Here is a 144,179-nt window from a genome sequence, read left to right as displayed (position 1 = left end):
TTTGAGTGGTCTGGAGAGAAGATCCAACCAGCCACAACATTCCCTTAAGCCAAAGCGTAATCCAGAGCAAGGCCCTAGCTTTCCTCAATTCCGTGAAGGCTGGGAGAAGTGAGGAAGCTGCAGAAGGGAAGCTGGAAGCCAGCAGAGGTTGGTTCACGAAGTTTAAGGAAAGAGGCCGTCTGCATAACATAGACGTGCAAGGTGAAGCCGCAAGTTACCCAGAAGATCTAGCTGAGATAATTAATCAAAATAGCTACACTCAACAACAGATTTTCAATGTAGAGGAAGTAGCCTTACAGTGGAAGAAGATGTTTCTAGGACTTTCAGAGCTAGAGAGAAGACAATGCCTGGCTTCAAAGGACAGGCTGACTGTCTTCACAGCTTCCTAATGATACAGCTGCTGACTTGGAGTTGAAGCCAATGCTCATTAGCCATCCTGAAAATCCTAGGGCTTTTCAGGATTCCGTTAGATGCACTCTGCTTGTGCTTTATAAATGGAAGAACAAAATCTAGTAATAGCACATCTGTTTACAACAGGATTTACTGAATATTTTAAGCCCACTGTTGAGACCTACTGCTCAGAAAAAATTCCTTTCAAAGATATGGTCACCCAAGAGCCCCGATGATGGATGGTGAGATGAATATTGTTTTCATGTCACTAACACAACACCCATTCTGCAGTCTGAGGACAACGGAGTCATTTCAACTTTCAGGTCTTGTTATTTAAGAAATACATTTCCATAAGGTTCTAGCTGCCATAGATAGTTATTCCTCCAATGGCTTTGGGGAAAGTACATTGAAAACCTTCTGCAAAGGAATCACCACTCTAGAAGCCACTAAAAATATTTGTGATTAGGGGCACCTGGGTGGCTCAGTGGGTTAAGCATCTGCCTTCAGCTCAGGTCATGATCTCAGGGTTCTGGGATTGAGCTCCATGTCAGGCTGCCTGTTCAGTGGAAAGCCTGCTTCTCCCTGCTCTCTTTCACTCTCTCTCTCTCTCTCTCTCTCTCTCAGATAAATAAATAATATTTAAAAAAAAATTCATGACTCATGGGAAGCAGTCTAAATATTAGCATTCACAGGACTTTGAAAAAAGTGGATTCCAACCCTCATGGATGACTTTGAGGAATCAAGACTTCAGAGCAGGAAGTACTTGCAGATGGAGTGACAACAGCAAGAGAAACTAGAATCAGAAGTGGAGGGGCACCTGGGTGGCTCAGTGCATTAATCCTCTGCCTTTGGCTCAGGTCATGATCCCAGGGTCCTGGGATCCAGCCCCGCATGGGGCTCTCTGCTCAGCAGGGAGCCTGCTCCCTCCTCTCTCTCTGCCTGCCTCTCTGCCTACTTGTGATCTCTGTCTGTCAAATAAATAAATAAATAAATCTTTAAACAAAAAAAAAAAAAAAAAGTGGAGCCTGAAGATGAGCTTAGATTGCGGAAACTTCCTGATCAGAACCTCCTGATCAGACTTGAACAGATGAGGAGCTGCTTCTCGTGAATGAGCCAAGCACATGGTTTCTTGAGACAGAAAATTAGTTGATAAAGCAGCAGCAGGGTTTAAGAGAATTGACTCCAACTTTGAAAGGAGTCCTGCAGTGAGTAACATGCTATCAAACAGCACTGCACGCCACAGAGAAACTGTGAAAGGAGGTGTCCATCACTGCAGCAAACTTCATTGTTGTCTTATTTTAAGAAATTGCCCCAGCCGCCCCAGCCTTCAGCAGCCACCACCCCGGTTAGTCAGCAGCCATCAGTGTTGAGGTAGACCCTCAACAAGCAGAAAGATTATGATTTGCTGAGAGCAAGTATGAAGTATCTCTTAATTAATGCACGTACATTTTTTAGACACAATGCTATTACACCTAGTGGTCTACAGTATAGTAGGAACATATCTTTAAATGCACTGGGAACCCAAAAAATTCATTTGACTCACTTTATTGTGGCAGTCTTGAACTGAACCCGCATCTTCGAAGTATGTGGGTGTCCAACAACATTAAAAAGCTATAATCATAAAATATTAAGAAATACAACTACATTAAAATTAAGAACGTCTGTGTGTTGGAAGACACTGTAAAGAAAGTAAAAATTCTACCCCCAGACTGGGAGAAGATATTCACCACATACATAACCAACAAAGGAACAGTACTGAAGACAAATGACTATAATGCCAGTAAGGAAAAGACAGCCCAGCAGAAATATGGACATGAGACTGGTGGTCCACAAATACACTCCAGGTCACTAGTCATGAGGAAAATGGAGGTTAAGATGACAAGACAGCAGGGTTCCTTGTTGGCTCAGTTGGTAGACTATGTGACTCTTGATCTCAGCATCATGAGTTCAAGCCCCATGTTAGGCTTAGACCTTACTTAAGATTTTTAAAAATAAAAAATAAGGGGCGCCTGGGTGGCTCATTCAGTTAAGCGGCTGACTCTTGATCTCAGCTCAGGTCTTGATCTCGGGGTTTGGGTTCAAACTCTGCATTGGGCTCCATGCTGGACATGGAGCCTACTTAAAAAACAAAACCAGAGAACATTTCTTTAAAAGATAATGAGATGGCATTTTATACCCACAAAATTAGGAAAAATTTAATATCTGATAGTTCAAAATGTTGAGGGAAACATGGGGCAGTGGGAGCAACTTTAACTGCAAGGGGAAGTATAAATTGGTACAGCCATCGGGAAAACAGAGACATTTGGAAACCCACTCTAGAAAATTCAGTGTTTTTGTAACACCAGAATGTACACATCCTATGTGCAGGATTTTCCATTCCTAGGGATATACTTCAGAGAAACTCTTGCTTGGGTGAATGAGATATTTACAAGATGGATAACAACTTTTTTTGAAATTAAAAAAGAATCCTGAGAACAACCCGTATTTGCATGGATGTGCTAATGCACAGATGTGAAAAATCCATGTAGTAGACTATCATCTAGCTGTGGGAATGGACCTACACCTATCTGCAGCAATAAATAATCCTAGAAGCAAAAAGGGAGTGGAAGATGAGAAAGCCTCAGAGGCAAACAAACAAACAAAACCCCCACACATACACACTATAGATACTAATTTTATAAATCTCAAAAACAAGCAAAACTGAGCAACATGTTGTTTAGAGACAGATTCGTACTAGGTAACACTTTTTTTAAAGCATGGAAAGGGTAGCAGTAGTTTTCTCGGAAGAAGCAGTTCCCATAAGGAAGGGCAGGCTGTGCCAAAGCAGGGCTCAGGTTCTACTTTGGGGCTGGTTTATAAATACTCATTTTATTGTCGTTCTAATGGACATAGACATGATATAGTTTTTAAAGTCCTGGATCATTAAAATTAGATGCTTGTGTTAAGCAAAAGCCCTCCCTAAGAGGCAAGCCAGCGACTGGGAGAATGGATTCACATGCATTTATCTCACAGAAGAGACCTACAGATCAAGAAAAGGGCAAACAACTCAGTTGGAAAATGGGCAAAGGACTTGAGGCAAATATCCAGGTGGCCAGTAAGCACACGAAGAAAACATGTTCAACCTCACCACCCATGGGGGAATTGCAAATTAAAACCTCAGTGAGATACTGCTCTGGACCAGACCGGACTAAGTTCTGACAAGGATACGCAGCTCCCAGAAACCGTCTTTCATCACCAGAGGGAGAGTAATTTGGTTTACCCACATCACAGAACTGTTGGGCATTATCTACTAAAGTGAAACTAATGCCTGCCCTTATGACCCAGCAATTTCACTGCTAGATATTTACCCAAGGGAACTGAACGCGTGTGCCCACAAAAGACATGCACGAGAGTGTTCATGACCGCTTTATTCATCATAGCCCCACATTGGAAACAACCGCCATGTTCATTAACAAGGTAAAGAAATCGTGGCCTATTCATGCAATAAAAAAGATGACTTTTACATCTTTTTTGTAATGACCGATACAACACCACAGATGAATCTCTGACATTATGGTGAGCAAAGAAGTCCAATGCATACATACGTGTAATTCCATAGGTATATGAAGTTCAAGGCCAGGTCAGTTTGTGAAGACCGAAGTCAGAATAGTGGTTATCTCGTGGTGCCTCGGAAGTTCATGAGGGAACCTCTTGGGATGATGGAAATATTCTGGATTTGATCAGAGTGGTAGTCTCATGGTGTTTACATAGGCAAACAATTACAATTTGTATATTCTGTGTAAAGGTTGTACTTTTTTAAAAAAAGGCCTCTAGTGCCTCCTTCCAACCAGGTTCCTCTTCTCCACGTGCTCTGCATGGGAATTCTGGAACTCTTGACACTTTGAGGAAAACCACTGCAACGACAGTGACCAAACACAGCAAGGACACGGAGCATTATTAGGGGCACGAACAGGTTCACAAGATAAATAAGAAATCAGCTGACACCCTGAGAGGAGCGTATTTTGCTAATGGAATGGAGATAAGCAGAATGGGAGAGCGGACTGCCTCATGAATTCATTTGTTTATTCAACAAAGACTTTTTGAACTTCTGCCATTGGCACACACTGTACAAAGTTCTTGAAGAATCAGGCCTCCTTCTTCAGCCCTCAGCCACAGAGCTGGCTTGACCTTCCCCTTCATGGAGACGCTGCTCCGTCTCGCCTCCATTCTCTCACCTTTTCACCCTCTTCTCTGGGCCTTGTACACCTCATGAGTTTAACTCACTGGGATTCAGCCTTGGTCAATGAATCTATGCATCTTTCAGTTTAGGCTCTTCCTGATAAGTGTCTGAGCTACAGCTGTGTAACAAAGTACCCCAGAACTTAGTGACTCCCAACAATAGTCACTGGATCTGCCCTGATTCCGTGGGCACGGCTCCTTCTTCACAGGTGTCCCTCTGGGCAGCTCCTATAGGACTTCCCTCCTCTTAACAAAGCCCACTCATTAGGAATCACTTTAACACCTCAGCTCCTTGCCCACTGAGCTCTTAAAAGGTGTGGATAATGACTGCCAGAATCCCCAACACAAACATAAACAAACGCTAGCCAGCACCTTGGGCTTTGCACAGGCATCAGACGTCTTCTGTGTTTCTAAGCAACCAGGCTTCAGGAAACAGAGAAACTCTCCATTCTACAATTAGGAGACAAAGACTGGTCTAAAAATATTTTCTTTCTTTTAAGGAAGAGAAGCAACTTTATCTTGGGTAAACCCCAGATTGAATAATTAAGCCAAGTCCTTTCCCTTGATACCATTCCCCACCCTGTACCCAGCTTCTTCCTCAATTTCTCTTCAGGTTAGATCTTCATAAAAATCAAAGCATCAGTACAAATGTAGGTGGAGCAAAACAGAACTAAATGTCAAAGCTGCAAAGATAAAATACCTCCATCGGCCTTCTGATCCTGCAGATTATTTCAGGAAACACCCACAGAGCTCAGAGAGGAAGTGCCTGCGCCCAGCAGAGCTCAGAGCCAGGCCGCGCCCGCCATTACAGGACAGGTTTGGAGAACTGGGTCACCGCCCTGAGTGAGTCCTTCTTGAGGCCAGAGTTTCCACATTGGCCCTGTGGCCATTAACGAGATGGTGCACATGAAGTCCCCACACCCTGCAGAGCCCCTCACAGGTGTCCAGTAGACATTGGCTGCTACTGGGACGGCTGGCAGCTGGCTCTGTCTGCCCACTTTATCAGCCATCATGGACCCAGGCCCTGGGCCATCTCCACTCGGCACTGACTTTTGCAAAGGAGTGGTTCATTTCCTACTACACAAGACAGTACATACCTGTGGCTCCCACCCCCTCCACACGGCAGCCAACAGTACATCACTGGCAAGTCATTTTACCGGGTAAAAGATTGGATTAAAAAATATTGCATTAATAACTCTTTAACTTGCAGGCAAGGCCCAAAGTAATCTCCTTTTTTTCTTCTTTTTTTTTTCCCCCTTTTCTTCTTCTTCTTTTTAAATGAAGCTCTATACTCCATGTGGGGCTTGAACTCACAACCCTGAGATCAAGAGTTGCATGCTCTACCGACTGAGCCAGCCAGATGCCACCTCCCTCCTCCTTTTTTCTTTTAACTTCACATTGCCTTAAAAATTAGTTTAAAGATAGCTTGTTTACGCTTCATGACCTCCTCAAGCATAGACCCAGAACTGTAGAACTGACACATCAGCTCTTCTGGAAGCATCTAAAACTTGAAAGCTGTGCCAGGCACATCCTAGATGCTCAGTAAACATTATCAGTTTGTATTAAAAATTATTCTCCAGGGGCATCTGGCTGGCTCAGTTGGTTAAGGGTCTGACTCATAGCTTTAGCTTGGGTCATGATCTCAGGGTCACGAGATCAAGTCCCACATCGGGCTCTGTGCTCACACAGAGTCTACTTGAGACTTTTTCTCCCTCTGCCCGCCCCACCGTGAAAATAAATACATACATACATACAGAATTAACTCTTTAAAAAAAAAATTATCCTCCAAAATAGCATTCTAGGTTGGAAGGGAAGATGAGGTAGTACTTGGAAAAATAGCAAATGCCTTAAATAGATGGTTTACTTTACTCTATTTTAGTTTCTCTTGTATGTGATTTTGCTATGTCACTCCTAAAACCCTAAAAATAAATGTTGTATCTAATATTAGTCCACTGAGACTATTTCTGGCTGAACATGGTAGATTGTGCAGCAACTCGCGCTCATGAATTCAGAAACTGTTGAGTGATCCAAAGGTTAAAGGCAGGATGTGGTTTACAAAGGGTCTGGTGTATACATAGTGAGAGTTCAATACAGGTGGGCTGTTTTTATGAAGATACGCTTACATTTTCCCCTTGATGACAGCAACAAAAAACAAGAAAACTTGGAGTAGCGACACATGCCTAAGTATCGTTGGCTTTGTAGGATTTTATTTTCTGTGATATGCTCTATAGCCAGAGTCCTGACTGTAGTACTGAAACCCTGACCCCCTTTTTCTTTTTTTTTTTTTTTCAGTTTAGTCACTAAAAATTATTTGATGTTCCCCGTGGCCAATCATGCAAAAATTCATGCTTGAGTACTTTAGAAACTGTTCCATGGTCTGAAGGTTCAACTCAGGATGTGGTTTCTACCCTGAAGCCAGCCTCAGCTGCCACTCACTTTACTTTCATAATTTAGGCTTCCTCCCTCCTGAAGTAATACGTGTATGTGCCTTAAAAAGTCAAGAATGCACAATGAGGGGAGCCTGGCTGTCTCGGTGGAGCGAGTGACTCTTCATTTCCGGGTCCTGAGTTCAAGCCCCACCGTGGGTGTAGAGATTGCTTAAAAATAAAATCTTTTTTTTTTTTAAAGTTTTATAGTGAAAATCTTACAATGAAAAATAATAGTTCCCTTGGTTCTCCTCCAATGCACCCTGAGTCTGGCCCCCAGAAGCACCTACTTCCAGCTCTTCTAGCTATTTCTTGGGCCCGTCCCCTCCATATTTCTGGGTGATGGGCTTATACTGTTATTTCTTGATTTTCCTGTTGACTGGCTACCCTGGAAGTCTAGGATTTCTCTCTCCTGTGCCTCCCCCTCCACAAACTTACCCTCCCAACAAAGCTAGATCACAGGTTTGAGGGAAATCAGTATTCAGTATTCACATCTACAACCATGTAAATATTACTCCCAGATGAGCCATATATCATATATACTATACCACGGTTGCACTTCTTCTCCTATGCAACTTTTTCTTATCTCTCTATTAGTAAGTAACTTGTATGCTAAACATCGTGGGTTCATCCCACATTGCCAACGGACATGTACATCACTTCTCAAAACATTCAAACCAATGAGGTGTCCTATCAGCCAAATTTTTCTTTAACTGTGTCCTTCCTGGAATCCTCCTGCTTCTAATTACTCTCGTCCTTTGAATGTTAAGGGGTTCCTTCCCTGCTGTAAGAAATCAGAATTTGTTTTAGAAATTGGTCAAGATAAAAATAAAACCATTATTTTAAGCTAGTTTCATCAGGACCCCGAGCATTCAAACATGAATAAGTCTTGCTTCCTGCTCTCAACATGTTCAGTTTGGACCAGGAAAGCCATGAAATGGAAAGATGCAGGCACACTTACAACACAGGGACTAGAGTGAGAGGGCACCCCACAGAGGACAGCAAGGTGTTCTGAGACCCCTGCCTTTGGAATCAGGCAGAGCTGGGTCTATATCCTGATTTGGCCTCCTCTGGGACCTCCATTAACCACCTACCCTCCCGGAGCCTCGATGTCTTTCTCTGTGTACTAGATGCCACCTCCTCCACCCCCACCAGGATGTTGCAGAGATGATGTCAGAGAAGAGACACATGAAAACACTGGACCCTTGAAAAGGCCCTTCAACCTCAGCAGTCACAAAAAAACCCACCAAATAGAATCCAGGGGTTACTTACATACCTTTGGATTTACGATCATATATTTTTTAATTAAGAGGTCTTTTTAAAAATATTTTATTTATTTATTTGACAGAGAGAGAGAGATCACAAATAGGCAGGTGGAGGGGGAAGCAGGCTCCCTGATGAACAGAGAGCCCAATGTGGGTCTCGATCCCACGACCCTGAGATCATGACCTGAGCCAAAGGCAGAGGCTTAGCCCACTGAGCCAGCCACCCAGGCGCCCCTCGGATTTATGTTCATATTAATAGCATACAGTATTCGTCCTCCCAGAAATCACCATAACATTTTTTGCCCTTTTACAGTTTTATAACTATGGGAAAGAAAAGATGAATTTTGCTGGAAGGTAATGACTTCATTTCCATGTATGCCCATTTCAGACTTCAACTCAAGTTTTGTAGGTCAGAAATTCCTTGCAGTTGTGAGAAAAATCCCCCTAGTTAAAAAAAAAAATAAAAAAAAAAGTCTGACGTTTCATATTCTAAGAGAAGTATACACTTCTTTTTATTTTTTTAAAAGATTTTATTTATTTATTTGACAGATCACAAGCAGGCAGAGAGGCAGGCAGAGAGAGAGGAGGAAGCAGGCTCCCTGCTGAGCAGAGAGCCCGATGTGGGCCTCGATCCCAGGACCCTGGGACCGTGACCTGAGCCAAAGGCAGAGGATTTAACCCACTGAGCCACCCAGGCACCCCGAGAAGTATACACTTCTTTTTAAAGATTTTTTTTTTTTTAAGTAATCTCTACACCCAGCGTGGGGCTTGAACCCACAACCCTGAGATCAAGAAGTGTCCACTCTACTGACCCAGCCAGCCAGGTCCTCTGAGAAGTATATACTTTCCATCAACTGTCAGTTAGTATCACGTAAAACTAAAGGGCCAGTTTTAAAAGCGTGACGATCCTACAGCAACTCCCTCAGTGTGGTTCTCCATCAGAGGGCCGGGCTCCGGCTGCTCACGCTCCTGCTTTTCCTCCCAAAATCTTGGTTGTTTGTCAGCAAACAGTGGTCATGTTCTCATCATATCTTCGCACAGAGTTACTTTGAGTTACGTCTCTGCTCCTCATGCTTTCAAACACTTAAATGCCATCAAGTGTACTCTGTTTTCAATAGTGTTTGCTGTTTTCCAGGAGAGTTTTAAAGGATCAAGACATTCATAAAAAGAACAAGAACTATTCCCAATAGATAAATAAACCCCATTTATCTATTAATATCATGCTTGTTGAAATATGCCTTACATGTCAGCCCCTCAGGAACGCTTAGTTGCAGAAAACATATTACTATTTACTGCCTGCCCGGGCATTAAATGATGACCTGCTCCCATAAAGGTCAAGTTTCCACTGTGAGCTATTAGGACAGTTTTAACTAAGTTACATGTGGCTTGCTGGGATACTCTTGATCATTCAGGCAGGGCTGACTATGTAGCACTCTCTGCAGATCGCTACAAAGTAGCAAGGCCAATAATACCAACTTTTTGTCTGTTCATTGGATTTTCTGTCCTTCTAAAATTTAATTTTCAATGCATATGAAATGAATATATTCTCATTAAAAAGAAATCAAATCAATACAGATGACACAAAGTTCACCTTGACATCTCCCTCATATCATCTTCCCCCAGAAATAATCACTGCTCTCCATTGGCTCTGTAGCCCCTGAGAACTTTTCGATCTATGCACTCATAAGCGTAGAGAAATATTATGTAAACGTATACTCGAACTGATTGTTATACACAGTGCATAGTACTATGAACTTAGCTTTCCTCCCCAACAGTATGTCGTTAAGTCCTTGTCAGCCCAAGAACAATGTATGATATTTCAACCATTCCCCTACTAGGGGACATTTAGGCAATTTTTGTTTTTGTTTTTTTAACATATAATGTATGATTTGTTTCAGGGTACAGGTCTGTGATTCACCAGTCTTACACAATACACATTGCTCACCACAACACATACCCTCCCCAATGGCCATCACCCACCTACCCCAGCCCTCCCACCCCTCTCGCCTCCAGCAACCCTCAGTTTGTCTCCTGAGATTAAGAAAGAGTCTCTTATGGTTTGTCTAGCTCTCTGGTTTCATCTTGTTTCAATATTTCCCTCCCTTCCCCTATGATCCTCTGTCTTGTTTCTCAAATTCCCCATATCAGAGAGATCATATGATAATTGTCTTTCTCTGATTGACTTATTTCGCTCAGCATAATACCCTCTAGTTCCATCCACGCCATTGCAAATGGCAAGATTTCGGGGGTTTGATGGCTACATAGTATTCCATTGTGTGTATGTATATATATATATATATATATATATATATATATACACCTCTTCTTTATCCATTCATCTGTTGATGGACATCTAGGTTTTTTCCATAGTTTGGCTATTGTGGACATTGCTGCTATAAACATTGGGGTACACATGCCCCTTCGGATCACTCTATTTGTATCATTAGGGTAAATACTTAGTAGCGCAATTGCTGGGTCACAGGGTAGCTCTATTTTCAACTTGTTGAGGAACCTCCATACTGTTTTCCAGAGTGGCTGCACTGGCTTGCATTCCCACCAACAGTGTAGGAGGGTTCCCCTTTCTCCGCATCCTCACCAACACCTGTAGTTTCCTAACTTGTTAATTTTAGCCATTCTGACTGGTGATTCAGGCAGTTTTGAACTTTGACTATTCTGGTGTTGTAGAAAACCACTCAGTCGGTGTGTGGAAAACCACACAAAGAGTGAAAACCATTCAGTCTTTGTGTACGGTGCAAGTGTTTTTTTCTAGTGGATTTCTAGAAATAAAATTTTTGGATCAAAGATCTATATCTTTAAAATTTCAATAGACCCCATTAAAAATTTTACCCTCACACCCACAGTATTATGAATGTGGACCTGTGGACCTACATCCTTACAGACTTGGTGATGTCAATCGTTAAAGTGTTTGTGATGTGTGAGAAATTACTGCAGGCCATTAATTGAAAAAAATACTGATTGGGTACCTACTGTGTGTTTGTCTGCCACTGTTCTGGGCACTGGGATTTAGTAGAAATGAAAGAAACAAGGCCCCACTTTTCATGAAGCTTGCATGCTAGTAGGGGGGAGAGAGATGATAATAAAAATATATTTGGTGGTGAGAAATAGTTGGATTCCAGATACATTTGAAGATGAAGATGAGAGGATAATGGATAAATTCAATGTAAAGCTGGTGGAAGTGTCCAAATTGTTCCAAGTTCGGAGCATAAGAGTTCAGTGAAAGGAAACGAGATATGAAAGTTGGATGGGGTAAGTACAGCTTGGGGGCGAGGAAGGACCCAGAGTTCACTGTAGACATTATTCATGAGATGCCTACTAGATGTCCAGTGGGAGGGGTGAATAGGTATCTGGATTTATATGTTTAGGGAAAAGTTAGGATCGAAGAAGAGTCATCAACACACATATGATACTCAAAGCCATGAATTTGGATAAGACCCCCAAAAGTGAGGGTGAATAGAGAGTCAAGGACTCAGGAAGCTTCTGTACAGGCATCCCAATTGGTGTTTGTCCTAATATAAATTCAACTTGTGAGGTATTACCATTTTTGTATTTTGCTAGAATCATCTCACTAATATTTTATTTACCATTTCACATCCAATAAACCTGAGATAATTTTTCTTATAATGTCCTTGTCAGGTTTTGATATTATGGACAAACTAATCCCATAAAAGTGGTTGGTTGGGAAGTGTTTCCTTTTCCCTTTTTTTCCCCCTTATTCCCTTAAAGCATTTGTGTAAGACTATTGTTATTTTTTCCTTAAAATGCTAAAAAGTCACCAGTAAAGGGAAACGGGCCTAGTGTTTTCTTTATAGGAAGTTTTATTATTTTTAATAGATTGAGGTATAGTTGATGTACTATAATCTATAATTCTATTATAAAATACATTTATTTAAGGTATAAGATCTGATAGGTTTGGACATAGGTAAAACCCATGAAATCACCACCACAATAAAAAAGAATGTGTATACATATCACCCCAGTAGTTGTCTCGTGCTCCCTGGGAATCCCTCCCTCATGCTGTCCTCCCTTACAAACCCAGACAGCCATTGATAACGTGCATTCTCTTTCCTTAAAGCTCTGTTGAAATCTCTTGACCATTTGTTCTTGAGTTGTCTGTTTTCCTCCTGAGTCTTGAGAGTTCTTTATACATTCTGGATACTAATCTTTTATCTGATGAGATTTGCAAATGTTTTCTCCCAGTCCGCAGTTCATGTGTTGGTTCTCTGAGCTATGTGCTTCTAAGAACTGAAGTTCTTGGGACAGCTGGCTGACTTAGTTGGAAGAGTGTGAGACTCTTGATCTCGGGGTTGTGAGTTTGAACCCCACTATGGGTGTAGAGATTACTAAAAAAGAATAAGAGGTGCCTGGGTGGCTCAGTGGGTTAAAACCTCTGCCTTCGGCTCAGGCCATGATCTCAGGGTCCTGGGATTGAACCCCATATCGGGCTCTCTGCTCAGCGGTGAGCCTGATTCTCCCTCTTTCTCTGCCTGCTTCTCTGCCTACTTGTGCTCTCTCTCTGTCAAATAAATAAAATCTTAAAAAAAAAGAATAAATAAACTTTAAGAACAGAAGTTCTTAATTTTTATAAAGGCTAGCTTATCAATTTATCATTATAATATGGAAATTAATGCTCATATATTTTGAAATCATATTATTAGATAAAACCAGTTTTATAATTTTTGTATCTTCCTTGTAAATTGACCATTTTTTCATTAGGAAACAACAATCTAATGCTTATGACGTAGTATTGTTTGCCTTAAAGTTTCACTGATACTTATTCTGGATGAGCAAACCCCTCAGGGCAATAGTGATTGTGAGTGCTGGCTTCTTCCTCCTCACCTTTGCTCAGGCCAAATAATGTCTTATGCTGTCACCTCTTCAATTCTTTGGTAAAAAGATTTTTTTTTAAAGATTTTATTTCTTTACTTGACAGAGAGATAGAGAGCACAAGTAGGCAGAGAGGCAGGCAGAGAGAGAGAGGGAGAAGCAGGCTCCCCACTGAGTAGGGAGCCTGATGCTGGGCTCGATCCCAGGACCCTGAGATCATGACTTGAGACAAAGGTAGCCGCTTAACTGATTGAGCCACCCAGGTGCCCAAAAAGATTCTTTTTTTTGAGAGAGAAAGAGAGAGTGAGCATGTACATGAGCGGTGGAAAGGGTGTGGGCAATGGGAGAGGGAGAGAATCTTAAGCAGGCTTCATGCCCAGCAAGGAGCAGAGAGGGGGCTTGATGTCATGACCCTAAGAACATGACATGAGCTGAAACCAAGAGTCTGACTCAACTGACTGAGCTACCCACATGCCCCTCTTTTTATTTCTAAAAAATCATCTGTAGGCCCCTGGGTGGCTCAGTGGGTTAAGCCACTGCCTTCGGCTCAGGTCATGATCTCAGGGTCCTGGGATTGAGTCCTGCGTCGGGCTCTCTGCTCAGCAGGGAGCCTGATTCCCTTCCTCTCTCTCTGCCTGCCTCTCTGCCTGCCTCTCTCTGTCAAATAAATAAATAAATAAAATCTTTAAAAAAAATCATCTGTGGATATTTGGATTTTCTTTTTTTTTTTAAGATTTTATTTATTTATTCAAGAAAGAGTATAGGCAGGGAGGGGATGGGCAGAGGGAGAGGGAGAAGCAGGCTCCCCACTGGTGACTTCAATGGTGACTGTTTCATTCATCCCCCACCCACCCACCTTCCCTCTGATAACCAACAGTTCTTTGTATTTAAGAGTCTGGTTTTGTTTTGTTTATTAGATTCTACATGTAAGTGAGATCATATGGCATTTGACTTTCTCTGATTTATTTCACTTGGCATAACACCCTCTAAGTCCATCCATGTTGCTACAAATGTCAAGAGCCCATTCTTCTTTATGGCCATGTAATATTCCATTATATGTATTTACTACAATTTATTTAGACATTCATTTACATTGGACATTTGGATTGCTTCCATGTGTTGGCTATTGTACATAATGCTGCAGTCAACATAGAAGTACGCTATCTTTCTGAATGTGTTTTCATTTTCTTTGGGTAAATACACAGTAGTAGAATTCCTGGATCCTGTGGTACTTCTGTTTTTATTATTTTTTTTTTAAGATTTTATTTATTGGGGTGCCTGGGTGGCTCAGTCATTTAAGTGTCTGCCTTTGGCTCAGGTCATGATCTCAGAGTTCTGGAATCGAGACCTGCATTGGACTCCCTGCTCTGCAGGAAGCCCACTTCTCCCTCTCACATGCCCCCTGCTTGTGTTCCCTTTCTTGCTGTCTCTCTCTCTCACTCTCTCTCTCCCTGTCAAATAAATAAATAAATAAAAGCTTTTAATATTTTTATTTATTTGACAGACAGAGATCACAAGCAGGCAGAGAGGCAGGCAGAGAGAGAGGGGGAAGCAGGATCCTGGCTGAGCAGAGAGCCCAACGTGGGGCTTGATCCCAGAACCCTGAGATGATGACCTGAGCCAAAGGCAGAGGCTTTAACCCACTGAGCCACCCAGGCGCCCCAAATAAAAGCTTTTAAAAAAAGATTTTATTTATTTATTTGAGAGCCAGAGAAAGAGAGAGAGCACAAACAGGAGGAGGGGCAGAGGGAAAGGGAGAAGCAGGCTTCCTACTGAACAGGGAACCCAATGCAGGGCTTGATTCCAGAACCCTGAGATCAGGGCCTGAGCCAAAGAGAGACGCTTAACCGACTGAGCTACCCCCCCAGGTGCCCCTATTTTTAATTTTTTTGAGGAAACTCCACACTGTTTTCTGCAATGGCTACACCAGTTTATATTTCCACCAGTAGTGCAAAGGGTTTTTTCCTCCATATCTTCACCAACACTTGTTATTTTTTGTCCTCTGATTCTAGCTAGTCCAACAGGGGATATCTTCTTGTGATTTTGATTTGCATTTCTCTGACGATCAGTGATGTTGAGAATACTGTCATATGTCTGTTGGCCATCTGTATGTCTTCACTGGAAAAATGACTATTCAGGTCCTTTGTTCATTTTTAAATCAGCTTTTTTGTTTCTTTGGTGTTGATTTGTGTAAGTTCTTTATATATTTTGGATATCAGCCCCTTATCAGATATATCATTTGCAAATATCTTTTCCCATTCAGTAGGTTGGCTGTTCCTTATGGTAATGGTTTCCTTCCCAGTGAAAAGGCTTTTTAACTGTAGTCTCAATAGTTTATTTTTGTTTTTCTTTCCCTTGCCCAAGGAGACATATCTAGAAAAATGTTGCTAAAGCCAATGTCAGAGAAATTAATGCCTGTGTTTTCTTCTAGGAGTTTTACGGTTTCAGGTCTTAAGTTTATGTGTTTAATCCATTTTGAGTTTATTTTTGTGTATAGTGTAAGGAAGTGGTCCAGGTTCATTTTTTTGCACGTATCTGTACAGTTTTTCCAGCACCAGTTATTGAAGAGACTGTGTCTTTTTCCCATTGGATGTTCTTGCCTCCTTTGTTATAGATTAATTGACTATGTAAATGTGGGTCTATTTCTGGGCTGTCTATTCTGTTCCATTGATCTATGTGTCTGTTTGTATGCCAGTACCCCACTGTTTTGATTACTGAATCTTTATAGTAATCTCAAATATACTTGTACACTTGATCTTTGCCAAAAGATCAAGGAGTGATCAAAATCTGGGATTATGATACCTCCAGCTTTGTTGTTTTTTCTCAAGATTGCTTAGGCTATTTGAAGTCTTTGTGGTTCCATACAAATTTTTAGTATTTCTGTTCTAGTTAAATGAAAAAAGCTGTTCATATTTTGATAGCAATTTCATTGTATCTGTAGATTGCTTTGAGGACTATGGACTTTTTAACACTGTTAATTCTTCCAATGCATGATCATGGAACATCTCCCCATGAGCTTGTGTCAATTTCCTTCATCAGTATCTTTTAGCTTGCAGAATATAGGTCTTTCACCACCTTGGTATCTTTATTCCTAGGTGTTTTATTATTCATGGTACAATTGTAAATGGGATTGCTTTCTTAATTTCTCTTTCTGCTACTTTGTTATTAGTGTATAGAAATGCAACAGCTTTCTGTATATTAATTTTGCATCCCACAAATTTACGGAATTCATTCATCAGTTCTGGATGTTTTTTTGGTGGAGTCTTCAGGGTTCTATTATAAAGTATAATGTCATCTGCAAAAAGTAACAGTTTCAAAACTCTTTCTGAAAAAATGAGTGCTTTTTATTTCTTTTCCTTGTCTGATTGCTGCAGCTGGGACTTCCAGTATCATGTTAAATAAAAGTGGTTACAGTGTCCATCCCTATCGTGTTCCTAATTCCCATTAAGTATGATGTTAGCCAGTGATTATAGATGATTTTATTTTTCTTGTCTTCATCTTTTGACTTCTTCAAAATCAGAATTTATTTTTTGTGTTATTAAAAATATTAAAAATTAAATATTAAAACTTTAAAAAACATGATGTTAGCTCTGGGTTTTTCATATATGTCCTTGATTGTGTTGAGATATGCTCCCTCTAAGCCTATTTGCTGAGAGTTTTTATCATGAATGGATGTTGTGTTTTGTCAAATGCTGTCTTATGGATCTATTGGGATAATTGTCTGGTTTTTATCCTTTCTCCTGTTAATGCAGTGTATCATGTTGATTGTAAATATTGAACTACCCTTGCATTCCTGAAATAAATTCTACTTGATCATGGTGAATAATTTTTTAAATGTATTATTGGATTCTGTTTGCTAACATGTTGTTGAGAATTTTTCATCTATGTTCATCAAAGATATTGGCCTGCAGTTTTCTTTTTTTGTAGCATCTTTGACTAGTTTTGCTATCAAGGTAATGCTGGCCTTAAAGAATGAATTTGGAAATTCTCCTTCCTCTTGCATTTTTTAAAAAAAGATTTTATTTATTTGACAGAGAGAGAGAGATCACAAGTAGGCAGAGCAGCAGGCAGGGGTGGGGGTGAAGCAAGCTGAGCAGGGAGCCTGACTCGTGGCTCGATCCCAGGACCCTGAGACCACGACCCAAGCTGAAGGCAGAGGCCCAACCCACTGAGCCACCCACGCACCCCTCCTCTTACAATTTTTTGGAATAGTTTGAGTAGGCATTAACTCAGGGCACCTGGATGGCTCAGTCAGTGGAGCCTCCCAATCTTGATAGCAGCTCAGGTCATGATCTCATGGGTCATGAGCCCCTAGGTGGGCTCCATGCTTAGAGGGGAGCATGTTTGAGATTCTATCCTTCCCCCTCTGCCCCTCCCAAAACTTGCCCACATGCTCATGCTCTCTCTTCCTCTCTCTCAAATAAATAATAAATAAATGTTTGGTAGGATTTGCCTGTGAAGACATCTGGTCCTGGTTTTGATTACAGACTCAATTACATTGCTGGCATTCAGTCTGTTCAAATTTTCTATTTCTTCCTGACTGTTTTGGTAGTCTGTAGGTTCCTATGGATTTATCCATTTCTTCTATATTGTTCAATTTGTTGGCATATAATTTTTCATAATATCCTCTTATAATCCTTTATATTCCTGTGGCATTGGTTGTTATTTCTCCTCTGTATTTGATTTTATTTATTCAAGTCCTCTTTTTTCTTGATGAATCAAGCAAAAGGTTACTCAGTTTTATCTTTTTTGTTGTTGTTCTTTTTAATATTTTATTAATGTAATGTATTATTAGCCCCAGGGATACAGGTCTGTGAATCACCAGGTTTACACATTTAACAGCACTCACCATAGCACATAACCTCCCCAATGTCCATAACCCAACCGCCCTCTCCCTCCCCCCTCCCCCCAGAACTCCTCAATTTGTTTTCTGAGATTAAGTGTCTCTTAAGGTTTGTCTCCCTCCCAATCTTGTTTCATTTTTTCCTTCCCTACCTCCCAAACCCCCCACATTGCCTCTCAAATTCTTCATATCAGGGAGATCATATGATAATTGTCTTTCTCTGATTGACTTATTTCACTCAGCATAATACCCTCTAGTTCCATCCACGTCATTGCAAATGGCAAGATTTCATTAATTTTGCTGGCTGCATAGTATTCCATTGTATATATATACCACATTTTTATCCATTCTTCTGTTGGTGGATATCTAGGTCCTTTCCATAGTTTGCTATTGTGGACATTGCTGCTATAAACACCGGCATGTAGGTATCCCTTCGGATCACTACATTTGTATCTTTAGGCTAAATACTCAGTAGTGCGATTGCTGGGTCGTAGGGTAGCTCTATTTTCAACTTTTGAGGAACCTCCATGCTCTTTTCCAGAGTGGTTGCACCAGCTTGCATTCCCACAAACAGTGTAGGAGGGTTCCCCTTTCTCCACATCCTCGCCAGCATCTGTCATTTCCTGACTTGTTAATTTTAGCCATTCTGACTGGTGTGAGGTGGTATCTCATTGTGGTTTTGATTTGTATTTCCCTGATGCCGAGTGATGTGGAGCACTTTTTCATGTGTCTGTTGGCCATCTGTATGTCTTCGTTGCAGAAATGTCTGTTCATGTCCTCTGCCCATTTCTTGATTGGATTATTTGTTCTTTGGGTGTTGAGTTTGATATGTTCTTTTAGATTTTAGATACTAGCCCTTTATCTGATATGTCGTTTGCAAATATCTTCTCCCATTCTGTCAGTTGTCTTTTGGTTTTGTTGACTATTTCCTTTGTGTGCAAAAGCTTTTGATCTTGATGAAGTCCCAATAGTTCATTTTTGCCCTTGCTTCCTTTGCCTTTGGCAATGTTTCTAGGAAGATGTTGCTGTGGCTGAGGTTGAAGAAGTTGCTGCCTGTGTTCTCCTCAAGGATTTTGATAGATTCCTTTCTCACATTGAGGTCTTTCATCCATTTGGAGTCTATTTTTGTGTGTGGTATAAGGAAATGATCCAGTTTCATTTTTCTGCATGTGGCTGTCCAATTTTCCCAACACCATTTTTTCCACTGGACATTCTTTCCTGCTTTGTTGAAGTTAGTTGACCATAGAGTTTTCTGGGCTCCCTATTCTGGTCCATTGATCTATGTGTCTGTTTTTGTGCCAGTACCATACTGTTTTGATGATGACAATTTTGTAATAGAGCTTGAAGTCTGGAGTTATGATACCACCAACTTTAGCTTTCTTTTTTAGCATTTCTCTGGCTATTTGAGGTCTTTTCTGGTTCCATATAAATTTTAGGATTATTTGTTCCATTTCTTTGAAAAAAATTGATGGTATTTTGATAGGGATTGCATTAAATGTGTAGATTGTTTTAGGTAGCATAGACATTTTCACAATATTTGTTCTTCCAATCCATGAGCATGGAACATTTTTCCATTTCTTTGTGTCTTCCTCAATTTCTTTCATGAGTACTTTATAGTTTTCTGAGTACAGATTCTTTGCCTCTTTGGTTAGGTTTATTCCTAGGTATCTTATGGTTTTGGGTGCAATTGTAAAGGTGATTGACTCCTTAATTTCTCTTTCTTCTGTCTTGCTGTTGGTGTATAGAAATGCTACTGATTTCTGTGCATTGATTTTATATCCTGACACTTTACTGAATTCCTGTACAAGTTCTAGCAGATTTGGAATGGAGTCTTTGGGGTTTTCCACATGAAGTGATAGTTTGACTTCTTCTTTGCTGATTTGGATGCCTTTAATTTCTTTTTGTTGTCTAATTGCTGAGGCTAGGACTTCTAGTACTATGTTGAATAGCAGTGGTGATAATGAACATCCCTGCCTTGTTCCTGACCTTAGTGGAAAAGCTCTCAGTTTTTCTCCATTGATGATATTTGCTGTGGGTTTTTTATAGATGGCTTTGATATTGAGGTATGCGCTCTCTATCCCTACACTTTGAAGAGTTTTAATCCAGAAAGGATGCTGTACTTTGTCAAATGCTTTTTCAGCATCTATTGAGAGTATCATATGGTTCTTGTTCTTTCTTTTGTTAACGTATTATATCACCTTGATTGATTTGCGAATGTTGAACCAACCTTGCAGCCTTGGAATAAATCCCACTTGGTCATGGTGAATAATCCTTTTAATGTAATGTTGGATCCTATTGGCTAGTATTTTGGTGAGAATTTTTGCATCTGTGTTCATCGAGGATATTGGTCTGTAATTCTCTTTTTTGATGAGGTCTTTGTCTTGGTTTTGGGATCAAGGTAATGCTGGCCTCATAAAATAAGTTTGATAGTTTTCCTTCCATTTCTATTTTTTGGAACAGTTTCAGGAGAATAGCAATTCTTCTTTAAATGTTTGGTAGAATTCCCCTGGGAAGCCGTCTGGCCCTGGGCTCTTGTTTTTTTGGGAGATTTTTGATGACTGCTTCAATATCCTTACTGGCTATGGGTTTGTTCAGGTTTTCTATTTCTTCCTGGTTCAGTTTTGGTAGTTTTCCATTTTATCTTTTCAGAGAACGAACTCAGAGATTCATTGACCTTTTCTGTTTCTTTAAAAGTCTCTATTTCAGGGGCACCTGGGTGTCTCAGTCAGAGCCAGGTGGCCACCCACCTCTGTTTGGGCTCCAGCCATGACCTTGGGGATGTGGGACTGAGCCCTATGGCAAGCACCATTTTAGGCTCTGTGCTTAGCACAGAGTCTGCTTGAAATTCTCTCCCTTTCCCTCTACCCCTCCTACACCCCCATTCTCTCTCTCTCTAAAATAAATAAATCTTTTTAATTAATTAAAATAAAAGTGTCTATTTAAGGGACACCTTTCTGGCTCAGTTGGTAGAGCATACAACTCTTAATCTCAGAGTCCTGAGCTCAGGTTCCATGTTGGGCATGGAGCCTACTTAAAATTAAAAAATAAAATTAAATCATAATTAAAGTCTGTTTCATTTATTTCTCCTCTAATCTTTCAGTAAATGTCTTTTTTTTTTTTTTTTTAAGATTTGAGAGAGAGAAAGAAAGAGGACAAGTGGGAGGGGCAGAGGGAAAGGGATAGAGAAGCCAAGGCAGAATCCATGCTGAGTCTAGTTCCTGATGCAGGGTTCCATCTCATGACCCTAAGATCACAATCTGAGCTGAAACCATGAATCAGTTGCTTCATTAACTACACCACCCAGGTGTCCCTTTTTTTTTTTTTAATTTTAATTTTTAAGTAGGCTCTATACCCAATGTGGAGCTTGAACTGAGGACGTTGAGATTAAGAGTCCTACACTCCACTGACTGAGCCAGTCAGGTGCCACCCAGTTAATGTCTTCTTAATCTGTCTCTATACTTTTGTATTTTTATATTTAATTTTAAAGTTATATTTGATTTTTTCTTTCTTGCTCAGTGTCCCCAAAGTTAAGTTATCCTTTTCAAATAATCAATTTTGGGCTAAATTTTAAAACATTCCTATTACCTTCTTTCTACTCATCAAATGTTTATTCTATTGCTCTTGTTCTATCTTTAAAATGGAATTTTTTTTAGAATTTTCAGCTGTTTTTCTTATATAGATGTTTGAGGTTAAACATCTCTTGTTAGGTCCTGTTTTGCTGCATCCTGTAACTTTTGATACTTTTTATTGAGTTCCAAGTTTTTAAAAATTTCATTATAATTTCTTTTGCCTATGAATTAAGAGGTGTTTTAAAATTCCTTAACATGTATCATTTTCCATCTAACCTTTTATCTGCTAGATAAACTGCTTTTTTTTAAGTATTTTTTTTCAAAGATTTTATTTATTTGACAGAGAGAGAGAGATCACAAGCAGGCAGAGAGGCAGGCAGAGAGAGAGGGGGAAGCAGGCTCCCTGCCAAGCAGAGAGCCCAATGCGGGGCTCTATCCCAGGACCCTTAGATCATGACCTGAGCTGAAGGCAGAGGCTTAAACCACTGAGCCACCCAGGTGCCCCAACTGTTGTGTTTTCATATTAAACTAGTTTTGCCTGCTCTACAAATTTGTGTCAGTTGGTTCAAGTTGTATGTACACTTTCTTATTCATCTCCCCTTCAGCATTATGAATACAGTATTTATCCATGCTGTTGATTGAAAGAGGAGTTCATTCATTTTTATTGCTAAGTAGCATTCTATTGCATAAATACAATACAATTTGTTTATATATTGACTGTTGATGGGTATTTGTGAGGGTTTTTTTGTTTTTTGTTTTTTGTGGTTTTTTTTGGCCAATCGTTAGACTTTTTTCTTTCTTTTTAAGCAATTTCTATGCCCAACATGGGATTCTGAACTCATGACCCCTGAGATCAAGAGTCAAACACTCTACTGACTGAGCCAGCTGGGTGCCCTCTAGTGTAAGCTATTGTTAATAGCTATCAACATTTCTTTTTACAAGTTTTTCCATGGAATGTTTTAATTTCTCCTGGAGAACATGGAAATGCTGGGTTGGGGGACAGCTCTATCTTTTACAATGAATTGCAAAAGTTTTTCCAAAATGGTGTTATTTTACATTCCCACAACATTAACAGTTTCAATTGTTTTTTTCTTCAAGATTTTAATTATTCATTTGAGAGAGACAGAGTAACAGTGAGCACAGGGCAGGAGAAGCTGGCTCCCCACTGTGCAGGGAGCCTGACATGGGGCTCCATCCCAGGACCCTGGTATCATGACCCAAGCCAAAGGCAGATGCTTAATGTACGGAGTCACCCAGGTGCCCCTCAATTGCTTGTGTCAACATTTAGTATTAACATATTTCAAATTATCTGTTCTACTGAACATAAATATATCTTCTAATTTAGAGTTACACTTCCATGATGACTAATGTGTTTATTGATTATTCATGTTATCCTTTGTGAGGTACCTATTCAGGATTTTAGCCCATTTTAAAATTGGATTGTTTGCTTATTGAGCTGTAATTCTTTATATATTCTGGACACAAGTCCTTCGTCAAGCACACAATTTGTGATTATTTTCTCCTAGTCTGAGGTTTGCTTTTTAATTTTCTTAATGGTGTCTTTTGAAAAACAAGTTCTTTATTTGGATGAAATCTAATCCATTGTTTCCTTTACTGGTTATCTGATGCCAATCCCCAAATGAGAATATCCTTCATACTTTCTTCTAACAACTTTAGGGTTTTCGCTTTCACACTTATATATGATCTGTTATTTTGTGTTTGGCATGAGGTGTAGGGGGTCAGAGTTTTTTGTTGTTTTTGTTTTAATAGATATCCTGTTGTCTCAGAACCATGTGTTAAAAATACTTTCTAGGGGCACCTGGGTGGCTCAGTGGGTTAAAGTCTCTGCCTTCAGCTCAGGTCATGATCCCAGGGTCCTGGGATCGAGCCCCGCATTGGGCTCTCTGCTTAGCGGGAAGCCGGCTTCCTCCTCTCTCTCTGCCTGCCTCTCTGCTTACTTGTGATCTCTGTCAAATAAATAAATAAAATCTTAAAAAAAAAAAAAACTTTCTACATTAAATTACTTTGGTACCTCTGCCAAAAATCAATTGACCATGTTTGTGTAGGTGTACATCTTTTTTTTTTTTTACTGATTTTTTTCTCCTTATGCTAATATCAGCTTTCAACTACTATAGTTTTATAATGAGACTGAGCTCAATAGTGTGTATCATCCAGCTTTGTTAAAGATTATTTTGACTTCTTTAGGTCCTTTGCATTTCCATGTGAATTTTAAATTTATTTTCTCTTGCTATTTGTTTCCTATTTATCTCAGGATTTTGTTGTTGTTGTTGTTGTTACTCTTCTCACCCTTTTTTAGTTAACCAAAGTATTTCAGTGTTCCATTTTTATTCTTGTAAGCAGCTCTACCATATGTCTCTGCATTGTTTTGTACTGGATGCTGTAGGGATTATAACATCCATCTCTAATTTATTACAATCTACTAAGTATTAAACTACTTTAAGATTTATGAACCTCCCAACAGTATAGTTCCATTGAGCCACACCCTCTGTAATACAACTCTAGGTAACAGGTTTTTTTTTTTAATATTTTATTTATTTATTTGACAGAGAGCTAGAGAGAGATCACAAGTAAGCAGACCGGCAGGAAGAGGGAGAGAGAAGCAGGCGCTCTGCCGAGCAGGGAGCCCGATGCGGGGCTCGATCCCAGGACCCTAGAATCATGACCTGAGCCGAAGGCAGCCGCTTAACCAGCTGAGCCACCCGGGCGCCCCTAGGTAACAGGTTCTTTTAGGTAACTGAAAACTAGGTAGTACACTGATACAGTTTTCTGTTTTTGCTCCTTAATCCAATACATAAGCCTTTGGAGTATTTAAATTGCACAGAGGCGAAGGAAATAGAGGTTTGACCAAAACACTTACTATTAAAATTCTTTGTTCAGTTTAAAGATTTTCTAGGGGTGCCTAGCTGGTTTAGTTGGAAGAGCATGCAACCCTCAAGGTCATGAGTTTGAGCCCCATGTTGGGTGTAGAGATTACTTAAAAAAAAAAAAAAAAAAAAAAAAAAAACAAAAAAAAAAACTTTAAAAATAAAGATTTTCTAGGTCAAGTTATTAATCTATGCATCCAATATGAGAAGACCATTAACTGACAGTGAATTGTGCAAACCTCTTCTGGCCCTTCCTTCCAATGTAAGAAAACTGGAAGGACATGTTTGGAAACATTTTAATAATCACTCAAGTTTGTTTGATTTTCTCCCTGCTTTAGTCACTACCAAGATATTAACAATTCTGAAAATAATTTTAGAGACTTGCAGTTTAAGGGACCCAAACCCAATGGCCTCAGCAATATCAAAGCCATTATCCCAGATGTCTGAAATAGTCACGGTAGTCTACTCCATTTTTGAGAATATTTTAATTTCCTGACAGTGTGTGAACAGAACCATTTGGTGAAGGCTCCCATTTACTTGGATCTACGTTTGGAACACAGTGCGCCACTGCTTCACATGCAGTTTCCCTGAGTCTTCACAACCCTGAAGCAAGCAGGAGCCCCATCTTCTAGCTGAGTAAGTAGAATAAAAGTTGGGAAATTGCTCGAACATACATCAGCACTTGGTTTCCAAATAGATGTATATGGTTTAGGTCTTTCTAGAGCCACAGTCTGCACTCTTAAACAGGGTTATTATACACTGTTTATGGCTGGAAGGGGTAAAGTGGATGGGAACTCACAGAAGATATCCTTTAATCTAGTTTTGTGATTAAAAGCAGTAAGGAGAGGTGGAGGAATCCACTTGTATTCCATGCAGGAAACTTGAAAGTCTGACAAGAAAACTGAACAACTAAAAAGCAACTGTAAAAAAGTAAAAAAGAAGTTTTGGGTCATACTCAGGCAAAAAGACTAAGGCAACTAACTTAATAAATGTATCAAGGGCATAACTATACAAGCAGAAAGTCATCCTCCTCAATGAACCTGTGTTTCTGAGAACTGACATTACATTTAGAGAAGCATTAAGAACATGGAGAAGTACATAATGTTTAACAAAAATTGGTTTTTATGTGTATGTTGAAGGGAAAGTCACATAACACATCATGTTTCCTCTTGGTCAGCTGTATCAAATTCATGAGACTTCCTCCTCCAAAACAGTTCAATAGATTTATGTTAAAGACAACATGTGTATTGAAAGTAGCAATTTTATTTGAGTTAAAATTATTTACAAAAACCCAAAGACATACTTCATGAAACTGGTACAAACTATTTTTTTCCTGCCGTTGGCTTTTGCTCCAAAGATCACAGCTGAGAAATACTGTATAAAATAAAAATAGGATTGGATTCAGAAAAGTACTCTACTGTTCTAATTTCCAATTGGTAGTATTTACAGAAATATTTACAATGGAAAAAAAGGTTACTTTAAAACTTTAATTTGCAAGTCAGCCTCAAGTACCCTAAAATGCAGAGTTCTCTGAGGGTTAAAAACACACAAATGCACTGCAGCTGGTGAGGTGATTTCTCCCCCACCACCCCCCACCAAAGTCTGCATCTCTATCAGTGCTTGACAATTAGTTATTATTTAAAAAACAAAACAAAACAAAAAACTGTTAAACACTGAGGTAAATCAATTCTCAAATGATTACCAGTGTAACAGAAAAATGTAGTTCGCCCTGATTGTTCTCATCCAAACATTTTGTAATATTCTTTACCATCTGCCACAAGTCAGTTTTTACCAAAAATCTGTTCCTCTTCCTAAATCCAATGATTAATAAATATCAATGCACTTTAAAATTATTAAACAAAATATATCTAACTAATTCAATTTTATGAATATCACTTATTGATATACTTTTAAAAGTTTGCTAAGCTAGCTTTTATACTCAGGGCAAATAAAACCTCAATCTTTCCCAAGTTACACTGGCATAACTATGCTGTTAAAAGGTGATGGGTGGGGGTTGGGTGGGTAGGAGGAAGAAAACAATTTGCCTGGAATCAGTTACTTCCTTATAGATTTCCCAACAATCTGCATTATCAAAAATAGGAAGACAATAGAAGGCAGCCACTGCATTTAAAAAACATTACAGCTGGCACTGATACAAGAGCCCCGATTTGTCACTTTATACAAGGAAATAACAAAGTCTAAATGAGTAACAGTTAGACTTTAAGCTATTTTCCTCAATACACACCAAACTAATATTTTTTATGGCTTCAAGTTTTATAAATCCAATGAAGAAACATGATATAACTACCTGAAAGGTATTTAAAAGTATTAATGAAAGAAATCTCTGGAAAGCCTGTATTCAGGCCCAATCAACAACAAAAAAAAAGTTTAACCAGTGGACTGAATAATAATTAACACAAAGATTTGCAATGTTGTGAAATTAAATATATGTGTTTTGTGTGTTCCATGACTATTTTCCAAACACACTGTTCTATGAACTAAGACTCTGAATGAAAAAAAGGATCTTCTCTGAACCAGCAATTTAAGGCTTTGCGTTTATGCATTTGATCCTGTCACTCTATAGAAGAATATACACATTATCTGGAAACATGAATTCCACATTGGTGTTTTAGCTTCCTTATATGACTGTACTGAACATTAGAAAATATATCTAGAGAGTCCTCCCTCAAAACTTAATGTTTCAAGAGCCTCCTCTAGTATTAAGCTGAAACTACCCTGGGTTTGTCTATCTTGCTTCATCCTTTAACAGGGCACATCATCTTACATAATATTCCATCAAACTGTTGTCGGTTTTCTTGTGTCTACAGTTACGATTCATCATGGTATGATAATATGGTTATGGTCTCAAAAGTGAAAAATAGTTCAACAACCCAAACCAAATCAAAAATAAAAAAATATACTATTAATCCCTTGTGTCTTTGGATTCCATCTAATTTTAAATATAGACAGTAGTTCAGGGAACAACAACAAAAAAAAATTCACAAAATTATTAAAAGCTTTATTTACGATTGGAATCATTCAACAAAAAAGCAAAAGCAAATGAGCCTGAAAAAGGAACTAAGCTGTTGTCTAGAATGTCCTCAAAACATTCGATACCTCAGTAGCTAAGCTGCCTTTGCACCTGGCTGGCATGACAACAGTGGCTCAACATACACAGCAGTTGCACTAACAGCAGCACAAATTTTCCCCTTAGAACTTGCCCAGAATAAAGCAAGAGAACAAGGGGAGAGTATAAACTCTGCCAAAGTTAAGTGTATTTAAATACTGCATGGAATTGTTAACAGCCTGAACCTTTTCCCTCATTTTTGATAGTTGCAGATTGATGTAGTAACTGTCATTTAGCAAATGCAGAATGCATGACGAAGAAATCAGGTGGCCTTAAAAATCCAAACATGAATGATACTGATGAATGTTCTTGGTATATCTTCAAGGACTTCTTTCATGACTTTTCTTTGTCTAAGAATAGCTCCAGCATTACCGAGCACCTGAAGCAAAGGTAAAGCAGCTAGCAATGTTCCAAGTATTCGATCACTCTAGAGATAGATTTCTGGCCTGTGGTTCCAACAGCACACTGAAGGGAGCGTGAGAGGGGAAAGAGGAAGTAACAGTTAATATTTAACAAGCATCAAATCAAAGCTTAAATTCTTTTTAGCTTCACTAAACTGAACACTACAAATCAAAACACTAAGATTAAACGGTGGCTTTGATAACTGTTAATTATTATGGCCAAATAGATTGCTATTCTGTTATCTTAAAACAACACATCACAAGAAAATCCCTTTTTGCTTCTAGTCATGAGGGCCATACAGGATTTTCATTTCTACGGTCATTAATGCATCATATTTATGACCACCGAAACTGCAACAGAAGCTACTTACAGTAAGATTCATGAAGCTCAGGAATTTTTTGAGCATCTCTGTCATTATTGAAAAATCCCCTTCTGGCAGATACTCTCGCACAGTGGTCACATTGATCTGAGAAAAGAGATCAAAGATATACTGGTCAGGTGGCAGAAAACAGGAGTTTGCACCCTGCACTGTGTTACTGGTTTTGGCACATACCTTCTTCCAAACTTGTACAAGGTCCTTGATCTCCTTGTTTAATATGCCGTTGCCTTTTCCACCCTCCTAAACTCTGCTTTTGTGTGTATGTGTGCATTCCCTACTCCATCCCATGCTCAGAAAGGTAAAACTGGCAAACGCTACACCTGTATCCATATTTACTTTTGTTAAGTATACAGAAAAATGCCTGAAAGAATAAAATGCACTGCTGAGTATATGTGTGTTGGGGTGGGAAGCAATGTCAAGAAAATAAGGGGGAAATTGAGAATGTACTCTGGTGCTTATGGAATAATAAAAATCCTCCTAATAAAAATGTTCCTATGTAGGCTGGGAATTAACCAGATCTTTCCAAAGATAATCTTGTTTCATGAGAGAATGTCAGCTGGCATTGCATGCTGGCATGTCAGCAATGCCAGCAGAGGACATTGCTATATACACACACATATATAAAACCAATCTAAGCCACCCAAGCATCCCTCCCTCTCTCTTTTTAAAAAAAATTTTGTCAGTGTACTTTTGAAATGATAAAATAGTATGAATACTGTTTCAGAAAAGATCTAATGAATGTTACTAAGTAACCATATGCTAAATTATGCAACATCAATCACTGGAGTGGTGAATGTTATAGGGCAATCCCAATGGAAACTACACAGCTAAAGGAAAGCTGGGTTTAAGAATGTCTTCAAACAATTCCAGGAAGACAGCATGACGGTAGGAAGAGCAGTAGCTTCAGCGGCTACAAAGGCCACTCAGTAGAGAAGTGCGTTGCTATGATACAAAATAAATGAACAGACCCGAGGTTTTGAGTGAAACCCTCAATAATCAAACCCTTTTCTATCAATATTCTTTACAGAATCCAACATACTGTGGCTGGGGCATGGGAAGGGGAGCCATAGCATGTGTTTTTAAACAGAGAACAGCAGGTACAAAAAGAAAAAATGAGAGGGGCTCTTTCAGAAAAGCATAAAACTCAATCTCGGATTTGTGAGTTTGAGCCCCACATTGGATGCAGAGATTAAATAAACTTAAAAAAAAAATGAGAAATGGCATGGCCTATCTGGGAAATTTAGAAAATACCCAATGGGTATGACAGATTTAGAAAAAGAAGTTTTAACAAGTTTTACTTGTAGCAGTAAACAAAGTCATGATTCCCTAACTGATGGTAAACCAAGAAAGATTGGTAAAGAGTAATGATCAGATGTGCTCTTTGGGAAGTCAGCTGTGGTAGCAGTATCCAAGATTTCAGGAATGGAGTCAAGAGAGCAGAAAAGACAAAGACCAGTGAGGAGACTGACCACTGCAATGCACCAGATGAATGTCATAAGGGCAATCCCGATGGAAACTATACAGCTTCCATGGTGCAATGGAAGACGACCCAATCCCCTGGGCTTCCATTAAGCAGCCTTTACTATACTATAGTACTATAGTACTGCTTTCTCGTTTCTCTTCCACTTATACATTCAGCAAACCAACTTCCTTTACATTTTGTATATCACCCAGTTTTTTTGGGGGCGGGGAGCAGGTAATCATAATGACCCCCCACAAGGCAATAATGACGTCTAGAGTTCTATGAATTCACAACATTGCCCAGAACTTAAGGACCTTATGATCTCTTTAGAATAGAGTTACCGATGAATAGGTACATGACATTCACATGACAAAAATGGCCAAAGATAAATCACATGTGCCAGGATCATAAGTTAATGTCTACACCCATTATTTAAAAAAGAACACATCTGAAACTAGGGTGTGTGCAAAATAGAATACCTAAAAAATCATTAAATAGTATGCCCACTGTTTTTTGGAGACGTGCCTCTCCCTCTTTCCCTTTTCTTGATGTATGTTTCTCATTTGCCCTTAAAATCTGACTTGAAGGAAATAAGGAAAAGGACTGAGCTGAAAAGATTTCAGGAAAGGGGATAAAGATCCTGCAGGGCCTCCATAGCAATGATGAGAACTTTGGTCTTGTTCTTAAAAGCCATGGTGCCAGCAAGGGCCACAGTGCAGCAGGCTACTACGCATTTAGAACAGAGCTTGACTGTAATATAAATATGGAAGAGATAGGGTGTCAGGAAAAAACAAAAAACACAAAAGAGAAGCTAACCCTTTCACTACAGAACAGACTTCCATTCTTGCCTCCTGAATTCCCTTGCTCCTAAGGAAAAGAACCTCCTTTTCATTTTAAAATTTGGCTCTTCCACTAGACCTTTCCCTTAAGAAGTCTCCCAATGACTGTCCCAACAGCCAGAACCCTCTGCTTCCATACTCACTCAGCCCCACCAACTGGACACTAATACTACCAGTTAAATCATCATAATCTAAATCTTTAATCTATTTTCCTTGCCAGTAAGTGGTTCAAACAAAAGTCACGTGAGCCAATGCTGGCCAAGATAAGGGGAGCTCTACTTGGTACAGTGGGTGTGGAGCGATCCCAGAGGGAAAAACACTGCTCTTAAAAAGAAACAGACATGAAGAGGCCACCTTCTTCTGTTGGACATTATTTAACTAGAAGAGACACGCAGCCGGAGCCAGCATGGGACCAGGAGGAGACCTACCACAAGACAACATGCAGAGAACAGTAGGGTTTAAAGACAGATAGCACATAATATCACTGAGACTGTACTTTCCCATCTTAAGCCAGCTGAGCATAGATTTTATATTATGCTTTTACTTGAATGAAAGCCATGTAAATCAATTCATTCATCACTCAAAACTTTCTCATTAAACTTCTGTTTTGGAATGTACCTTTAAAATCATGAAATTAAAAAGATAAACAATTATAAAAAAGTTTACCAAATATTTGAAAGTTTTAACATGAGGGGGGAAAATACAGTAATACATAAGTTAATTAGGTGATGGTACAAAGTTGTCACAAGGGAATCTTTTTAAGACACATAAAACAATACTGAACTATTACTTACTGGACTCTCCTGGCAGAGACACCCAAGAAGTAGTGCTGTGTATGAGGCCACAATGCAATCCTCCATGTGTTTGCCAGCATGCTGAAGGGCTGAAAATATTTAAACACAAAATTGTAACAGTGTATCACCAAAACCAAACAACAACAACAACAAAAAACAACCCTACCCAGAACACCAACAATTCTGTTAAGTTATCTTTTCTTCAGAACTCCTTAAACATTGATAGAGCTAAGAAAATGGGATATCCACACAAATTAACAAAAAATTATGCAAATGGAAGAGGGACCTTAATATAAGCACAAATACCATAAAACTCTTCGACGGAAATAAAGGACTAAATCTTTATGACCTCAGGTTAGGAAACCGCTTCTTAGGTAACACTCCAAAACCAAATGTGACAAACTCCGATAAATTGAACATCAAACTTAAAAATTTTGTGTTTCAAAAGACACCATCAAGAAAGTGAAAAGACAACGGAGATATGTACATGAGCAAAAAGCATGTGAAACCATGCTTGACACTATTTATTCAACAGGGAACTGCAAATCAAGTGACATATACCTTCATACCCACTAGGATGGCTAACATAAAAAATACAAATAACTATTTGTAAGGATTTGGAAAAACCAGAACGCTTACACATGGGCAGTAGGAATGTAAAATGAAGCCGTTATTTTGGAAAAGAGCATGGTAGTTCCTTAAAATATTAAACACTGAGTTAAATAATCCAGCACTTTCACCCAAGAGAAGTAAAAATATATGTTCATACAAAAACTTGTACATGAACGCTATGTCACAGCAGCATCATTCTTAAGAGCCACAGGTGGACACAACCGAACATGCATCAACTGATAACTAGATAAACAAAGTGTGGTACACACCTACAATGGAGTATTTGGCTATGAAAAGGAATTAAGTACTAATAACATGTTACAACATGACTGAACCTTGAAAACATTAGGCTAAGTGAAAGAAGCCACTCACAAAAGGCTACATATTATTCCATTTACATGAAATGTCCAGAAAAGACAAATCTAGAGACAGAATTAGTGGTTGCCACTGGCTGGGGAGGGGAGAACAGAGGGTAATGGCTGCTAAGTGGGTATAGGGATTCTTTTGGGGGTGATGAAAATGTTCTGAAATTACAGAGTGGTGATGGGTTGCACAACCTTGTAAATGTACTGAAAACTACTCAATTAGTCACTTTAAAAAGGTGAATTTTACCTTGTTACGTGCTGAACTATGGCCCCACTCCTTGCATATATTTAGCTCCTAACCCCCAGTACCCCAGCGTACAAACTACACTTGGATAGAGTGTTTAATTAAAGAGGTAGTTTAAATGAGGTCACTGGGGTGGAGGCCTACTCTGTTTGCCATCCTCATAACAGGAAATTAGAAAAAAGACATACAAAGAAGGAAGACTATCTAAAAAGATAGGCAAAAGACAGTCATCTACAATCCAAGCTTGGAGAGTCAAGCCTGAGACCAACCCTGACATGCGGATCCTTCAGAACTGTGAGGAAACCCACGTCTGTTGTTTAAGCCACTCAGTCTACAGTACTTCATTACAGTAGTCCTCACAAGCTAACACTTACCCCAACAGAGCCGTTATTAAAAAAGACTGCTAAGCAACCAAAAATATTATGCCAAAGGAAACAATGAACACTTAGAAGACGGAAAAGCAATTTCTTACAATATCAGAACTAATGCCATTAGTGGAAAAGTGGGCATAAGAGAACAAGACTAGGCTCAGAAAAAGACATTTGCTGGGACTTGCTTCCTAGCCTGGTTGAGGCTAAACATTATTCAATCTTATAACCTGGGTGACAAATGACTATCCTGCAGTACTTGCATAAACAGTAAATCCAATACCAGTTGTTGACAAGAGATAATAAATGTAACATCTCCATCAGTGTATTCCTTACTGTGCTTCCAAGCCACGACATACCATTTGAGAACTATTACCGTAGTTTATGATAATAGATCTCAATTTATAAAGTGAGGCTCATACAAGAATCAAAATTTCAAAACTGTAAAAACCTTTAGGAGTCCTATTGTTCAACCACTCTCTTTTCAGGTGATTAAAGAAAGGCCAGAGCAGGAAGAAAAGGCAGACCTTTCCTGCACTGCACCGGTGCCTTCCTTACTGCTAGGAAGCCAGCAAAGAACTGCTATGAGCACTGAAATACTAAAGCTTGTCTACACTGAACTAGAGAGGCCATAAAATAATAGCAAGATTATGACAACACATGAATTAAAAATGTTTCAAAAGGAGAAAACAGGGGCGCCTGGGTGGCTCAGTGGTTTAAAACCTCTGCCTTCGGCTCAGGTCATGATCCCAGGGTCCGGGAATCGAGCCCCACATCAGGCTCTCCGCTTGGCAGGGAGCCTGCTTCCCCCACACCCCCCGCCTGCCTCTCTGCCTACTTGTGATCTGTCAAATAAATAAAATCTTAAAAAAAAAAAAAAAAAAAGAAATCATTCTGAATTTGAATACACGATTTAAAATAAATGTACCTTTATTGAGGTCAAGTTCATCCTCCTCCTCCTCCTTCTTATGTTTCTCTTCCGTACCATCAGTCTTTTCAGTTGATACCCACTGTATTTCTCCACTTGTCTCTTGCCACTCTCCACTCTTATCATGCTGAGTGGTGGGAGCATCTTTGATCAATTCATCTGTTTTACTTTCTGCCAACTGGGCTGCTCGTTCTCGCTCAAGGAATAGCTGATAAAAATTATTTTTGAAGGTCATTAAAAGAACATCAAGCAACATGTATGCACCCAAATATAAAGTTATGTTTGCTTTTAAGATCACTAACCCTAAGAAGCATGCGTTCTGGTTAAAAGGGGTAAGTTAGGGGCGCCTGGGTGGCTCAGTGGTTTAAGTCTCTGCCTTAGGCTCAGGTTGTGGTCTCAGGGTCCTGGGATCGAGCCCCGCATATCGGGCTCTCTGCTCAGCGGGTAGCCTGCTTCCCTGTCTCTCTCTGCCTGCTTGTGCTCTCTCTTTGTCAAATAAATATCTTTGTGTTCCTAAATATTGGGCCATAACTTTCCCCTTTCCCGGGTGAGGGAATACTTTTCAAAGTATATCTGTAGAGTAATTTCCTGGCTTAAGAATTATGTCGGGGGGCATCTGGGTGACTCAGTGGGTTAATCTTCTGCCTTCAGCTCAGGTCTTGATCTCAGGGTCCTGGGATCGAGCCCCGCATCGGACTCTCTGCACAGCGGGGAGCCTGCTTCCTCCTCTCTCTTTGCCTGCCTCTCTGCCTACTTGTGATCTCTCTATTGAATTAAAAAAAAAAAAAATTGTGTCAGGGGGCGCCTGTGTGGTTTAGTCAGTTAAGTATCTGCCTTTGGCTCCGGTCATGATCCCAGAGTCCTGGGATGGACCCCAGCATTGGGCTCCCTATTCAGTGGGGAGCCTGCTTCTCCCTCTCCCTCTGCCCACCCCCTGACCTCGAGCTTTCTCTCAAATACATGAATAAAATCTTTTAAGAATTGTTTATCAATATGTATTTAAAACTTGATGTCTCAGATGTTATAAGAAACCGATAAATTATTAAACACTAAAAAAAGTAACTTAAAAAATAAAAATTGAGGGAATCCTAGGTGGTTCAGCCAATTGAGCACCTCCCTTTAGTTCAAGTCATGATCCCAGGGTCCTGGGATCGAGTCCACCATTGGACTCCTCCCTCAGAGGGTAACCTGCCTCTCCCTTTGCCTTCCTGTTCCCCTGCTTGTGTGTGCGGTCTCTGACAAATAAAATAAAAATCTTTAAAAATTTTTTAAAAATTGCTACTTCTGTGGGGTGCCTGGCTGGCTCAGTTGGAGGACATGTGGCTCACTATCTTAGAGTTAGAAGCTTAAGCCCTACATTGAGTGTAGAAATTAAATAAACTTTAAAAAAATGAAATAAAAGTAAAAATTGATGTCCCCAATCCACCTGATCCCAGCCACTAAACATAGTCGCTCTCCTCAGTTTACCCTTCTCCCAAAAAGCTGCAAGTGAGTGTTTGTTTCTTATGGTGGGCATTGCAGTTTTTAACTTTTTTTTGCCAATCTAATAGGTTCCTAAGTACCTTTGTTATATGTTCAGAATTGGTAATGAACTGTCTACTTCATTGTTTCTGAAACCTTTGCTACCCTGTTAATCCTTTTGGCCTTTTTGAAACTAGTAATACCTGAAAGAAGGTAATCCACAACAATTTGATCTTTTCTGATTCATAACTAGGACCCCATCATTCTCTTCTCAAATATTTTGATCTCAGGAGTTCTTTTACAGTATTAAAAATTACTGGGGACTCCAGACAAATTTTATGTGTGTTTGATCTGTTGATATTTACTGAATTTGAAATAAAAACTAAGAAAATGATAAAACAAAGACACTCCTTCCATTAGCCAGCAGAGCAGTAACACAATCACATAGTATGTAGATCCTGGAAAACACTGTATACTTATCAGAGAATGAAAGAAGGCAGTAGTATTATAGATCTGATTTTGACCTCATAGATTCTCCAAAGGGGCTTTGGAAATCCCTAAATTTTAAGAAATTTTAATAGCACTTTTATATAAAATTCAAATTTTATTTTTTTAGGGGTATTGAAGTTTATATACCACTGTTCTCTATACTCAGCAAATTTTTGAGATCTACTTGGCATTTGCTTTGCTGGTGGTAGATTTTAGTAACTTGGAGTTTTTCCCAAATCATACAAGTGTGTACAGAACACAGATCAGACCAGGAAGTAAACGCTTGAAGGACCTGAACTGGATAGGATTGGGGCTTGGTCTTCATTCCTAATTTGTTATTAAAAATCTTCTGAGGGGCACCTGGGTGGCTCAGTCGTTAAACGTCTGCCTTTGGCTCAGGTCATGATATCGGGGTGCTAAGATCGAGTCCCACATTAGGCTTCCTGCTGAGCAGGAAGCCTGCTTCTCCCTCTCCCACTCCCCTTCCTTATGTTACCTCTCTTGATGGCTGTTAATAAGTAAAATCTTAAAAATCTTAAAAATCTTAAAAAAAAAATATTTTGGGGTGCCTGGGTGGCTCAGTGGGTTAAAGCCTCTACCTTCAGCCCAGGTCATGATCCCAGGGTCCTGGGATCGAGCCCCACATCGGGATCTCTGCTCTGTGGGGAGCCTGCTTTCTCCTCTCTCTCTGCCTACTTGTGATCTCTGTCAAATAAATAAATAAAATCTTTAAAAAAAAATATTTTGATTCATTAACAAATACACCTTGTTTCTGCTTTTCACTAACAATGCCTAAGGAGTGATTATTGTTACAGTTGAACTGTCAGTGGAGTAAAGTAAGGAAGGGTATAAATTCTAACCCAGTGTGCCTCTCAGTGAACTGATAAGGGTGAGAGAGAGAGACAGACAGACACACACACACAGGGAGGAGGGAGGAAGAGGCAGGGAAAGGTGCAAGTGATGAAGAAGTTGGACAATCCACAAACTGAAGGTGTTAGCTTGTTTTGAAATTGTTACTTACCTGCACTAAAGCCTGAACAGCGTGAATTTGTCCAGCTATCCTTAAACTATCATCTCCTTCTCCACTACAGAAGGAAGAATCAAAAGAACATGATGTTTCCATGTTGACAAGACAGTGCCGATTCCGAGCACTGTATTCCACTAGATTTATCAGTAGACCTAAGCCCTACAAAAATTAAAATATGCATATTACCACAGGTGAGAATTAAAAGCACATCAACATAATACATGTAACTTCTGCTACCAGTAGAAACTTAATGTTCTACCATCCACTAAATGGTTAAAAACCAGTATATAAGATTAAGATAATGGTCTTCCCAATGATTTCACCGCTTCTTAAAAATCATTACTTTTAGTTCTTATACTTTTAATTTTTGCACAGAACCCTTCACAGCTCTCTTCTGTACATTAAGGTATGTTCACAAGGAATCCAGTGAAATCCACAATATATCAAATAGTTGGTTCTTAAACCCAAAACCAGTAAGTTTATCAACTCAATAGATCAAATACTGCTTTCTGAAAAGTCACTCCAACTCACCAGCACTCGAATATCAAATCTCTGCTCCTGAGGTAGGTACTTTGGAACCTGAAGCACACAGTTCATTGCTGTGCCAATCAAGCCATCCTGTTCTCCTGTTTTGGTGCTGCCCCACTCTGAAGTAAGAAATGTTAACAATGTGAAAATTGTTACTGATTCTTCTATGTGACACTAATAACCAATATTCATTAACATAGAACTTAAAGGTTAGAAACATGTAGCTACTTCTTTTTAAGACCTTTTTTTTTTTAAAAAAAGATTTTATTTATTTGACAGAGAGAGATCATAAATAGGCATAAAGGCAGGCAGAGAGCGGGGGAAGCAGGCTCCCCGCCCAGCAGGAAGTCTGATGTGGGGCTCAATCCCAGGACCGAGATCATGACCGAGCCAAAGGCAGAGGCTTAACCCACTGAGCCACCCAGATGCCCCAGAACTTTTTATTTATTTGAGAGAGAGAGAGAGAGAGAGAATACAAGTGGGCAGAGCAGCAGGCAGAGGAGGCAGAGAAGCAGGCTCCCCATGGAGCAAGGAGCCCGATGCGGCGCTGGAGCCCGATGCGGCGCTCGATTCCAGGACCCAGGGATTATGACCTGAGCAGGAGGCAGCTGCCCAACCAACTGGGCTCCCGGGTGCCTCCGTATAGCTACCAGGCTGGTCCTGAAAAATTTTTTTTTTTTTTTTTAAGATTTTATTTATATTTTTGACAGAAAGAGATCACAAGTAGGTAGAAGAGAGAGGAAGCAGGCTCCCTGCTGAGCAGAGAACCCGATGCGGGACTCGATCCCAGGACTCTGGGATCATGACCTGAGCGGAAGGCAAAGGCTTTAACCCACTGAGCCACCCAGGTGCCCCTGGTCCTGAAAATATTAACCCTCAAAGTAGTTACATCTATACATGAGTAAGTGAATTATACGATGGCAATTAATCACTACATTAAGAAACAAGGGGAATAACTTTTTACATGTAACATACAAGCTTTCAGTGAGAATACATGTAGAAAATTAAATTACTTACCATTATCATTAGTTAAATTGAGCAACACCCCGATGATGGCCCTCATGCAGTCTTCTACTGCTTTGCCCACATGGTTGGTTACATTCTGGTGAGGCAGAGGCTTACTGTCAGGTAAGCATATACTGTTCTCAGCACGGTTATACTGCTGAATCAATCCTTCACAATGCTGTAATGCTCTTAAGAGAAAACAAAATATAGACTATTATGTTAAACAAAATTAGTTATACTAAGAATTTCTATTTACTTGGACCTTAACATTTTAAATCTCTCATAAATGCTGCAAAGTTAATTTCTCTTTCTACTCCAGAAGCTATAATGTATTAACTATTTAGTCATATACCAAATGTGTCTAATAACACACTAAGTGCTAAATTTTGAGAAAACTTGATAATTTTAATTTTTCTAAGGAAAGTTAAAATTATAAACTCAATGCAGAAGTTTACATCTATACTATTTAAAGTTGTTCCCATTTTACCAATCTCCCCAACAAAAGAGACCTACCACCATCCCTCCCCACACAAGATAAAACCTATAAGAACTAACACTTGACATTTCTGAATTTCATTCAGATGTTTTTCATTTAAGATGCAAGCTCTTAGCAGTACAGAGTATTATTCATGTTAATAATGCATAATAAATAACCATAAATAGATGGTATTAAATACTTCATCAACATTAGAGCTAATCATGTTTTTTAACATGAGGTCATTTAACTGACATGTCTCCTGGCAGCCACATAGGGTATCAGCTACATCCCAAGGATTCTCAAGCTGCTATCCAAAATAACAAGGAAATGTAATCCTTAAGTGACTCTAGTATTTCTGAAGCCTCTCTTTAAATCACCAGATCCATTAATTTAAAAAAGTCTATTAGACACGAAGCTGACTCAGTCAGTTGATTTCTTATGTACTATATACACCATACAAATTCCTTAAAGAAAACTGCACTATATCTAATGCCTCTCTAGCCTCTCCTTAAAATGTACCATATGGTTAGGAAGGTGTTTCTCATGTCTAATACAAAATAACTTGGTGTTTAGATGTTTGAAGATATTAGCCAGAACTACCATGCTGTTATTGTTAACTGCCTTTAGTAGTAATGAACTAAGTCACAGTCTGAGATGGTACATGAGGGGAGAATAACAGGGGTGTACCATTTTAATCTTTCAATATGCTCTCTCTGCATTTATCAGGGTCCTACTGAAAAGTTCAAATAGCAAAAGGAGTGATATTTCACAAACATCCAATTCTGACCTCCACTGCCACTTCTAAAACATCTGACAGAAAATTCCTATTTATGATGAAAGAGATGAAAACTGTCATATTAAATACCTCCTTTTGTTTCTTTTTTTAAGATTTTATTTATTTGACAGAGAGACAAGCAGGGAGAGCAGGTGGCAGAGAGAGAGGGAGAAGCAGGCTCCTACTGAACAGAGAGCCCGATGTGGGGCTTGATCCCAGGACCCTGAGATCGTGACATGAGACGAAGGCAGATGCTCATCCGACTGAGCCACCCAGGTACCCCTACTTCCTTCTGGAAGACACCTGTCAGGGGTCATAAAGTATATGAGAGACATTTTAAAAGAAATAAATTGATTTAACTTGCAAATTCTTGGTAAGGGAGGATAAAACTCTGGTATCAAACAACTAGAATACATGACTTAAGGGCACTAACTGTGACAGAAAATTTACAAATACAAGGCAAAAAAGGAGAGGGGAAACATACAGATCTATTGGAAACTAAAGACTACTAGAAATCTGAGACTATTGGAAACCTGAATACTGACTGGGCATATAATATTAAGCAATCAATAATTTATAAGGTATGAAAATAGTATTGTGGTCACATCTTTTAAAGAGTCCTCTTTTGGGGCACCTGGGTGGCTCAGTGGGTTAAGCCTCTGCCTTTGGTGCAGGTCATGATCTCAGGGACCTGGGATCGAGCCCTGCACTGGGCTCTCTGCTCAGCAGGGAGCTTGCTTCCCCACCCCCCCCGCCCCCTCTGCCTGCCTCTCTGCCTACTTGTTATCTCTGACAAATAAATAAATAAAATATTTAAAATAAAATAAAGAGTCCTCTTTTTAAGAGATTATATATACTCAAGTACTTAATAAATTATATAAAATCTGTAATTTGCTTCAAAGTAATATAGAAAGGTTATGAACAGGGTTACAGATGGAAACAGACCGGCCCTAGGTGGTGATTATTCAAACTGAATGGCATGTACATCAGGATTTATCATACTGTTTTGTCTATGTTTGAAACGTACCAAAATAAGAGATTAAAAAAACAGATGGAAGTTGTAGCCTGCTACAGTGGCCTTCTGATATTATTCCAAGGACTTTGGATACACATTCAAAGACAATAAGAAATCAGAGATTTGGCATTTGGGATTATTTTTAAAAAGTTAAGCCGCTGTGGTATTGTGTTGGACAGGCTGGAAGCCAGAGAACTAGGGCAGAAATATCAAGAACTAGGATGGAGATACCAGTAAGAACCTGTTGTACTAAGTTCGAGCCAAGATTGGAGACAGAACTGGAAATTTTACATGAACTAAGGTGATAGCATTAGCCTGATATCATGCAAATTGGGCAGAGAGAGTGAAATAGGGGGACCTGCATGGAGATCTGGAAAAATAGGTATGAAGGACAGAAGAGGGTTAGTTTAGAAAAGGTCATTTACAATAAAAATAAGGACTAACACTTAGTTTTTACTAGGCTAAGAACTGTTTAGGCCTTTAAAATACCTTAACAGGTACCTTACACAATATATGAGACATTTAAACATCATTTAAAATATTTTAAAATACGTAAAATTACACATACACATAATATTTAACAAACATATCTTTTAAAATTTCGTATATAGTTTAACACATATTAGCATATATATGATCTCTTTATTGTGACAACAACCTCAGGTAGGTAAATGTAATTATTACCCCCTTCTGAAGAACTTGTAGCAAGTGAATGACTTGCCCTAGGTGACAGGGCTGGAGTCATGAAGGTGGGATCCACATTTACTCATTCTGGCTCCAGAATGTATACTCCTAACTTTTATACTATACTGTACTACTTCTAGTTCCCAGAACTTGACAGAAGTATTTTATGAAGGAAGGCGAAGCAATCATATTTCCTTTATGGTCAACTCAAACGCTTTAATATCATGATATGTATTTTTTAAAAAATTATTCATTTTAGAAAATCTCAAACAGACATCCTGCTGAGTGTGGAGCCCAACAATGGGCCTTGATCTCATGACCCTGACCAGAAACTAAGAGTTAGATACTTAATCAACTGTACCGCCCAGACACCCCAATAAACAGCATGATTATTTAAGTAAAACTTACTTAGCCGAAGAAACAATGAGTTGTGAATCTTTATATGCTATCAAGTAGCTTTGATTCTCTGGATTATGCACTGTTACCTAAAAGGGAAAAATTTGAAATAATTGTGGTAATCCATAATTTTAATTCATTCACATACAATATATATTCTCTGTACTATTAAAGACAAAGATATGAAAGAATCAGCCCTTGTCATCTAAGAGAATAACCAACATATCCCAGATTTAAAATACAAGAGCTATTCCTTTATTACAAAATTAAAAAACACCGTTATAATTGCTTGCTCATAAGTAACACATTCTGCACTACACATTCACTATCATGAATTACCAATCACTCTGAGTATCAGAAAAGAGCAGTTTCTAACTTAGAAACTAATAAAGTCCTAAGTGGAATTCATTTAGAACAAAAAAATGGTATCTGTTTAATCTAAGGCACTTGAAGCACTCTAAAAGCTAGAAAGAACAATTTTCAATTTTGTCTTTTCAGGAACTTTTAATTCATACTAGATTATTTTCCCAAAGATGTTTCAAAAAGTACGTCACTAATCCAGTCTGGTCAATACACAATCTATTCATTCTGAAACACACCGGCAGCATAACTTGTAACCTACACTGAACTACGTTAAATCATTCATAAAAGTCAAATTAACAAATATACTTACTGCACACACAGTTCAAGAGTATCATTCCTCAAAGCCAAATATTATCATAAGCTGTGATTATAAACCATGTGACCCAAATAGCTAACTCAAGGAAATCCTTACTAATTAAAAAAACAAAACAAATAGCTAAATCAAGGAAATCCTTACTAATTAAAAAACAAAACCTGACAGCTCTTAACTATCATTTCCCACAAACAAATTAATATATTTAAGAATTCCACATTAAGGAAAGAATAATAACCTTTTGAAATAAAAACAAACTTGACATACAAGGTTTCCCAAAGAGTGATGATACACATAAACTGAACTGATTATTTAACTTGTTCATTAACACTGGCTGCTTAATTGGTATAACAATTTCAATTTGAATTAACAAAAGTAAAACTTTGGGGATATTTAATAAAATATGATAGTAAAATATGATAGTCTCCCACACACAATCATAATTAAACAACTTTCCCAACATAGATGTCCATACTTACACTTTCTAAAACTCGTAAACATCTTTCTGCTCCCCATAATGAGGCTACCAGTTTCTCTTCATCTTCGTCTCTACTTAAATGATCCACACATTCTTTCACTAGGAGAAACGAAATGGATATAAAATTAGCAGGCCTCATCACCTCAATATCTATCCCCTTAGCTAACACTAAAAGCCATCTGTTCACACATGAGTATGCTGGAACCTCCCTGAACATTATTTATTCTAAGTTTTATAAAACTCTCAGATGTTGAAATACATGAGCCTTTTATTATAATTATTTCCATAATTCTCCAATATCAAAGTGCTAATGGCCTTTCCTTTCAAGTTCCAAGATTTGCAAGATGCTCCTAAAAGAAGATCTTTTTAAATTGATGCAGTAGTTTTTTGAAGTACGTACACAGAATATTTTCTTCAGGTTAAAATTAACACATAAAAATATTATATGTGTGGGGCGCCTGGGTGGCTCAGTGGGTTAAGCCGCTGCCTTCGGCTCAGGTCATGATCTCAGGTTCCTGGGATCGAGTTCCGCATCAGGCTCTCTGCTCGGCAGGGAGCCTGCTTCCCTCTCTCTCTCTCTGCCTGCCTCTCTGTCTAGTTGTGATCTCTCTCTCTCTCTCTCTCTGTCAAATAAATAAATAAATAAATCTTTAAAAAAAAATATTATATGTGTTTATGTCATACCTTTATCTACAATATGATCCAGACCACCCAAAAGCCGGAGTTCTTCTTTAAACCAATCTCCTGCTCGTTTAGAAGTAAGGGACAGCAAGGTCTCCATAGCTAAATGCCCAGTCTAAAAATAAGAGGCATCATTAATAAATACTGACTCTTAACAATAATCCTGAGGCAACACTTCTAAGAGACTGTTTTTTGGAAAAGTTCACTGCATGCTACAAGCCCAGAGTATTCTTTATAATACAGTAGGTGCTTTTATAAGTAAAACTGAACTAATGTCTATCAAAATAGTCTTTAAGTTAAATACTTTTAGCCACCAGCTTGTTATCACAGAGAAAATCCTTATTAAACGTAGTCTACCATTTGTCAATTCAATGAAATAAATGGTGGTACTGTTATTTCTTTGGTATGGAGGCAAGATAGGACTGCTAAATCAAAGTGCATATATATGAACTATAAATCACTATACTAGATTAACTCACCACAAAGGCTGTAACACTTAATTACAGGAGCAAAGTGTGTATATACCAGTGGCCCTGAATCCTTAAAAGCACTAGTTATCACTTTACATTTTTGCCAAAGGGTTAAAAAAAAGATATCTTAGTGCTTTGGTTTGAATTTTTCAAACTACAGGAAACTTGTACATTTTTTCCCACATATTTACAAGCTAACTGTATTCCTCTAAAAGTGAGTCCCCCGTCCATTATTCTTTACTTTCCTTGCAAAGTTCCTTGTTTTTCTTCTTATTATTCCATATATTTCCTTACCTATTCTGAATAAAAATCCTGTTACTTTCAGGGTTTCAGATTCACCAGTCTTAAACTTTATATGCAGGGTTGGCAACTTGGATACACATCATGTGGCTATCATGACAAAATTATATATAAATAATGATTGAGGGGACCACCACTAGAAGCAGCACAGAGCAGTAAAGGTCAAAGTTACAACTGGACTAGAGTTCTTCTTTCTCTTGATTTGCCTTTAATCATTATTTTTCTCTCTTACTGTGTTTCCTTTTAAAAGCATGGGACACCCACCAACAAAGAACAGTCTGGTTCCTGCTGCAATAAGGAATATCAGCATAACAAAATTAGAAGGCTGATAAGACCTGGTTTTCTTTCCAAAGCTTCTTTCCTTTCAAAGATACAAGTTTACATTAAGTCCTCCTGGCCTATCTAGAACTGAAGATAGATACTAAGAAGTGAAAAAAAGGAGAGCTTACCAGCAAAAATCTTAGTATTATAGATTTAGAAGAGATCTAGACTATGTTAGTCTATTCCTTACCAAAAAAAAAAAATAAATAAATAAAAAATAAAAGGTGACAAAGAACTAGAAATCATCACTACAGAAAGATTCCATTTTGCCCAATTCTTACTCTAAATCCCTGAAAAAGTAATTTAATAAGATCAATTCAGGTATATTAGCTCAAGACTCACTGTAGTAATAAAACTGAAGCCTAAGGAGGCTTTCTTTGTTAAATAAGAAAGGGGACAGTAATTTGAAATTAATATAGCAAAAAATCGTTAAGTTTGTATGCTAAAAAGGGATTTTAATTTGTCTTCTGTCAGCATAAAAAGGGCTGTCTGATGTTTTAGGCTATATTCATAAAGCCTACTCATAAGCTAGCAATTAAAAATAGCCTACAATTCAAACATTTTATATGAAAACTGGAATAGCTCTCAAAGAGTTAAAGCACAAATCATTAATCAGAATACTAATGAGCAATTGTTAACTCTCAGTCACATCAATTATATATGAAAACACTATAATATTTTAAATTATCTTCCCATGGCACATCAGGAATAACAATGTATTTCAAGGAAGAAGTAATTAATAAAAATCCAAAACTGATGTGTAGAGGGACAATCACTGTACAAAACAATGTCTACTGTAAGATTTAAAACAAAATATTCAAGACTAGCTGAAGTTGGGAGGAAAAGAGGCATCCTAAAATTAGCAACTGTGTTCTGGTTTTAATCATGTAAGTAAATGACTTAACATGATATAAGAAAGTTACTATACTGTTATTTACCATCCTAATAAATTTATCAAACCACAGAGAAAATTCAATGGACAAGTATATATATTTAACAGCAAATGCCTGGAAAGAATCTATAAATGCTGAACAACATAGGAAGCCCCTGCAAAAAAGGTACACTTATTCTATGATGCAGCAAATAAAAATTATCTCAAATTTATTCTTTTGTATCGTTAAAAAATCTGTATATGCTGTAAAAATGTTAAAAGAAAATAAATTACAAAATATACATTTACAAATATATTTTAATTACAAATATATTTTAATTATAAATATATTTTAAATATAGTATACAAATAGTCTGGTGAGGTACAATCTGACCATCTATCCACCATCTGAGCCTAGCAGCTATTTTTCCAACTTTAATGTACTGAATACATTCAATTCTGTCTTGCCTTTTAATGTTAACCTGCTTTCCCCTCAAGCCCCACTTTACACAAATATCCTATTCTACCTTAATTAAACAGAGCAATACCCCTAAGTCATAGTTGGCGAGCACAAAGCATTCTGTAATTTTTGAGGTAAATGCTGCAGTTTTCAGTTTAGTAGGCAGTAGAAAAAACAATGTTTATACAGTTTTGATACTGGGAATATCTGAAAGTCAGGTTATATATAAACAAATAATTTTATTTTTTCAAAATGACAAGACCAATTGTCTTCTTTGGTCTAGTAACCTGTGGGGATATTACTGATTCTATAAGTAAAAAAAGCCAGAGGAAAGGAAAACTGGAATCAACCCGAAACAACACAGTCATCTTAAACTTCAGGAGTTGTGCTGAACCTAAGAGTTACTACTGGCCATGACTCCAGTATTACGATAGCCATTGCTCCAGGGAAGGCAGGTGCCTAGGACACTTCCTTCTGAGCCTTGGGCCCTTGAAGAGTTAATCAGACACCTTGAGATACTCTGGAGTAAGTGAATACTCACTTAAATGGCCCTCACAAATCCTCTGAATCTTTATTCCTGACTCCTACACACACACACACACACACACACCCCAAGAAAAAAGGATAGGCAAAATGCAGTAGAAAATTTGGCAAAAAATCTAAATATAGGAGGACTAATCTAGGAATTTCAGACACGGAACAGAATTATCCTCAGAGCTGAACCTTAGAAGAACTTGCCCAACTGTTGACCAAGAGGTTAAATGATTTCTCCAAAGTCACACACCTGCTGTGATTAATGTAAAACTTTCTGAAAGTAATTTTCATTTTAAAGTAGAAAGAAGAAACCCACCGTTATATTTTCTAGATCAAGATGCTTGTTGTGTACAGTTTCACAGAGCCTTCGAATTTTTTCTTTGATTTTGTTCATGTCCTTTTCATTCAATAGCTTAGCTGAAGAAGCATCTTGTTCCAGTTCTAGAAGTCGAATCATGAGATCTAGGCTAGCTCTATCAAGATCCATGTTCAAACGATCTCTACTCAGTATGTACATGAGGGCAGCTGTACAAAGGGACAGATTCTTCAAAAGACAAAAATAAAAGTTAATGTGAGCAATTGGTGACAATTTCAGTTAGTATGACTGTTCTGACATTTGTTCATATGCTGGAAGCCTTGAACATGTTTCATTCAGTGAAAATCGCCCCCCTTTGAATACTCTAGGAAAATATCCATTAAATAAAGCTCTGTTACTTAAAATTTTCCTTTCTAGACATGTTCCCCATAACAATGCCGCAAACTAGAAGAATGTGAGTGGAATTACATATTTCTTTAGCCATTCTGTAATAAGAGCTTAAAGAACATTTTTCCTAGCTATGCATACACGCGCACACACGAAACTGTATTTACTATATTTCACTTTATTCTTTATAATTGATAAAGTTGAATTTCAATTCTAAATCAGTAATATGTATCTTAAAATCAGCATCAGACAGAGCTATTTTTTTTTCAATAAAATAAACAGCTGAGTTTGTGTCAGAAATACAAAGCTGGGATGCTCAAATAAACATATTTAGATTCATTTCTTTAAAATAAATCCATCAGGTCTGATTGAACCAATTTTTTTAAAAACCATTAATATAATGTGCTCTTAAAATCATTTAGATAGGGGGCACCTGAATGGCTCAGTTGGTTAAGTGTCTGCCTTCAGCTTAGGTCATGATCTCAGGGTCCTGGGATGGAGCCCCACACTGGGCTCCCTGCTCAGTGGGAAGTCTGCTTCTTCCTCTACCCTTCCTCATCCCTGTTCGTGATCTCTCTCTCAAATAAATAAAATCTTAAGAAAAAAAAAAAAATCATTTGGGTAAGATAGTTAGCATACTCTGCTTATAGTACGAAAATCCAAGGTACTGAGGTGATAGATTTTAGGTGAGCATTACATAACAAAATGGTCTATGTTGGGATAATCCAACATTTGGAATATCTTGTACTCAACACTTATTTCAATGCACAGAAATATAAATATCTAAAGTTTTTTTTTTTTTAAAGATTTGAGAGAGAGAGAGAGTGAGCGAGAACAAGCAGGAGGTGGAAAGGGAGAAAGAATCTCAAGCTGACTCCACGCTGAGTGCAGAGCAAACACCAAGAGTTGGATGCTTAAGTGAGTGCACCACCCAGGTGCCCCTAAAGATTTAAACTCTGAATCCCCCAACATGGAAAAATTTCGTCTAGGTGACTAGTTAAATGCTTACAAAGCAAATTATTTTTGGAAATCACGATGTCATAGTATAGGCCTTAGGAGATCCACTGCCCCCAAGAGCACACACTAATAATGCCTTGGCCCTTTCCTAACTGTAATAAAGGAAATTAATTCTTAAGTCTCTTCTCTTCCCCCTCATTGTTCTGTAGCTGATACAACTTGGCAATGGAATTATCCTCACTCAGGGTTAAGTACACTGCTTTCAGTTTCAGAAGATTCAATATTAGGGATGCCTGGGTGGCTAATTTGGGTAAGCATCTGCTTTTGGCTCGGGTCATGATCCCAGAGTCTTGGGATCAAGCCCCACATCGGGCTTCCTGCTGGGTGGGGAGTCTGCTTCTCCCACTGCCCCTCACCCTACTCGTACTCTTCCTCTCTCTCAAATAAGTTTAAAAAAAAAAAAAAAAGAATTAAAAGAAGAAGATTCAGTATTAGACTGTCACCTAATCTGCATTTGGAACATAATTTCCTTAAACAAAAATATAATAAAGTTGTCTGAAAATACCACTATTGATAATGGTTAGTACTCATTCTTTTTAAGATTTATTTGACAGAGAGAGACATAGCAAGAGAGGGAACACAAGCAGAGGGAGTAGGATTGGGAGAAGCACACTTCCTACTGAGCAGGGAGCCCAATGCAGGGCTCAATCCCAGGAACCTGGGACCATGACTTGAGCCAAAGGCAGACACTTAATGACTAAGTCACCTAGGTGCCCCAGTAATGATTTTTTTCCCCAACATCAAAAATGTTAAACCTGACTTTTATTACAGATACTTGATTTTTAAGAGATTAGGTCAAAGTCATAATGAAAATGAGAATTTTGTTTCTTTTCATAATGGGCTAGAACTAGATTCAACATCCAAACAAAAAGTTTTTTAAAATCTTAATTTCAAGCTATTTTTTCATGCTATTAATATCAAAGAGTAAAAAGGGATTTTTTGTTTTTTTTTTTTAAAGTAGATCCATGCCCAGCATGGAGCTCAATGTGCGGCTTGAACTCACAACCCTGAAATCAAGACCTGAACTGAAATCCAGAGTCATTTATACTTAACCAACTGAGCACCCAGATGCCCCTAAAAGATTTTTTTCAGCACTTTATAATTTGAGGAACTCAATGTTCACAGAATTAAATATCCCGTATAGTATGGTATGTTAGGTGTGGTAACTGATGTTTTAATGGTATAAACTGACAGTAATATTAAGACAAAGAAGTGTCATGAGAAAATAACCTTGAATAATGTATCAAAAGCAAAAACTTCTGGCATTAACCTCTATATATTTAGCAAATAAAACAACCCATAATTAGGAAATATTCACATATGAATATCAATAGCCAAATACACAAATTTTTTAAAAAGAAGTCCACTTCTCTTGAAACCATGAACTAGCATATTTAAAAATGGGGGAGGATAAAGAAATGCAAGCAGACTCCCTGCTGAATGCAAGCCCCTGCTGAATGCAAGCCCCATGCAGGGCTCCATCCCACGACCCTAAGATAATGATCCAAGCTGAAATCAAGAGTCAGGCACTTAACCTACTGAGCCACCCAGGCACCCCCAAATACACTATACATTTTAAATAATGCTTCCTAATCCCAGAAACTTAAGAATACCTGATGGTGCTGGGAATCATCCAAGGTTTTAAAGACCATTGCTACCATTCCATGTGCTCTCAGGTGCATTCGAAAACTGGGCATGGCACATTTAGTAGCCAAGCTAATAACACTAGGAGAAAATAGACTAGATTAGGGGGGGACTGAAAATAGTGCATTAGTTTTTTATTTATGCAATATCAAAACAAGCAAATGGGGAAGGGTGCAGGAGTGTCAACCCACTGCCCATATGAAACACAATATAAAACACATGCACAAACTGAATTATTAAAAATCTGCTGATGCACAGTGATTAGTATAAATATAAATAACACATAATCATCTTTGATGTAGTCTTTATACCACTACTGCTATTAAAAGCAGAAAGTCTCAGCTACCTTTCATAATGCTTCTGATACATGAAAACTACAGATAACATTTGACTGGATATATTCCAACTGACTGGATAATTCAATCAAATTAAGAGAATTCAATCCACTATAGTATGCAAAAGATGATCCAAATCAAAACATGCTTAAATCAAACATATTTATCACTTGTCTGAAATTTGGGGCTAAAAAAGAACTTAAAAGATTTGTTAGTATAACACTTCTTTTCATCTGTAAAGTGAAATCTATACTATGCTAACGAGCTACAATCATCCAACTTTCCTTTGTCCATGTAGAATCAAGTACCTTAAAAGAAATCAACCACATTGTAACTTATTTCCACCGGCTATAAACTATAGTTATGATAACAAAACCATGGTAACAAAATGTTTGGCTCTATCTGGCCAGAAAATTTCAGTGAGATAGAGGATGCATACATTTATCAAATATAAAAATAAGATCTCACCTAAGGCAACGTGTGTTTAGAGGCTGAGTGCTCTTTAAGCCACTTAACAGGTATTCAATATCATCAGTGAACTCTTGATTTTCACCAAATTCCACCACATCATTGAAGTGCTTCACATGCTGAACAACAGTATACAACTGCCAAGAAAAAATAAGTCCACTTCTTTTGTAACCATGAACTAGTATATTTAAATCTACGGGCTTGCAGTACTTCATTTAGAAGTGTATAAAACAGTTCATTATATGGCAACTAAAAGAAAAGTTTTAAAAACATTAGATAGTACTAGGAAAGATGAGTTCGTGGATATCTGTTCAAGACATTAAAAGGCTAAATATTACATACAAAAATCTATCCACGTGCAGTAAAAACTGTATATGGCTGCTTACTTCTTTGTCTTCTTTTCTGCATTTCAGTGCAGTAACTATATCTTGGTAGGGCTGAGTAGGTATTGTCACAGTTTTTATCACTTTGGGTGGTGGTGCAGGAGCCTTAAAAACTCCATCATCTTTTTGATTTGGTTCCTTTGAAGACAGCCTCACCTATTAATAAAGGTTATTAAATTATTGTTCTAAATAAATATATAAAAATAGTAACAGCTCATTTACCTAACAAATTTGGCTTTAAAAAAAAAAAAAAGGCAGGGAGAAGCCTCTGAAATGTTATAAGGGCTACTTTAAAATTCTATGCACTACTAGGTAAGACTCACAAAAGAACCACTCAGGAATTCCTTCTGGTCTTTTTAAACCTCACATTTCATACATAATTTGTTTTTTGTCTCCAAGACCACGAGAAGGAATAAAGAACCACAATTACACACATAAATAGCATTGATAAAAAGTTAGGAACAGGACAAGAAAACCACAACAGATAGACAAGACAACTTTTAAAGCAGAGAATCTATAATTTGGAGTATAAATAAATAGCCATAATAAAAGCTTGATATATAATTAGTAATATACACAATAATGATCTTATACTAGTAAATGGAGTTTAATATATTCAACTTTAAGAACACAGGGAACTATAATTATAATATCTTAGATCTCTATCCCTAATTTTTTTGTTGTTATAAAGAATTCATTACTTGACAGCTCCAGATGACTGAGGTGTTACCATTAACTTCAAGTATTAATCCATGGTCCTCCCAGTTACTCTGAAGAAAATAATTTGATAAGAATCTTTTTCAAATGTGTTTTGAATTGAAAGTTATTACTGAAATGCAGGAAAAAGTTCTCTGAAATTAATTACTCAAAGTAATTTCAAACTAACCATTTTGCTACTCTAAGATCTATGTAGGATATAATTTATAAGATAGCTCTTAATAGCTAATATAAACTTCAAATATGGAATAATTTACCCATAAAACACTAAATATAGTAATTCCGTAAGATATGGGTCAGGAGTAAAATGATACAGTATTTTCTAAGGCTTTTATCTATAAGCTAGTAGCACCAGAATTCCAATTATCCTGTCTACAATCCTCACTTTTCCAAAGAACTAAACTGAAGCTGCTTAATTTTAGTGAGGAAGACCCAAAATAAACTGTTATGGTCAAAGATTTTAAAACTGTGAATAAAGACAGCAACAGCCTAACCAAAAACGAAGTTAAAAAGTACAGTTCACTTACTGTGGCACTCTGAGGTTTTACTACTGGTGGCCCAGGTAGCTCTTCTGAGTCTGGATGGTTCCAATGTCTGGCATTATATACAGCTTTTGTAGGAGACTAAAGAAATAAGAAAAAGATCAACTGTTTCCTTATTTTGCAACCTTAAAAGAGTGTCACATTTAATAAAAATCACAAAGAATAACTTAAAAACATAAACATGTATCCTAGAGAGAGCAGGATAGACAATACCTGGCTTGTACTCCCACTGTGCTCCCATGCCTATGGACGTCACGGTGGTATTCAGCCACAAAATCAACAATTAGTGCTGTGGGCAACTATTACCAATCTGTACTAACTTACTAATCACTATAGTTAATTCAACATATATTTTATTCCTAATACTACTGATTCATGCTGCATATTCTTCCAACCATGAAAATAAGGCAGCTTATGGAAAGTATAAAGGTCCATAAATATTTTTAAGTGAAACTTTTGGGGCCAGAGGATTACCATTACTAAGAAGTTTTCAAAGTTTTAAAAAAGTAGTTACGGAATACAGACCATATATTACGTAACACAGGGGAATCTAAAGCAGTACTATTTAATTACATATATTATTTCTGGAGCAAAATGTATTCTTATTCACATGAAGTGGGATAAAGATGTAAACTGCTCCACCTCAGTTCAGGTCAGTGTGCTGACAAAACATTTAATATAAATTTAATGAAAATAATTTTAAGTTTTGGGCGCCTGGGTGGCTCAGTCAGTCAAGCATAACTAAGTAATTTAACTCAAGACAGTTAAGATCAAGACCTCAGCTCAGGTCTTGATCCCAGAGTCCTGGGATGGAGTCCCATATTAGGCTCCCTGCTCTCCCTCAGCTTCTCCCTCTCCTCCCCACTCATTCTAATAAATAAATAAATATATATTTTAAGAAATAATAAAAAGGTGTATGGAGAGATAACTTAAAAACTATTTTAACACTCTGATATTAAAATTGAGAATAAAGACCCATAAGCCCCTATAATCAAATCCAAGAATTAAATCTCTATAAAAAGCACAAACACCTCACTTTCAAAAGGAGACTGAGGGGCGCCTGGGTGGTTCAGTGGGTTGAGCCTCTGCCTTTGGCTCGGGTCGTGATCCCAGGGTCCTGGGATCAAGCCCCGCGTCAGGCTCTCTGCTTGGCAGGGAGCCTGCTTCCTCCTACCTCCCTCTCTCTCTCTCTGCCTGCCTCTCTGCCCACTTGTGATCTCTCTGTGTCAAACAAATAAATAAATGAAAATAAATAAATAAATAAAATCTTCAAAAGGAGACTGAGACTGAGAACATTTTTTCCATCCTTTACAAAAGTCATGTTAAATTTTGTCCTTTAAGCTTCATATAAATGATTTGATCTCCTTAGAGATTTTCTGTTTATAAGAGTATAATAAATGACACTTTCAGTACTATATGCAAAAAGTAAGAGTACAAGTGGGGAAACATACTTCAAGACAAGCCAAAAGTCTACATCCATAAAGTAACCATCTTCCCTTACTAGCCACAGTGAACTCACCTAACTGGAATTAAACATCAAAGTTATCTTTTTTCAAATACTACCTTTAAAATAACCATGTGACAGTCTAAGCTCCACAAGAACTGGTTTATTAAAAGATAAAGCTTAGGGGCACCTGGGTGGCTCAGTGGGTTAAGCCTCTGCCTTCGGCCAGGGTTATGATCTCAGGGTCCTGGGATCGGGCCCCGTGTCGGGCTCTCTGCTCAGCAGGAAGCCTACTTCCCCCCCCCTCTCTGTCTGCCTCTCTGCCTACTTGTGATCTCTCTCTCTGTCAAATAAATAAATAAAATATTAAAAAAAAAAAAAAAAGATAAAGCTTAGGGGCGCCTGGGTGGCTCAATGGGTTAAAGCCTCTGCTTTCGGCTCAGGTCATGATCCCAGGATCCTGGGATCGAGCCCTGCATCGGGTTCTCTGCTCAGCGGGGAGCCTGCTTCCTCCTCTCTGCCTACTTGTGATCTCTGTCTAATAAATAAATAAAATCTTTAAAAAATAAAAATTAAAAGATAAAGCTTAAATGGATTTGTATATTAAATATGTTAGAAAAATCTTAACACTAAAAGAAATCCTACTGTGAAAGTAAAAGCATAAAGTCTCTCACTTGTATTATGTATATAAACCCATTATTCTTATATACCAGGTTTGCATAAAGTGAGGAGACACCGGTAATCTAAAGCAATTTATACACCAGGCAAGGACTTGATCAAGCCTCTTAAAGCACAGCCACACAGACTAGACTCAGCATAAATTTTAAAACCTAGCTCCCTATTCCTTACTGTTTTTCTCTCGAACATCAGCTATATAATCCCTATGACTGCTAGCTGTTAGATACCTCACTTAAGCAACTTTTAATAGTCAAAGCACACTCATGAGCCCAGGAAGATCAAGGACATTTGAAAAGAACAGGTGCCTCAAAGCTCAAGTGCTTTACTTCTTTTTAAAAAGCACTGATATGGGTTGCCTCGGTGGCTCAATGGGTTAAGCCTCTACCTTCAGCTCAGGTCATGATCTCAGGATCCTGGGATCGAGCCCCTCCGGCTCTCTACTCAGCAGGGAGCCTGCTTCCCCTTCTCCCTCTGCCTGCCTTTCTGCCAACTGTGCTCTCTGTCAAATAAATAAATAAAATCTTTAAAAAGAATAAAAAATAAACAAAAATAAAAAGCACTGATACAGCGCCCCTGGGTGCCTCAGTTGGTTAAGCATCTGCCTTCAGCTCAGGTTATGACCTCAGGGTCCTGGGAATGAGTCCTAAGGCTCCCTACTCATCGGGGAGTCTGCTTCTGCCTTTCCCTCTCCCACACTTCCCCATTTGTTTTCTCTCTCAAATAAATAAAAACCTTAAAAAAAATAAAATTAAATTAAAATTAAAAAGCATTGATGGGAGGGGGACACACACAAACACACACATACAAAATTGATGTCCCATAATAATCTTAGATAATAAGTAGTTTATCTGATTCCACAGGTAACAGAATGCCAGAGCAAATCAAGAGTCTAAATTAAATAGACCGCCTTCCAGTTAACTGTGAATGGCAATATACCTAACAAAGCAGATTTAGAAACCAGATGGTCTGTATTAAAATCCAGATAAACCCTGAGTTCTATACTTGTTACTCAACATTTTACTCATCTACAAAATGCGGTTAATAATAGTACTGCAAAGGATTGTTGTGAGAATTAAATGAATATATGTAAAACGCTTAGAAGAGTGCCTGAAAGAGTATGTGCTCTACAAGTATTAACTATTATGGGTAATACTACCACTAATAGTTACAAAATGATGTGTAATTCTCAGTCTAGCACCTTCACAAGAAAACTAGAGTATGTGGTCTACTGCAATAAACAAATGAAATAACTGACATAAAAACAAGCTGTTAGCAAGTATTATTATTGTAAAAATCAGACGGGAATACATTGTTCTCACTCATTTCAAAAGTCTTTGCCCAAAAAATATTATCACTGAGGAGTATAGATGGAAAAAATCCTCAAGAAAATACTAGAAAACTGAATTCAATAACACAATGAAAGGATTATACATCATAACCAAGCTGGATTTATCACTGGGATGCAAGGATAATTTAACATGAAAATCAACCCATGTGATACATCACATTAACAGAGCGGACAAAATTCTGTCCATCATGACAACTGGATTTAAAAAAAGCATTTGAAAAAAATTTAACACCCTTTCATAATAAAAATAACAAACTAGGAATACGAGGAAATTACCTAAACGTAATAAAGGTCATATATTAAGCCAGACCTAATATACTCAACAGTGAAAAACTGAAAGCTTTTTCTTTAAGATCAGTAATAAGGCAATGATGGCCACTCTCACCACTTTTATTTAACATGGTACTAGACATATCAACAAAAGCAACTAGGCAAGAAATAAAAGGTATTCAAATTGGAAAAGAAGTAAAATTCTATCAGTTCACAGATGATATGATCATGTATATAGAAAACTAGATTCCACCAAAAAACCCCATTAGAATATAGTTACTAAAGTTGTAGGATACAAAAATCAATTGCATTTCTATACAACTAACAAAGAATCCAAAAAGGAAATGAAGAAAATCCCATTTACAATAGCATCAAAAGCAAAACAAGAAAGAAACCTTAACAATAAACTTAACTGTTAAGGAAGCAAAAGATTGTACATTGACAGGTACAAAAGACAGTTGAAAAAAATTAAAAGGTGAAAAAAAAATGGGAAGATATCTTGTGTTCATGGATTATAAGACTTAATATTGTTAAAATGGCCATACTTCCCAACGGATCTATAGAATCAATGCAATTCCTATCAAAATCCCAATGGTATTCTTTACAGAAAGAAAAAAAACATGAACCTAAAATTCATATGGAATCACAAAAGACACTGGGGAAAAAAAGAAAAAAGATGCTGAACTGCCAAAACAATCTTCACAAAAAACAAACTAGAGGCCTACACTTCTTGGTTTCAAAACACCTTATAAAGCAACAGTAATCAAAACAGTAGGGCAGGGGCGCCTGGGTGGCTCAGTGGGTTAAGCCTCTGCCTTCAGCTCTGGTCATGATCTCAGGGTCCTGGGATTGAGCCCCGCATCGAGCTCTCTGCTTGGCAGGGAGCCTGCCTCCCCCCTCTCATTGCCTGCCTCTCTGTCTACTTGTGATCTCTCTCTCCTTGTCAAATAAATAAATAAAATCTTAAGAAAAAAAACAGGGGCGCCTGGGTGGCTCAGTGGGTTAAGGCCTCTGCCTTCAGCTCAGGTCATGATCTCAGGGTCCTGGGATCGAGCCCTGCTTTGGGCTATCCGCTCAGTGGGGAGCCTGCTTCCCCACCCCCTCTGCCTGCCTCTCTGTTTACTTGTGATCTCTGTCAAATAAATAAATAAAATCTTTAAAAAAACAAAAACAAAAAACAACAACAAACAGCGTACTCGCATAAACAGTTCTCGAGACCAATAGAACAAAACAGAGAGCCCTGAAACAAATCCAACATATATATGGTCGAATGATCTTCACCAAGGGAGCTAAAACTACACAATGGGGATCATCTCTTCCAACTGTGGTGCCGGGAAAACCAGGTTTCACATGCAGACGAATACAACTGGACAATTATCTTATACCATCAACAAAAATCAACTCAAAATGGATTAAGGATTTAAACATAAAAGACCTGAAACTGTGAAACACCTTGAAAAAAACATGGGAGAAAAGTTACATTAACAGTAGTCTTAACAATGACTTCTTGCATATGACACTAAAAGCAGAGGCAAATGCACACATAGACATCAAGCTAAAAAGTCTGCACAGCAGAGGAAACAACAGGCAACCTACAAATGAGAGAAACATTTGCAAATGATATATTTAATAAGGGGTCACTATCCACCGTATAAAAGGAACACCTACAATTCAATAGCAAAACAAAAACAAAAAAAATGATTAAGATATAGACAAAGGACTTGAAAAGAAATTTTTCCAAAAAAGACACACAAAGGTGGTGCCTGGTTAGCTCAGTGGGTTAAAGCCTCTGTCTTTGGCTCGGGTCATGATCCCAGAGTTCTGGGATGGAGCCCTGCATCGGGCTCTCTGCTCAGCAGGGAGCCTGCTTCTACCTCTCTCTCTCTCTCTCTGCCTACTTGTGATGTCTGCCTGTCAAATAAATAAAATCTTAAAAAAAAAAAAAAAAAAAAAAAAAAAGACATACAAAGAACCACAGGTATATGAAAAGATGCCTGACATCAGTAATCATAAGTGACATGTGAATCAAGGGGACCCTGGGTGGATTAGTAGGCACCCTGTTCAGCAGGGAGTCTGCTTCTCCCTCTCCCTTTGACTCTCCCCTCAGCTTGTGCTCTCTCTCTCAAATGAATTAAAAAAAAAAAAAAAAAAGTGGGGTGGGATGGAGTGCCTGGGTGGCTCAGTAGGTTAAGCATCTGCCTTGGGCTCAGGTCATGTTCCCAGGTTCCTGGGACAGAGCCCCACATCGGGCTTTCTGCTCAATGGGGAGCTTGCTTCTCCCTGTGCCTGCTGCTCCCCCTACTTGTGCTCTGTCAAATACATAAAATCTAAAAAAAAAAAAGTGAAATGCAAGTCAAAATCATAATAAAATATCACCTCACACCCATTAGAATAGTCACTATCAAAAAGAACAGAAAATTAAGTGTTGGGAAAGATATAGAAAAATTGGAAATCCTGTTACACTGCTGGCAGGAATTTAAATGGTGCAGCCATTACGGAAAACAGCAGAGAGACTCCTCAAAAAAGAATACTCCTATGAGCCAGCAATTCTACTTCTGGGTATTCATAAAAAATCAATCAATCAATCAATCAGGATCCTGAAGAAATATCTGCATTTTTATGGTCACTGTAGCATTATTCACAACTGCCGAGAGGTGGAAATAATCTACTATTCAAACCACAAATGGACAGGCTGGCTCTGTTGGTAACGCATGTGACTCTAAATTTGAGTCCCACATTAGGTGCAGAGATTACTGTAAAAAAAACAAACAAAACAAAAAACCAGGGCACCTGACAGTGGGGTAAACATCTGACTTCAGCTCATGTCATGAATTCGGGGTCCTGGGATCAAGGCCCACATCCGGCTCCCTGCACAAGGAGTCTGCTTCTTCCTCTGCCTACTCCCACCAGCTTGTGCTCATACGTTTGCTCCCTCTTTCTCAAATAAATACATAAAATCTTTTTTAAAAATCATAAAAAAAGATAAATGGATAAAGAAAATGTAATATATCCATGCAATAGACTATTCTGCCGTAAAATAGAAGGAAATCCTATCACGTGCTATGACATGAATAAACCTATAGGATGTTATGCTAAATGAAGTAAACTAGTCACAGGACTAATACAGTGTGATTCCACTTATAGGAGAAACTCATAAAAACAGACAGCAAGGTAGTTGCCAGGGGCTTGGGGGAAGGGGTAAATAGGGGGCTGCTGCTATTCAATGCATATAAAAAATAATCATGAAACAGGAAAAAGTTCTAGAGATTGGTTGTGCAATATTGTGCTTATAGTTAACAACAGTGTACTGTACACACAGAAATTTCCCAAGGGGGGAGATTCCATGTTTTGTTTTTTACCACAATAAATTCTTTTTCAAAAAGCCCTTAAAGCCTAACAGTATACAAAATAACCAAATAACTTATGTTAGAAGGACATATTCAATTAACTTTCTGTTTACTCTGTTTTACAAAGCAATTTAGTAATACTGTAATTTTAAACAGTTTTGATGTTTTACCACTTTAATGCTTATCTAAAAGAAAGTCAATTCAATTAGAACTTTTCCTTGACTATTACTTCAAGTTCTATATGGTTAATATAGTGTTTATTATAAGGAGGGGAGGAGATGAAGATAAATCCTACTACTTAAAGATTAAAATGAAAAATAACACCTGGATGTGGTGTGCAAGCAGATACCCAAGGGGCGCAGGTGGCTAAGGATGACAATGATGGACTCTTGAGCTCTTTCTAAAAATAATTCCAAATTCACATGCACCTAAGTTAATTGTGTATGGAGAGTATACAAAAATACTGTGCTACATGCTAGTGAAAGTGACTGTGTACAGAGTAATCAACTTTTCATGGAAGATGAAAATTAACCTTATCATTCAGCAACCTAGCTAAGTTTTAACCAGGTGATTCTGACTATACCATTACACTAGGCTTACCTTTAATGTTAATTTTATTCTGGCTTAAAAAGGAGACATATCATATGAACCAAATTCCTTTTAAGTTTTTTTTTTTTTTAAGATTTTATTTATTTATTTGATAGAGATTACAAGTAGTCAAGAGAGGCAGGCAGGGAGAGAGGAGGAAGCAGGCTCCCTGCTGAGCAGACAGCCTGATGTGGGGCTTGATCCCATGACCCTGAGACCATGACCTGAGCCAAAGGCAGAGGCTTTAACCCACGGAGCCACCCAGGCGCCCTTCCTTTTAAGATTTTTATTTATTTGACAGAAACACAGCGAGAGAGGGAACACAGGCAAGGGGTGTGGGAGAGGGAGTAGCAGGCTTTCTATTGAGCAGGGAGCCCGGATGCTGGGCTCGATCCCAGAACGCTGGGATGGTGATCTGAGCCGAAGACATGCGCTTAACGACTGAGTCACCCAGGCGCCCCATTAACCAAATTCCTTAATTTTTCCTGGTGTTAAAATATTTGTGGATTCTGTTTGCTCTAATCTAATCCAATGAGAAGAGTACTTAGAACAAAAAAAGTAAGAAAGCTCCCTATAACAACATTCTAAAGATCTGGAATTATTTTAGCATATTTCAGTTCTAATCTTAAACATATTATTCTCTTCAATTCTCCGGGGGGGGTGACAAACAAGAAAAACCCCAAGTATAACACTCTACTACAACTAAAGGTAAAACATGCCAGTAACAGACGTATGGAGCATTTATCCATGACAGAGAACCCAGTTTTCTATGAGAACAATGAATAAAATTGGGGTTTTTACAATTTTAATGCCAAGTCCATGCTCAACAGATTGGCTTACTGAATCACAATTATAAAACAGAGGAAAGAAGAACTGCTTCACCAAAAGCTAAGAAGAAATGACAATATTATGCTGTCTTTCACTGAACTGGCTCCTAAAAGGGAAAAAAAAAATTGAAATAACTGCTTTTAAGCCATATGAATTTTTTTTAACAGTACCAAATTTACTTCTGAGTTTTAAAGAAAACTATGTACTAAATGAGATAAATATAGTAAGCTGATTAGAATTCATCTAGCATTACCCACACAAGGATAACATGAGAAGAGAATAGCACTCTTACCAGTAATTCAATCAGCATGCTCTACAACTAAATGAGTTCTGAAAAAGAAACGGTTAATGTGGCTACATTGAGACACAAGCTACTGCAGTGATGACAATGAGACCTGTATCATTTTCTGTTGGGATCACGGAGTAGAGTGGAAGTAATAAGATTTTTCAGTACTAGAAGCAATTAAGAAATAATACTTCCAGATCATTTGCCAAAATAGCCATCAGTGTACTTGTACAATTTGACTTTTAGGGCCCTAACGAAACTGGATCCCAAAGATTACAGGTGTAGAATTTTTGAAGTATGTCCATAGTCAAGTACAGATCAAAGAAGCCCAACCAAAACAGCTCCGGACTGACAGTGACAACTGGACTGAACTAATAAAGTTCTTTTTAAAAGGGCTATTTTGAAGATTGTGATTCAAACTTTGGAGGAACTAAGCAGCGGAAGGAATCACATGTAAAATTCCTTAAATAAAAATTTATTGATTTAAAAAGTTATAAGGAGTTTTAAAAAAGATGGGTAGCAGAAGCAGAGGGAGTTTGAGGGAGAAAGTTTTACCAAGATTAGGATAACTTTTAGCTCTTTAGAACTTTCTTTTAAGCATAATTATATAATCTCAAATTGTACCACCCTATGACAAAAAAAATCCTTAAAATTTTTAATAATTTGTTAAATATTCAAACTACTAAATTATTTAAGGGAAAAATGCAGACATCCCTAAACTAAAATCCAGAATGTACTGCTAAAAACAAGACATTTAGAATAGGTTAATACAGAATAGATTAATACAGAGCACTACACAGAGAATGTAATCCACATGTACAAGAGAGAAAGAGCGGAAAATCTTTTCTGCCTTAAGTTAAAGTCCACAAATAAACCTTTTAATGAAATGGGCTGCTATTTTTATGAAAAAATTATTAATTCCTATCTACATGAAGAACAATGCATACCACCATTCAGTTTGTGAACATAACTTCAAAGTATTTTGGTAGCAACGATTTTATAGATGCAGACCACTGCCACATAGAATTTGAAGTAACATAATCTGAGTATAAACTGTAAAATATCCAGATAATAAAGCATATATTCAATACTTGACACTTTATGAAAACTAATATGACTCAGCCTACAATTCAACTATCAAAAATACTAGAATATATATGCAACTAGTGAACTGTTGATTACTACATCAAAAACTAATGATGTATTATAGGTTGGCTAACTGAACACAATAAAATAAATAAATACACAGGGCGCCTGGTTGGCTCAGTGGGTTAAAGCCTCTGCCTTCGGCTCAGGTCATGATCCTGGGGTCCTGGGACTGAGCCCCGCGTCGGGCTCTCTGCTCAGCGGGGAGCCTGCTTCCTCCTCTCTCTGCCTGCCTCTCTGCCTCCTTGTGATGTTTGTCAAATAAATAAATAAATAAAATCTTTAAAATTAATAAACACATACATACAATACTAGAATGAACCATGATGAAAATATCAGCTAAAATAGGCATCAGGTTTTACAACTAAAAATGCCATTGAGTATATAATGGACCAGTTGAAAAGAGAAGATGTAAATATCTTCATACCTGTATCTACAGAATATTCATTCTCCCCTTCTTTTTAAGAATATGTAGCTAGGCACATGCTTGTCCTGATTTTCTAATGTCTCTTGCTTCTTGTGTGGGCACATGACTAAGTCCTAGTCAATGATGTATAAAGAGAAGCACTGTGGACACCTTGTGGGTCCTGGCCTTACAGAGATGGGTCACTACCTCATCTTCCCATTCCTTCTATACTCTTTAATAGTGTAGAGATGATAGCACACCACCACAAAGGAAGCTGGACTCTTACAACACAGCAACTTGAAATCACTCCAGAGATAAAAAGACAAGGACTATTTTAAGCCACCCAAAAAGAAGCCACCTATTTAAAAACTTAGTTGGGATTTATTTTATAGTAGCCACACCAAATCCTAAAACAACAACACATGAATAGTCTGCAACTGAAATTAGGACCAAATAATTATAGAGATGTGAATATACAAAATTTTCCCAAGACTGTATTTATCTACACATATATAATTTAAGGGATGTACAAAATATATAAGAGAACGGAGGAAGAAAGAAATTAAGGAAAAAATACAATCTAAACCCAACTTTTATATATGAGGATTAACCCACAGAATGATTTCCAAGGGTTATTACTAAATTAAAAAAAGCAAAGTACAAAAAAGCATACAGATGCTACCTTTTATGTAAGAAGGAACAAAACAAGAAAATTTGGGCTTATTTTTAAAAAGGAAATATGGGTACCTGTCTGGCTCAGTCAACAGAGCATGCAACTCCTGATCTCAGTGTTGTGAGTTCAAGCCCCACAATGGGTGTGGAGCCTACTTTAAAAAAAAAAAATACATACATACAGGGAGCCTGCGTGGCTCAGTCAGTTAAATGTCTGCCTTCGGCTCAGGTCATGATCTCAGAGCCCTGGGATTGGGTCCCACACTGGGCTCCTCCCAGGGAGCCTGCTTTTCCCTATGTTTGCCGCTCCCCCTGCTTGTGCTCACACTCTGACAAATGAATAAATAAAATCTTTAAAAAACCACACACACACACACACACACACACACAAAATAAAAAGGAAACACAGAAAGAATAAAGCAGAAAACAGTGAAGTTGGTTCCCTACAAGAGGTAGGTGATGGGCTGGAACATATCTCGATGAAATGACTCTTCCCTGAACTTTATGTATATTTGTGACTTTGGGAAGCATATTAATGTTGTAAATATGCAAAAAACAAATCAGTAAGAATGGAAGGGGAAAAAACCTATAACTGAAAGCAAGCCAGAACAAATAAACCAATTCATAATTCAAATGAACAGCAAACACTGAAGAAAAGACAGAAAGACTAAGAGGCAGGTAGACATAAGCAATCTAAACAACTTAGGAACACACCATTTCACTTGATACCCTCAGTGGGTAGCAGCACAGGATGGAACAAGTGCAGGATTGCAAAAACAAAAGAATAAAACAAATGAAATCCAGAACATATTAGATTTATTGTAACAGAATGGACAAAGCAATTCTCTATTTTAGGTGTATTACAGGTTTGAGGAAACATGTTGATATTGCTGAAGTCAAGGTTAAGAGAGAAGGCAAAAAGAATCCTGTATAGGTAGTTTAGCATTAGAGATAGTGTGAACTCATGATTTCTGGAACAGATATGTGCATATGCAGAAATGTATACATGTTGTGATTTATATGCATATATATGCATGTCTCCTACTGCCATCTGCTAAAAGGGCCAAGAAGCAATGAGCACATCCAGTACCCAGATCTTGGTCTCTAAAGACCATACCCCCCAGAAAATGGGGTCTCATCAGAGGATGGGCCTGATTCCAAGTCTAGAACAGAGGTACAAGATGAACCTGAAACACTGTGTTCTGCCAGAAAATAAGGAAGTGCTTATAGTAGATGGCATGTCATGGGTATAAGAAAGCCAGCATTTAGAGGCCAAATCAGGCAATTCAGATCCAAAATAAGTAATGAATTATGAATCAAAAAAGAGAGAGAGGGATCTCTAGGTGGCTCAGCTGGTTAAGCATCTGACTCTTGATTTTGACTCAGGTCATGATCTCGGGGTTGTGGGATGGAGCCCTGCTTTTGGCTCCATGCTCAGCACAGAGTCTGCTTGAAACTCCCTCTGCCCCTCTCTCCAATAAATACTGATAAAAGAAAAATTAAAAATGGGAAGAAGGGTGGGTTCATGCCTACAGAAGTGTTGAGAACTAACTGGTGAATGTGGAGAGAGTCTGAGAAATGGGAAGTGGTTATTTTGCAACCAGCACAGTAGACACTGGATCATGAAAGAATCATTATCATTTATACTGTATCTATGAGTATAGTGTAATGAAAAAAGGAGTATTGGAATAGTATTAAAGTATCTCTTCAAAGACTGCTTTTTAGTTACAAAGGAAAAAAACAGTTATTATACAGTGGAGGAACAGACAACCCCTTGACTGATGATCATAATGAACATCCTCCAGACGTGATACGCTAAAAAGAATAAATCATCACTTACACAGTATCCAGCCCTAGAATGAATAACTTGAATCCAATCAAAAGAAATCTGAAATTAAACCAAAATGAGGTGCCTTTTTTTAAAGGGCTAGGGGATGTCAATGTTATAAAACACAAAGACTATGGAAATATTCCAGATTAGAGGAGATTAAAGAGATACAACAACTAAATAAAATACATCACCTTAGACTGGATCCTGTACCAGAAGAGGAGAAAATGCTACAAAGGACATTACTGTGTCAAGTGACAAAACTGAAAACAAAAGACTGGGTAAAAATTTTGGAACCATGTTAAATTTACTGCAGTTTGATTACCACAGATGGGGACCTGTAACTGACTAGGAAATACACACTATATTTAAGGGTTAAAGGCTATGATATATGCAACTTACCTTTAAATATTCAGGAAAAAAAAATCAAGTATGCATGTATATGGGTAAACACACACACAAAGAGAACGAATAAATGAAAAAACAAATGTTAAGATAATCAGGATAAGAAGTGTTCTCTGTACTATTTTATTTTTGCAACTCTTCTATAATTTTGAAAATACTTCCAAATAAAAACTAAATTCTTGGAGTTCTTGGTTGGCTCAGTCGGTGTCTGTCCTGGGCTCATATCATGATCCCAGAGTCTGGCTCCCTGCTCAGCGGGCAGTCTGCTTCTCCCTCTGGCCCTACCCGTTTCTCATCCTTTCCCTCTCTCTCTCACTCTCTCAAATAAAGTCTTTAAAAAAATAATAAAAATAAAAATTTAAATTCTTTTAGAAAACTTATAACATAGAAAAGGTAGAAATCTTTTATCATTCTATCAGTTAATATTTTAATTTCCATGAAGCAACTATATCAAATGGAGACAAGATTTTAATAAGTAAGAAACCAGGGCACCTGGATGGCTCCGTTGGTTAAGCTTCTGCCTTTGGCTCAGGTCATGACCCTAGGGTCCTGGAATTAAGTCCCAGCATCGGACTCCCTGCTCAGCAGGGGAGTCTGCTTGTCCCTCGCTCTGAACCCCTGCTTGTGCTGCTCTCTCTCCCTCTCAATAAAGTCTTAAGAAGAAAGGGAGGGAGGGAGCGAGGGAGGAACGAAGGACGGAAAAAAAGGAAAGTAAGAAAGAAGCCAAAGAGTAATAAAAAGATGAATATAATCCTAGTATGGCCAATTTTTGCAAGTGGGAAGTGTTAAGAACATCCTTTATTTATAAGCTGAAATTAAATATTGCTAGTAACCTATCAAAAACAAACGAAAGAAAATTTTGATTTTTTTAAACTAATTTCTACACCCAATGTGGGGCTCAAACTCATGACCCTGAGATCAAGAGTCCTATGCTCTTCCAACTAAGCCAGCCAAGTACCCCAACAAATGAAAAGTTTAATAGAAATATTTACTTGGTTGAGATACAGAAAAAAAATTAAAACATAACCCATATGTGACCCTGGGTGACAAGGGTTTTCTATTTTTAATGGTCCTTACTGAAAAGTAAAGGGGCCACTGTCAACCATTTTTGCCCAGGCTTTTAAGAATCTCTAAGTTCTATTTGCAGTAGGCCTAGGAAATCCATCACAAAAAAAAGGCTTAAATTCTGATTTCACCTCCTTCTACTCCTTACGGTTTCTTTAAGATTTTATTTATTTATTTCACAGAGAGAGAGATCACAAGTAGGCAGAGAGGCGGGGGGCAGGAAGCAGGCTCCTCGCTGAGCAGAGAGCCTGATACAGGGCTCAATCCCAGAACCCTGACACCATGACCTGAGCCAAAGGCAGAGGCTTAACCCACTGAGCCACCCAGGTGCCCCCTCCTTACTGTTTAACATAGTTTCCTCATTTATTTTTAATCTGGTTTTGGTAGAACCAAATGTCCATTTCTCAAATGTTTTTCATATGGACAATATAGAAATCATAACTAAGCATATACAGACAAAATTGTATTTCAATTTTAAAAGGAAATTCCAGATCAAGTCAAGTTAAAAGTAAGGAGAGAAGAGAAGAGAACAATAGAAACAAAAATGGATCATTAGTTTTGGAGGAAATCCTTATATTCTTAAGTCCTCATGAAGGGAAAAAAAGGGGGGCTATAGAACATAATGATTATCATAACGCATATATGAATCTAGGGTTTCCATTTCTGGATGTGATTTTGTAACAGGGACCAAATTCACTTTTCGATCTGAAAATAACAAACTGTGGGGAAAAATTCTATGAAACAGCTTCCGGAAAATGGACATCAGACAGCATAGCACAATGATCCCTAAGAGGGCAAAAATATGAAGTCAGTCCTATAATTGCCTGAGTTTCCAGGCAATAACACAGGAAGGGAGAATTCACAGTTCAACCAGCAGCAGTCTCTCTTCCTGAAATGGAACCAGGAAGATGAAGGTAGCAGGCAGTTTTGTAGAGCACGGTACCAGAGGAGAAAGCTGCTCAAAGTACTCTGGATATACAGAGGGTCCCCATCAAGTATGTAGTGAGTAATGATGAGCGAATGTGTAAAGAAAAATACCTGAAGCAAGGGAATGAACTTCCCCCCAGAAGAGCAAGGAAACAATCCCTCAACTGTTCTTTCCCAGAGCTGCAAAAAATTCACATTCCCATTAGCTACAGTGGAATAAGAGTAAGTCAAATCTTAAAGGGAGGGCATGTGGGGGGCTCAGTTGGTTGGGAAAATGATTTTGGCTCAGGTCATGATCGTGGAGTCCCAGGATCAAGTCCCACACTGGGCTCCCTGCTCAGAAGGAAGTCTGCTTCTCCCTCTGATCCTCCCCCATCTCATGCTCTCCCTCTCAAAAAAATAAACAAAATCTTTAAAACAAAACAAAATGAAACAAATCTCATAGGGGAAATATCCAATACCCAACAAAGTAAAAGCCTATATGACTAGGATTCTATCAAAAATTAATAGGCATACATTCTCGCTTGGAGTATCTAAGTTATTTTGAAGAGATACACAGCTTCAAAAAGAGTTTCTTGACACAACCTCCCATAATTACTTTAACTTCATGGTTTCAAGTAAATTGGACCCCTGGACCCACTCTGTAGCTCGAACCTTTATACGGATCCCTTTACAGATAATACCACTTTGCTCTGAGCCTCTCAAATACCATTCCACTTAAATTTCACCACTTAAACTCCTCTATCCAACCAAAATCCTACAAAACCTTTTCTTTGATAAGATGTCCACTCACTCCTCTGGTGTGCAGTATGCTTTATTACAATGAAGTCAATAAGACTGTTTCTTTCAGACTATAGGTTTGACCAGCTGACTTCTGGTTGACTGAGGTAGGATAAGTTTAACTGGAGTACCAAAAGGAAAGAGAGAGACAAAAGTAGCTGAAGAATACTGGCTGAAATTTTTACAAATTTTATAGGCTTACCAATCATTAAATATTAAAGATATATTTAGTACTAAATCTTCTTTGCTAAAAGATACCTCCAAGAATCCCCAAAATAAACATAATGAACTCTATGTCTCATACACTGAGAATGTGAAGGTAAACAAAAACATGGTCATCATCCTCAAAAAATTATACATCTTATGTTAATCTGTGGTCATCATTAGCATGAAGTCATCAGAGTATCAAGAAAACAAAGCTGGGGCCCCTGGGTGGCTCAGTTGTTAAGTGTCTGCCTTCGGCTCAGGTCATGATCCCAGGGTCCTGGGATCAAGCCCCACATTGGGTTCCCTGTTCAGCAGGAAGCCTGCTTCTCCCTCTCCTATTCCCCCTGCTTGTATTCCCTCTCTCACTGTCCCTCTTTGTCAAATAAAAAACAAAGAAACAAACAAAAAACAAACTTTAAAAAAAATAAAAGAAAAGAAAGTCTAGGGGCACCTGGGGAGCTCAGTCGGTAAGGCACTTGACGTTGATTACAGCTCATGGCATGATCTTAGGGTCGTGGGATGGAGCCCCATGTCACACTCCACACTTAGTGGAGTCTACTTGAGATTCTCTCTCTCCCTGTGCTCGCTGCACCCCCCCCACTCACATGCATGCACTCTCTCTAAAATAGATAAAATAAGTCTTAAAAAAAAAAAAAAGGAAAAGAACGTTTAGTGAGTTTTCTAGATTTCTGAATCCTGAGCAATTCTAAATAAAATGTATTACAAAATGGAAAAACAGGGGCATCTGTGTGGCTCAGTGGATTAAAATTCTGCCTTTGGCTCAGGTCATGATCCTGGGGTCGTGGGATTGAGACCTGCCATCAGGTTCCCTGCTCAGTGGGGAGTCTGCTTCTTCCTCTACTCCTTCCCCCTATTTGTGATCTCTCTCCCTCTCAAATAAATAAATTAAATATAAACTTAAAAAAATGGAAAAACAAATTCCAAAAAATACCCTAATAAATGCAGGTACATACTCTTTGGCAAACTGTCAAATACATGTCAAAGTTCTCAGGCTCTTGATTAACCTATGGCTTCATTGCCTCATTTCAAACTTCATTTTCTGGGAAATCAGTTATAAAAAATATTTTGAACTTCCAAACGTTAAAGCGCCTGAATTAAAGAAAATGAAAAAGATTAATAGTACTTTCATTCCTTATTAAAATCCTTCCAGGGGTCCCTAGGTGGCTCAGCTGGCTCAGGTGGCTCTGTGAGACAGAGCCCTGTATCAGGCTCCACACTCAGCAGGCAGTCTGTTTGAGGTTCTCTCTCCCCTTCCCCCTCTGCCCCTCTCTACGGCTCACTGGCACTCACCCTCTAATAAATCAATCCATCTTTTTTTAAAAAAGATTTTATTTACTTATTTGAGAGAGCGCACAAGCATGTACAAGCCAGGGGGAGAGGGAGGGAGAAGCAGACTCCCCACTGAGCAGGGAGCCCAACGTGGAGCTGGATCCCAGGACCCCAAGATCATGACCTAAGCCTAAGGCAGATGCTTACCTGACCGAGCCACCCAGGCACTCCAGTAACTAAATCTTTAAAAGAAAAAATCCTTTAAAAACAAAAACAAAACAAAACAAAAAAACCCACAAAACCTTAAAAAAAAAAAAGTTAAGAAAATACCTCCTAAGAATTAATCAAGAAAATAATTCACGTTTTCTCAAGTCTTTACATTATTCAGATCAACAATTTAAGTACCTCATTTACTATTTAAGTTAAATTCTATCTATATAAAAAGCTGACAGGGGCCTCCTGGGTGGCTCAGTTGGTTGAGCGCCTGACTTCAGCTCATTATGATCTCAGGGTTCTGGGACTGAAACCCACGTATGGCTCTGCACTCAGCTGAGACTCTGCTTGTTCCTCTCTCTCTCCCCACTTGTGTTCTCTGTATCTCTCTTTTTCAAATAAAATCTTTAAAAACCAAAACAAAAGATGACAGATGCTTCTGCTTTGAAATAAACACACTTGAGGAAATATTAAAGACTACCCAAAAGTTTCCACAGGAGGAAAAACATTCTTCCTCACCAGACAGCCTTTTAAAGACACATTCTTTTTTTATTTTCCAGCAGCAAGCACAGTGAAAACCAAGTAGTATACGTTGAATAAAAACAGGGACATCTGGGTGGCTCAGTCAGTAAAGCGTCTGCCTTCAACTTGGGCCCTGATCTCAAGGTCCTGGGATTGAGTCCAACATGGGGCTCCGTGCTCAGCAGGAGCCTGCTTCCCCCTCTGTCTGATGCTCCCCCTGCTTGTGCTCTCTCTGACAAATAAATAAAACCTTGAAAAAGACAAAAAAAAAATCACAAAGAAAAGCCAACTAAAACTGAGCCTCTTCCAAACCCTGGATCAGCAAGAATATGTTCAAGCTTCAACAACTCTCTATATCAATAACTGAGGAGCTAGCTATAAATGGGTAGCTGTGGCTTTTTACTTGCACAATTTGGGAAATTTCAATAGCAAACCAATGGCTAGGGTCTCCCCCGCTCCCCGCCCCACCCCGCCCAGGCTTCATAGGTTATCTGGGGTTTCTAGTCCAAGAGATGTAGTAAATTTCACACTGCCATCTTGGTGACTAGATCCCAGGACGGTCAGTGGGTAAAATAATATGATGAAAAAATAAGCTGCTTCATGAGAATGAGTTAACTGCTAAAGAAGGATACTGTGAAGGAACATCTGCTCTTGAGTAGGAACTGGGACTACTTGTCCTTTAAAATCTCTTTAATTGTAGGGCGCCTGGGTGGTTCAGTGGGTTAACGCCTCTGCCTTCGGCTCAGGTCATGATCTCAGAGTCCTGGGATCAAGTCCTGCATCAGGGTCTCTGCACAGGAGGGAGCCTGTTTCCTTCTCTGCCTCTCTGCCTACTTGTGATCTCTCTCTTTCTGTCAAATAAATAAATAAAATCTTTAAAACTCTTTAATTGTAAGACTTTGTTTTTAAGATATACAACCATATAAATTCATTTTATGAAACAAAAAAAATGAGTTTATAAAACTATAAAGTTATACTTAACTTTAAAACTGCAGCTTTATGTAATCTTTATACAACTAATATATAACCATGATTTACAGTGATAATCTAATTTTAATTCAATTATCCAGAAGCCCACTAACCAGTGTCATACTGAATGAAAGAAAGGAAGAAAAAAAAATAAAGCCCAGAATGTTCCCTGAAAGTCAGACAAAGGATAGTGCCAGATGGGCCCAACACTAAACTACAGGAAAATTATAAAAATGAAAATATAAATATTTGAGAATTGAAATGGAGACTGACAAATATGGTTTGTTTCATCAGTGACCCAGTAGCAATCTTAACTAGCAAAATAAGAAGGCCAAAGTCCCAGATAATATATAACCCTCCAAGCACCGAAGGTTAAGATGATTACACAGATAACGCCTTAAGAAAGAGAGCAGAAAGGCAGCAGCTGAAGGAAACCTAGAAATCAAGTAAAAAGCAGGGAAGGCAAAAGGGGCACCTGGGTGGCTCAGTGGGTTAAGCCTCTGCCTTCAGCTCAGGTCATGATCACAGGGTCCTGGGATCGAGCCCTGAATCAGGCTCTCTACTCAGCTGTGAGCCTGCTTCCTCCTCTCTCTGCCTGCCTCTCTGCCTACTTGTGATCTCTCTCTCTCTGTGTGTCAAATAAATAGGCAGGGAAGGCAAAAGAAATTATCTAAATGTATCACCACATATATGACAACCACAAATAACAATTCAGGGAAACTATGCCTAGCTATCAAAAATAGAGTAGCACTTTCTACTTTTCTCTTTTTTTTTTTTTTTAAGACTTTTTATTTATTTGAGAGAGAGCACAAGCAGGGAGAGCAGCAAGTAGTGGGAGAAGCTGGCTCCCTGCTGAACAAGGAGCCCTGCAGGACTCAATCCAGGACCTTGCGATCAGGACCCTGAGATCATTACCCAAGCTGAAGGCAGACGCTTAACCCACTGGGCCACCCAGGCACCCTAGGATGGCATTTTTTAAAGAGGAATAAAAAATTTTCAAGAAAAAAAGGCATCAAAATTGCCAAATGACCAATAAAACCATAGAGTGAAATAGGCATTTAAAAAAAAAACATTTTATTTATTTATTTGACAGAGAGAGACAGCGAGAGAGGGAATACAAGCAGGGGGAATGGGAGAGGGAGAAGCAGGCTTCCCCCCGAGCATGGAGCCTGATATGGGGCTTGATCCCAGGATGCTGGGATCACCACCAGAGCCGAAGGCAAAGGCTTAACCCAATGAGCCACCCAGGCACCCCGAGAAACAAGCATTTAGATACATATATGTCCCAACCTAATCCCTCAAACTCTTAATTTTCTCTCTAGTTAAGTTACAACTTTTCTGACTAATCATTTCACTGTTTTGTTTTTGTTTTTGTTTTAAAGATTTTATTTGAGAGAGAAGGAGAAAGAAAGTGCAGGGGAAGGAGCAGAGGGGGAGGGATAAGCAGACTCCACGCTGAGCACAGAGCCCAACATGAAGCTTGATCTCACAACCCTGAGATCATGACCTGAGCCAAAATCAAGAGTCAGGATGCTTAACCGACTGAGCTACCTAGGTACCCTCACTACATTCTTACCAGAAGTTTTCCTCACCCTTCTCATCTTGCTGCCACATGTGTTCCCCTAGACAACCCTTGATCCTGTTATGAACAACCCTTTTCTGTATCCCTGGTTACGTGCTGGGGAAGATTACTAGAGCAGCATGGTTTAAAAAGTTAATGTTTTCTAACATGGAGAGGCTGGGAGAGGGAAGAGGGACCTCTTGGCTAGATGCACTAAAACTGAGATGGCCTGTGTGGTCAGGAAACTGGGTATATACATGAGGATTGAAAAAATAAATATACTGAGGATAATGGAACCAGAGCTCTCACTATCAGCAAAGTGAAAATGTGGAAAGGCTAGAATAAAACATGGTGCTGAACTTGAATTAGAGGTTATCAGTGTGAATTCATGGTTCTAAATATAGATACAAAATATGTGTGTGAGACAGATGCATATATTTACATACTTCCTACATAAGTGACCATACCTAGTCATCAGACCTTCATTTCTTTGTTTTTAAATTTTTTAAAGCTTTAGTTATTCAAGTCCTCTCTATGCCCAACATGGTGCTCAAACTCAGGACCCTAGACCTTTATTTCTAAATACCATTTTCCACTAAAAGAAAACAGGGGTCCTTAGATAAATGCTTGATTCCAGGGCTGGGAAGGTATATGATGAATACCGAACATTTCAGTATGTCATTAAGTAAAGAAATTCAAGAACTGGACATATCAAAAGGCAGTTTGAAGAAACATCCAAATGCCAAATCTAAGAAAACTGGGCACTGAAAGAACGACAGTATTATCATTTAATAATATTTAACAAATGATTGAATAAAACAGTAATCCATGTTCATATGGAGATAAAGAAATGATATATAAATATAAACATATAAACACACACAGTCTTACAGAGAAAAAGATCCACATTAAAGTAGAAGGCCAACTGCTAATAACTGCAGAAAGAATGACATAATTAGGAAAAAACATCTAACAACCATCATAGTAAAAAAACTGATTTGGGCAAGAATGCTAAAACTAGTGGGTGAAACTTTGAGGAAAGCTGAGGAACCTGACAGACACCAAGGGATCAGTTAACATCAATAGTAATGGTACAAAGTGGCCAACTGTGTGCCACCTGATATGATGCAATGAGAACGCAGCATCTCTTCTGTGGTACTTCCAACAAATACATATAACCTAAATCACACACATATTGAGGGACAACTACAAATACCAGCAGATCCTAACACTTTAAAGATGTCAAAGTCATGGAAAGACCAGGAAAGACACAGATGTTCCACACTGAAGGAGAGTTGAGACTTGTCACAATTAAACACAACATGTGATTCTGGAATGGAGCATGGGCTCTTTATTTGGGAGAGAGGAGGGTACCTTATGCCATAAAACCATTATTGAGGCAATTGGTAAAATATGAATGGGATCTATGGCCTAGACTATTTTATCAATGTCAAACCAATTTCCTGTGTTGATGGGAATGCTGCTGCTATAGAGTAAAGTGCTCTTGTGTTTACAAAGTACAGACTAAGAGATTTTGGAGTAATGGGCATCAAGTCTGCAATGTGATTCTCAAGACACACAAACACACCAATGAATGGGAGGGAAGTCCACTTTGACTCCCACAAGACATTCACAACGTCCACAGACATTTTTGGTTGAAGCAACTGGTGGTGGGGTTTTTTGGAGGGTTAGGGGGAGCAAGTTCTACTAGCATCTAACAGGTAGAGGCCACATGTGTTGCTAAATATTCTCCAATTTACAAGGGCCAACCCCACGATAAAGATTTATTCAGTCCAAAATATCTACAGTATTGGGGCTAAGAAAGCCTGACAGGTAGGGAAGGAAACTGTTGCCACCCCAAGCCAAAGGCTACCTCTTTGCACAGAAAGGAGGTCATTAGTGTCTTTAAATCTAATCAGATTAGAGAAGACCTAGATACTCCCACTGACCTATCAGCAACATGATGCTGTTTCTATTATAATGGAGAACTAGAACAACTGCTGAGAACATTTCCTACACCCACGTACTTAACCCCCCCTTCTTTTTTCTCTGGAGATTTGGGGGTAACCTACATAAAAATTCCTTTGAGAAATGAGCTTATCTATTTTTTTTTGTTTGCACAGATAACATAAGTCCTAATTTCTTATATATAAAACATCTATCATTTCCATTATATTAATTTATATCATTTAAATGCTTAAAATTTTAACCTATTTATTTCCTCTATTCCTTTACACTCATCAAAACTCAATAGCAAAATTTCTTTTTCTGTTTCTCAATGGCTTTCTGAAGTAGTCTTTCAGTGTCTTAAAGGCAAATGGATGACCTATTTCCTATGAGCTATTTTATACTGCTTAACTTCTTGTTGCTCTCTTCCTGAAGTAGGCTTCTAAATTCTTTACCTAGATATTTCTGTGAGGGTACATATCTTCCACGGGATCTAAAACATTATTATTTTTATTAAAGTACAATAACACTTGGGTCAAAGTTTCATTTTTGAAAATTACTCACCCACCTAAATATTCCTAACATATGTAAAGAAATTCTGATAAATTCTCACTTAAAATATTTTGGCAAATATTTCAGTAGGAGGTTAAAAAGGAAACTGAAACACTTAAGTGTTTTCTTCAGGGAATAAAATGTTATTTAGGACTTTGGTTTTAAGGCAGGGCTTTACCCATATTACATGTTTCAAAGAAATTCAATTTCATAGCTCTTTTGGTTTTATAAATTAGTATTTTCTTAATTTTTCTCAGACATTAGCCATCACCAGTAAATAGGTCTTCTGCCTACTAGGTTATATGACCTAATTTACTTTAGGACAGAGAGACTGCTTCATAATCGGGTCAAGTACATGTACAGTGCTGCCTTCTAAGCCACATTAGTAGCAAAGAAATGACTCTGATATTTAAGTTTAAAACTAAGCTAAAAAACCTGAACACAAATGAATACAAATGGATGTAAATGAGTATCAATTAACATAAGCATATAAGTACTTAAAAATTTGTGAACACATTACTATGACTTCATCCTCAATGAAATAATCTAAAGACAAAAAAACTGGAAAAACTTAAAATTCACTCAGTGTACTTATTGTTCATAATAATACTGTACTGGGACACCTGGGTGGCTCAGTTGGTTAAGCGTCTGCCTTCAGCTCAGGTCATGATCCCAGAGTCCTGGGATCCAGTTTGACATGGGGCTCCTTGCTCAGTGGGGAGCCTGCTTCTCCCTCTCCCTGCTGCTCCCACTGCTTGTGCTCTCAATCTCTAACAAATAAGCAAGATCTTAAAAACATTATAATAATATTGGTATTACAATTTTGAGAGTAAGATATACTATAAGATAAAGCAAGTAAACTAGTACAAAATTCTGTAATCTTAAATTTGAAATGAAACTACCAAAATGAACTCAGTTTTTTTTTTTCAACATGTTTCATAGTTCTGTCCAACAAGAGCCTAAAAGCAATGAACACACCTAGCATCCAGATCTGGGTTTCTAAATACTATTCCCACCAGAAGAACCAAGGATCCTTCCATAAATGAATGCTTCCATGACTGAAACAGGTAAAATACAAGATGAGTCCCAGTCATCTTGTGTGCAGAAAGCAAGGGAAATACTCAAAGATGATGGGGTTGGGGCACCTGGCTGGCTCAGGTGGTACAGCAAGCAACTCTTGATCTCAGCCATGGTTGTGAGTTCGAGCCTCATGCCAGGTGTAGGTGTTACTTAAAAAAATAAAATCTTAGGGAGAATAAAAGATGATGCAGTTATAGCAAAAGGACACAAGAGATAAATGGCTCACACAGGCCCAGTTTACTCTAGATACTTTTTTTTTTTTTTTTGAGAGTGAGAACATGCCTGTATGTGCTCAGGGGTTGGGAAGAGGGGCAGAGGGGAGGGAGCAAGAGAATCCCAAGCAGGTTCCATACCCAGTATGGATCCTAACATGGGACTCCATCTCAGGATCCTAACATCATGACAGGAGCTGAAATCAAGAATCAGACCCCTAACCAACTGAACCACCTAGGAGCTCCTGTAAATACATTTAAAAAGCAAAAAGTATTGAGTCTATACTGTAGGAAAGAGAGGAAGAGAGAGTGCAAGGTGGTGGGGAAAGGAGAAAGAAAACTCTTTATAGAATCCCAGTTATTAAACGTAGAAGAGCCATTAGAAAACTCACCTTCCTACAACTGTCAGTGTAATAAATGATGCAGACAAAGATCAACAATGGATGCTAAAATGATGAAGTGAAACAGTAACGGGGAACTGGATATTTAGATGGTACCAAAGTAGCACCCAGAAGCTTACTTACTAAATTACAAGAGGAAAAATATACCTTTATTGGACAGCTGGTGATCACAACATTCATTTGGTAGTCAAACAATATCAAGAGCAGAATTACTAGGTTGTTACGTAGCTTCTAATGTAAAGCAACATACAATTATCACTTTGACTTATTCTTGCCAAAATATGTTTAACCTGAATCTAATCAAGCTTTTGGACCTAATTTCCAGTGTTCTATACCACTATATTACTTTATATTTTTTTAAGATTTTATTTATTTATTTGACGGAGAGAGAGAGCTCACAAGCACAAGCCGGGGGAGAGGGAGAAACAGGCTCCCCACTCAGCAGGGAGCCTGAAGCAGGGTTTGATACCAGGACACTGGGATCACGACCTGAGCCAAAGGCAGACAGTCAACTGAACCACCCAGGCACCCACCACTATACTACTTCAATACAATAATTACCTAAAGGATGTCATCAGGAAAAAATCAGACAAACTGTGAATGTGGAAAATTCTACAAAACTAGTATCATGAGCTCTTTATTTATTTTTTTAAAGATTTATTTACTTGACAAAGACACAGCAAGAGAAGGAACACAAGCAGGGGGAGTGGGAAAGGGAGAAGCAGGCTTCCCGCCAGGCAGAGAGCCCCAAGTGGGGCTGGATGCCAGGACCCTGGGATCATCACCTGAGCCAAAGGCTGACGCTTAACAACTGAGCCACCCAGGTGCCCCTCATAAGCTTTTTAAAATAAAATCAGTGCCACAAGAATTTTCAAAAGACAAGGGGACTGTTCAAGACTCGAGATAAAACAACTACATGATTATGGTTTGGAAGAAAAATAAAAACACTAAAAGACAATTCAGAGATAGCTGGGGTAAACAGAATATGGACTAGACATCAAATAATATCAAAGAACTGCTAATGTTTTTAAGAACTTTAATCATATAACCACAGCCAGGTATGTATGCTTAGCAAACGTATGTTATCTTGGGGCATCTGGCTGGCTCAATAGATGGAGCATGGGACTCTTGATCTCGAGGTCATGAGTTTAAGCCCCACAGTGGGTGTAGAGACTGCTTAAAAATAAAATCTTAATTAAAAAAAGAAGAAGAAGAAAGAAATGTATGTTATCCATAACTCTACAAATGACCAACTAACTTTCAAATAAGAAAGAAATTATATATGTAGTAGGGGGAGGAGATCACATATATGCCATTACATCAAAATATTAATTTGGAATCAATCTAGGAAGAGGGATAGGGGTATTCATCAAACCGATCTTTTACATTTTCTATATATTTTGCCTTTTCATAATAAAAAGTTGAGAGGGAAGAAAACAAAGCAAAATGTTATAAATCAGCAGTTCTCAAACTGTATGCTGGGGACCCATGAAACTCTTTCAACTATTTCACAATAATAATATGTTATTTGCCTTTTTCACTGTGCTGTCATTCGTACAGATGATGCAAAAGCAATCAATAATGGATAAAGCTCCACAGATACAAATGTAGTAATCTGAAGGGATACCTGCACCCCAGTGTTTATATCAACAATGTCCACAAGAGCCAAACTACTGAAAGAGCCCAGATGTCCACTGACAGATGAATGGATAAAGATGTGGTACATATATACAATGGAGTATTTTACAGCCATCAAAAAAAATGAAATCTTGCCATTTGCAACCACATGGATGGAACTAGAGGGTATTACGTTAAGCAAAATAAGTTAATCAGAGAAAGACAATTATCATATGAGCTCACTGATACGTGGAATTTGAGAAACAAGGCACCGGATCATGGAGAGAGGAAAAAATGAAACAAGATGAAACCAGAGAGGGAGACAAGCCACAAGAGACCACTAATCTCAGGAAACAAACAGAGGGTTGCTGGGGTGGAGGGAGGTGGGAGGGATAGGGTGGCTGGGTGATGGACATTGGGGAACATATGTGTTGTGGTGAGCACTGTATATTGTGTAAGACTGATGAATCACAGACCTGTACCCCTGAAATACATAATACAATATATGTTAATTTTTAAAAAGCTTTTTTTAGGGGCACCTGGGTGGCTCAGTTGGTTAAGCAACTGCCTTCAGCTTAGGTCACAATCTGGAGTCCCAGAATCAAGTCCCTCATTGGGCTCCCTGCTCAGCAGGGAGTCGCTTCTCCCCTCTGACCCTCTCCTTTCTCATGCTCTCTCTCACTCTCTAATATTTTTAAGTATTTAAACAAATTTTTTTTTTAAATGGGTAAAGCTGTTGGTCACTTAGCATGAATCAAGATAGGGAGGTCCAAACTGTGTAAGTACTCATATTCTTTACTGCCATACACTTCAGTTTAAAAAATAAACTACCAGTTTTTTTGTTTTTTGTTTTTTTTTTAAGATTTTATGTATTCATTTGACCGACAGAGATCACAAGCAGGCAGAGAGGCAGGCAGAGCAAGAAGGGGAAGCAGGCTCCCCACAGAGCAGAGAGCCCAAAGTGGGGCTCGAGCCCAGGACCCTGGGATCATGACCTAAGCTGAAGGCAGAGGCTTTAACCCATTGAGCCACCCAGGCACCCAAACTACCAGTTTCATATAAGAAAAAGCCCTCGAGGGGCTCCTGGGTGGCTCAGTGGGTTAAAGCCTCTGCCTTCGGCTCAGGTCATGATCCCAGGGTCCTGAGATCGAGCCCCACATCGGGCTCTCTGCTCCACGGGGAGCCTGCTTTCTCCTCTCTCTCTCTCCACCTGCCTCTCTGCCTACTTGTGATCTCTGTCGAATAAATAAATAAAATCTTTAATTAAAAAAAAAAAAAAGACTACAGTCTATATAGTCCATACAGATTATATTCCACACTGCCCTGGCCCCTGGCCCCAGAGCAACTTAAGTTTTTTGAAATTAGCATTAAACACTTTTTTTTTGATGAGGGTTAGACACATGGGGGTACAAAAGTATAGCACAATTACTTTGAAATGAATCCCAATTAGATAAAAGAATAAAAATAAAATGAGGCTGTAAGACTTGGCCTTATTCATTCCTAAACAAGCTGCTTCTTCTGTTTAAAAGCAGTTCGATCTGCAAAAGATGCTAACAACCTGTAACTACCTTTTATTTATTTTTTTAAATATTTGTTTATCAGAGAGAGCAGAAGTAGGGGGAGCAGCAGGCCGAGCAGGCAGAGGGAGAAACAGGGCTTCCCACTGAGCAGGGATCCCAACTCAGAGCCAGATCCCAGGACCCTGAGATCATGACCTGAGCTGAAAGCAGACACCTGAGACTGAGCTACCCAGGCATCCCACAACTACCTTTTAATAACAAAACTAATTAACACATAACATGTTATATAATTAATTTTTTAAAAGATTTTACTTATTTGGCATGGGGGGGCGGGGCAGGGGCAGCAAGCACAAGCAGAGGGAGCTGCAGGCAGAGGGAGAAGCAGGTTGCCTGCTGAGTAAGGAGCCCAATGTGGGGCTCCATCCCAGCACAACCCGAGCCTAAGGTAGCAGCATAACCAACCGAGCCACCCAAGTGCCCATAAAGGCATTTTTTTTAATGAACAGGTAAAATCAAGCAAATTATTCTAAATACTCACACTGGACCATATTAAAATGACTTACATAATGCATTAGAATGAAGCTGGACCCTTAACTTATACCATATACAAAAATGAACTCAAAATGGATCGAAGACTTAAATATAAGACCTAAAACTATAAAATCCTTAGGAGAAAACATAAGGGAAAAGCCATATGACACCTGACTTGGAAGTGATTTTCTGGCAACAAAAGAAAAAACAAATTAGGACTTCACTGAAATTAAAAACTGTGATCAAAGCACACTATCAAGAGAATGAAGAGACAAGTCACAGAATAAGGGATCTATGTGCAAATTATTTATCTAATAGATTAATATTTAGACTATGTAAAAAACTCCTATAATTCAACAGAAAGACAACTTGACTCAAACATGCACAAAGGACTTGAATAAATATTTCTCTAAAAAGATATACAAATGACAAGTACACAAAAAGATGCTCAACATCACTAGTCAGGGAAATCAAACCACAATGAAATACCATTTCATACCCATTAGAATAGTTATTAAAATTTTTTTAAAAACCCATAGGGGTGCCTGTGTGGCTCAGTTGGTTAAGCTCAGCTTAACGTCAGCAGAGGTCTTGATCTCAGTCAGAGTCATGAGTTCAAGCCCTACACTGGGCTCCAGAGCATGGGGCCTACTAAAAGCAAAAACAGGGCACCTGGGTGACTCAGTCATTTAAGGGTGTCTCAGTTTTGGCTCAGGTCATGATCTCAGTGTCCCGGGATGGAGCACTGCATCAGGCTCCCCACTCTGGGGAGTCTGCTTGTCTCACTCAGCTCCTACCAGCATTCGCACATGCGTGCCTACTCTCTCTCTCCCAAGTAAACAGATAGATCTTTAACATGAAACAAAAACAAAAAGCAAAATAAAACAAACCACAGAAAATAAGTGTTGGTGAGGACATGGAGAAAATGGAACCCTCATGCATTGCTGCTGGTGGAAATGTAAAATGGTTCAGTTAAGGTGGAAGAGTTTGACAATTAAACACAGACCTACCCTATGTCTCAAAAATTCTACTCTTAGATACATACCCGAAAGTACTGAAAGCAGGGGCTCAAACAGCCAAAAGGTGAAAACAACCCTAATGATGAATAAACAAAATGTGGTATATACAAAGTGTCCTTCTAAAAGACGACACAGGGAAAGAGGGAGAAGGCCATGTGACAGAGGTAGATACTGCAAGTTACTCAGCACAAGCCAAGGAAGACCTGGAGCCACCAGAAGCTGAAAGAGGCAAGGAAGGATTTCTCCCTAGAGGCTTTGAGAAAGCACAGCCCTCCCTACATCTTGAATTTGGATTTCTGGCATGTAGAACTGTGACAGAATAAATATGCTTTATTAAGTCAGCCAGTTTATGGCTTAAACTAACACAAACAGTAACTTTCAATATATTTATATCACCTTATCACCTAATAGAGGAGTTACCAATGGATGGCAGAGTCTGATCTTCTCACCAATAAAATGCCCTTGAACTACAGCACATACAGTATATACATACAATGTAATGTTTTTTGGCCATAAAAAAGGAATGAAATTTGGTACATGTTATAATACAGATGGACCCGGACAACATTATGCTTAATGAAATACGCCAGACACAAAAAGGTTAAGTATTTTATGATTCCACTTATACAAGGTAACCAGAATAGGCAAATTCATAGATACAAATAGTGAAAGAGTGTTTACCAGGAGATGGAGCTGGGAGGACAAAGGGGCAGTTATTTTTCAATGGGTACAGTGTTTTTGCTGGAGATGATATGTTTTGGATATGATAATGGGATGGTTACAAAACACTGTGAATGTATTTAATATTACTGAACTGCACATATAATAAAAACTATGTTAGGTATATTTTTGTACACTTCAAAAAATGGTTAAATATAAAAAATTGACTTATATCCCTTGGAAGATAAATAAATTTACTAGTAATTTTCAAATTAAAAAAAGACAAAATTTGTTAGTAATCTTCAAATAAAAAAAGTAAGAGTTGCACCCCTCCCACCAATAATAAATAAGTAATACAAATCACAGATAATGCTTTACTTACCCGTTTGGGGCCACTAAAAATCTTTCTGGTGTTTTCCTTTGATTTATCTCCTTGTTTATTTGGGGGCTTCTTCACACTTTCAGGCACTCCAGGCAAGTCCTCTGTAAAATCCAAGTTTTCTGAAAAGGCAATCAAAACTAGCTAGCTTTCTAATACTTCCAATTACCTACCAAACAACCTACGAACATTTGGGGGAGTGGCATATTATGAGGGTGAAAAAATAAAAGGAATAAAAGTACCACTCAGTTGACAAAATACTCCTAACAGTATAAAGTTTCATTTTGCTATTCTCACCCTCCTGCTTGCTCCCTACTCAAGGAGAAAATCAGAAACCTAGTTACCGTGTATGTGCTTCAGTTTTATTTTGTGTAAATGGCAAAATCAATTCTTTAGTAAAATAACTGTTGGATATCTATGGATACTGACATTAAAATGGTCTCGTTTAAACATACACACACAGTATCAGGTGGTATTCACCTTTAACATTTTTCTAGAACTTAAGTATACTGAATCATGCTGGCCTTCAAAGAATGTCTGTTTACATCTACAAAAACCACATTAAGAAAAAAAAAAAAAAAAAAAAGATAGCTATCCTTGGCAACAGATGGAAAATGACCCCAGTACAATGTAGCTCAATGATTTGTAGGTCTTCAAAAAAAAAAATAAGAATTAGATTAATTCCTAAATGGTTATACTTATTCCAGCCTAAACAAAAGAAGAAAAATAGGAGGGCTTTTTGCTAGCCCAACCCTTAAAAATGTTTGCTATTTCATATATTATATTAACACCCAAATTCCAATTTTGGGTACATCAATCAAATGGTCTCTAATTTTTAAATTTTATTTGGTAGCAACATAAAGTTTATGAAAGGGGCGCCTAATAATTTCACATTTCAACGCTTAAAAAGTTTTATGACCTGGGGCGCCTGGGTGGCTCAGTGGGTTAAAGCCTCTGCTTTCAGCTCAGGTCATGATCCCAGGGTCCTGGGATCGAGCCCCACGTCAGGTTCTCTGCTCAGCGGGGAGCCTGCGGCTTCCTTCTCTCTCTGCCTGCCTCTCTGCCTACTTGTCATCTCTGTCAAATAAATAAATAAAATCTTAAAAGAAAAAAAGTTTTATGACCTCAAAATGTAAATTTCCGCCACAGATTTTCAATTGCTGATTAAGATAACTTGCTATCAAGGTTAGCAGTAAGAACTAAGTAAACTGCAGGGAGACAGGAGCTCAGGTTTCGTACATCATTACTTATCATCCTCCTGAGAAAGCAACTGTAAAGCTGTCTGCCCAGTCAGATCACATGTGACTAGCAAGGCTGCTGCAACTTCAGTTCTCCAAAAGAAATTCAAGACAGCACTAGATGAGTTCTGACAATACCCTTATTTTTGCAATGGGAAGTAAGAAGTGAGCCTCAGGGACTATCCCTATATAATTCTAGTTTTAAAGAATGACTCTAATCTAACAAAACTAATTTTAAGCCAAATACAACAAAAGGGTAGGTAGTCTCAAGTATGACTTATAATGTACAAATTAATCTATATGTAAGAATACTATCAGAATTCTAACTCACCATAATGACATTTCTTGTATGACTTAATAGGACAAAAGCTTTATTAAGTAAACTAATACAGAAAAACTATGTATTTGGTTAAATATATATAAATATAGCTCCTGTATCCCAGAGGCTTTCACTTACTCTTCCTCACTCATCAATCCACTTTACAAAGCCCTTGTCTGGTAAAGACTTAATAGCAAAGCTATCGTACTTCTTTTGTCTCTCACAGTAGACTATCAACTCCTTGAGAGCCTCTAGTCATTACTGGCCCTACAACCTAAGCGACAAATTAAATGTCACTGTTAAGATTAAATAAATACTTAACCAGCACTTTTCAATTTTATTAAATCAACTCAAGAGGATGATTTTTAAGATTAAGACTTAAGATTTCTTGAGAATGTTTTAAACATTTGTTAGTTGATTAGTTTTGAGACAACTACAAAGGCTTTTCAACAATTTTAATTTTCTAATTTTTCCCTCACTACAAACCATCTATTATCAGTGTAGTTCTAAATGTCCAAAATCTACCCTAAGTCTCTACTGCATTTGGATTTTCAAAGCTGAAACATTAAGATGTCTAGAACCCCTATACACACAATCTTAAAAATTCTCAAGTGCTAATAGCAGAATTAAAACACAAACAAAAAGACTCCAATCTATAAATCAATCCTTACAATGTGGAACTTTATTAACATTTTAAAATGTTGTGCCTCTGGATAAAATACTGTACCTGTACCTCAGGTAATCTGTGGTCCTACATAGTACTTCTATTAAAATTGAACATAACAAGTTAAAATTAAGTATCTAGGCAGAAGCTAAGTAGCTGCTGATTTAATCCTGGAAAACATTTATTTATAGTTTTTCTTAAAGTCTTACCTGTATTATTAGCACTAGACTGACTGTCCTGGGAATTATCATTGCTTTCAGGAGGAGGCTGCAAGGAGGGGGATGGAGCTGTTTTAGTTCTTTTTTTGCTTGTCTTTCTTTCCACTTGACAGTCCTCTTCATCATCATCTTCACTTTCACTAAGATCATCAAACCCAAAATACTTAATTTTGTAATTAGAACTCCCAGAGCCTCCTTCATCACCTCCTGTCTCATCATGATCTTCAAAACCAAAAAATTCAAGTTTAACATCCTTTTTAGATTTAGTATTACTAGGTCGAAATCTAGTAGTGGTCTTAGAAGTTGCAATATCTGCCTTTTTTCTTAGACGGCCAGCTTCTCCCAAATCTGCAGGGGTTGATGCAGTAAACTCATCCATGCTACGTTCCATAGTATCCTGTATGGTAACATTACAAACTGACAAGCAAGATGGATGTAAAACAGTGTAATCTCTAGTCCGTCCAACCGTCCCTCTGAAACTGGTCCCAGAACTTACACTGCCTTTCTTTGCCTGATTCAGGCCATCTTTATTTGATTCACTGTTTGCTTTGGCTAAGGCCTGACTGGTGCCGTCCATTAGCTTATCAAAATTTGATGCTCCTTGTGAGGATTTCGCTTTATTGGCCCTACAGTACGTCCTACAGTTGCTTGGCCTAAGAACACTTTGCACGATGTCTTCCTCAATGGCTTCATTTAGATTTTCCAACCGGTTTTTAAAATCCTCATCCTTCATCTCCAAAAGAGGATCACTATCCAAACTTAAAATACAATCTTCTGATCTGATATCTTCAAAATCATTATCCCATTCATATAAACCAGTTCTTACAGATCCCTTAATTGGAGATATTTCTGATGGAGATTCTGATCTTTTTCCAAGTTGGGAGTTCCAAGTATCATTTGTTTCCTTGATTTCATCAGCTTTGTATCCAGAAGCTACAGCTGTTTCTGCACTGGGTTTCTTTGTACTATCTTCAGCATTTTTGTAAATATGGTGACTATTCTTTTCATATTCTTCACTAAAATTCTCCACTTTATCTGTAAAAATTAAAAATAAGGATAAAAAGATAAGTGACATCAATGTAAACATTAACAAATGGGAATATCTAGCTAATTAAGAATACAGAATCAATTAATCTTAAAATAACTACAGTAATGTTAAATTATGAAGAAACTGATGAATGTTTACATATCTGACATTTCCCCTTCCACCTTTATTTTGGGGGAAAGGAGGTGAGGAAGAGGGAGAGAATCCTAAGCAGGCTGACACCCAGCACGGAGGCCTGCATAGGCTCGATCTCACAACTCTGAGGATCGTGACCTGAGCCAAAATTAAGAGTTGAACGCTTAACTGACTGAGCCATGTAGGCTTAGCATAGAGCTCTCATGTCTTTTAATGACCTCTCCCTAGTCATTCAAATCCCTTAAATTTGTTAAAATTAATTCAAGAGGGGCACCTGGGTGGCTCAGTGGGTTAAAGCATCTGCCTTCAGCTCAGGTCATGATCTCAGAGTCCTGGAGCCCCACATCAGGTTTCTGCTTGGAAGGGAGCCTGCCCCCGCCTCCGCCCGGTCTCTCTGCCTACTTGTGATCTCTCTCTTTGTCAAATAAATAAATAAAATCTTTTTAAAAAATTAATTCAAGAGATTTCAACAGTGTTAAGCAAACAGATCAATTCAGAATTAAATGACCCAGCCAAATCTTCTCAGCAGTATTACAGGTTTTGCAAATAAAAATCCTTAAATTGAGATTTATTTAGTATATCTAAATAGTGTAACACAGGGGCCACCTAGGTGGCTCAGTCAGTTAAGCATCTGCTTTTGGCTCAGATCGTGATCCCAGGGTCCTGGAATCAAAGTCCCCCCTGGGCTCCCTGCTCAACAGGGAGTCTGCTTCTCCCTCTCCCTCTGCTTGTATGCTCTATCTCAAATAAATAAATAAAACATTAAAAAAAAAAGTATAACACAATAAATGACAACATTCTAGCAACGTGTTTCTCTGGGGTAAGGATGCCCATGAGGCATGCCAGCTCTGTCAAGAAACCTGTCTCAAGGTCAGGTTTCTTTTGCTATTTCTGCTTTCTACTCGTTCTCCTAATCCTAAACGCCATATACATATAACTTCAAAAATTTTTTTCTTTTTTAACAGTAGCTCTGGTGCCTAAGTGACTACAGTGGCTTATTTATGCATATCAGAAAGTAGCAAACCTTAAACTTCCTATTCATTTTGTACTTGGGGAATTTATTTTTGCTATCTTTAATTTTTATCATCAGAAACATTTTTTGTTAACCTTTCTAAATGAGAGATGGAAATATGATTCAAACTGGTATTATGATTAATTCTCCCAGCACTCAGCACTGGTAGAGAAACACTGGCAAAATGTTTATGCCAAACAATAAAAGTATTTAAAAAGTGCACTTACATTTAAGAAAAGCCAATTACAGATCTCAATTAACAAGCCATCAAGTATAAGCAAAGGGATGATTACATAAATTCAACGCACAATTTTTAATACTACCCAACGGGTTTAAACATAATTTAACTTGTTAGATTTATACTTACCTACCTTTAGAAGGCATCTAATACCTGTTTTATTCTTAGACATTTCCCAGCAAAAGGAACTACAGTTTTCATTATCTCAGAAGTACCAATCGCTAAGCCTAAAATACTGAAAAGCTAAAAATTAAAAGCTAATTCTGACAGCTGATACTTTAAAAGAGAAAGAATCAAAGCCAAGATTAAAAACAAACCAGAGGGCGCCTGGGTGGCTTAGTGGGGTTAAGCCTCTGCCTTCGGCTCAGGTCATGATCTTGGGGTCCTGGGATCGAGTCCCGCATCGGGCTCTCTGCTCAGCGGAGAACCTGCTTCCTCCTCTATCTCTCTCTCTGCCTGCCTCTCTGCCTGCTTGTGATCTCTCTCTGTGAAATAAATAAAATCTTTAAAAACAAACAAACAAACAAACCAGAAAATATACTACCACTGCCTTTACTATCAAGTGGAAAGAGCAATGGTAGTGGAGTCTGGAAGCTTGTGTTGCCCTGGCTAAACTAGCTCTCTAGAGCCCAAGCAAGACCCCTAACTTTGGGAGTTTCCCTGAGGGCTTCAATTTCTCTCAAAAACGGAAGCCACTGACCTAGACTACATTACAACATTACTGAAGGAATTATTTCCTAATAAATAGCTTATGGGAGTACTCAGATATTTAGCTACACAAAGGTCTGTGACAGGTCATTAAATGTTATATTACATGACTTTTTTTTTTTTTTTTTTAATAGGGAGGTGGAGAGAGGTGGGACAGAGGGAGAGCGAGAGAATCCTAAAAAGAGGCTCCACACCCAGCTGGAGGCCTGGGCTCAATCTCATAATTCCGAGATCACAACCTGAGCAGAAATTAATGAAAACATTCTGGCAATGTGTTTCTCTGGGGTAAGGATGCTAACCCCAACGGAGCCACCCATGCACCCCTACATATCACTTTCATAACTGCAGAGCATTCTACTGTCTTCATGTCACAAAATTTATTTAGGCTGTATCTTAGTTGTTTTATGTAATAAGTATCTTTCTGACTTAAAAAGTTTCTGTGAACAATAAATGTTAGTATCCCTATTTAAAAAAAACTACATCAGGGGTGCCTGGGTGGCTCAGAAGGTTAAGCGTCTGGCTTCAGCTCAGGTCATGATCCCAGGGTCCTGGATCGAGCCCCGCATCAGGCTCCCTGGCTGGGAGCCTGTTACTCCCTCTCCCTCTAATGCTCCCCCTGCTTGTGCTCTCTCACTCTGACAAAAAAAAAAAAAAAATCTTTAAAAAAAAAAAAAAAAAAAACTACTTCAAGTTTCACTTTTATTACTCCCATTTCTCCTACAATCAGAGAGAATACATGTTGTTACTATAACATGTATTTATTCCCATAATAAGCTATCTTTCATATGCCTAACTTTGTTGTGAGCTTACATGTAATCTATTTTAAATACAAAAAGTAATAAAGACTCTATGGAAAATATTCTCACTGAAAGTTATAAATTGGGGCACCTGGATGGTTCAGTTGCTTAAGCACCAGACTCTTGGTTTTGGCTCAGGTCAGGACTCAGGGTCCTGGGATCAAGCCATGTGTCAAGCTCTGCGCTCAGGGCAGTCTGCTTATCCTTCCCCCACCCTGCTCATGTTGTTCTCTCTCAAATAAATATATAAAACCTTTTCAAAAATAAATAAAAGTTGGGGCGCCTGAGTGGCTCAGTGGGTTAAGCCTCTGCCTTCGGTTCAGGTCATGGTCTCAGGGTCTGGGGATCAAGCCCCGCATCAGGCTCCATGCTCTGTGAGCCTGCTTCTCTCTCTCTCTCCCTCTCCCTGCTCCCCTTGCTGGGCTCTCTGTCAAATAAATAAATAAAATCTTAAAAGAAAAAAAATCAACTACTTAAACAGAAATGTATTCCTAGCTAAGTTTAGGAGTTAAGTGAATGTGTGCCAACTGTGCCACTTTCTGGCTAAAATGAGGCCTTAAGAAGTTCAGGCCATTTCTTCAGCAAAAACAGTGAACTAGTAAGATCTTTCTGAAGGGCAAGTTGAACAGATAAAAGACAATATATTTAAGGGTATTTTACAGGATACAGTATCACATGAATGCAAATTATCATAGGTATTACCACTTTGCCACAACACAGGACCTATTTTTTATTTTTTATAATTTTTTAGCAAAACTTTTCTTAGTGGGCTCTAATGTGTAAGTTTATCAATACTCCCTTGTGTGTCCTGTGTCCACCTGCTTCATGCAAGGAATCTAAAACCACATTCTCAAGCCTACTGTTCCTCAAGCCAGAGGGTCAAGACTGGATGTGCAGAAAGTTCTCAATTCAAGACTTAATTGGCATCATCTGCTATCAGATACTTAATAAATGCTTTTTAACATCACTGGATTTTATTTTTAAAATGTATTCATTTAAGTAATCTCTACACCCAATGTGGGGCTTGAACTTACAACCCCAAGATCAGCAGTCATACACTCTTCCGACCAAGCCAGTCACGTACCCCAACATCACTAGATTTTAGTATCACTAGATACTCAATCTTTTATACGTTAGGTAAGGAGGGAATTTATCTTAATGAAGAAAATTACATGGAATTTGAGAAGCATAGGGTTAAACCACACAGCTAAACCAATTACTAGATACGTAAAAATTAGGCAAGCCATATTCTTTCTCTAGGACTCATACTGCTTATCTAAAACACAGTAAGCAACCTCACATAAAAGATTAATTAAATGACCATTATTCCCTAAAGGATTCTTAAGTCGGAAGGGAAATGGATAATTCTCTTAAAAACACTAACATCCAAGAACTTACAATAATAGTATATATAGTTTTATAAAGGAAAAAAATAGGTGGGATGACTTAAGGCTTCCATGAATATACTTTCTGAAGTATTTAAGAAGTTGGGAAGGTAAGTTTGAGCAGAGATTTATGAATGGGTTTCAGAGGTTCTTTATACTTTGTGAACTGTACGAAAACGTGCACACATTTTTCAGGGATAGTATGTATAGTTTCAGCAAGTTTTCAAACTAAAATATATTTTTATTGGTTTAAAGGACAAACAGAAGGAGCAAAACATATGCAGGACATCAGTGTGTGTTGACTGTGGAAGTCTGAATCTGTGGAAAGACAAATTATTTCCCCCATAAGAAACATAGGGGGAAATAAAGTTGACTTTTTTTTAACCTCAAATATTAAAATATATTCTAGATTAAGATTTGAATACAGAAAATGAAACTAAACACATATTATAAAATAAAATAAATTTTAAAGAATACATTACCCTGGAATGGGGAGTTCTTTCTCAGATACAAAGCTCATAATCCATATTAATTTACATACAATCTAAAATTTCAGCATGTTAAAGTTAAAGGAAACAGTAAAATCTGAAAAACATAAGTGCACCTATTATTACCAAAAATGAGGTCAATTTCCTTAATTTAAAATAATTCCTATAGGGGTGCCTGGGTGGCTCAGATGGTTACGGGTCTGCCTTCTGCTTGGGTCATGATCCTGGAGTCCTGGGGTCAAGCCCTGTGTCAGGGTCCCTGCTCAGAGAGGAGTCTACTTGTCCCTCTTCCTCTGTCTTGCTCGTGTTCTCTCACTCTCTCTCTCTAAATAAAATCTTTAAAAAAATAAATAAAAGGAACTCGACACATCCAGATGAATTAAGAGACCTGAATATGGAGAAAGTGCAAAGTTTTTTTTTAGTATATAGGAGTATATCTTTATGACCTCAGGCAGGGAAAGTTTTCTTCAACAAGATACAAAAAGCATCAATCATAAAGGAAGAAAAATTTAATTTTATCAAAATTAAGTTTGTCCATAAAACACTATTTAAGAGAACTACCTGCTCCTGTGCCCAGGCTTTCTCTCTAAAATAAATCTTTCAAATAAATAAAATAATTGAATATCAGCAATACCACATGGTTCAGCATAACAGACGTATGTATAGAAACATCACTGCAAAACAATGAAATGTGAATATTCATTAGCAGGCCAGTCAATAAAGTGGTCTGCTTATACAAATAAATACTTCAGGGGCGCCTAGGTGGCTCAGTGGGTTAAAGCCTCTGCCTTCGCCTCTGGTCATGATTCCAGGGTCCCCGGATCAAGCCCCGCATCGGGCTCCCTGCTCAGCGGGGAGCGTACTTCCCCCTCCCTCTGCCTGTCTCTCTGCCTACTTGTGATCTCTGTGTGACAAATAAATATAAATAAAATCTTTAAAACAAAAATATATCAGAGAAACAAAAATAAAACTATACTTCTGTAGGAGCATATCTTAGTATAACCACTACAAAGGATAATTTGGTAATATCTTTCATTTTTTAGTATTTTTTAAGATCTTATTTATTTATTTGACAGAGAGAGCGCACGCTAGCGCATGCGCACAAGTAGGGAGAGCAGCAGGCAGAGGGAGGGGGAGAAGCCGGCTCCCCACTGAGCAGGGAGCCTGATGCGGGGCTCAATTCCACGACCCTGAGATCAGGGCCTGAGGTGAAGACAGACGCTTAACCGACTGAACCACCCAGGTGCGCGGTAGTATCTTTTAAAATTAGAAATCTGTACGTCAAAGAAATGCACTTACCCTCGAAGCCAGCAGTTTTATTTATAACCATTTACTCTATAAATAATAAGCACGAAATAAAATAAGTAACAAGGAAACTCACTACAACTTTCCTGGTTCTTGCCTTCATAAACAATACAAACACTATCAATAAAGAACTAAATTATCATACAGCCACATATCTAAATACTATGTAGCTATTAAAAAAGAATGAGACAGATCTACATTATGTACAGATAGGGTTGCCCTGAGGGATGGGGATGATGGAAAAGACTTTCCTGTCTCTTGAATTGTATACTGTCTAAAAATAGGCTGTTCAAAAGCTTAAAACATAATAATAACTGGCAAAGGTACATATTACATACCTTAAAGACTAACAACAGTACAGGGCGCCTGGATGGCTCAGTTAGTTAAACGTCATGATCTCAAGGTCCTGATTGAGTCGACTGCTTAAAATTCTCTCTCCCTCCCCTGCCCCCTACAAAAAGACTAACAATGGTACCAGACACAGGGCTGGATCCCACTACCCCAAGATCAGACACCCAACCAACTATGCTACTCGGGTATCCCTGGAGTCCTTATCTTTTAAAGAATTATATTTATGTAGGGAATTTGCTTCAAAATAATCCATTATAAAAAGGGAAAAGGTAGGGATAAAAATAAGACAAGACTGACTATGAATTGTTTACTGAAGCTACATAACAGACACATCTGTGTAACTGTATGCTAGTTGCTATAGACTAACATGTATATACATATATATACACATATACAACATATATACTTCTTCCACCATCTTATAAGAAAGTAAAGATATTTCCTTTTACTTTCACCAAACGCATCATTACACAGGTGAGAAAAAAAGGCTCAGAGAAGCCAATAACAGCAACAGTTATCAACTAAGCCAATGTCCAAAAGACCTCATAAAAAAGCCCAGTTCTATTACATTAAACTACCTAGAGGGGTAGTCGCTGAAAACTTACTAAAGCAGGTAAACCATCTTAATCCACATTAACAGAAAAGGTCCAGATGAAGAGATTAAACATCTAATGTTTTGGCTAGATGCATCAAGTGATGTGCTGAGGACTAGATTTAAACAAAACCTTTCACTTCTGACTAAGGAGACTGTACAGACAGAGAAGAGGCTTTGGAGATCATTATTCATTAAATACAGAGGAGGTAACTAGAAAAGTTAATTTATGGGGTAAAGGGGAACCTCCATTACATACAAGCTGCCTTTTTTCTTTTTTTTTCAAGCTGCCTTTAATTATCAGGGCTGTTGTCATGAGAAGAGGGAACAAACTTATTCAATGTGTAGAAATCATTCAATTCATACAAACTGTAAGGGCTGAGAGCAAGAACATTAACGTTAAATTAGAACTGTCCAAAGGGAATGCCTAGGGGAAAGAGTATACTCTCTTGTAATAAAAGAAGTATGTGATAAAGTGGGACTTAATTAAAATTAGTTAACTTCTACTCTGCAAAAGACACTGTTAAGAGAATGCGAAGACAAGCCACAGATCCAGAAAAAATGTCTGCACTAAATATACCTACAAAAGATCTTTATCCAAAATATATAAAGAACTCTTTAAATTCAATGAGAAAATAAACAACCCAATTACAAATGAGCAAAACAATAAACAGATATCAGCAAAGAAACTACTCTGATATCAAATAAGCACATGAAAAATGCTCATTGGTAGTCATTAGGGAAATGCAAAAGGCTAATTTAATTTCCTTAATATATTAAAAATTCTTATACATCAGCAAGTCCAACATCTCAGTAAAAACAGAAGTTAGAGACATAAAGAAGCAAAATATAAATGAATAACTTATGAAAAAGTATTTTATTTCATTCACAATTAAAAATCAAAGTAAAAAAAAAATTAATATACAGGGGCACCTGGATGGCTGTCAGTGGAGCGGGCAACTCTTGATCTTGGGGGTGCAAGTTCAGGCCCCTTGTTAGATGCAGAGATTACTTTAAAAATATATATTAAAGAAAAAAAATTTTTAAATAAAAAAAGTACATGGGACACCTGGGTGGCTCAGTTGCTTAAGGGGTCTGACTCCTGATTCTGGCTCAGGTTATGATCTCAGGGTCCTGAGATAGAGCCCTGCATCCAGCTCCATGCTGGGCATGGACCCTGCTTGGGATTCTCTCCCTCCCTCCCTCTCCCTTTGCCCACCCCCCTACCCCTGCACACACACACTTGCTCCACCTCTCTCTCCTTAAAAAAAAGTACACAATGTTACATGTTAATTATATCTCAATAAAGTTGAGGAAAAAACAAAGTTGAACTCTATTTATACTTACCAAGCCCTAAGTATTTGCCCCATATTGTTATACTTTCTACATATTAATTCATTTGACTAATAGCAACCATCTGAGGTAGGCACTATTATTACAAGTTCATAAGACTTTATTCACAATTACAACACCCAAAAAGCTCTGAAAATTAAGTTTTCTCATAATATATTCTGAAGCAAAACCTGATCTCACCTAAGTGAGACTATTTAAATAAATACAAATACTTCGGAATGTATTTTCTTTATCTGAACAAACATGGTCTTCGATTAGAGTGCCGCCTCAGACTCTGATAGGCAATATTAATATAAAATATATGCACTTCCTATATTCCAAAATCATCCTAAATTCCAAGACAAATCTGGCCCCGAAGGTTTCATATAAGGAAATGTGAACCTGTACCCCATTTCGCAAATTAAATATAACAGATATAAGTAAGTTACTAGTTGATACTCATAGAGTTACTAAGTGGTATTTGAAAAATAAAGCAACTTAAAAAAGAGAACAAAAATATGAAAGCAACCCAAAAGTCTCAGATCAACAATGACCCATTTAAAGAATTTACAGCACATAGATACTGACATAACCGTGCAGCAGTATTTTTCTTTTAAACCCTAACTCTAAAACGTATAGCATTCATATTTGATAAATTATGCACTAATAATTGTACTAATAATCTAGGAGAATTTTTAAATACCTAGAGCATGACAATCACAGAATTCTTAGAAGTTTAAGTAGATACACATTTTTGTACAAAGAATTATGAAAAGGATGACCATTAAAAGGCTAAGCATAAGTATGTTCATTAGGATAAAATTCTGAAGGGGAGGTGGTATAGAAATATTTCAAAAAGAAAAAGGAGTACTGTAAATCATCTGGCTGTTAAAAAAAGAACTTGTTCTTTTATTATTATTTAATATATGAAAATAAACAGTAAGTAATTACAGCACTTGCAAGTAACAAAGGGATTATGATAGAAGGCAAGAGAGCAGTTATTCTGGGGCTGAAGGAAGGGACAGATGGAAGAGATTCTAGAGTGGTTGCCAAAATTCTATTTCTTAATGTGGGTGTTGGTCATAAGGGTGTTGCTCTCATAATTCATTAAACTAAGCATATTGTTACACATTACATTGTGTGGTTTTCTGTATCTTTGTTTTATTTTACAATAAAAAGGTTAAAAAAATCACTGATACTTACACTGAATGTTAGTTTTACTTTAAAATTATATTATTTATAGGAAATTATTCCCTTTGCAACCATTTAAATTTATGATCAATGTTTTCATGACCAGCGATCCCCTCCTAGGTACTTATCCAAGAGAAATGAGGACATATGTCTAACAAAAACCTAAATGTGACATATCATAACAGCTTCACTCATAATTGCCCCAAACTGAAAACAATCTAAATGTCCTCCAACTAATGAATGAATTACAGTACATATATAATAGAATACTACTGAGCAATCAAAAAGGAATGAACTACTGTTACATGGAACAGTCTTTAAAAGCATTATGCTAACTCAAAGACAATAGACTGGTAAGGCTATATACCACATGATCACATGTATAGGACATTCTGAAAAAGATAAAAACCAGAGACAGAAAACAGATCAGTGAATGCCAGGGGCTGGAAGTAAGAGAAGGAACTAATCAAAAAGCATGAAGGAACTTTTGAGATAGCAGAAATATTCTGTATCTTGGTAATAATTACACAAATGTATGTATTTCCATAGAACTTAGCAGTTTTAAGATATTACATCAAGTATTTTCCACTCGTCCTTCCAGATCCACTCTCCACCCTGATCTTAGCCCTCTCAGGAGGCTGATCTGTATCAAAGTCCCCTTACTTCTTCTACTGGGTTCTACCCATGAGGACCCCCAGCAGGACAAAGGAGAGGAGGAAATTTAGGTTCAGGTACATTACCCCTCCAGCACTTTGCTTATGAAGCCCCTCAACAGGATACTGTTCCTCTTAAGGTGGCTTCCACTATAAGGCTCAGATGATTTCTTGTCCCTGTGAAAATGGGTGATAATAGCTTCACTGCAGCTAACCAAGCCTACAACACCATTTTTTGTGCTTTCCCTAACATTCTCCCACACCTTTCTAAATAGCTCCTTTATATTTTCCTGAGGTTAGCCTAATTAGGACACGCAACCTATTTCCAGTGGGAACCTTGACTAATAAATCAAGCCTAGAACTTAAAAAAATATATGGGGAGGGGTGCCTGGGTAGCTCAGTGAGTTAAGCATCCAGCTCTTGTTTTGGCTCCGGTCATGATATCATGGGTCCTGGGCTGCAGCTGAGTTAGGCTCCATGCTCAGCAGGGAGTTGGCTTGAAGATTCTTTCCCTTTGTCCCTTCCCACCATGTGCACACACGTACACACTCTGTCCTCTTTCAGTAAATCTTTTACATATATATGGTTCAAAAACTGCTATAGGAAAATTTGGTTCTAAAGTATGCTTCTCACCTCTTTCTCTGTGTCATGATCCAAAACATAAACACATCTTGTGATCTACCTTCTCCTGAATGTTAATACTCAAAATGTATCTGTACTTCTTTCCAATCTCATAATCCAAAAATGAGCACCACCACCACCCAAAACCTTATGTCTAAAACAGGCAGGCTTTGGTGATCAGGACACTCACATATACCTGGGGATTCATTCCCTCAACCGATTCGGTGCCCTAGCTAAACCCTGACTACACATGCCTGTACTTCTTCAGCCCCTTTAAGTATCTGAGAGTAGGATGCTTTGGGGTCACTGGTGTGCTAGCTCCCCAGAGCCTGTTTATAAAACTATTATTACTCCACCCTCTTATAAAAAGCCCATTCTTTTGAGGCTTGTGCCACTTAGCTAGTTACCCTCTAATCTTCCTCTTACCTGTCATCTAACAACCTCTTATTCTTCATTTAAGGGTTTTACACAGGATTTATAACCTACCTCTCATGCCAGTCTTGCTATCATGCTGAATTCCACCAAATCCCAATCTCCTGACCTCACAGTTCTTTAACCTTCTCCCATCCGTAGTCTTCTACATTCCAGCTCAGACACCAGTTCTCAGCTTCATGAAGCAACTTGTTATGTCCCAGAAAGCTTCACCTCTTAAATATTAAAATCAGATTGGATAGTTTTGGGTATCTTTGTAGTGGTAGTTTGTGACTGAGAGGTGAAGCCACTTCTAACCAAAGTGGCTTCACCTCTCAATCACAGCCTACCAACTATCCAACCTGTTCCAGTAACCCCATTCTTGACTTCTATTTAATAAGACTCTTAGTATACTGACCCCTCTTCTCTCCTTTCTCCTATCCACCAGCCTTGTCCAGATCCTAAACATTTTAAATTCTACAGTCCATCATTTCAATCACTCTCTGGGCAATACCCTAAATTCTTCCTTCTCTATCTGTTCACACCACATCTTGTTAGACAAAAATGACAATCCAGGATAATCTAATTTTCCTTTCCAATATTCTACATTCTGTGCAGGTTCATGGCTAAAGGTGGGAGGAGGGGCACAAACATAATGAGGTAAGTTAGAAACCGTTGAGTTTCTAATGATATTATCTTCACTAAAGTCTCATTAATATCCAGAAATTGTCTCTACACAGCTTCTTCCTTCCATTTTCTGCAACATCAATTTAAACCCTTTGTTCCTTCCTTCACTCCAGCCCCTGCATTTCCTTGCCCTTCTTTCCCACTTCCAGGGATAACCTTTTCTATCATTTCATGGGAGAAAAAAATGCTTTCCTCCATAAGCCACCTTATCTTCCACCTCTCAGGAAGCTCACATTCTCAACCATCTTTCCTCCTGTCCAGAAAACGCAGCATCCTTCTCCCAAGACCACTCTCCCCCCTATGCTTTGAAGCCTATGTTCTAAGGCTCTTCCATGCAATCAAACCCTGCAGAACCCCTCATCACCTCATAACTTTTCAAAACCTCTTTTCTCCCCATCCAACATCTTTAACGAGTCATGTACATTCTTGCTACCCCCATACCCTCACTATGTACTCACTACTCAGACTGTTTCAACCCAAGCTGCATACTCCAATGCCAGCTTTGTGGTTCTGATAACATTCCAATTCAGTTGACACTTCATGAACACCTTTTTGCTGGCTTCTATAAAATAGCACTGACTCAATGTGCCTACTGATGCTCTGCTCTTATTCAATTTCCTTATCTAGTTTTTCTCTCCACCAAGTATTACAAGTTCTTCAAGTAACATTCATTCATTCATTCATTCATTCACTATTTACTTTAAGTAGGTTCCACACACAAGCAGGGAGCCCAACACGAGGCTTGAACTCATAACCTTGAAATCAAGACCTGAGCTGACAGGAAGAGTCAGAGCTTTAACTGACTAAGCCACCCAGGCGCCACCTCAAATAACATTTATATGCTGAATCTCAAATGTATTATCTCCAACCAAGACTTCTTATCTAAGTTCCATACTAGCATGTCCTATCCCTCACAAATACCTCAAATTCAATGTGCATAAACCTGAACTGATGAACTTGCCCTCAAAATGTCCCTTTATCTCAAAGAATGACATTACCATTTGCTCAGGTGCTCACATTAAATACTGAGAATCATTTTTAACGTCTCCTTCTTCCTTACTGCCCATGCTACTAAGCTGTCACTTTTATCCTTTGCTCAGTACAGCAGGTCTCAAGTTAAATGTTAGCCTTGCCCCTACCCCTCACTCAGACCAGTAAATAGGCTATTATACAATTTCACAGGACCCTATATTTTTCTTTCCACTTTTAAAGTTTATTTATTGGGGCACTGGCTGGCTCAGATGGTTGAGCAGCCGCCTTTGGCTCAGGTTAGACTCTCAAGGTCGTGGGATGGAGCCGTGCACCAGGCTCCCTGGCAGGGAGCCAGCTTCTCCCTCTCCCTCCGCCTCTCCCCCTGCTCATGCTATCTCCATCTCAAATGAATAAATAAAATCTTTTAAAATGAATAAAAAATAGGGGTGCCTGGGTTAACTCAGTTGGTTAACCGATTGCCTTCGGCTCAGGTCATGATCCCAGAGTCCTGGGATCAAGTCCTGCATGGGGCTCCCAGCTCCGTGGGGAGTCTGCTTCTCCACCTGACCTTCTCTCTCATGCTCTCTCTCTCTCTCAAATAAATAAATAAAAATCTTAAAAAAAAAAAAAAGTTTAAGTAATCTCTACACCCAATATGGCACATGAACTCAGTTCCCCAAGATCCAGAGTCACATGGCTCTTCTGACTCAGCCAACCAGCCATCTCAGATCCTTCTATCTTTCTGTAATTTTCAGCACACTTCTTATTCTGTCTTCAATCTACTGCCCTGCCCACTAGAATGTGAATAAGACAAGATCTTGTTCGTTGGCATAAATGAGCACTCAGCATAGAGGACACTAAAACAGCTGAATGGTTGGAAGGCAGGCATTCCCCCAGACCTTCCTACGAACAAATTTATCCTCCTCTACCATCAGGGCTCTCGAAAAGTTGTGGACTGCTTCCTGGAGTCAGAGACTGGACCAGAAAAATATATGTATCGTCTAGCTTTAAATTCTAAAAATATGGCATATGGAAAATCTCTGAAAAGCATCAAGTATTATACAAATGTGTTGGTCATTGTTTTAAAAGCAGTTACTTATTATTATAAGTGGCAATCAGGAGTTCCATTTCCAGAGGGCAGAGATTATGCTTATAGTTTCTATGTACTACCCTCCCAATGGCTGTTATTCAACCTGGATCCAAGAAGAAACTTGTTAGTGGTCTACAGCACTTTTGTTGTTTGCTCAGACCCTGAAAATAATTCTCCTTTTACTAAGAAAATATTTTACAAGAAATTAAAGTTCTGGAGCACCTAGCTCGCTCAGTCGGAAGAGCATGCCACTCTTAATCTCGGGGTTGTGAGTTCAAGCCCCATGCTGGGTGTAGAGATTACTAGAGAAATTAATAAACTATGAGGCGCCTGGGTGGCTCAGTGGGTTGAGGCCTCTGCCTTCGGCTAGGGTCGCGATGAGATCGAGCCCCTTGTCGGGCTCTCTGCTCAGCAGGGAGCCTGCTTCCCCCTCTCTCTGCCTGCCTCTCTGCCTACTTGTGCTCTCTCTCTCTCTCTGTGTCAAATAAATAAATAAAATCTTTAAAAAAAAAAAAGTTAATAAACTATAAACAAACAAATATACAAACAAACAACAAAAAACGGGGCACCTGGGTGACTCAGTTGGTTAAGCAACTGTCTTTGACTCAGGTTATGATCCTGGAGTCCCAGGATAGAGTCCCGCATCGGGCTCCCTGCTCAGTCTGTGTCTCCCTCTGACCTCTCCTCTCTCATGCTCTCTGTCTCTCATTCTCTCGCTCTCTCACATAAATAAGTAAAATCTGAAAAATAAAATTCTACTTTAGAACAAAATAAGCAAAATTAGTCTTCCAGAATTTGCATACTGAATTTCCATTTGTATAAAACAAAAAATTAAAAATAGAAGATACTTATTACTTATAAAAATAAGGTCAGTTTTATTCACTAAGTATTATAATTACTTAGGCCAAAATTCTTATTAAAATTACTTAAATAGCAACAAGAGAGAATCCATAATATGTTCCCATCAGTTATTTCCAACATCAAGATAAAAATGACTGTACAGTGACACTATTATTTTTTTAAAGATTTATTTATTTGGGAGAGAGAGAGAAAGTGCACAAGTTAGGAGGGAGGGGAAGAGGGAGAGAGAGAATCTCCGCAGACTCCCTGTTGAGGAGTCCAACGCAGGACTTGCTCTAAGCCAAAATCAGGAGTCACCTCACTGAGAGCCACCTAGGCGCCCCAGTGACATGTTATTTTATTTATTCATTTTTATTAACATATAAAGTATTATTTGTTTCAGGCATGCAGGCTGACATATTTTAAATATAAGTCTTTAAATATGATAAAATTATGTTCATTCATGAAAAGAACACTGTGGATGTCTTTCAGATCTTCTACTAGTAATCCAAATTATTCACTGAACTGTGCTTTACCCTCTATAAAATGAAAATAAAGCCTGGCTTACATAGTTGTGATTAAGGGTCAACTGATACATAAAGGGCTCAAAATAAAGTAGGAGCTAAATAAATAATAGGTCTCTTATCTACTTCTCTTAAAAAGAGTTTTAGGTGCACCTGGGTGGCTCAGATGGTTAAGCATCTGCCTTTGGCTTGGGTTATGATTTCCAGGTCCTGGGACTGAGCCCCATGTCAGGCTCCAGGCTCAGCAGAGGGTATGCTTCTTGTCCCTCTCTCACCCTGCTTGTGCTTTCTCTCTCTCAAATGAATAAATAAAATATTGGAAAAACAGAATTTTAGGTACGACTTAAATATATTCTAAACAATATATTCAGTACCTAAATGAAAGCTAGGAACTGTTCGTGATATTATACTTTCAGAATTCTTTAATAATCCTCATTAGACACCTATACTTTATCCAATAAGCAGATGAAAATCTCATCTCACCTCACGAGTTCTTGGCCTACTTTAAGCTTTCAGGAATAGAATAATGCATTCCTTTCTAAAAATCATCTTCAGTTCCTAATCAAAGTTCTTAAATTCCTGACAATAACACCCATCTAACATACAAACACTCAGTACAGCTTTAAGCAAATGGAAAAAAAATGTATTGGCTACGAAACCAGTCATGCAAATTAAGAGCCTATGCAGTAGTTATCTCAATATTTGGCAGGATGTGTAGACTGAATCCCAGCTGGCTGGCAAGGAAAGTGTGCCAAGTAGAAATATAAGTCTTTGCATACTTTATTCTAGAGTCCTGATTAAAAACCTGTAGCAGAAAGCACAAAGATGGAAAATGGAAACAGCCTCATACAAAAGGCAAGAGAAGCCTTCTTGTGACCCTAATACACATAGCCCTTTAAAGAACTTTTTAAAGAACATTCCACGACCTCCTAATTTTAAGGGCAAACCTTTAGGTCCTGCTAAAGGCCATTTTTAAGCAGCACACCTGTTTAAAAACTCACTTTAATAGCAATTAAAACTTAAGTATTTGTGTATAAAACACAAGTCCTGAATCTGCATTGAAATAATCCAGGGAGGGGCACCTAGGTGGCTCAGAGGGTTGGGCCTCTGCCTTCAGCTCTGGTAATGGTTTCAGGGTCCCGGAGAGCCCCGCATCCGGCTCTCTGCTCAGCAGGGAGCCTGCTTCCCCCTCTCTCTCTGCCTGCCTCTCTGCCTACTTGTGATCTCTGTGTTGAATAAATAAAATCTTTTAAAAAATAAAATAAAATAAAATAATAATAATAATCCAGGGAGGGGTGCATGGGTGGCTCTGCTAGTTAGGCATCTGCCTTTGGCTTGGGTCATGATCTCAAGGTCCTGAAATGGAGGCCCAGGTCAGGCTCCCTGCTCAGTGGGGGCTTCTCTTCTCTCCCTTTAGTGGGTGGGTGCTCACTCTCTCTCTCTAATAAGTAAAATCTTTTAAAAAATAACAAAAATAAAAATAATAATAATCCAGGAAGGAAGGCCTCGGTAGTTCAGTAGGTTAAGTGTCTGACTCTTGATTTCAGCTCAAGTTATCTCAGTGTCATGAATCAAACCCCACATGGGGCTCCGTGCTCAGCGGGGGGTCTGCTTCTCTCCCTATCACCCTTCCCACCCCCTCTCCCAAATAAATATATAAATCTTTAAAATAATCCAGGGAGTAGAGGATGGAAAGTAGAGTATGGAGCAAATGGGGCATGGAAAGACAGAGGAAGAGGGAGAAGCAGACTCCCCACTGAGCACGGAGCCCAACCTGGGGCTCCATCTCAGGATCCTGAGATCATGACCTGGACCAAAGGCAGAACCTTAACCTACTGAGCCACCCAGATGCCCTTAAGTTTTCTGTTTTTAAATGAAAAGTTAGGACATTGAGCACCTGGGTGCCTCCATCGTTGGGCATCTGCCTTCAGTTCAAGTCCTGATCCTGAGGTCCTGGCATCGAGTCCCACGTCAGACTCCCTGCTCAGGAGGGAGCCTGCTTCTCCCTTTCCCACTCCCCCTGCTTGTGTTCCCTCTCTGGCTGTCTCTCTCTGTTAAATAAATAAATAAAATATTTTTGGAAAGAAAGAAAGAAAGAAAGAAAGAGAGAGAGAGAGAAGGAAGGAAGGAAGGAAGGAAAGTTAGGACATTTGAGCAACTCAACCATTCCTTGCAGTTCTCATTCAGTCTGTAATCTTGCTTCTAGTTGTCTTTCCTATCAAACCTCTATTTGGAAAACGGCAACAATAATGCATCATGACCTCATTCTGCATTTCCTCTCCAAATAAGCCACGGTTTTTAAAAGTACTCCCTGGTATGAAATATTATAATACATATATGAAACAATTTTACCAGTAGCTAAAAAATTAACCACATATTCCCCTACAGAGAAAGATATGCACCTTAAACTTAATGCTAAGAGAAATGATGCAGTAAATATGAACCCTTTTCACCAATGTGATATAATTCTACAGTGAAAATGGTGTTAATTCCATGGGAAGGAATTTAGCTAGTACGCTTTGCACAAACTTTATCCCAAAATTTCTCAAAGGCTCTTGAATAAAATGACCTGCAAGGGAATTCTGAGACATTACATGTACAGTTTTATCTTGAGTCCAAAATTTTATCATTCTCAAGGATCTTTAATTCAAAAAAGGCTAGGAAGCACTTTAGATTTATAAAGACTCCCTTTATTAAAAATTTAAGTTTGGGTTTCTAAACTTCAACTAAAACCAAAGGCTTGTTCAAGGACAGTAAAGACAGTAACAATCTGACAGACATAGTAAGAGTAGAGTCTAGAAACAGGGAAATGCCCAAGTGTTAGAGGGTAGGAGCAAAAAAAAAGGAAGGTCATAATGTACACAAGTATTTCCAAAACTATAATCAACTTATAAACATACAAACCGATAAATGGTTTTTAAGAACTTAGAATAAGACTACCGTAAGAACTAAAAGCATTCCTTCAAAGTTCCCTTCTTACCCTACAGGGGGCTGCCAGAGTTGCTGCAGCTCTGAGTGGTCAAAAGGAAAAGAGAGGAAAAAAAATATTCATAGAGCTACCCCATGCCCTTTCCACTAAGAATACCTCGTGAAAAAGGAAGAGGGACAAGATGTTCTTAAACATCTATTTATCTGTATTTTAGTACACATTTTCTCCTCATGAAACCATTATAATGTTGTCTGGGCTCCCATTCAGTCCACACTATCAGCAGCAGAACTATAATTTAGCTGTATCAGACTGGGAAACGAATATCTCATTTCTACAGAAAACTGTTGCCAGTTCCCACCTAACAACTTCTTATGGTGGTACGGACAGATACAGACCTAACATCAGCAAAACCATATAAGCAACTGCCATCTGTGTACATTTAATTTCCAAGTTCATACTGTTCCTCTACCTAAACATTCATCCTGCTGTTATCCTCTCCCTGCCAGTGACGCCCTGCTCCCAAAAAGACAGCACCTGGGAAAGCCGTGTCTGCCTTCCTTGACCAGTTTTGTCACTTCCTCAGCTTCATCTTCCTTCCTCCCGGCTATGTGATCCACACGGTGGATGAACGATCAGAGGACAAGACACAGCAGTAAGAACACGGGATAACTGCAGTGGAACAGCACTCCCACAGCCACAGTGGAGGGCACACATTATGTGCTCAACGTGTTAAAAATCGATAAGTGAATCTTACTCCAGTTGTGCCACTACCCAACCTTGGATAGTCACTTGACCTCTCTGAACCTCATCTATAAAGTAAGTAGACCTGAGTTAGTTTATTTTGGTTTAATAGTCCTATGATTACGTTTTTAGGAGCTGATCTGAGAATCAGTTTTTAAGCTGTTTTTGTAAGAATTTTTTTTTTTTTTTTTTTTTGTCAGAGAGAGAGAGAGAGAGCGCGCGAGTGAGCACAGGCAGACAGAGAGGCAGGCAGAGTCAGAGGGAGAAGCAGGCTCCCTGCCGAGCAAGGGGCCCGATGTGGGACTCGATCCCAGGACACTGGGATCATGACCTGAACCGAAGGCAGCTGCTTAACCAACTGAGCCATCCAGGCGTCACTAAGCTGTTTTTTTAATGAAAGTTTATCCTAACCTTAAGTTTTAAACAATGCTTCAGAAGAAAATGTGGGCAAAGCATAAGGACAGCCAAATCAGAATTAACCGGGAGAATCAAGGGAATGACAGTAACAGCTGGCTCGTCCTCTCATCCAAGGGTGAAAAAAAAAGTGAAAAATGTTCAGCATTTTTAGTAAAACTATGCAAGGCGAAGTCTTTTATTATACTGTTCCGAGGCACTTATATTAAGCCTCAAGTACAAACTCTTCTTAAGAATTCAGTACTAGGAAAGTTTTGTCTTTACTTCCTTTCAAAATATGAGATCTGCATAATCTTTTGTATCCCCAAACTTTGCCGGAAGTTGAAATCTAAGGTCTATTTTCAACTACAGTGCTATCCATCCTTGTCCTATTGCTAATAAAACAAGCATGCTTTCTCCTGCTACCTGCAATCTCAGTTCTTTGGTCTTTTAATTAATTGTACTTTTACCACTTACTCTAAATCTCAAATCTTTTACAAAAGGACTAAGGGTAAAACGGACAAAATATATTGTTTTCTGAATGAATACTAGATGCCAGATTTACAAATTAACACCTTAAAAATACAACTGGTTTTGTGGATTAAAATCTATTAATACAAGTTGCTAACCAGACTCCAAACAAATCTCAAATTGTAATCAAGTTCAATTCTTCAGTGTTTCCACAATACCTCCTTAATCTTTCTAAACTAGTTTTAGAAGGAAAGCCTAACACTCTAAACTTAATCCTCAGTGTAAATGCTCATCCAATTTCCATTATCAGTAACAATACAAATCCTCCACAGTAACAGAAATCAGATACTGTGTGATGCTAACCCAACAAAAAGAGATGTTTCTTGCTGGAAACGGAGTTACAGATGTAAGAAAAACTGTTCCCAAAATGTACCATGAGTAACAGCCTGGAAACATTAATATCCAAGTTGCTTAAGTAAAACTTCAACCCCCAAGTGGTTTAGTCCCCATTAACCACAAATGCATAAAGAAAACACAAGCAGCATAGTATTTTAGAATTCAAAGCATTTAACTAAATGGTTTACACAAAGCTCTTCTGGCTCAGAATAAAGAAATTCAAAACTTACCTGAAGTCATTAATTTAGCACAGCTACTTTTGCTTGCATCATCTTCTAAGATTCGGTTTGTGCTCTTTTCTTTCCCAACCAAAGTTTCTTCCAAATGTAAGCATTTATCAGATACAACACTGTCTTCACCCACTGCATGACTACTTTTGCTATTAGCTTCAAGTACAGAAGTGACCTCTTCCAGCTGAGCAGCTTCACTAGATTCTGAATAAGTGGAACCCTTACCCTGGGCTAAATTCTTTGAAGAAACTGGTAGAGACTCATCATCACTATCAAATCCAAAAGGATCTCCAGTATTTTCTTCTTCCACTTTAGGTTTCTTCGGAATCTCTTGGATATCTGGTTTGAAATTGGGCCTCTTCTGCCCTAATTTAGCCATAAATGTGGTCTCTCCCCATTTTGTGCTAAGGGTGGTCCGTTTGTTGGAAAAGACTTCATCAAATTTTGAACTGCCATTTCCTCCTTTCCTACTGTATGTTTTCCCAAATCTGGATGTCATTTTGACACCTGTTTCATATTCTCTGTGGAAAAAAAAAGTAAGAATATATATAATCACCAAATACATAACAAATGTTAACACTGAATATAAAAATAAGAACCAGGGATTCTCCCCATGGGGCTTCTCAAAACTGAAGATACAAACCTGTAAAAATGGTTAAATACATATGGGGAGGGCGTATAAAGAAAGGGGTTCATTTTTTATTCTACAGATTTCCTTTTATTCTACTCAATTTCCTTCTTTCAGTAAGTACATATTCACAAACTACTTACAAAGTAAGAAAGTATAAAAACTAATAACCAACTTATCCCCAAAACCAACTTAAGAGCAGAACATCAACATTGTTGATGAACACTGAAACCCTTTTTTAGGTTTCAAATGAAATCTATGCACTATCCTTATAAATACAAGTTACCTTTACAAAAATAATCTGAATAGGTTATTACTCCTAATATAAAATCTTAAACACAAAATGTTGATTTTTTTCAGGATCTAAGAAATATCAAATAATTGACTAAATTAGGTCTTTGAAACTTCAGAGCATTTATTCAACTGAAGGGGGAAAAGTCAGAAAAATGGTACTATTTTCTCACGTATTAGAATCTACAGCCCTTTTTTTTTTTTTTTAAGATTTTATTTATTTGACAGAAAGATCACAAGTAGGCAGAGAGGCAGGCAGGGGGAGAAGCAGGCTCCCTGCTGATCAGAGAGCCTAATATGGGGCTTGATCCCAGTACCCTGAGACCATGACCTGAGCGGAAGGCAGAGGCTTAACCCACTGAGCCACCGAGGCACCCCAGAACATATAGCTTTTAAAACAATCTTAAAGGTTCTGATTCTTGGTCTAATGTCGGTTGAACTGTGACTTGACAAATATTCCCTAGTTGGTCATCTTCCTATGCACAAGAAACCATACTGATTCTATCTTCTTTGTCCCCATAGTGCTGTGCTCCTTTGCTGAGTTACATTTTCCTGAAGCTGGTGAACTCCAGCATACTAGACTGCTCTGATTATTAAACGAAGCAAAAGAAACATATAAATTTATTTTCCTCTCTGCTTTATAAAAGATAAATGCACTCATCTGATGTGCCTACATAATAACTACTATGAGAAAAAAAATTTTGGACAGTTAATCAGGAGTAAAACGTTTTAAAAGCAAATTACAGTCCTTTTTAAACACTATCAATTCTTATCCATTTCCTACACTTTAACCTTCTAAAGTTTAAATATCGATATGTCAAATATATCTAGAAATAAAGAACTGTCTAGATTTTGAAAAGAAAATCTTCATATCTTGAAATTTAAAATACAACAACTGGAAAGACATTTGTCTTCTACTTTTGAATACGTTTTGGTCTATATTTTAAACACATTTTCCTCTACTAACTTAAATTCTTGCAACTTACATTACTATAAACTTAGTTTTATATATATCCAGTAGAGGATTTTCCTCTCATTTTTGGTTAGAAACCAATTCTAATTTGACAAAGTTAACTATTTGGTCATCATACAGCTCTCCATTAAGAGAAAATAGTGTGAAGACCTTCTAATATGACAGAAAACCTTTTCCTGAGATCTATTTCCCATCTACTGTAGATTTACACTAAAGAATCATTCGTTCCTGTTGCATACAGCCTAAATAAACAAAACTAAGTATATCTGGCAGCTCTAAGAACAGAATAAAGTCATTTCATTCCTCCAAGAATATAAAGCCCTGATCCACACATCTACATTTACACGTACACCAACAAAGCTGGAACATTTTGTATACAATTACATGGTAGCGATCACCTAAAAATGTCAACTAAAGGCCAAACCAAAAATCTAGACTTGAACTCCTTTGGGCCTTGGAGGAAAACGGTCCTGGAACCACAAAGCGTTCACTGTTTCAAGTTGAAAGTCTGCAAATTCTTGATAAAAAGGAGTTAACTATATTAAGCAATAAGAAAATAATGCTTATGTTTTTTAAGAGTCCATGTCTCTTATAAATATATACTAAAATACTACTGAAATAACGTCAGCAAATCTCTAGCTTTAAAGGATGTGGAACAGAAAACATGTAGACGAGAAACATTTGGTTAAGAATAACTATTGAATCTGAACGATTAATACACGGGTGCTCATTACATAATACCCCCTACTTTTGACTTCCTTTAGAGTTTTCCATGTCTTTTTGGAAAAGTCACTAAACAGACAACTGTGATGGCATTATCTACGTCTAGGGTGTAAAGTAGGTTCAATTCAAGTAAGTGTGCAGACACAGCTGACATTATATTTTAAGAATATCTCAAGTACACAGGCTGTCTTGTTCAGGTTTCAAACTCCAAAGACTTTCCTAACGAAAAAGGAAAGAATGGTTCACAACTAAGTCTTTTTCGGTCGTTGGGCCCTTGCTTCTGCCCAAAGCCAGGTCGAATTTTCAGGAAAGTGCGCTGGGATGAAAAGTCCTCACAGTTAACCCTCAACCAAGTGCAGCGTCTTTAGGATCCCCAAGGGCTTAGAGGCTTCCACTAAGAAGTGAAAGCCGGAAAGGGCGAAGCTAAGCACCCAGAAAACCTCACCTGGGGGCGGTCGGTGCACCGGGAGGTAGCGGGGAGAGGCGGCCCCCTCCGGCTGGAAGCTCACGCAACTTTTCTCCTCCCCACCCCCACCGCCAGGAACGGGATGTAGCTTCCGACGCCCCGGAAGCCTCTGCCACTGAATCCCCAAGGCAGTGTAAGGCCTCGGTGGCGGCCAGGGGCGGAGAAAAGACGGCGAAGGACTCAGGGCTGAAACCAACGCACTTGACCGCGCTTGGGGAGGGAAGTAAATCAGAAGCCGCCCGGAAGGAACTCAGAAAAAGGAAAAATAGAGGAAAAAGAGAGTTCCTCATGTCGTTTCCCTGCCCAACTTCCTCAGAGGCTGTGTGGGTGAGACAGCGAGACTTCCAGACCCCTACCTCCCCCACCCTCCCTGACTCGCTCCGGGCCTAGGCAGCCGCCCGAGACCTCACTTACCCTCGGCGCCTGGCGGGTGCTTTGGCCTCGGGCCGCCTCCGCCTCTCCTGCTCCCAACGGCCCACGGACGGGCGCGGGAGCCCCGCGCGGGAGAACAGGGGCGGCTTGTGCGCGAAGAGAGGCAAGGGGCTCCGCCACCGTCAGAACCCGCGACTCCGCTCTGGGTAAATAGGAAACCCGGTGGAGGAGGGGGGAGGAGCGGCGGCACCGCAACTTCCCTCCCCGCCTTGAGCGCCGCCGGCCGGGCCCGGGCCTAGGCCTCCCTGGCCGCCGCCGCTGGAGCCGGTACCGGAGCTCGCTACGTGCCCCCGCTAGGCCGCCGCCGCCTCCTGCGCCGCCGCTTCCGCCGGTGAATGGTCAGCGCTGGAGTTTGAACAGGGCCCTCAACCATCTCAACGCCATTTGCGCTCCCGGCCCCCACCTCCTTCCTCCAACAGCCGCTCGCTCCGTCACTCCGCTTCCCACAGGCCCCGCGCGGCCGTCCGACCCCACAGCCAATCGCGCGGCAGCTTACTCAAACCGCCGCGCAGGCGCCGCTCCCCGCATGCTCCGGCGCCCGCCATTGGTCCGGCCGCGGCGCCCGACGGGAGTTGTAGTCCCGGTCCGCGAGGTCCCTATACTCGGAGCGGGGCGCGGGAGCGGGTGGCGGGAGGAACGGTCGTGGCGGGTCTGACACGCCCGGGCTCGGGAGCCACTTTCAGCTCCCGGCCCCGCCGGGAGACCCAGGTGCTGCGGGGGAGGGCCGGGGCCTCAGTGCAGGCAGCTGTGTCAATCGTTTCCCCCCCAGGGACACGCCGGTGTCTAGGGAGGATGGGTTGTGCAGCTGCGCCAGGCCTGCTGGGGCCGCGGCCCGGGAGCGGGGAGGTGGGGAGCTGGCGGCTCGGAACCGCCCTCAGCCCGGCCTGGCGGACGCTGGCCCAGCGCAGGTAACGACTGCGGGAACCGGGAAGCCCGGAGCGCTGGGCACGTAACGCCGCGAGTGATGTCGGCTCCAGCCCTTAAATGCTCCCCCTCCGACTCCTCGGCCCGTACGTTCATAGTTCTCGGGTCTCTCCCGCACCCGTTAAAAGTGACCCCGAGAATACTGGCTGATATTAAGGAATTATCGTTAACCTTGTTGGGTGTGATAACGATAATGTGGTTATGTAAGAACTAATTAAAAAAAAAAGACTAAAGTTTTGATGGGTAAAATGATTTCGAGTCTGGTATTTACTTGAAAGTAACTTCTACAAATACCGAGCGAAGGGGAATAAAACAAACCAACGGGGTGTTTTTCCGTTGTTGCGTGATACGTACACAAGGGCTCATTATTCCAGGCTCTCTAATGTTTCTGAAATTTTCCATAATGAAAAGTTTAGAGCAATGAACCAGTGATTGCCTCTGGGGAGGACAGGGAGGTGGGAGATGAAAGGGGGAAAGTGTTATTTACACTGTACGCTCTTTTGTGCTGTTTGGGTTCTTTTTCCAGATCAGTGTATTACCTGTTCAGAAAGTTGGAAATTTGGGGGTTTTCTGTCTTTCTTAAAGCTTCAATGGGAAAACAGCATTCTAAAAAGTAGCGCAGTTTGTGTTAAGAGGTACGTGATTCATCTAGCCCGGACAGCCCTGTTGTTGGGTGGGTGGTTAATGGACATACACCTGGGAAATTAGAAAACTAATTGGTTCTAGTGAAAACCCCGCCCCTTCTTCCACAAAAGGATAATTTGCTTTAAATGCCCCCAGAAGTTACCAAATTCCTCCAATATATTCAGGAAACTCCGAATAAAGAAAAAAAAAAAAATGGTTCAGAGATTCTGCAGCTCTTCCCAATGGGAAGTTAAGGTGGATTTTAGCAGGCTGACTTGTTTGACTTTTGCAATACTGCTTACAAAATTTATATTCTGACATTTGCAATTTCCCAAATATCACAACAGTACTTTCTCTTGATTGTTTCAAAATAAATCAACTTTTGATAGCCTTTGTGACTGGAAGTTATAACAGGTCTGCGTATGCCACTGTGGACAGTATGTGCATGACTTGTATTTGGGTCAGTTTTGTCTTTTTTTAAAAAATCAGCATAGGATCTTATTTTATCAGTTTGTTTAGAGATTGCGAGCAGAGCAGAGGTGCTAGCTGCACTTACTATAATTATTTAGATGACAGAGTGGTGGGTGCTAATTAAGGGGTAATTATCATCAGAGGCAAAGGCTAAGATCAAAAAGCCGAAAGTGGTGGAGAGACAATTGCAGGATCTTCCTGCAGAAGTGGTGCTATGAACCCTCCTGGACCAAAGGATGTATTCTTTATGACCTGGCCTGGGTACTTGTCTGGGTCGGTGACTCCACATGAGGCTTAAGTAGAAGAGTTAATTTTTTATAGACAGGGACAATCCATGGAACCCATTTAGGGGCTTTTTGTGCAGTAACTGTGTTTGCGTATCATTAAATTCTTGCCACTCAAAGAGTGATCCCAGGTCAGCAGCATGGCATAATCTGGAAGCTTGTTGGGAATACAGAATTACTGTCCCCAACTCCACTGAATCAGAATTGGTGCTTTTAACAGGATTCCCCAGGTAACTGGTCCACACAGTAAAGGTGGACAAGCCTATTTTTTCAAGGATACCTATAGGTATATCTAAACTCTAATCTTTTTTGTTAAAATGGGGGAAGGAAGGAAGAGACCATTGAGAACCTATTATACAACAGATATGATGCCAGGCTCTTCATTTGCATCCCTGCTTGTTATCCCTGTTTTACAGGTGAGGAAATTGAGAGCTTGGCATTTGCTCAAGGTATGGTAACTAATGAGGAAGTCACACATTTTCCTTTTTTTTTTTTTTTAAAGATTTTATTTATTTGTCAGCAAGAGAGCACGCAAGCTGAGGAAGTGGCAGGCAGAGGGACAAGCAGGCTCCCTGCTGAGCAAGGACCTCCCCCCCCCCCGCCCCCATGCGGGGCTCCATCCCAGGACCCCAGGATCATGACCTGAGCTGAAAGCAGATGCTTAACCAACTGAGCCACCCAGCCATCCCCAAACATTTTCTGAAACATTGGATACCCATTATTACTTACAGATACTGTTGAGTCTAGTAGAAAATGGTACAGGATTTGAAAAGTGGAAAACAGTGCATGTGGGTTTAGTATGTGGAAGCTTAGTATGTTAATCCCGAACAGAGCTGTGCTGGGGCTCTCTGCTCTCCTCCTTTAGTGCCTCACACTAAAGACTGCCTATTCTAGAGCCCCTCCTGGAGGGAGTTCAGACTGGGCCTTTAGGGAGCTCCATTCAGGTGGACTAGTACTTTGCTTCAGCGGAAAAAAGAAAATCCTGCAAAGAAAACTACTAGAAGAATCTGTCCTGTCACTGTTGTGTCTTTGTTCCAGCCCAAGCACAGGAATTATCAGAACTTGAGTTGCTAAATAGAGCTGTGTAATCTTTTTCTGATAATGGGTAATAAAATGTATCCCAATTTAGAGAATTCAGAGAACTAGAAGTCAGAAATTACCACATTGGTTACAGGAAATTTTTCCTTATCTTAGGATGGGGAATAAAATTATAAATCATATACTTGCACATTGTAGTGGTGTGTTACAGTGCCCTACAAGATGAGGGCCAGGCCCTGCCCTTACCTCCCTGACGCTCCCCAACCCTTCTCTCTTTTCAGTTAGTCTATTCCCACCCCCACCCCAGCCTATTTTACTTAAATTAAAATACCCAGGGTGCCTGTGTGGCTCAGTTCGTTAGGTTAAGCATCTGCCTTGGGCTCTGGTCAAGATCCCCAGGTCTTGGGATTCAGCACCCATCCCACCCCCAACCCTCCCACAGCTGCCAGTGCTCAGCGGAGGAGCCTACTTCTCCCTCTCCCTCTGTGCCTTTGTCTGCTTGAGCTCTCAAATAAATAAAAGTCTTTAAAAAAATAAAAATAAAAAGTAAACTGTAACATTGTAACACCCCAGTCCAAAAATGTTCATTATTTCTACTTTATTTTTCTTCAGGAAAATATCTCATCTAGCATTTATCTCATCTAGTATATCACATGTTTTTGTGTTTATATTATATATTTATCTTCCCTATGAGGGGAGGGATTATTATCTCCTGCTAAAACCTTAGCACATAGGAGAGTGTGTAGCACACAGTAGGTGCTCAACAAATACTTATTTAAATGCTCCCCATTTATTTCCTTCTTTCATGTAAGATTGTATCATGAAAAGAGACTTGAAACTGACAATGGTTTCCTATAACTGGTAGCACCATAAAGAGTTGACTGGGTTTTCCCAAGGGGGAGGGAAGAATGCTTTCTGGAGTTATCTTTTGTTCTTGCTTTGGATAGGTTTTCATTCTGAGAATTGAGAAGATGAATATTACTATAATCACAATTACCTTGTTTTCCAGCATAATTGGAATATGTTCTCCAGAGATGGTGACATCCTTTGGGGAATAAGCTGCTGTCTAGGTAGTTGAAAGGCAAAGCAAGGCGAATTCCCTGGGGACATGTTGCCTGACAAGGATTGGTACCCAGCAACCTCTTAAGCTCTGGCTACCTGACCCTCATCTCCAAACAGCCACTTTCCCCTGGGCCCCTCACCCCTAATGCTCTACGGTATCCACCCTCCCAACAAAAACCCTCCTGGGGCTTCCCATCATCAAGAGTAAAACCCAAAATCATCTTGTGGCCTATAAAGCCATGGGCGATTGGGCCCCAATACTCCTATCCCTTCCCACCTTACCAAGCCTGCCTCTATCTACTGCTAGAACCTGCCAAACCAGCTCCTGCCTTCAGGCCTCTGTTCCCTCGACTTGTCCTGGAGATAAGCACCTGACTCACTCACTCACCTCTTGGGCCTCCACTCAGGTGTCTCCTCAGTAGTGCCTACCCTAACTGTGCTATTTTAGTTAAATCCCTCACCCTACCAGCCAAGCACTCCATATCCCCTTTCCCTATTTTTTTTATGGTAAAATAATAAAAAAAATAAAAAACCTATCTTCATTTTTATATTTTCAGGATATTTTATTGGGCACATAGAAATTTGGAATTTTTTTTATAACTTCCTGGTGGAATTGAAAGCTTTTTAAGTAATACAGAAGATCAATCACAAAAATCACCTGAATTTTCCATCCCTCCCTGTATGCACACCTTTTGTAGTGTGACTTTGCAGCTCCTGGAAGAATCTGGGCTATAACTTGTAACTTGGGTTGGCCCAAAGAACATGGCAGAAGAGATACAGCTCTGAGCTTGAGTCTTACGAAAACTTGAACGATTCCACATTCTTTCTTGGATCCCTGCCTCCACAAGGAGAGCAGGCCTGGGCTAGCCTGCTGGAGGAGGAGAATCCACATGGAAAAGAGCTGAGGTCATCGTACACCAGTCAACAGCCAGCAGACCCCAAACATGCAAGCCAAGCCAGGATTAGCATAGCCACCTACCCGACCTGCAGCTGCCCACAGATGCCTGCGTGTGAGCCCACCTGGGGCCAGACCAACTGCCCAGATGACTTTAGACTCATGAGCAATAATAAATAGTTATTATGTTAAGCCTCTGCATTTTGGAGTGGGTTGTTACACTGCATTATTGTGGCAATAGATAATTGATGGTTAATGACCCCTCCTTTGGTTCTCAGCCTCAGAAAAGCCTTCCTGACTACCCCAGCAAACTAGCTCAGCTTCCCAGTCTATAATACCACAGACTAATACATCACTCTCCAAAATAATTTGTTTACTTCTTTGTTATGGGTTTCCTATACTAGACTGTCCTTACATGTAAGGAAAGAGGCCTTGTCCATTTTGTCCCCTTCTGTATGTCCTCAGTACCCAGCACAGTACTGCTCTGTTCTGCTTCATGTCCACTGAGCACTGAAAATGTGGCCAGTCCAAGTAGAGATGTGCTGAAAATATAAAATACACACTGGGGTGCCTGGGTGGCTCAGTCCTTAAGCATCTGCCTTCAGCCCGGGTCATGATCCCAGGATCCTGGGATCAAGCCACTCATTGCATTGGGCTCCCTGCTCGGTGGGAAGCCTGCTTCTCCCTTACCCACTACCCCTGCTTGTGTTCCCTCTCTCACTGTCTCTCTCTCTCAAATAAATAAAATCTTTAAAAATAAAATAATATAACACACTGAATTTTGTACTAAAAGGCTTAGTACAAAAAAAGAATAAAAGTATCTCCATAGGGGCACCTGGGTGGCTCAGTGGGTTAAAGCCTGTGCCTTCAGCTCAGGTCATGATCCCAGGGGGATCTCAGCGGGGAGCCTGCTTCCTCCTCTCTCTCTGCCTGCCTCTCTGACTACTTAGTGTGATCTCTGTCTGTCAAATAAATAAATAAAAATCTTAAAAAAAAAAGTATCTCCATAATTTTTATACGGACTAAATACTGAAATGATAATATGTTGAATATATCAAATAGAATATGTTATCAAAATTAATTTTATCTGCTTCTTTTTGCCTTTTTTAAAGTGGCTACTAGAAAAACAAGTTTGTAACCTTGACCATAATTATTCTTTTTTTTTTTTTAAGATTTTATGTATTTATTTGAGATACATCAAGGGCGAGAATGAGAGAGAGGGAGAACAAACTGGGGGAGCAGCAGGCAGAGGAGGAAGCAGGCTCTCCACTGAGCAGGGAGCCTGATGCAGGACTTGATTCCAGGACTCCGGGATCATGACCTGAGCTGAAGGAAGACACTTAACTGACTGAGCCACCCAGGTACCCCCTTGATTATATTTCTATCAGACAGTACTGATACAGAATTTCAGCAAATATTTACCAAAGGAAAAGATTTTTTTAAAAGGCTTACCGAGGATGCCTGTGTGGCTCAGTTGGTTAGTGTCTGCCTTCAGTTAAGGTCATGATCCCAGGGTCCTGGCATAGAGTCCCGAGTCAGGCATCTGGCTCCTTGCTTGGCAGGGAGCCTGCTTCTCTCACTGCCTGTTGTTCCCTTGCTTGTGCTCTCTCTCTGACAGACAAATAATTAATAAATAAATAAATAAATAAATAAAAGGCTTACTGAAAGAAATGACCTATTAAGCCACAAAAAGACATATAAGAACCATAAATCCATATTACTAAGAGAAAGCCAGTTTGAAAAGTCTATGTACTATATGATGTTTTGCAAAAGGCAACGCTGTAGCAGTTGGTGGTTGCCAAGGGCTTACAGCAGCAAGAGGGGAATAATGAATGGGTGAAGTGCCGGGGAGTTTTTAGGGGGATGAAACGCTTCTGTCTGATACCATAATTGTAGATACATGATATACATTTGTCAAAACCCATAGAAGTGTACAAGACAAAGAATGAAGCCTAATGTAAACTATGGACTTTAGTTAATACATCATTTTGAGGGTAGCCTGGGTAGCTCAGTGGGTTAAAGCCTCAGGGTCCTGGGATCAAGCCCCTCATTACATAGGTGCATCGGGCTCTCTGCTCAGCAGGGAGCCTGCTTCCTCCTCTCTCTGCCTGCCTCTCTGCCTACTTGTGATCTCCGTCTGACATGTAAATAAATAAAATCTTTAAAAAAATACCTCATTTTGGGGCGCCTGGGTGGCTCAGTGGGTTAAAGCCTCTGCCTTCAGCTCAGGTCATGATCTCAGGGTCCTGGGATTGAGTCCCGCATCGGGCTCTCTACTCAGCGGAGAGCCTGCTTCCTCTTCTATCTCTCTCTCTGCCTGCCTCTCTGTCTACTTGTGATCTCTCTCTCTGTGAAATAAATAAATAAAATCTTTAAAAAAAAATACCTCATTTTGATTCACTGACTATAGCAAATATACCACACCAATTCAAGACAGTAATAATAAACTATGGGAAGGGGAGGGAAGTATATGGGAATTCTCTGTATTACATGCTCAATTTTTCTGCAAACATAAAACTACTATTATTTTTTTTAAATCTATGTTAAAAAATGAATTCACCCTTGCACAGCTACCAAAATGATTTAAAACATAAATTTAACACACCACTTTGCTCTTTTAAAAAAAATTCAGTGTCTACCAGTTTAAGTTCACAACCACTAGGATTGGCTTTGGTGTTTGTGGTTGTTGCCACTTTACCTCTCCCCATTTTCCAACTCATCTCCTCTCCAGCTAAACCAGACTAACCAATGGTCTCAGGCCTCCACTGCCTGACTCATGCAGCCCCTCAACCTGGAAAGTCCTCTCCCTCCCCTCTTGTAGAACCCAGTGAATCATACACCCTTGCATAAAGTCAGTCATCCTCTATTCCTTGTTTCTATAAATTCTAAATTAAAAGTATATACAGAGGCTCCTGGGTAGCTCAGTTGGTCAAGCATCTGCCTTCAGCTCAGGTCATGATTCCGGGGTCCTGGAATGGAGCCCTATGTTGGGCTCACTGCTTGGCCCAGAGCCTGCTTCTCCCTCTGCCTCTCCTTCTGCCCGTCCCCCCACCCCCGGCACATGCTCACACTCGTGTATGTACTCTCTCCCTCTCTCTCTCAAATAAATAAAATCTTTTCTAAAATAAATAAAAGTAGGCACAGAAAACTGGGCATATGGAAGTTTAGAAAATGGATATGGAAATGTTGAAAAAGAAGTCTGATAGCCACACACAGGCTAGGGATTGATATCCTTGAGATGGAAACAGTGGGAGCAGAACAAGGCTATTTAATGTCAGTGAAGATCCCTTGGGCTCATCTCCCAGGCAAGAGGCAGTGGGATACCATGCTGGGAGCATGATCCATCCCAGCAGTAAGGTGGTGTTAGCTGACTGCCTGTCTCCAGTGATAGGAGACAGGCCGCTGGGCTGTCACCTGCTCTGAAAGCCAATCTGCCCCTCACTGCCTCTCACTCAAGCCAGGATGCCAGGGTGAGTCAATTTCAAGTATTTCACTTCCAGGCCAGATGACAGCATGGCAGTGAGAGCTCCCTCTCCACCTTCATACAGTGGAGCCTCATCAGAATGTGTGAGAAGGCTTCTGGGTGATGAGTTTACAATGCAGATTTCCCCACATCTCCTCCTTTCCAGGAATGTTCTATTTCTTTCATTTTTTTAAATTTTACTTTATTATTATTGGATTTTAAGTAGGCTCCATGCTGGGCTTTAACACAGGGGTTGAACTCACAGCCCTGAGATTAAGAGTCAGCTGCTTAGCCACCCAGGTATTCCAGGAATGTTCTATTTCTGACCACTCTGCCAATGGGAAACTTACGGAATACTGAGCAAAGATAAATGACTCGCCCAAAATCATTCAGCTACTTAACAGGTGACTGTTTTTCTCCATAGGTCAAAGGCATGAATCATATGTTACCCTGGGTCTTTAACATTGCACCAGGTAGAGGAATCCTATTCTTTTGCTGTCCTTTGCAGCCCGAGGACATCCAGGCCTGGCTGGAGGAGTTAAGATCTGTTTGAGTCCTCAGGGTTGTTTAGAGGAAGAGACCAGGTTGGAGTCAGAATGGTCTAGTGCCTGCGGGGAATGAGTAATGAACCTGGGCGATCATGTATCTTGTGAGCACTGAGGGTAGAGGGGCAGGGCAGATCGGTGTTTACAAAGTCAGACGTATGTACTAACCCGGGGCCAAAACACCTTGTCCTAACCAGGTGGTGTACAATCTCTTCCCACCCTGTCCATTGGGTCCTCTGACAGCATCCAGATGCTATCATGGGCGGTGATCTTCTACTATAAGCTGTTCTTCCTCTCTTCTCTGTATCACTCAGCTGGGCGGGGGAATCCACAACTGGCACCCAGGGCAGAGAGAATGCAGGAATTGGGATTTTTAAGAAATGCTTAGGAATAACCTGGGCTGACAGGTTATTCCTAAGGTGACAACTCTGGCCTTTGGGTGGGTGGGAGGGTAAACCTTCCCCCTCAGTAAACCTCCCCCTCTTTATATCCGCACCCCCCACCGCCCCACCCACCCCCCTGCCGAGGCTGGCCCATAGTTTGGGCGATTGGGCAGCTCTGAAAATTCCCTGGGCTGAGGGGCCTCTCCCAGGGGAATGGGAATGAATTCCTTCCTTTGTGTGACTTGCTTCATTATGTATGAGTGTTGCTGGCTCCCATGGTTGAAAAATGATCGTTCCTTTATTGGGTTTTCCCAGCTTGAGGCAAAAGCTTTTGGAAGACCAGGCTGTGCCTGGGAGGATTTAGTGGATTAAAGAATACTGAAGTTGGGGAATTGTGGGGACCTGGCTGAGTTCCAGGAGCACAATGGTGCCTCGGTCACCTTCATAGCCCTCCCCGGCACACACGGTTCCTGTGGCACGTGGAGTCAGACCTGTACCACTGGGACCCCAAATCCCGTGAGGGCACATGCCCCATTTTGCTGTCACCCGCAATGACAGGTGGAGAATACATGATGTCCCCGCGCTAGAAAGAGCAAGTTGATGCCTTGTGTCGTTACAGCTTACTCCATGTGAAGGGCTTCGAACAGTGCACGGCCGAGTGTCAGCCCTTCCCCGAAGTGACCGCGGGTACTATTACCATCGCTAGCAGCTGGGCTGGGCAAGGAATCCGACTTGATAACATTTTGTGAATAACCCTGACAAACTATCCAATATGGACAGGGAAACTCACGCCAAGACTTTTGAAAAGCATCGGCTACGACACCCCTCTGGGTCCTCCGCAGACGCGGCAGCCGAGCATGTTATGCTCAGGCCAACTGGCCAAAGACACCCAACCTCGCGGTGGTCAGGGCTACCCGAGGACACCCGGAACCCTAGCGGCCGCTTGGCGGTGGAACTGAGGGAGGGGGTTCCAGCCCAGCAGGACTACAGCCTAGGAGGACCTGGGCGGGGCCTGGCCTTGGCTCCGCCCGAGCGCGGCTCGGTCCGCTCTCCACCTGCGACCTGGATTCCTCAGTGCCTGGCGGGGGCGGACGGCAGTGCAGCCGGGGCCCTCCGTCTGGACGGTGCAAATAAGGGTCTCTCTTTGGGAAAACTTCTCCAAATCCTCGGATCCGCGCACAAAGCAGTCTTTTTAAAGCGAGTAGCTGGGGCTGTGTAATAATTTACCCGCGTTTGTCTACGCCCACCTGCCTGTCTCTTTTAGACCGACAAATGTTTACCCTGTTCCCACCCAAGTCAAATGCCGGTTTGTTTATTAATCCCAGAGGTTTCAACCGCCTTTCAGTGAGAAAACCCGGCCCAGAAAGAAGCCTCGAGACATTAACATTTCAAATGAAAGAGCTCGGGAGTTGTGGGGGTGGGGAGCGCAGTGGGGGCAGGTGCCTTCCCCGGCTCCACTTTGCCTGGGGGCGGGACCTGATATTTACAAGACAGAAGGCTCCGCTTGGGGCAGCCTTTGTTGTGCGGATGACCTCGCGGGCACTTCCCAGACTGATCGATGGCCCAGGGACTAGGCCGGGCTGTCCGGCCTCGGCCCAGGGAGCGGAAGTGGGGTGATGAGCAAAGGCCGATTCAAGAGTTGCACCCGCCCAAGAGCGCGTGGGGGCTGCCTTTCCCCGAGCGCACCAGCTCTGCTGTCCCGCGCGGTGCTCTAGAGTCGTTGGGGAACCTCTAGCGGCGGCGGGATTGGCCCGTCCACCCCCGCCTGGGCTTTGATATCTTTATCTGAGATTTCTGAGTCCCAAAAGGTTTGGCCGGCCCTGCGCCTGCCGGGATGGTGTGGACACCCGGCACCGTCACGCCTCCCGCCTTCTGAGTCCTATCCGGGTGCTGCCTGTGAAGCTCCCGGAAGGAAGTGTGGGCGCCAACCCGCGGTCCGGAGCCTGAGGCCGCCTCCTGGCACCTCACGAGCAGTAGTGCCCACCCAGCCAGGCCTCGTGCTACCCGGGCCTTTGCTGCCAGGTGCACGATTCCTGCCGGTCTTTGCGGCGCTCAGGTCTCCTGTGCTCACTTCTGCATTTCTTCCTCTGTCTGGCTGAAGCTGATATACACAACCAACCTCAGGCTTCGGAGACCGGAACCTCTTCTCCACCCCCAAATTCCTTGGTTACCCCTAATAGCCCTCTACGATGAAGTTGTAATCGCACCTATAATAGCTGTGCGCCCTCGGCTTCCCCAGGCCTTGGCTTCCCTCTGTCCAGGTCCCAAGGTCCAGGATCCCAGGTCTCGCCTACAGAAAAAATGTGTGCACGCTGTCTCCCGTACTCACCCCAGGCTGTGCATCCCTCCTCTGGAATCTCAGAGGTAGCTCTCGGAGGACACCTGGGGTTGTGCAAAGGGAATGACGCGTCCGTTTTGGTAAAATGAGGGCAATTCATACCAACCCCCTCCCCCTCCGAAAGGGTTTTAGGAGGCAAGCTGTGAGTTAGGGGCCAGCCAGGCCACTGCGGGCTCTGCTGATAAACTGCGAGGTCTGATCGCAGGCAGCTTCTGTTTAATCTCACTCTGCCCAGAAGCTGCGCTGGGTCTCCTGACATCGCAGACTCTGCAGTGGTGCCAACCTTTGAGAAAAGGATATGCTCTGTTAACTCTGTGCCCTGAAAAATGCGCTCGCTCTCCCAATTCTGCGCCCGGTTTCAGGCTCCAGGCCATGAAATTTGTCCAGGCCCAGGTTTAAGAATCCGGTTCCAGAACCTCCCAGGCTCCAGTTACCGGCTTAGCCTCCTTTCTCCTGTGGAGCTGGCTTCCTTGTTCTTCCTCAGCAGGTATCTGGGCTATGCAGCTTCAGTGGTTTTGTGCGCTGCCTGCAAGAGGGCCCCTATCTGAAGTTCTTTCCTGAGCTCTCCCCGCTCCACCAGAGCCAGGGGTGATCACCTCCCAAGTACTCCAGCCGCTGGTTGAACCTACTGACTTGGAGCCAGCTGCTCCCCATTTTGTCTTGCTTGGGTTTGTCTCAGTCCCCATGACTGACATCAGCCGGGACAGGGCCTTGACATAGCTCTTCACTGTACCCTCTCCATTCTCTTAGCCCAGCCCACTCTCAGAGTTTATCAAGTCCCACAGGCAACTTTAGGACCCATGTGATAATATCACCTGCAAAATAATCTCTCAAATGCTGCTTAAGTGCTACCAAGGAAGGTATAAACATCCATTCCCCCCTCCCGCCCAAAGGCACAAGGAATACGTGCTTTTCTTTAAAAGTTTGTTTATCTTTAAGATTTTATTTATTATTTGACAGAGACAGACTCAGGGAGAGAGGGAACACAAGCAGGGGGAGTGGAAGAGGGAGAGGCAGGCTTCCCGCTGAGAAGGAAGCCTGATGCAGGGCTCCATCCTGGGACCCTGGGATCATGACCCGAGCCAAAGGCAGACACTTAATAACTGAGCCACCCAGGCACCCCAAGAGTCTCATGCTCTCCCGACTGAACCAGCCAGGCTCCCTGGCACATAGAATAAATCCTTTTTTTTTTTTTTTAAGATTTTATTTGACAGAGAGAGACCACAAGTAGGCAGAGAGGTGGGCAGAGAAAGAAGGGGAAGCAGGCTCCCCGCTGAGCAGAGAGCCCGATGCGGGATTCGATCCCAGGTCCCTGAGATCATGACCTGAGCCGAAGGCAGAGGCTTTAACCCACTGAGCCACCCAGGCGCCCCTCATGGAATACATTCTTAAACTTCCAAAACTTTTCGAGGATTCTTTTGCTTAGGACAAGCAGCAGGGCTGGAGAATGTTGTGCCTGAGTTTTTGCGTCCAAAAGACCACCAAGGAGCCAAGCACCGATGCAATCACATGAGGGTTTATTTGACAAGCTTAAGCTTGGGCCCAAGTATACCCAACACAGCGGAGTAGGGACTTGGACCCGGAGCTTAGTTAAGGCAGGGGTATTTATGGCTTCCTGGAACTAAAGTGGGGGGGGGGGATCTTTAGAACTAAAGTAGGGTGGGGCTTCCTGGAACTAAAGCAAAGTAGGGGAAAGTTCAGCCCTTGGGCACAGGGTCTGAGATGGCTGTACTTAAGCTGAGGCTAAACCTGTGGTGGGATGGCCTTGATTTTTCTCGGCCTCCACAGAGAACTATATCAGGCATCCCACAGTGAGGGCTCTGCAAATACTCTATGGGCTGCTCTGAGCTCAGTGCAGTGGAGCCACCAGCAGGTACTGACCGAGGGAGGACTCCTGTGGGCCAGGCAGCAGGTTGGTTAGAGGTACCAAGAGCATGTCAGCCATGGCCTCTGCTCTGAAGCACCACTTCCCCAGCTGCTCTCAAGGCTCCACTGTTGGTCCAGCTCCTCCCCACTGTATTAGTTTCTTCTTCCTCTAGGAACCTTTACTTTCCAATCTTGGGGCACTCACTACACTATTACTTGTTTGTTTTATCAATGCCCACCAGAGCCAGGCTGGTCCCCGCTGAAGGAAGGCCAGGAAGCAAGCGATGGTAGGACAGCCTCCAACTCTGACTCTCACAGGACAGCCAGGAAAGGGAGGGGATTCCAAGGTTGGGTGTAGCAATCTGGGGAGGCTGACACTGGAGACACTAAGAAAAAAAAAAATTTAAGATTTTACTCATTTATTTGAGAAAGAGCTCACTCGAGCAAGAGAGGCACAAGCAGGAGGAGCAGCAGAGGAAGAGGGAGAAGCAGGCTCCCCACTGAGCAGAGAGCCAGATGCATGGCCCAACCCCAGGACCCTGAGATCATGACTTGAGTCAAGGCAGCTGCTTAAACAACTGAGTCACCCAGGCGCCCCCAACAGATTTTTTTATTTGGGTCTTTTTTTTTTTTTTTTTTTTGGTAGTGTAGTAGAATATAAAAATTACCTAACCCTCAATCTTGGTTTCAAATACCATTCTGCAATAAAAGGAACCAGGGACCATTGACGAAATGGCTGATTCTAAGACTGAGACAAGAAATGTGCAAGATCATGTAACCCAAACAACATGAGTTTGCTCCGGGGTGAGTCAGAAAGTGTACCTGGTTGAGTTGTTGCCCAAAAAAACCCTTTTAGGGGCACCTGGGTGTCTCAGTTGGTTAAGCGTCTGCCTACCGGTAAGGTCATGATCCCAGAGTCCTGGGATGGAGTCCCACAATGGGCTTCCTGCTCAGCAAGGAGCCTGCTTCTCCCCCTGCTTGCCCTCCCTCGGCTTCTCTCTTTCTCTCAAGTAAATAAATAAAATCTGAAAAACAAACAAACAAACAAACAAAAAAAAAACCCTTTTATTTGCAGCAAGTAAGGAGATCACGGGGAATGGCTTCTAAGGCTGTGACTCCCAGAGCAAGGGTGAATGGATTCCTTTTCTTTAGGGTTAGGATGAATATTTAAATAGGGAAGCCTTGTCATCTCATGTAGAGACAGGCATAAGGCTGTGTATTTGTCTTTTTTTTTTTTTTTAAGATTTTATTTATTTATTTGTCAGAGAGAGAGCACAAGCAGGGGGAGCAGCAGGGAGAGGGAGAGGGAGAAACCGACTCCCTGCTGACCAAGGAGCCAATGTGGAACTCTATCCCAGGACCCTGGGATCATGACCTGAGCTGAAGGCAGATGCTTAACTATCTAACCATCTAAACCACCCAGGTGCCCATGCATAGGTCTTAAGGAAGCATTGTATGTTATGCAAATGAGGCTTGTGCTCCTCCTTGGGAGGAGCAATTTTAGTATTATAATGATGTAAAGGTAGTTGTCCATCATTCTACAGGTCACTCCATGGTCCATCTGCACAAGTGTGAGTCCAGGGTTGAGTTCAACTTGGTCTGGGTGGACTGGGTGGGCTAGGGGTCTTGTCAAGGTTATTGTTGTGGCTCTAGGGGCAGGTTCACTTTCCATTTGCCTGAGTTAAGAGGTAAGTAAGAAAGAAGAGTTTAAGGAAAAACATGAGACACAGGTCAGTGAGTACGAGCAGGTGGGCAGTAGAGGTCAGGTCTTGGGGTCTAGCTGGTGACAACAAGCCTGGAGCATCCTATAGAGCCAGAAAGTAAGGAAGTACTGAAAAACAAACTCCCACAATGCTGGGAAGTGTCAAAGGGACACAGAAGCCAACTGTAAGAGCTCCTAGGGGCGTCTGGGTGGCTCAGTGGGTTAAGCCTCTGCCTTCAGCTCAGGTCATGATCTCAGGGTCCTGGGATTGAGCCCCGCATAGGGCTCTCTGCACAGCGGGGAGCCTGCTTCCTCCCCTCTCTCTCTCTCTCTGCCTGCCTCTCTGCCTACTTGTGATCTCTCTCTGTGTCAAATAAATAAATAAAATCTTAAAAGAAGAAGAAGAAGAGGAGGAGGAGCTCCTAATGGCTATAACTGGAGCAATCGCAGCAATATGAATAGTATTGGGTTATAACCCAAAATATATAGCATATACCCATGAATCATACTGATGGAAGGGATGGAAAAGATAAATAAATGGAAAAGAAGGGACAAGTCTCCCATGCAGAAGAATTCCAAATAATGTATGTTGCTGGTGTGAATGAGCTGAACTTTACAATTCCTTTTGCATATGAGGCTGCTCCTGAGTTTTCTGTTGTAATTTGACCTTTGGGCATGCTGGGTTTTACCTCCAATTCAGTTGGTAGTTCTCAGTTCGGCTGAAAGTTAGAATCTCTTTAGGAGCTGCTAAGACCCAAACTAAATTGGACCCCAGATCAATTAAATCAAAATTTCTGGGCATGCAATCCAGAGATCCAGTGAGTATGAAGATTCCGTGGGTGATTCCAGTGGGCAACCAAGGTTGAGAGCCACAGTTCCCATGGTAGGCCTGGAGCCAGCACCTGTGAGATTGGCTACCTTTTGCAGGGACCTGGCTCCAGAGTCTTAGGCTACGAGGTGACCCCTCAGGCACATGAGGCTGAATGTGGTTAGGAGTACTGTAAACCTCACTGGACATGTGAGAAGCCTGTTCTTCCCTCGTCACTGCCTTAAATTTCACCTAAGAAATGGTGGGGCTGGGGTGCCTCGGTGGCTCAGTCAGTTGAGCATCTGCCTTTGACTCAGGTCGTGACCTCAGGGTCCTGAGATCAAGGCCCACTATTGGACTCTGTGTGGCAGAGAGCCTGCTTCTCCCTCTCCCTCTGCCTACTTGTGCCTGCTTGTGCGTTCTCTCTGTGAAATAAATAAATAAATAAATATCTTCAACTGAATGACAGAAGAGAAGAAAATTATTTGAGGGACTATTTATTCCAGCTCTCCCATGGGTGGGTACACAATTAGCAGCATTATACTAAAGAGAGAGTTAATGCTTATTATATCTTGGGTGCCTTCCACGGATCAAGTTTGCCGGGGGTTTTCCGGCCAATTCTCATGAGCTTTCTACCCAAATTGGCATTGGGCAGTGATTTGGACCGCACTGTCCCCTGTGGACTGGAGAGATTTCTCCTGGGTGCTTGTCGTGCCGTCTGGAATACGGGCGGAGACTATGCTGACCGACAGAGAGCCCCTGCGCAGTTGAGCTTTCCTGAAGCAGAGCTGAGGTAGGGCTTGTGGCTGGGTGTCAGCCTCCAACTTTTTGGCCCGGTGTAGCACCAAATGTTGGGGAGGCCTCAGTTTGGGCATGAATGTTTCTCTCACTCTGAGGGATTTGCGCAGCTCCGAAAGGCACCGTAGGGTTAGGGTTAGGGCCTAGGGGCATGGCAGACACAATATGCCAGTGCTGAGGCGGGTTCCCTTATGGGCTGAGTCAAGAATGGGGGTCTAGTGGCACTTCAAGCTCTGGGTTTTGTTGTCGTGTGGGCCGTCTGCGGTGAGGATGGCCTCAGGAATGCATGCGGGTCTCTCGTGGTCTGAGGGTTCTGGGCATCTCTGAACTGAAAGGTTTCCTCCTGGATGGCAGGCAGAGTCCTTAGGTGTGGCTCAGGGGTTCCCAATCTGGAGGGCTTGTTGGCAAGATCTCTGGGCGTGGAAGCCTGAAAACACAAACTAGGGTTTGGGTTAGGGCTTAGGGGTACCCAGGCCTGATCTGCCAGCGCTGAGATGAGAATCCTGGGGGGCTGAGTCAAGCACAGGGGTCAGGAAGGGGACATCAGGCTGTGAGTTTGTGACTGGGGGGGCCGTTGAGGTTGGGGGTGTCTTCAGGGAGGCATGTGGGTTGTTCCATTCCTAGGTTTCTACGTAGCTTTGAATGGCACTGTTTCCTCCTGGGTGGCAAGCAGACTCGTGGGGTGTGGCCTAGAGGTCCCAATCTGGAGGGACAGTGCCAGTTTGGCTTTAGACCTATGGAGGGTTTGTGAGCTGCATTAGTAGTCTGTGGAAGGCCCGGCAGTGCCGATTCACGCCACTGGAGGGCGTGGTGAGCTGTGGTGCGAGAGAGCATGGCAGGGGTGGCAATGCTGCTTGCCACCACTGGAGGCAGTGGCGAACTGCCATGGGACACACACCAGAAGAGGAGTCAGTGCAGCCTGCTGGCTCTGAGGTCAGTGGTGAGGTACTGCGTGAGAGACCCTGAAATGTGAGGCACTGCAGCTTGTTTTTACAGGACCAAGTGTTGAGCTGAAGATTCTATGTTTCCCCAGGCTCAAGAGTGGTGGTAACAACTGCTGGAGCCAGGACCCCACTCAGCATTGTGCCCCCTTGCCCCAGGTTGGATGGGAATGTGCTGTCAGGATGTTTCAGAAGGTGGGGGTCTGGAGCCGGGGGAACCAAACTCGACCCATGGTGCCTTTGGAACCGAGGAGTTGAGAGTTTGTTTGGAAGAGTCTATTTGCTTCTCCAGAAAGGACAAGGGCATTGGCCGGCTTGAGAAGGAAGTGAATGACCACTTAAGAAACAAGCATGTGTCTCTCCTTCTCCCAGGAATCGGAGCAGGTGTGTAGGCTTTAGGTGGGAGGTGCCTGCTTATGCCCACCTGACAACCCTTCTTCGCTCTGGCTCCACGAGACCTGAAGTTTGGAAATCAGCGTCTGAATCCATCATGCAGCTTGTCCCAGGACATGTGGGGCACAATGGCACATCCATGCCAGCATGGGAGGTAAAACTTCTCTTTCACCCCAAACATCCTGGGTTTTCTCTCATCTCCAGGGGAGCCAAAAAGTCACACTAACACAGCTGTTAGCAATGGTGAGTGGGTGCTAGAGTTCCTGAGTTTCCCTGCAGGGAGCACCTGGCAGGGGATCTCTTTTTCTCTGTTTATTTCTGGCTTACAAAGGTATTTGGAACATCTCTTTCCTAGGCAATCCCTTGGATTCAAAAGGGAAGATGAGATGGACTCGGTGTGTGTTTGGAACCTAGAATGCGTTCCTTCATCTAACTGTTTATTCCATGGGTCCTAGGCTTCGGTGGAATGGCCGGCATCTAGAGTGAGGTGGCTGTTTGTGGTCAGATAGAGGCTTGAAGGACGGCTTCTCCTTTGTCCAAGGTGATGTATCCTAATGGATTCGTCTTTTTCATCCCAAGAGTCCCGATGAGGGCAGAGGGAACATTCAAAAGGATTCCAAAGAGCCTTGGACGATTGAAAAGGGAAGCTTGACCTTCTAGTTTCACTCAGTGGGCCATCTAGAGAGTTGGAAATGGCATCCTTTCTCTGCAGTTTTATGGGTGGTGAAGTCAGAAGGAGAGTCTTTGGGAATTCCCCTGGATAGAGGCATTCCGTTGGCTTCACAGGGCATGGCGTCAGGAACCATGGGGTGAATTTCTGGGGCTGCTTGCTGGACGCTGGGTGAGTCATGTTATCCCCCAGGTTTTCTGTTTCTTCCTTAGGAAATTGCTGGCAGGGAATGTTCTGCTTAAAGCGGAACCCTCCTGCACTGTCAGTGGACATGCAGGTTGTTAAAGCCGCTCTGGAAAAGAGCATGGAGGTTCCTCCAAAAGTTAAGAACTGAACAACCCGAGGATCCAGCAGTTGCCCTCCTAGGTATTTCCCTAAAGGGCACAAAAATGCAATGGGGTACAAGCACCGTGATACGGACATCAGCATTATCAACCACAGCAAAACGATGGAGAGTCCCAAAGTCCATTCACTGATGAGTGATATATATATATGTGTGTGTGTGTATATATATATATATAGACATAAACGTACATATCTACGTAGATATCTCCCAAATATTCTTAATGGAATAGGAGCCAGGTTCAGACAGAATGAAATCTTACCATTTGCAAGGATGTGGATGGATCTAGAATGGATTTAGCTAAGCAAAATCAGTAAGAAATGACCCATAGCCTATAATTTGACTTCTGTGGAATTTCAGAAAGAAAACAGATGAACATAGTGAGGGGAGAAAGATAGGTCAATGAGGAAAGAGACTCAAACTTAGAGCACCAACTGAGGGTGGCTAGAGAGCAGGGGTGTGGAGGGGAAGGGTTCAATGGGTGATGGCTATTAGGGAGGGTACTTGTGATGAGCTCTGGGTGTTCTATGCAGGCAAGGAATCACAAAATCCTACCCCTGAAGCAAAGGAATGAACACTGCATGGAAACAAATTGGAATGGAAGTCAAGGGAGGAAAGAAGAAGACCATGTTCTACTTCATGAAAAGTGAGGTAAAAATGGAGTGATTTGCGCTCTCCTGTTCTGTCGATGATCATTATCAAACACACTGTGGTAGGATACACTAGACTCTGTTTGCATAAGGAGCCCTCAGAAAGCTGCCAGGAAAGATTCAGATGTCAGAGCATGTCCATGGTCCATTGATATGTTCCTTCCAGTTTGCCCAGGTACAAAGGTAAGTGGAGAGAAATATGGCAGAAGAGGAAAGGAGGTATTAAGCATTCAAGAGGTAGCCTTCCCCCTTTCTCATGAAAGCCTTAGGCTGGTGTAAATTGAGAAGAAGGAGAGGGGTTCCCAGAGCTTTGCGGCAGGCAGGGGAGTCCCAGGTCTGCCTAGAGCTGACAGAGGTCCCTGAGGAGATCTCAGCTAGGGATGTGGCAGGCCCGAACTGCTGGTCTGGAGGTGGGAACCCTGAAGAGCTGAGTTGAGGATGGAGGTCAGGTGGCACATCAGGCTCCGGGGGGGGGGGGGGGGGGCTGCAGAATGTGGGGAAGAACTCATGGGGAAATGCAGATTTCTCTGGCTCTAACAGTTCCATGCAGCTCCAAATGGACTGGTCTCCTGTTGGGTGGCAGGTGGCCTCCTACAGTGTGACTCCATGGTTCCCACCCAGAGGGCTTGGGGGACAGGCCCCTGTAGAAGGAAGCCTGAAAACGCAACTTAGGGTTAGGGTTATGACCTTGGGGAATGCCAGCGCCAAACTGCCAGCAATGATGCAGGCTCCCCTCCGGATTGAGTTGAGGGAATGCATCCTGCCGTGTGGCAGAACGGGGATTTTAGGCCAGGGGTACTGCTGAGGGAGGGGTGGTTTAGAAGATACGCAGGTTTCTTCCTTTCTGAAGGCACTGTGGAGCTCCAAATGGAACGATTTCCCCCCCTCATGGCAGTCAGATTGCAGGGTGGTATCAGACTTTTTGGTCAGCTATGGCTCCGAAGGTTGGGGATGGCCTCAGTGGGGGCATGAAGGTTTCTCTCCCTCTGAGGCTTTTGCACAGCTCGGAAAGGCACTGTTTCCACCTGGGTGGCAGGCGGACTTGTGGCGAGGAACTCAGGGTTCCCCAATTGGAAGGCTCGAGGGACAGGACCCTGGAAATGGAAGACTGAAAACCAGGCAAGGGGTAGGGCCCTGGCTGAGGGGCATGGCAGGCCCCATCTGACACCACCACAGAGGGGACCCCTGGAGGCTGAGGAGCAGGAGACATTGGCCTTGCCTGTGCCAGATGCATGGAGAGTTTTCAGGCAGGGTTCGAGGCCCGACCACTCAGAATCTAGGGCCAGGCCCAGAGCAAGGGTCTACAGAAAGGTGGCCCACGAAGCGAGTTCGCTGAGGGTTTTCCAAACAATTCTTATGAGTGCTCTGACCAAATCAGGATCAATTTTGGCAGAATGCTCATGAGAAATGGCCCGCGTTGAGTGGACTAGCAGACCGCCCTGTCCCCCGGGGCCGCGGGCCCTTTCTTGCTAGGCACATGGCGAGGCCGTACAGACAACCCGCTGAGACTACACGACACACCCAGGGGCCTGGCACAAGGGAGCTTTCCTGGAGCAGAGTTGAAGGAGGGGTTGTGGCCAGGCGACCAACTCTGACTTATCGGGCCACTGGGGTGCCAAAGGTTGGGGCTAGCCTCAGAAGGGTCGCGAAGGTTTTCGTCGCACCGAGGCTTTTCCTCAGCTCCAAAAGGCACCATTTCCGCCCGGGTGGCAGGGGGACTCGTGGGGTGGGACTCGAGGTTCGCCAACTGGAGGGCATGAGGGACAGGACCGTAGAAATGGGAGGCTGCAAAAGCAGGCGAGGGTTAGGGCCTGGACCTCGGGGCAGGCCCGGCCCCATCTGCCAGCGCCAGGAAGGGGACCCCCAGAGGCTGAGGAGCAGGAGGTGTTGGCCCCACCAGTGCCTGACTCCCTGAGGCCTTTCTGGCAGGGTTCGAGACGCGACCACTCGGGATCCCGGGACAGGCCCAGGGGGCGGCCCTGCAGAACTGCGGTGCCCAAAGCGAATTCGCCGGGCGTTTTCCCCTGTGTTCCCCGTGGCCAAGGGCCCTTTCTCGCTCGCGGCTTTTCTTGGCCACCCAGAAAACGCGCCGAGACTGTTGGGTTCGTTATCAAAGGAACGAGACTGAGACAAAGTTACGCAAAGCCTTATTCTATGCCAAGCATCAGAAGTCAGACTGACCTGCCAGGGCTGCCTCCGAAAAGAGCGACGACCCTTGGTCTTACAGGCTAGTTTTTATAGGGCACAATCGCAGACATCTACATATGTGGCTTTGGCTGATTGGATGTCTCCTACCTGTGTGTTTTAGTAAGGTTACCTGAAACCGATACTAGTAACTGTTGAGGCGTTTATTAAACAACAAAATGGCCTTGTTTTAGGTATGTGTTTTAGTAATAGTTACCTGGAACTGATATAAACAAAATGGCCTTATTTTAGGTGTGTGTTTTAGCAATAGTTACCTGGAACTGATATCAATAACTGTTGAGGCATTTATTAAACAACAAAATGTCTACCTAGGCAACATGGAGTCACTATGGCTAAGTAGGCCCAGGCAGGCCCTAGGGGTTTAACATGTTTTAACATGGAATCAACCCCAACATCCCACCCTTTTCTTTGGAGATTAGTCAATTCTTTGACTTTTTAAAGAATCAGTTAGTGCTGGAATTAGGATGGGAACCGCAGGTTTTGTCCGTTTTATTCCTGCAGTAAGATGTTGGAATCCCTCGGGTCCTCTATAGGATGACAGTAAACGGTTCCTTCCAATGAGACTTCAAGTTTTTCACTCGGTGGCGGCGTATCCAAACCAAGTCTTTGGGTTGGTAAGGATGTGGTTTTACCTCCGTTTCCATCTCAGTGTAGTCAATTTGGATCCCTGCGTGGGCTCTTTTTAAGACAGACTGTAGTGCCTGTAGTGACTGGAATACAGACTGATCAGTCATTTTTGTTAGGATAACCTTTTGTAGCCATGGGCAGAGTGGAGGGGGTCTCCTGAACATTATTTTAAGTGGGGTAACCTTGTTTAAGTAGGGTGTACATTGCGCCCTAAGGAGGGCGAAGGGAAGGAGATCCACCCATCCACCGCCAGTTTTCAGAATTAACTTTATCAAGGTTTCTTTAAGAGTCCAGTTCATTTTCTCTACTTGTCTGGAACCCTGGGGCCAGTAGGCACAGCGTAGTTTTCAATTAGTGCCCACAGCCTTGGCCAATGCCTGTGAGACTGAACTCACAATTGCAGGCTGTTGTTTGACCCAATCACAAGAGGCAACCCAAACCTAGGAATTATTTTTTAGTAGTTTTTGGCTACTATTTCTGCCGTTTTATGTTTGGCAGAAAAAGTTTTTACTCAGTCTGAAAAGGTATCTATAAAAACTAACATATTTTATTTTATTTTATTTTTGTAAAATCCACTTCCCAATAAACTCCTGGTTTTTACTTCTTTCTCTCTCTTTTTATTTCCATCCTAATTTTCCCACTTCTACTGCCTGACATTGTGCACATCTATCAACTACATCCTGAGCCATATTCCCTAACTTAGATACCTGAAGTTGCTTGCCCATGAGTTCCTTAAGTTTGTGTGTCCCTAAATGAGTGCCCTGATGTATTTGGTTTACTAATTTTATTTTATTTTATTTTATTATTTTTTTTAGGCTTTGAGGAAGAATTAACTTTTTGTCCTGGTCTTAGCTTAATCCCCTTTATAGTTTAATTTAGTCAATTTTTATAATTATTTTAAATCTTCCTCTGAATAATCTGGTTTTTCTGGTAGGGCTGAAGCCAGGAGTGTAACCAGTTTTTGAGCCATTTTCCTGGCTGCTTGCTTTGCTGTTTGATTTGCTAATTGGTTTTCTTTTGAAACCACATCAGTCCCCTTTTGGTGTCCTGGGCAATGCATAACGGCCACCTCTTTTGGGTCCCAAATAGTCTGGAGGAGAGCCAGTATTTTTTCTTTGTTTTTAACTTTTTTTCTTCTGTTAATAGGCCCCTTTCTTTATAAATAGCCCCATGTATATGGAGAGTAGCAAAGACATTCCTGTTGTTCCTATAGATGTGTGGCAGGGCCTTTTTAGAGTTCCTGCTCAGGAGAAACCATCGCAGCCCCCGCACACCTCTTTTCATCTGCCATGTAGCTACCCCTGTCTGTGAACAGAGTCATCTCCATATCCGGGAGGGCAATGTCTCTGAGATCTGGCCTTATTCCTGTGACCTGGGTTAGGACCTCCCAGCAGTAGTGTGGGTGGGGTGGGGGTATCGGTTGGTTACCGGTTTCCTGGACTCAGACAGTGAACGCACTCCTTCTTAGAGATCAAAGCCTAAATAAGTGGCCTGTCCCCCGCAAGCATGACTCATAGTCTTCAGCGGCTATTAGCAAGTACTATGGTCAGTCAGCTCCTCTGGCAGTAACGTGGCTGGATTTAGCACCGCCGGGGACCGGAAAATCACTTTTGGTTCGTTGAGGAGGAGGGCCTGATACCCTGTCACTCGGGCGTTTGTTCTTGTCCAGGTGAGCTGGCCTTGGAACACTTTCTGTGGGTTGGACCACTCAAAAGCAAAGAGGGGCTGAGACTCCCTTGTATCCTTGAGATCTAAGACAGTATACATGGTTCTTCTGGGGCTCAGGAGGGAGAGTAGGGTATAGGGGTTAGGCACCATCGGGTGGATATCTTCAACTCATTTGTTAACTTCCCGCAAGTCCTGAATGGGTCGGTACTCCCCAGTTTTGGCCTTTTGACGGGAAGCAAAGGTGTGTTCTATGGAGATCCCTTCCTTTGCTTCCCAGGGGAGGGAGTACTGCCGGACGCGAACAGCCGTAGGCCAAATTTAAAGTCCTTTCTGTTGTTTATTTTTGTCTTTTTGTGCCATTTTCCCCTTGTACCCAGACTTCTTCTTCAGATCGTTTTCCCATAGGCTCTAGTAATGATGAAAATTGGGCTCCCATGTCCATCAAAAAATCAATTGATTTCCCCTCCACCTCAATTTTTACCCGAGGTTTGGGGAGGGGCTCTGAACCATGGTCCCTTCAGTCTCTGGTGGCCAGCATTGCCGTCTTCTTTTGGGGGCACTCCCTGGCCCAGTGTCCTCTTTCCTTGCAGTAAGCACTCTGATTTGAAGCTAAGGTTTCCCACTAGCTTTTTCTGTACTTAGGCTTTTTTTTTTTTTTAACTGACCATCTCCTACCTGCCTCTTTTTTTTTTTTTTAACTGACCTCTTTCCCCCGTCTCCTTTCTGCCTCATGTAATGCTAAAACTTTAACCATTTTTTAAGTCTGTTTTTCATCTTTTTGTGTACCTCTGTTGTTAAACACCTTTTCTGCTATTCCCACTAACTCAGTCAAATTCTTTCCTTTAAATCCTTCAGTTTTTTGAAGTTTTCTCCTTATATCTGGGGCTGACTGACTGGCGAAGGTGAGATTTATTGCCCTCTGATTTTGGGACACCTCAGGGTCGATCAGGCTATACATTTTATAGGCTTCCATAAGCCTTTCTAGAAAAGCCCCTAGAGACTCATCCTTATCTTGAGTCACCACACGAATTTTAGATAAATTTATGGGTCTCCTTGCAGTCGCATGGAGGCCTCCCAGCAGAGCCTGGCAGTAGAAACATAGACTCTCCTTACCTTTATCAGAGTTTGGGTTCCAGTCAGGGGGTTCCTTTGGGCAGTAGTTCTTCATTCGCCAGGGATTGAGGTCCCATGTTACTAATTCTGGTTTAGTTTGAATGTAGTTTTAGTTAGTTCTGGAAATTTTTATCCATTTCAGTTTCAGGATTTCAATATATCAAAGACCTGTATTTGTCCTGGAAGTCTCCCATATGAATTTTCTTTAAGGCAGAATTTATTTTATAAGAGAATTAAAATAATTATAAATGACAAAAATTCAGAATAGATATGGTTTTACAGTTTAACTGGCAAGAAAATCAGGTTACTTCTGTGACACATAACATTTCAATAATTACAATATCAAGTGATGACCTTATCCAAAGGTTAAAACTTTAGGAAATGCATAGAATTTCTATAATAGTTATAGCATTTACCCATATGTAACCCAAGGTTTATCATTGGTTTAGCAGTACTTTTTGAGTAATTAGCATACCAAGGAAAACCTTATAAGTCAAAGAGATCTCATTTACAATTTAAATCTTGTTGACAATTGCTAAAATTTAAGTTTTAAAGCACATGCTTAAATAGGATTACAGATAAGACAAAATATATAAACTGGTTTCTCTGGGCAGGCAAAGAGAAAACCATTTATATTTTTTCTTTAACAGCAGATCAACTAATCTAAGAAAACTTTGTTTTTTGAACAGAGAGAAAGCATATCTTTTATACCAGTGTTTTTTTTAGTTTACATAATAGTCAACATTTACTTGAGTGGATCACCAATATAGATTTGCCATGACACAGGGGTTTAGTCTTTTTTTTCTTAAGAACAGAAACATTCTACAGGAAAAGATTTATTAGTCTTTTTTTTTTCTTCTTGTGAATACATCCATCAAAACTGATCTAATATGGTTAAATTTCCAACATATTTCATTGTTCTCTTTCAAACCTATAAACCAAGGCAAATAAAGGTCACTTTCACCAAGCCTTTTATGATTTACTAAATACCCTCAAGTTTAGTTTTTATTATTTTCTTTCAAGTTCTGATGCAACCAGATATTTTTAAGACAAAACTACTTACTCTCTTAGGCCCTCTTTTTTGTGTGTGTACAATTTTTCTAAACTTACTATCAGTTATCAGTGAACTGCCTTTCCTCTGTTTTTTTTTTTTTTTAAAGATTTTTATTTATTTATTTGACACAGAGATCACAAGTAAGCAGAGAGGCAGGCAGAGAGAGAGGAGGAAGCAGGCTTCCCACTGAGCAGAGAGCCCGATGTGGGGCTTGATCCCAGGACCCTGGGATCATGACCTGAGCTGAAGGCAGAGGCTTTAACCCACTGAGCCACCCAGGCGCCCCTCTTTCCTCTGTTTTTTAAGACAACATTAAAACTTTTAATAAAAACCTTAACGGCGTGTTTTTTTTTTTTTAATATATCTCCTACTTTTTACATATAGGGTTGTTTTTCTTACTTTCATCAGTCTTAGTTACAGTTAGTAGAATTTTTTATTCTTAGAAACACTTTAGTCTCTAGTGATGGCTAAGTATTAACCAATTGTGAACAGTTACAACAGAATTCTGTAGATGGCAAATTTATGAATCAGTTAAGCACAAAACATGTTTACCAGCAGATTTAAATATTTTTAGTTTCTTTGCAGTAAGAAGTTAAAAGCACAAACCTGGTTCCAGTAGTTAATGCTTTAGTATTTTATCCCATTTGGTTAAGACCTAGATGTCCAACAAATTTAATTCCATTTGTCATCCAAGTAAACTTTAGTGTTTCAGGTTACTAAAGACTTTGAAAGCTATTTTAACAATTACCCATTAAAGCTTTGAGACAGACAATTAATCATAGTTCAGTTATTTCTTTGCTAACAGATTTTAACAAATAACATGAGCTTATTTGACCTTCAGTGAACTTTGATTGAAGTTTAGCATTTACTGCTGTAACTTTAAAGGCATGTCTATTTTAATTAAACCAACAAACAATTTAGTTTAAATACTGATTTACGTTTCACCTGGACCCACTCCACTTTTAATGTTTACCTGAGACACGGGTGGGAAGATCTGGAGTGGGGGGTGTTAGGTCCATGGGTGCTCTTTTTGTTTCTTGACAGTGAAGAGAGAAGGAGCCGTGGTGCAGGAAGCACCGAGGATGGTCTAGAAGCCAGTTATGCAGGCTGCACCCAAGCTGGTACAGAAACAGAAGGGGGAGACAGAAGAACAAAATGCTGCCAGAAGGCCCCGCCAGCAAGGGGGAGGGGCTAGGCAGTCCAGGTCAGGCCAGAGAAGGCAAGGAACTTCCCCTAAACAAAGGGAGTTTTGGCAGCTGCTTGGGAATATTCCTTAAAGTCTCTGTCTTGAGTTAGACAAACTATAGTTGGCTCCAATTATAGCCATTAACACAAGAAATGAACAAGGGAGAAGTCCCACATCTATTAGGAGGAACGGAGAGATGAAAGAAAGTCAGAGTTCCCTGACTCTGTTTGCCCCATTTTTTCAAACACAACAAACAACACAACAGACAACAAAAAGACAAGACATAGACAACCATAGACCCAGTGGCCCTTACCCAGATCCTGCTGCTGGTGGGGAATTTTTTCGGTCCCCTACAAACATTTGCCAGTGGGGATTTTCTCGGTCCTCTAGAAACGAGTAACAAAACAGACAACAAAAAGACAAGACAAAGACACATAGACCCAGCGGCCCTCACCCACTGGTGGGGGTTTTCCTGGCCCCCTACAGACATTCGCCGGTGGGGATTTTCTCGCTCTCCTAGAAATGAGCAACATAACAGACAACAAAAAGACAAGACAAAGACACACAGACCCAGCGGCGCTCACCCGCTGGTGGGGTTTTTCCCGGCCCCCTACAGACCCAGATGACCACCTAGGGGAGGCTCGGACCCCCAGATAATCTACCAGAAGAGGGATGGGGCATCCCTGCATCCACTCCAGCCCTGGAGAGCATGGCTGTGTCCAGCTTCTCCCCGGTGGGCCATACCCTGGAGCTCCACAATCAGACAGACCAGATCTCACAGAATATGGAGATCTTACCTCCGGAGGCTTTTCCCAGAAATTCTGATGCTGGCTCTGGTCTCGTCGTTTGATCCCGGATGAGCCCCCACATGTTGGGTCCGTTATCAAAGGAACGAGACTGAGACAAAGTTACACAAAGCCTTATTCTATGCCAAGCATTAGAAGTTAGACTGACCGGCCAGGAAAACGAGGCTGAGACAAAGTGAAAGTTATGTAAAGCTTTATTCTATGCCAAGCATTAGAAGTCAGACTGACCGGCCAGGGCTGCCTCCGAAAAGAGCGACGACCCTTGGTCTTACAGGCTAGTTTTTATAGGGCACAATCGCAGACATCTACATATGTGGCTTTGGCTGATTGGATGTCTCCTACCTGTGTGTTTTAGTAACGGTTATCGGAACCGATACTAGTAACTCTTGAGGCGTTTATTAAACAACAAAATGGCCTTGTTTTAGGTGTGTGTTTTAGCAATAGTTACCTGGAACTGATATCAATAACTGTTGAGGCATTTATTAAACAACAAAATGTCTACCTAGGCAACATGGAGTCACTATGGATAAGTAGGCCCAGGCAGGCCCTAGGGGTTTAACATGTTTTAACATGGAATCGACCCCAACAGAGATGATGTGGACCACCCAGGGGCCCCGGGGCAGGGGAGCTTTTCCAGCAGAGATTTGATGCAGGGGTTGTGGCTGGGCGTCCGCCTCCAACTTTTCAGGCGGCTGGGGCACCGAAGGATGGGACTGACCTCAGTGGAGGCACGAAGGTATCTCTCGCTCCGAGGCTGGTCCAAAGCACCAAAAGGCACCGTTTGAGCCGGGGCGGTTGGGGGTGTCATCGCACTGGACTCAGGGTTCCCCAGTTGGAGGCCCTGAGAAACAGGACCCTGGAAACGGAAGGGTGACGAAGCAGGCGAGGCTTGGTGCCCGGGCCAGGGCAGGCTTGCCCCATTGGACAGCGCCAGGGAGGGACCCCCAGAGGCTGAGGTCCAGGAAGCGTCGTGCTCGCCAGCGCCTGACTCCTGGAGGGCTTTGTGGCGGTGTTCGGAGGCCACCCCTTGTGATGCTGGGCCAGGCCCAGGGGGTGGCCCTGCAGACGGGCGGCACCCGAAGTGAGTTTGGCGAGGGTTTTCCATCCAATTCTCACGAGCGTTCTGCCCAAACCGGTCCCGGTTTGGGCAGAACGCTCGTGAGAATTGGCCGGCGTTGGGCAGCCCTGCGGACCGCCCTGTTCCCCATGGCCAAGGGCCCTTTCTCACTCGGGGCCTGTCCAGGCCTCCCAGAAAATGTGCTGAGACGACACGGCCCCGGCAGGGGACCTTTTCTGGAGCAGAGTTGAGGCAGGGGTTGTGGCCGGCATCCGCCTCCGACCTGTGGGGCAGCTGGGGCGCCCAAGGATGGGGCTGACCTCCGGGAGGCACGAAGGTTTCTCTCGCTCTGAGGCTTGTCCAAAGCGCGGAAAGGCACCATTTGTGCGGGGTCAGTAGGGGGCGTCGTGGCGCCACTCAGGGTTCCCCAGTTGGAGGCCCCGAGGGACAGGACCTTGGAAATCAAAGGCTGAGTTAGCAGGTGAGACTTCGTGCCCTGGCCCTGGGGCAGGGCCAGCCCCATCACACAGCGCCAGGGAGGGGACCACCTTAGGCTGAGGAGCAGGAGGTGTTGGCCACTCCTGCACCCGACTCCTGGAGGGCTTTCTGGAGGGGTTCGAGCCGTGACCACTCGGGGTCCTGGGCCAGTCCCTGGGGACGGGTCTGCAGATGTGCGGCTACCAAAGCGAGTTCGCTGGGAGATTCCTGCCAATTCTCAAGAGCATTCTGCCCAAATCGGGATCAATTTAGGCTGAACACTCTTGAGAATTGGCCGGGGTTGGGTGGCCCTGCAGAGCGCCCAGTTCCCTGTGGCTGAGGGCCCTTTCTCCCTCAGGGCATGTTGTGGTCACCCAGAAAACATGCCGAGATGGCGCGGCCCACCCGTGGGCCCCGGTGCAGGCTAGCTCTCCCGGAGCAGAGTTTAGGGAGCGGCTGTGGCCGGGCATCCGCCTCCAACATTTCGGGCCGCTGGGGCGCCGAAGGTTGGGACTGGCTTCATTGGGGTCATGAAGGTTTCTCTCATTCCGTGGCTTTTCCACAGCTCTGAAAGGCACCGTTCCTCCAGGGTGGCAGGCAGACTCATGACTCAGAACTCGGGTTTCCCCAAGTGGAAGGCTCGAGGGACAGGACCCTGGAAATGGGAGGCTGTAAAAGCAGGCGAGGGTTAGGTCCCGGGCCTCGGGGCATGCCCGGCCCCATCAGCCAGAGCCAGGGAGGGGACCGCTGGAGGCTGAGGAACAGTAGGCCTTGGCCTCACCTGCACCTGACACCCGGAGGGCTTTCTGGTGGGGTTTGAGCCGCGACCACTCGGGATCCCGGGCCAGGCCCAGGGCCAGCCCTGCAGACGTGTGGCATCCGAAGCGAGTTCTCGGGGTTTTTTTGGCCAATTCTCATGAGCATTCTGCCCAAGTAGGCATCGATTTGGGCAGAAAGCTCGTGAGAATTGGCCGGCGTTGGCCGGCCCTGCGGACCACCCTGTGCCCTTTTACCTAGAGCGCTTTCTTGCTCAGAGCATGTCGTGTCCACCCGCAAACACACCGACACTTCGTGACCCACCCGGGGGCTGCAGTGCAGGGGAGCTTTCTTGGAGCACAGTTGAGGGAGTTGTTAGAATTTTGGTCTTTTATCTCCAATAGAACACCAAGTGTGTATTTCCTACAAAGTATCAAACTGTATCAGAAATAGGAAATCAGCATCACTACCATCCAATCCTCAGATCCCATTTAGGTTTGGCCTTTTGTCTTTTCAAACATTAGGATTCATTTCACACCGGCAATTTGCTTTCAGTTTTCATGTCTTTTTAATGCCCTTCAGTATGGAACAATTCTGCAGGTTTATTTAACTTTCATATCCTTGATCATTTGGAAGATCACAGCTCAGTTATTCTGTGGCCTCCAGTTTTGTTTTATTTATTTATTTATTTGACAGAGATCACAAGTAGGCAGAGAGGCAGGCAGAGAGAGAGAGGAGGAAGCAGGCTCCCCATTGAGCAGAGAGCCCGATGTGGGGCTCGATCCCAGGACACTGGGATCATGACCTGAGCTGAAGGCAGAGGCTTTAACCCACTGAGCCACCCAGGTGCCCCTGTGGCCTCCAGTTTTGGTTTGTCTGTTTCCTCATGACTAGATGCAGGTTATTACAGAAGTGAATCTGTGCATTTCTACCTGCATCGCATCAGATGGTATTTGATTTTGATTTGTCACATTACTGGTGGTGTTTTTTTCACTGCTTCATGGTGCCTGCTTCTCCACTGTAAAGCACACTTTTCCTTTGTAATTATTAAATATTTAGTGGATACTTTGAAACTCTGTAAATACCCCATTCCTCATTAATTTACTCATTTATTAATACTAGTATAGACTCATGCTTTCCTACTTTATTTCAGTGGGCTATGTTTTCTTAATATCATTTTTTATTTTGGCTGGCTCAGATTGTCCCAGATTTGGTCAGAGGGAGCCCCATCATGCTGGCTCATGTTCCAAACATTCCTGAGCAAGTCCTTGCTTTCTGGTTTGAGAAGGTGTCCTGGGCTTATCTTGTATGTTCCCTGCTCTAAGTCTGGAATCTGCTATCCCTCTGGAAAACACTGGTTCCTTTTAGGGGAAAATGTATTCCTGGATGTTATGTGTGCTCATCGCTATTTGGATTCTGCTCTTCCAAGGGCCCTGGACCCTGATAGGAAACACAGACACACACACACACTATCTATTTATCCACTTTTCCATCTTGGAATCCACGAGTTCACACCCATACCTACAGCTCCCAATCCAACATCAGAAGATTTATATTATTTTTCTCTCTTTCCATATTTGTAAGTCACTCTTCTGACAGTGAGAAGCCTGGCTCTAATTATCCTTAATATATTTACTTATGTGATCAATCCCCTGTATGCAAACCATCTTCCAGCATGACTCCCACCCCCACAGGAGCACAGATGCCTTCCTCAAATTCACTTGGGCTCCAGCTCCCCAGCCAGTCTCTCCCACATGGATGTCTTCTTCATCCTGCTCAGGCTCTGAAAACCCATGACACACTTCTCTTCTATGTACATGCCCTCCCCAATCTGCTTGGCGTCTAAGACACCCACTACCACCAACCAGGCTGCCCCTCCATGTCTTCTGTAGTGGTTTAAAAATATATGTGCAAATTCTTTGAAACTTTCCCCTTCAAAAGGTGTCACCTAATTCCCCTCTCCTTGACGATAGGCTGTATTTAGTAACTCACTTCTAATGAATAAAATATGATAGAAATTATGCCATATGACTTTCTAAGCTAGTTCATTAGGAAAACATAACTTCTTCCCGGCTCACTCTCCAGGATCATTGGCTCTCAGGGAAGCCTGAGAAGGGAAGTCCTCTTGTTATAAGGACGCTCAACCGTCCTATGGACAGAGTCACATATGGATAGGCCCACACAGGAAAAAATGAGCTTGTTAGCACTGACTTTTCAGGCATGAAGTGAGACACTGTAGAAATGGATCCTACAGCCTCAGCCAAGAAAGACTTCGGATTAAGTCAGCCCTTAGCCATCAAGGCTGCCAGGCTGAGACATCACAGGACAGAAACAAGCTGTGTCTGCTATGTCAGGTCTGAATTCTTGACTCACAGAAACTGTGAGATAGTGAAAAGATTATGGTTCTACCCCCACAAGGTTGGGCG

At 40.8% G+C, this 144,179-nt stretch overlaps 2 protein-coding genes across 3 annotated transcripts; one reads left to right on the top strand and one right to left on the bottom strand.

Moving 5' to 3' along the window:
• Positions 1-25,684: 25,684 nt before the first annotated feature.
• WAPL (WAPL cohesin release factor) lies at positions 25,685-110,928 on the bottom strand. Of its 2 annotated transcripts, none has more exons than XM_032838401.1 (19): positions 110,589-110,928; positions 107,094-107,614; positions 85,548-86,591; positions 83,121-83,221; positions 52,405-52,500; positions 51,164-51,316; positions 50,778-50,914; positions 49,944-50,055; positions 46,927-47,154; positions 43,658-43,769; positions 42,975-43,072; positions 41,832-41,908; positions 38,484-38,659; positions 37,470-37,585; positions 36,933-37,097; positions 33,962-34,169; positions 31,445-31,533; positions 28,341-28,436; positions 25,685-28,033 (listed from the first exon to the last, which is right to left on the bottom strand). In XM_032838401.1, exons 2-19 carry the CDS (start codon positions 107,590-107,592, stop codon positions 27,968-27,970), a joined length of 3,573 nt encoding a protein of 1,190 aa, XP_032694292.1. In that variant the 5' UTR covers positions 107,593-107,614; positions 110,589-110,928; the 3' UTR covers positions 25,685-27,967. The 2 variants fall into 2 exon arrangements, with proteins under 2 accessions (XP_032694292.1, XP_032694287.1); XM_032838396.1 differs by having other exon boundaries at positions 83,121-83,239; positions 110,589-110,927.
• On the top strand, positions 110,463-116,259 carry LOC116858296 (translation initiation factor IF-2-like). Its single transcript, XM_032843016.1, has 3 exons — positions 110,463-110,501; positions 110,904-111,514; positions 115,693-116,259. Exons 1-3 carry the CDS (start codon positions 110,463-110,465, stop codon positions 115,742-115,744), a joined length of 702 nt encoding a protein of 233 aa, XP_032698907.1. The 3' UTR covers positions 115,745-116,259.
• Positions 116,260-144,179: the final 27,920 nt, after the last annotated feature.

This window comes from Lontra canadensis, unplaced genomic scaffold, assembly GCF_010015895.1.
Source record: "Lontra canadensis isolate GAN:19392208 unplaced genomic scaffold, GSC_riverotter_1.0 scaffold3, whole genome shotgun sequence".
Lineage (NCBI taxonomy): Eukaryota > Metazoa > Chordata > Mammalia > Carnivora > Mustelidae > Lontra > Lontra canadensis.
Note: the sequence above shows the minus strand (reverse complement) of the source record. Positions and strands in the feature narration are given on the sequence as shown.

Bases quoted from the DNA above. Each gene is read 5' to 3' on its own strand.
- WAPL (XM_032838396.1), bottom strand. From the start codon at position 107,592: ATGACATCCAGATTTGGGAAAACATACAGTAGGAAAGGAGGAAATGGC. The intron at 52,501-83,120 runs GTAAGTAAAGCA...TTATTTCTTTAG, and splicing joins TTTTTAGTGGCCCCAAACGG to TCTCCTACAAAAGCTGTATA. The intron at 47,155-49,943 runs GTATTCTTAAGT...TGTCTTTTGAAG, and splicing joins ATGATTCCCAGCACCATCAG to AATCTGTCCCTTTGTACAGC.
- LOC116858296 (XM_032843016.1), top strand. From the start codon at position 110,463: ATGTCGTTTCCCTGCCCAACTTCCTCAGAGGCTGTGTGG. The intron at 110,502-110,903 runs GTGAGACAGCGA...TGCCCCCGCTAG, and splicing joins CTTCCTCAGAGGCTGTGTGG to GCCGCCGCCGCCTCCTGCGC. The intron at 111,515-115,692 runs GTAACGACTGCG...CCCTCCCTGTAT, and splicing joins CGGACGCTGGCCCAGCGCAG to GCACACCTTTTGTAGTGTGA.